At 39.9% G+C, this 144,179-nt stretch overlaps 2 protein-coding genes and 1 long non-coding RNA gene across 11 annotated transcripts in view; 1 reads left to right on the forward strand and 2 right to left on the reverse strand.

The window, feature by feature from the left end:
* Positions 1-35,286: 35,286 nt before the first annotated feature.
* On the reverse strand, positions 35,287-99,784 carry LOC110197077 (uncharacterized). Its single transcript, XR_002321402.2, has 4 exons — positions 99,707-99,784; positions 98,648-99,025; positions 38,326-38,412; positions 35,287-37,096 (listed from the first exon to the last, which is right to left on the reverse strand). It is a non-coding gene; the product is annotated as an uncharacterized LOC110197077 (long non-coding RNA).
* A 244-nt stretch (positions 99,785-100,028) lies between these two features.
* Positions 100,029-107,889, forward strand: TGIF1 (TGFB induced factor homeobox 1). The gene is made up of 3 exons (XM_020970677.2): positions 100,029-100,117; positions 106,068-106,294; positions 107,023-107,889. The coding sequence occupies exons 1-3, from the start codon at positions 100,102-100,104 to the stop codon at positions 107,596-107,598; spliced, it is 819 nt and encodes a 272-aa protein (XP_020826336.1). The 5' UTR covers positions 100,029-100,101; the 3' UTR covers positions 107,599-107,889.
* A 34,066-nt stretch (positions 107,890-141,955) lies between these two features.
* DLGAP1 (DLG associated protein 1) overlaps positions 141,956-144,179 on the reverse strand; it is a 1,123,488-nt gene continuing 1,121,264 nt past the window's right edge. For all 9 annotated transcript variants that reach the window (XM_078153489.1, XM_078153491.1, XM_078153488.1 and 6 more), the window contains one exon: positions 141,956-144,179. This exon is cut by the window's right edge and continues 1,537 nt beyond it. The gene's annotated coding sequence lies outside the window, so the exon portion shown is untranslated.

The raw sequence follows: 144,179 nt of genomic DNA on the forward strand, positions 1-144,179 counted from the left end.
CACAAGCCATACAAAACATGTGTCACACTGGACTTGGCCCTTTAGCTATAGTTCACTGACCCCTGATCTAAGCTAACCACTTCATCCTCAAATGATCTGAACTGAGTTTCAAAGGGGTCGAATGGCTATGTCCATACCCCTTACACCCACATGAAATCAAAGTCTAAGGCTTAATCCATGAAACCTGACCAAGTTGATCAGGGAACTCCCCAGGTCAACCCCCTATACCAACAAAGGATTTGCCAAAGTCTCTCGGTGCTATTTTTGTGAAAAAATTGAAGAGATGTGATCTAGGTAATACTAGGACCATAGGAGCATAGAGTTAGAGTGGAAAGGGACCTTAGCAGCCATTGAGTTCAACTCTCTCATTTTACAGATGGGGAAACTGAGGCCCTGGGATGCTAAGTAATTCGCCTGAAGGTCACACAGGTGATACTAGAGAAAAGATTCGAACCTATTTTTACCATATCACTCTGTATTGATTAAACGATGAGACCCCAAAAATAGAACACTTATGATTCAATGTCTGTTTAGAAGGATGTCTCTAGTGGAGAGTCCCAGGAATCTATGCTCAGTTCTGTGCTATTAATTTTTTTTTTTAAATCAATGATTTGGATAAAGACATAGCTGACATTCCTATTCAATGGCAGATGACACAAGGCTATGAGGAATAGCTAACATATTGGGTAGCGGGATCCAAAAAAGACACTGATACATCAGAAAGTTGAGTCAAAACTAATGAGACAAAATTTAATAAGGATAAATGTAAAATCTTACACTTAGGTTCAAAAAATCAACTTTACCAGTACCAGATGGGGGGATGTGGTTTAGATGGTAGTTCATCTGAGAAAGATCTGGGGATCTGAGGGAACTGCAAATTCAATATGAGTCAACAGTATGGGATGGTAGCCAAAACCAAAACCAAAACCCAAAAGCAATCTTAGGCTGCTTTAAAAAGCACAGTGTCCAGGTCTCGAGAGGTGACAGTCCTACTGTATTCTGCCCCGGAGTACTGTGTTCACCTCATGTTAAGAAGAGCCCTGATAAACTTTGTCATTGTTGTTGTTGTTCAGTCATTTTCAGTTATGTCTGACTCTTCATGACCCCATTTGTGGTTTTCTTGGCAAAGATACTGGAGTAATTTGCCATTTCCTTTTCCAGCTCATTTTACAGATGAGGAAACTGAGGCAAACAGGATTAAGTGACTTGCCCAGGGTCACACATCTAAGTAAGTGTCTGAGGCTGGATCTGAACCCAGGAAGATGAAACTTTCTGACTACAGGCCAAGCACTCTATCCAGTGTGCCACCTAGCTGCCCTCCTGATTAACCACAGAATATTAAAAAGGATGACAAAAATGTTGAAGTTCTATAGATCATGCCATATAAAAATAAATTTAAGGAATTAAGGATGTGTATTGACGTCGTCAGTAGGATTGGATCAGAAGGACCTCATGGTGGACCTCATAGCTGAAGTGGGGGAAGGTCAGTGCAGAGGATGGGGAACCCCAGGTGAGGGGATCTTCTGATAAAGGAAACTTGTACCCTGTAAACATCATTGCTTCTGGCCATATGTCATTATTCCTGTTAGTAGGACAGAGATCAGGTATCCACTAACCTCAGAGAGAGTTGAAAGAGAGAGGGGACATGCAACTACCAGAGACAGATATCCATAAGCTCTGAGTCTTTAAGAATCATGTCCTGAAGATGATAAATCTAAAACGCCATTAGCTAATTTGCATAACTTTATATTTCAAGGTGACAGCAATCTTTAGGCCCACCAACTATAGTAGGCCTAGGACCTCCCTGAAGACTCTTAATTTGAGAACTATCTAAGAATTGTGCAGAATAGATTGCTTGAGACTTTTTAATATCACATTTGGAAGACTATTAAGAACTATGCTAGACTTTATTGGGACTCTTCAATTCAAGGCACCAAAGAGCACTTAAAAGAACAATCCCTGAGCCAGAATTGGAAATTTCCAGAACTGGAAAGCTGGACAGTAGTCAATAGTCAATAAACACCTACTATGTGCTAGGCCCTGTGATAAGTGCTGGGGATACAAAAAAGAAAAAAGAGATAGTCCCTGCCCTCAAGCAGCTCAAAATCGAATGGGAGAAGACAACACCCAAAAGGAAGTTGGAAACCTGGGGGTGAAGGGGAGTCCTTGGCATGAGGGCATGGAGGAAAAGTCAACAGAGTCCAAAATAAGAGCAGTCAGTTGGCAAATGAAATGTCTGAGGAGACACTGTCAGCCTTGTTCCTCTCCTTACACGGAGAAGTTGATGGCTCCACCCTCCAATCCAAAGGGTAGCAGGTACTGATGAAATGTGAGTAACAAGGCTGATTGGATCTTGCAAGATGTTGACATTTCCCAATGATGAGCTTAACCAAAGGCATGGTAAGGAAGCCAAAGAGGTTTCCAAATGAGTGCCAAATGCAACTCAGTTGATTTACTGAGCTCAGCATGCATTCAAGTAAGCCACCATTGAGCTCTACAGGAACCTGGGCCTTGTGTGGGGCTCCGTGCTAACAGACAGCATTTGGGGATGTTACAGCAAACTCCGGATGGTTTCTCGATTCTTTCCCCCACTCCCACACCTCTTTGACCTCAGTGGGAGGACTATGTGTGATTATTTCTTCCATATGGAGGGGATTAGGGATGTGGCACCCCCACCATCTGGAAAATCCACGTAAAAATTTTTGGCCCTTCCTTCATACCAGATAAGAAGTTTCAATTTTTTCTTTCATGAGGTGTTCACAGTATCTTATTGTAAAATCTGGGTTAAGTATTTGGTCACAGCTCTGTGACGTCTGTTGGCCTTTGTGTATTGTCTGTGGCTTCCATAAAACTCCCCCAAAATTTCCATTTAATTTCTTATGCCAACTTGTAATATATCGCAACTGTGATAGGGAAAGTTGCGATGTAGAAGGAGAATTGTATATCTGTTTAAAAGAAGGGGAGTTTCCTCTCTCTCTCTCTCTCTCTCTAAAATATGTAGCATATAATTCTCCCCTCTTTCTATTTCTTTCTAGGCCTTCCAGCGAGGGATGGGTAAGGGCCCCTAGATGAATGCGTCCCAGCACAGGTTCCAGATACTCTCTCCTACAACATCAGAAATAGTGACGGCTCATACACAGCAGCTAGAGAACATGTACTGGTTTAGCTAAAAGTCTCTGGCTGCTTCTTCAATTTTGTCTCTTTGCCTGAGTATAGGTGAGCTAACAGCATTCCTGAAATAGATATTCCTAGCTATGATGGTACCCCAATATTTTCAAGAGGTTGGAAGTCCCAAGGTCCCTCAGTCATGAATGACCGGCAGCAAAAGGATTTTCTGCATTGGAGAGAATGACCACCAACAGAAAAAGGAGCCCAAGGCCTCACCTAAATGGTCAAATCATGCTTTGTAGCCACTCCTAACCTAACCAATATGGTAGACCAGACAAAGACAGTACAGTGGCCCTGGTCTTTGGGCTCTAGCAATGGGTAGTACAACATTCAGGCCCATCAGAAGAGGCAATATCGGTGACAATGGCAACATTCAGGCCTTGAAAGAGGAGGCAGAGGCTAGTGCTCAGCCCCAGAAAAATGGTCAGTATCAGGGCCTGGCAAAGGAAGCAGATTCAGCATCAGGGGCAGCTTGTGGGATCAGCAGAGAGGAGTGTGAACAGAGGGAGCAGCAGCAATGCTCGGGCCCCAGAAGAAGGGTAGCATTTACACTTGGACCCAACAGAGTGGGCAGCAGCAGTACTTAGGCTCAGGCAGGCCCATTGTAGCTCTTTCCTTACTGTAATCTGAAACTGCTAAGACTCTTCCACGTTGTTATTATATGAGATTGGCATGGTCGTTACTGAACTGAGTTCCCCTATATTGTATAGTCTGATTATCCTCATTAAATACTTCTTTCTCTAGAGCAAACCTATACAGTCATTTTGTGGATTTGGCTATGCTGGTTACTAGGACCAAAGCCAAAATATTCCAGGATTCCTGGTATCTTAATAGATATAGGGGTACAGAAAACTCAGCTCTTAGTAGAAATTGCAGGGTTGCAGCCACCCCTCCACCTCTCCTTACATACATACACCCCCCACTCCCATTACCACGGCACTATAAAAGGTTAAAAGGTTTGCCTAGGATCACACAAGTAGTGTCAGAGGCAAGACTGGAACTCAGCTCTTCCTGACTTCAGGACCAGCTCTCTATCCATTATGCAACACTGCCTCTACCTTCAATTTCTTCTTTAAAATGTTTGGTATAAGCCTATGTCAGATTGTGCGCCGTCTTGGGGAGGGTGGGGGGAGAAAAAGGGAGAAAAAATTTTCAACTCAAAAGCATATGGAAAAAATAAAAAATGTTTGGTATACTATTTATAGACATGGATTGTTCTCCTAGATAGCTAAAGCAGCAATAAAATAGGGAACGGATGTGTTTGGATTTCTCATTATGTTTTACTTTCTTCTTCTGTTCATATTATTTTATGTCTCCCCCCCCATTGTTTTAATGCAAAAATTCTGATTGGGTAAATCTATACTAACCATCTTTCCTAGATAAATTAGATCCTGCAGCCACCCAGACAGAAGCAGAGTTATTGGACAGAAGGTTGTTCACAGTCTGAGTACCACTGAGACCATGACACTTTCTCAAGACTTGGCTTGGTCTGGTGGATGGTATTCCCAGCTCCTAATCCTTCTTCTTGAATCGGTTCAGCTTAGTGGCTAGCAATGCCACCTGGTGGTTGAAGTTACCCACCTGATGTGTGGAATCTGGATTAGAACCCAGGTTTCATATTCCTAGCCTAGTACACATTCCATTATGCTAAACTTCCTCTCAAGCTCACCTACCCAAAGTACCCTGTATCCTTTGCCTACTCCTTTCCACAAAACCAACTTCTTTATGGTATTAAACAAAAATTCATCCTTTTCTTTTCTCTTTTAGCCCCTCTTCCTCACCAAAAAAAAAAAAATTCTATGCTTGTTTTTAGACAAACAAAGCTGGAAACCTGAAGCCCCAGAAAGTTTAACACTGGTTTACTTAAGGGATGCCAAAACTCCTTGAGCCCCCTGGCACTGGGTGGAGGGATTTCCTGCATGCTAAACACTAATGCAAGATGCATTAGCACATAGCTTTAGAAGTTCCAGAACTGCTGGCACCAAGGGGTTATGAATAATCCTTTCCACTCCTCTTGACTGTTGGAGACCTTTTTAAAATATTTCCTAACCTTCCCCACCCCCCACCCTTTGATCTATTCCTACAGAATGCCTTTAAAATATGCAGTTTGCACCTTGGCCAGATAGGGTAGCTGTTTGGAGAAGGTAAAAGAAATGGTGCATTTTTATATTCAACTTCAATTAAAAGACTGTATGAAAATCCAAGGGTATGATATCAGCATTGAATTATGAGTAACAAAGGCTGAGATAATGGCTCATCAGCTCATGCTCTTGGCTTAACAAGCTTTCTGTTCTGTTTATTAATAATTTGAGAATGAAATTTTAGAATTGTCCAGTTCTTTTTTGGTTCCTTGGGACAGCATCAGATATTAAAATTTCAATAAGACCTAATTAGGACACAATGAAGGATAATTTAAAATTTTGTATCAAAAGAGCATTAGCACTGAATAGTTTTAGCTCCAAGCCCTTGGCATTTGAGATGATTGATTGCTTTTCAGAGGGCAAACAAGGAAGAAAGCAGAAATGGGTTAATAAGTTATACAGATTTATTTCCATTTATAAGAATTCAGTTTCTTTAGAAAAGCTGGTAAGCAAAGCACATTATTAAGCTGGAGACAGCACAACTAGTCTTGCAGATGTAGTGGATTTTTTTCCCTGCCATCCCCTGCTTACTCAACACAACTCACATTCCCTCTTTTCCCGTACATGATTCCTCCTTGTCTTTCATTTAGCTTTATACTTTAACATTTACTAGCTATTTGTATACTTGTTTTATCTGCTTTACTGATTTTGTAAGCTCCTGGAAAGGCAGAGACATATTCTCTATTTCTTTGTACACCACATATCACCCAACAGACACTCAGTAAATGCATGTTGAATGACTGAGTGAATGAAGCTAATAGAGCAATCTATTAGATCGTCTTCACCAGATATACTTAAAAAGGTATAGAACTGATAAAGGCTCGTTGGACCAGATGCCTTTCCCTGGAGGGAGGAGGGGGAAATATATAGAAAGAAACAGCTGGAAAGGCTGATGAATCCATGAATACAGCCCTACACCAAAGGAATTCTACCAAGCCCTGTGTTTATCCTCATATGCTCTACTCATGATTGGCATATTCAGAGGTGCCTAGTGTCTGCTTACACTAGATTGGTGCATTTATAAAAGGCTAGAGCTCCCTTTGTCTACCTCAATATAAAATATTACTGACTTAAGCAGCCCCCCTTCCTCCCCACTACTTCACTATCACCCATCTCCTCATCTTAAGGCCATTCCAAATCAGTATATAGCCTGGATATAGGCAAGTGCCTGTGTTGTAGTTATATTGGGTTTTCATCCCCCGCACCCACAGCAAGACTTGGACAGGAAGGAAGGAAGGAAGGAAGGAAGGAAGGAAGGAAGGAAGGAAGGAAGGAAGGAAGGAAGGAAGGAAGGGAGGAAGAAAGAAGGAAAGAAAGAAGGGAGGAGGGAGGAAGGAAAAAGGAAGGATAAAAGGAAGGGAGGAAGAAAAGAAAGAAGGAAGGAAGAAAGGGAGGGAGAAAGGAAAGAAGGAAAGAAAGAAGGGAGGAGGGAGGAAGGAAAAAGGAAGGATAGAAGGAAGGGAGGAAGAAAGGAAAGAAGGAAGGAAGAGAAGGAGTGAAGAGGGAAGAGAGGGAGGGAGGGAGAAAGGAAGGAAGGTGGTGCAGTGCACAGAGCTCTGGGCCTGGAGTAAGGAAAACTCATCTTCCTGAATTCAAATCCAGCCTCAGATACCTGGGCAAATCATCTAACCCTGTTTGCATCAATTCCTCATCTGTAAAAAGAGCTGGAGAAGGAAATGGTGAACGACTCTAGTATCTTTGCCAAGAAAACCCCCAAATGCTTGACTAGTCAAACACAACTTCAGTGACTCAACAACAACAACGATGTGCCAGGCACAGTGCTAAGCTCTGGGGATACAAGTACAAACAAAAAGAAAGACGATCACTGCCCTCAAGGAGCTGATGTTCTAATGGTGGAAGACAACATACAAAAGAGAATGAAGGTGATGGGACATGGTTTCCAAGTCTAGAGAAAGTCAGAAACAGGGCCGGGAGGGGAATGATGGCAGGCTGACATGGGCCCCGTCATGAAATAGAGGCTCCAGGGGGAACTCACCAATGAGGGAAAGGGGCAGGCCTTGTGGAGGGATATTCCAGGGTAAGGAGGTCCCTGGTCCTAAGGGAAGTTCTGGGATGAGTTAGAAATAGTGGGGGATGGATTTGCAGTCCAGAAAAGTCAATTTAAAGTCAATACTGGAGGAGAGGTAGGAGCACGTCTCCTTACACTCTCTGTGACACTGGGTGTTTGCTCGCTATTAATAAACCCTAAAAGGAGGCAGCCATGATATAAACAAATAGAAAGCTGGACGTGGAGTAAGGCAGATGTGTGTCCAGGTCCCGCTTCTTTCATAATCACAACCTCTGTGGGTCATAGCTTTCATCTGTAAAATGATGTAGGGTGAGGCAGTGAACTGGGTGGTCTCTGAGACCCCTCTCAGCTCTAAATCTGTGATCCTATGATTTCATTTAACCTCTTGATGCCCCAGGCAACTCTCTAAGGCTCTAAGTTGCACAGAAGTTGCCAGTCTGCATTGGTAGAGAAGATTCCTTCCCAGGAGCTATATATCTTGCACATGATACCCTTATCAGAGATATTTCATACAAAGATTTTTTTTCTTTACAATTTCCCTTCTTATTCTAGTTGAGTTCATTTGTTCACGCAAATGTTTTTCAATTTCACGTAATCAAAATTCTCCATATTTTATCTTTTGTAATCTTATTTATTCCTTGTTTGGTTAAGAATTTACTGCTCAACTGTAGCTATGATGTGCTTCTGTTAAATTTATTTTATAGTATGATCTTTCATATTCAGGTCACATATCCTTCTGGAATCTACTACGGAATATACTATAAGGTGTTAATTTAAACCTAATTTCTGTCAGTCTGCTTTCCAGTTTTCCTAGCAATTCTTGTCAAATAGGGAGTTCTTTTCTGGGTAATTTATGCTTTCAGATTTGTCATATACCAGGTTATTGAGTTAAGTTATTTATGATTCTTCCTTGTCTAACCTGTTATGTAAAATCCATACCCTTCGGCCCAGAGTTTTCACTCTCTGGCACATACTCCAAGGAGGTCAATGAAAAAATAAAAGCTTTTTATATCCCAAAATATTTACAGCAGTACTTTTGTGTGTGTGTGTGTGTGGTAGCAGAGAATTAGAAACAAAGTAGATGCCATTCAGTTGGGGAATAACTAAAGAAATTGTGGTGCATGAATACTATTGTGCTATAAGAAATGATGACCTCAATGAATACAGAGAAGCATGGAAACATATATGAATTGATACAAAGTGAAGTAAGCAGAATCTAGAAAATGATACAAAGAATGATTACATGTAAATGGAAAGGATAAGGGGGAAAAAATGACACTAAATGCCAAGATATTTCCATGACCAAGCTTGGTCCCAAACGAGAGTTATGAGAAGGGTGGAATTAGAAGCAGTGGATGGAGTGGGAGGGAGACTTGGGCCCAGATATAGGGAAAAAGTGCCCAACACTTGGAGCTATCTAAAAAAGAATGCTGCTTTGGGAGGTAGTTGGCTCTCTCTCGTTAGAAGTTTCCATGTTGAAGTTGCGCTGCTTGTCAGGTACATTCTGGAGGAGATTCCTATGCAAGTATGTGTTGGGACAGGGACCTTTGAGGCCTCTGTCAACTCTGATGCTGGGAAGAGTAATGTTAGACATAGCAAACCTCAGTACAGTCTGAGACTAATAAAAAAAACTGTTGTTAGGGGCAGCTAGGTGGTGCAATGGATAGAGCTCCAGCCTTGGAGTTAGGAGGACCTGAGTTTAAATCTGGACTCTGATACTTACTAGCTGTGTGACCCTGGGCAACTCACTTAACCCAATTGCCTCAGCAAACTAAAAAAAATAAAGAAAAACTATTATTGTTTGTCCTTAATTTTTCTTTTCTTTTTAGGCAATTGGGGTTAAGTGACTTTCCCAGAGTCACACAGCTAGTAAATGTCAAGTGTTTGGTCTGAGGCCGGATTTGAACTCAAGGCTCTTGACTTCAGGGCCAATGCACTATCCACTGTACCACCTTGTTGCCCATTTGTCCTTAGCTTTTGACATCCCGGGCAAAGTCTTGACTTGCATGTGAATTGGATTTAAATGAGGTGGAGTTGGGCAATGTCACCAGCCTCACTTTCTCTTATGAGTCATCAAAGTTTGGTGACAAGACAAAAGTCAGGATGACTGGTGATGTCCCACAATGCAGCAGATGACCTTGGCGTCTTTGATGTCTGACCAAGCTCTAAGGACTCCACAGAGCCTGCTTTAGCTACCTTCATAGCTTTTGGAACAAATTGTTCTCATCTAACCATTCTGCCAGGTAAAGTCTGCACATGCTTGGGGTAGATATCTCCTGTCAGTTACCCTCAACCTGGTTTAGCTGTCTGCTGAGACCATTTTACCAGGGTATGGATGCTGCACAAGCTGCAGCTTCTTGGAGCCACAGGTGAGAGTTGGGGGAAGGTGGACGCCAAAAGCGAATAAGCAGCCCTTTACAGCGTTGGGGAAGGCCTCCAGAGGTGCTAGTCCTCCTTGAACAACCCATTTAAAAAAAAAGCTAAGTATATGACTAAAGGTTTTTGTTTTTTGTTAATTTTTAGCTATCTTGGGGAAAAGAGAACAATCCAAATGGGTCAAGATCTTTTCTTGAGGTGGATGGAATGATGACAATGGATGAGAGAAGAAAAATTAGAACATCTCAACTCTTTGCTTCTGCGGTTTTGTTTAGACTGCTCTTACAACCAGAAAGGATTAAATAAAAGTAGATGATTATGAATTGATATCCAAGATAATGAGTTCAAGTATCTATTTCTTTGTTTACTTAGTCTGTCTCCTCTTTTTGTGCTTCTCTCTCCCCATTCCATAAGAGTATGATTCAAAATCTCCCTGCACAGTTACCACCACAACCCTCTCTGCCACTCTCCAACCTTTTAACTTCAGTAATATTCATTTGTGGTACACTTTTCTTTTTTTCTTTATGTCTTATTGATGCTCTTTCTTTTTACATCAACATCACTTCCTGATGACTCCCCACCCCCAAACTCAACAGAACCTCCCCTTGTAACAAAGAATGTACACCTCATTTTCTACATTTTTCTCTCTGCTAAGTGGCAGAAGATCCATTTTATCATCAGATCAAATTATGCTCAGAGTTCTTGTCTTTCAGAGTTGTTTTCCTTCATATAATTGGGCTCTTCTTATAAATTGTTCTCCTGGTTCTGCTTATTTAGCTCTGTATCAAATCAGGTTTCTCTGAATTCTTTGTCATTTCTTCTGGCAATCTCCTTTTCCAAAGTTTCATTTACTTTGTCTCACTCCTTATTTCTAATACCATCTAGGATATTCCAAAACAATCTAGCTCCAAATTGACATATTGCACATGATCTTTCTTTCCATACCTTCCTTTCTTTTTAAAAATCAATTTATTATGAGCTTAACAATCACCAACATACAAACACTTCAAGATACAAAGAACGGGGAAGAGGACTTATTAAGAAACCATGAACTTCTATTATATGTGGTTGGTTTTTGTTTTTTAAGAAATGTAATGGGGTCTCTGGCCAATGAGCATATGAAACAATCCATGTGGAGTCTTGACAAGCCTGCTTGTAGAAATGGAAGGACTATTTCCCTTCCCAATGAGAGCAAGCAGAGGTATTTTCTGACTGTTTCCTGTCAGTTTACAGATGTTGAAAAAGCCTTTTAATTGACCACTGAGCCAGAACTGAGCATGCATACAAAAAATTCAAAGGAATGAACTGCCCTTCTTTCTTCCTTGACAGCTTTTGACAAGAAAGAACTACTGCAAGAGGCCATCACATGTCCATAAACAAATAGTGCCTCTGTTTTTTCTGTTTCTATTGTGACAATTTTTTCCGTTTCTATTGTGACAATTTTTTCCTAATCTTAGGTGAATAAATATTGGAGACAGAGCTTCAGAAGGTCACAAGAGCCATCAAAGGTCCCCTCTGCAACAGGAGCCAATAGTGGTTGTAGTAGAAGCATCTAGTGAGAAAACAGCTCTGAATAGCAACTTGCCTTATTCAGCCTAGGAGTAATTTGTCCCCACAGCTGAGACACTATGTCCTACAAGCAAGGGGGGTAACTTGTCCACTGATTATGCTACCCCTAAAAGCAAACCTAGTGGGGCTCTGCCAAGAGAGAAAAGGACCCTGCTGGCCAGGAAGTACCACACTTCCTTTGTACCCTTTTGGGATACAGGGCCAACAGTGCTTGGCATATAGTAGGAGCTTAACAAATACTTTTTGAGATATTTACTTCTTTCCTTGGTCATCTTTTTACCAGCTGTAGGCGAAAGTTGGAGGTGTGATAATGCTTTACAACAACCACTTTAAGAGTAAGTCCATTCTCCCCGAGGACTGAGGGGATGTGTAGAGTAGAGAGTGTGTCTTGGTTCAGGGGTAGATAATTTTATATTTCTGTCCTTAATATACTTTATCAGTAAATATCCCTTTGTAAAAAGATAATCAATATTAATTGGTTAATTTTTATTGAGGGAACACACCGAATGGGGGTTCATACGTGATTATAGAAATACCTCCATCCCCTTAGGGAAGCCCTACAGGCCTGAGTGGGTGAGCAATAGTGTTATTCTAGGGACTCAACCTGCTAATTTCAGTGATGATGAAGTCCACAGTCTATGTTACAGGAAAAATCTATTTATCTATCCACCCCCCACACACACATTTTAAATAAGGCAGTAATAAAATTGCTTCATTTACATTCCCTTTTCTACTTCTTTTTCTTCTGTCCATTTTCAAATGGTTTTTTGAAGCTCCTTTTCATGTCTACTCTCCCCACTTATCTCTCCACCCCAAGTAAAATCCCTCCCTTACAACAAACGTGAATAGTCAAGCAAAATGAATCAACCCACTGGCCATATCTGAGAATTCATGTCATATTCAGACCTTCTGTCCAACGGTTCTTAACTTTGTGTGTATATGTATGTCATGGATTCCTTCACAGTCTGGTGAAGCCTATAAACTCTTCTCAAAATAATGTTTTTAATACATAAAATAAAATACATAGAATTTCAAAGAAAACCAATTATATTAAAATATATTTATCAAAATATCAAAAACAACAAACTCACAGACTCCAGATGAAAACCTCACCGCTCTAGTCCATCACCCCTTATCTGCCATGAGTTAGGAGGCATGTTTAATAATCAGCTTTTTGAAGTCCTAGGCTTATAGATTCAGATCTGGAAAGGACCTCAGAAACTATTTGAGTCCAACTGTATCATTTTATTTATTAGGAAACTGAAGCATAGAGAAATTAAGTGATTTTCTCAAGGTCACACAGCTAGTAAATGTCTGAGATAGGATTAGAAACCAGATTTTCCTGACTCCAGGACCAGTGCCCTACTCATTACACCATACTCTTCTTGGTCAGTGCATTGGTCAGAGTTCTGAGGTTTTTCACAGTTGTTTCCTGAACATTATTACTGTGATCATTATATAGATCATTCTCCAATCTCTGCTCATTTCATTCTGTATCAATATACATGCCTTTCCATATTTCTCTGATTCAATCATATTCACTTTTCTAAAGGCGTAATGCAAGTCTATTATATTTACAAACCACGGTTTACTCATCCTTTGAAGAGTGTGGATTTTGTTGCCAGATTTTTGATACAACAAACAAGTGCTGCTTTATATAAGTATTCTTTTTCTCAAGTTGCTCACAGTCTAATGGGAGACACAACTTTGTATAAACAAAATACATACAGGATTAGCTGGAGATAATCCACAAAGGTAAATCACTAGCATTAAGAGGGACTGGGAAAGTCTTCCTGCACAAGGTGTGATTTCTGCTGAGACTTCAAGGAAGCCAGAGAAGCCAGGAGGCAGAGATGAGGAGGGAAAGAATTGCAGGACAGCTAGTGAAAAGGTACAGAGTAGAGAAATAAAGAATTGTGAAGAATAACCAAGAGACAAGTGTCACTGGATCACAAAGTATGTGAAGGGGAATACTGGAAAAGTAGGGAAAATCCAGGTTATGAAGGGCTTTAAAATCCAAAGAGAAGATTTTACATTCAATGCTGGAGGGAACTATTAGAGTTTATTGAATAGAAGAGGTGACGTATTCAGACCAGCACTTTAGAAAGCTTAATTTGAAAACTTAGTAGAAAATGGACTAGATTAGAGAGAGATTTGAGGCAGAGAGACTAACAGGAGAATCATGAGTGTGAGGTAATGAGGGTCTGCACGGGGTAATGGCAGTGTCATGGGAGGTAAGGGGGCATACATGAGAGAAGATGCTAAGTTTGAATCCACAGGATTTGACCACTCATTGGGTATGGGGTGGGGAGATGAGACTGAGATGCTGAGGATGACCTCTAAAGTATTAAGCCTAGGGGTCCAGGAGAATGGTGGTGCCCTCTGCAATAATAGAAAATTAAGAAGAGGGGAGGGTTTGGGCTGACAGAGAACGAATTACGTTCTGACATGTTGAGTTTAAGATGCCTAATGGGACAGCCAGTTTGAGATGTCCAATATGTAGTTGGACATGTGAGACTGAAGGTCAGGAGAGAAGTTAGTTTTAAAGCATGGCTGCCTAGACATAGTAGGCCCCCTGAGGTATCCACCAACCAGGACACTGGGGCCCTAGGTTGGGAATATCAGAGATGAAAACATTAAGTTCTCCAGGGCATGGTCTCTAATCATTGGCAAGGCAGCTGGTGAAATTCTTTTTAATTTTGACAAGGTTACTAGACCAGTCATTCAAGGGAAAGCTGTAAATATAACTTACCTAGATTTAACAAGGCATATGACAAAGACTCTTATGCTATTCTTTGGGAAAAGTTGAAGAGACAATTACATGGAATCATAACTGAGTGAATGGACAGTCATTAGTGATTCACTGTCAACTTGGAGGACAGTTTCTAGTAGAGGATATGTCCTTGCTCCTACTCATCTTAACATTTTTTATCAGTGAGTTGTATAGATAGCATGTTAATCAGATAATAGAGATGTCACAATGCTAGAAGGGATAGCTTAGTAGACAAAAACTTGACTGCCTAGAATATCAGGTCAAATATAATGAGATGAAATGAAGTAGAGATAAACGTGAAGTCTTATACTTGGATTAAAAAATCAGCATCATAAATAAAAGAGGGGGAAGGTTATCAGCAAATCAATAATCAATAAACATCACCCCACTCTGCATCTGCTGCTCTACTGGGTTTCAACTCTAGGAAGTAGGATGCCCCTATCAGGTTAAGCTCATCACCTCTAATCTCATCCCTCAGTGTCCTTTCTTCTCTTATTAGAAGGCTGGAGGGTAGAATACCAAACTCTTCCCAATGCCTTCCTTTATATAGGGCAGAAACTGGACTTTTTTACTCATTCTACTCTGTATCTGCTGCTTTGTCTGGTCCCAACTCCATGGAATAAGACACCTCCAAGCCAAGTACATCTTGGCTTCCCTTCACTCTTTCCTGGGACATCTGGAAGGCAGGCCCACTGCACAGTGGATAGAGTACAGGCAGGAGTCAGGTAGACCTGAGTTCAAATACAGCCTCAGAGACTGTGTGTGACCCTGGGCAAGTCACTTAATAGCTTCTTTATCTGTAAAATGAGTTGGAGAAGGAAAAGGCAAACCACTCTAGCATCTTTGCCAAGGAAACCCCATATGGGATCACAAAGGACAATAATAACAACAGTACCCTTTCCTACCTCCTTTGTGTCCTGTTTTCCCCATTATATTGTAAGTTCCTCAAGGGCAAGAGCTGTCTTTCTTTTTATTAATTGTATCCCCAGCACTTAGCATAGCACCTGGTAAATGGCAAATGCTTAATACATGTTCATTGGAGGAGAAGCTAGGTGGTACAGGAGATAAAGCTCCGGGCTGTGGAGTCAGGTGGACCTGAGTTCAAATCCAGCCTCAGACACTTGACACTTACTAGCTGTGTGACCCTGGGGCCTTAAGCTGTCACTTGACCCTGACTGCCTCACTGAACAACAACAAAAAAGAGTCCATTGGATTGGACTGGAAGTGCTTACATTCAGAGGAAGAAACTGAGGAAGGTGATCCAGAGATGATAAATCTATATACAAGGACTGGTGAAAGAATTAGGGATGTTTAGTAGGAAGAAGAGTTAGCAAGGGTATGATAATGATATAATAATACTCATAATGCATATCATAAGACCATAGACTAGAATGGACTTCAGAGGCAGACAGATATGAAGTACCTTGCCCAATGTCATACAAGTAGTAAGCATCAGAGGTGGAATTTGAATTCTCACCCCAGAGCCTGTGCTCAGATAAACCATAAGGGAAGGGTTAGACTTATTCTGAATGGCCCCAGAACTAGGAGCACTGCATGAAAGTGGGAAAGGCCCTATTAGGATTATTCACCACAACCACTTATTGCACATAGTAGGGTTAGTTGGACTTTCTAATGATGTTGTTGAAAGAAATGACTAGGTGACTCCATGGATAGACTGACTGCTGGACCTGGAGTCAGGAAGGCCTGAGTTCAAATATGGCCTCAGATACTTACTAGCTGTGTGACCCTGGGCAAGTCATTTAATTTGAATTCATATCTTCCTGACTCCAGATCCAGAACTTTATCAACTGTGCTACCTAGAACTAATGACTTTTTCACTGTTCATACCATATCTCGACATAGAGCAATTAATTATGCATACAAGGAGGATTCTGGGAAGACAGTGGAATAAGGCAGGAAATTACCTGACTCTCTCAAATTCTCCCACAAATAATTTAAAATAATGCCTCACAGTGAACTTTGAGTAACAGAAATAATTAAAAGTCAGGGTAAAGCAGTTGTTTGCCTAAGGCAACTTGGGAGGACATTAAGAAAGACCTGACCTCCCAGGATGGTGGTCTTAGCCTGGCTGAAGTGCAGATACCTCTGGGCAGATACCCACCAAATCAATAAACAACAAACCCTGGGAACAGCTGTATCCCAGAAGCCTCAGCTTCAGGAATTTTTGCCCCACAGATAGTGTGGGGGTCAGACAGCTGACCAGGAGAAGACTGTAGGGCCCTATACTGGCTGGTGCTGGATAAGCGACCCTGGTTAGCTGACCAGACATGGTCCAGGGCTGTGGCTATGGGCGAGGAGGAGTGAGCACACCTCAATTAATGTGGTCACAGAGGGTTGGGGGACCCTGCTGGCTGTGGTCACTCACAGGAGAGTGGGGTCCCTGGCTTTGGTTATAGTGCAGAGAGGTAAGCTGAAGCTTGCAGCCACTGAATCAACCTCAGGGAGTAAGCATTTGCAGTGACAGTGTTGCTGGGGACCCTATTCTCAGCTCAGGGGTGGAGAGTAGTACCTGAGGTTAGGCCCCCAGATGGAGCTCAGAAACAACAGCATGAAAAACCTGAAGCCTGAGATATCCCCCAGACCTCTGGACTGGAGCTTGACTCTCACATAAAGTTAACAGCCAAGAAATAAACTTCTTAAAAAATGAGTAAGCAAAAGAGAAAGAACCTGACCACAGATAGCTACTATGATGACAGAGATCAGGGTTCAAACACAAAACAAAGTGAAATCAAAACAGCTACTTCTAAAGCTTCAAAGAAAAATGTAAAATGGTCACCAGCTCAAAAAGAGTTCTTGGAAGAGCTTAAAAATCAAATAAGAGAGGTTGAGGAAAAAATAGAAAAAAAATGCAAAAAAAAATCAAGAAGATTATGAAAAGAAAGCCAACCAATTGGAAAAAGAGATCCAAAAACTTATAGAAGAAAATAACTCCTTAAAAATTAGAATTGGGCAAGGGGAAGCTAATGACTTTACAGGACACCAAGAAATAATAAAGACAACAATCAAAAGAATGAAAAATAGAAGAGAATATGAAATATCTCATTATAAAAACAACTGACCTGGAAAACAGATCAAAGATAGACAATATAAGAATTGTTGGACTACCTGAAAGTCAGGATTTTTAAAAAAAGAGTCTAGACACTATACTTCAAGAAATTATTAAGGAAAATTGCTCTGAAGTTTGAAAATGAGAAGGCAAAATAGAAATTGGAAAAATCCACCTATCACCACCTGAAAGAGATCCCAAGATGAAAACTCATAAGAATATTGTAGCTAAATTTCAAAGCTCCCAGGTTAAGGAGAAAATACTACAAGCAACTAGAAAGAAACAATTTAAATACTGAGGAGTTACAGTCAGGATAACACAAGATTTGGCAAATTCTATGTTAAAAGACCAAAGGGCTTTGGAACATGATATTCTGAAGAGCAAAGGAGCTGGGTTTGCAACCAAGAATAACTTACCCAGCAAAGCTGAGTGTAATCCTGCAAGGGGGAAAAAAAAGGATATTTAATAAATTAAGGATTTTCAGATATTCTTGAGGAAAAAGATCAGAGCTGAACAGAAAATTTGATCTACAGGAATCAGGAGAAACATAAGAACGTAAATATGAAAGACCAATTATAAGGGATTTAATATGTTCAAACTATTTACTTCTTATATGGGAAAGCATTATCTGTAACTCTTAAGAATATTATCATTACTGGAAAATGCTATCCACATCCAGAGAAAGAACTTAGGAGTCTGAATGCAGATAACAGCATACTATTTGCTCTCCTTTTCTTTTGTTGTTTTGTTTTGTTTCTTCTTTCTCATGGTTCCTCCTATTAGTTCTAATTCTTCTTTTCATCATGACTAATGTGAAAATATGTTTAATATGAATGAATAAGTAGAGCCTATATCAGATTACATGCCACCTTGGGGAAAAGGAAGGAGACAGAGGGGGAGAAAATTTAAAATTCAAAATGTCATGGAAGTGAATGTTGAAAACTAAAAATATAAATTATGAAAAAAAGAATATTGTCTTTACTAGGGTAGCTTGAAAGAGCATACATAGATAGAAGACTTGGAGTTGAGTTGAGTATAATGGGTTGATGCTAAAAAATAAAATTGGGTAGGGAGAGGTAAAATGGAGCAATTGTCTCGTAAAAACAAGGCATGAATGGAAGAACTATTATAGTGGAGAGCAGGATGGGGTGGAGGGCTGGTAGTGCTAGAACCTTATTGTCATCAAAACTAGGTTAAAGAAGGAATAATAGACAGACAGAGCTATCTAGATATATCTAGAAGGGTATAAGCATCTTCTAAATTTACAGAGAAAAAGGAAGGTAAGGAGATAGGATAAGGGAGAGACTCTTAGAAAGGCATACAGATTAAGAAATGAGAGAGCAAGGGAATAAGATAAGGGAGGAACTTTTAGAATGGGTACATATTAGGGAGGTACCGCTCAGAAGTAAATTAGATGGTTAAAGAGGGCTAGATAAAAAAGAGAGGGAGAGAAGGATAAACAGTGAGGAAAAATAGGATGGAGGGAAATACACAGTAGTTATAACTCTGAGTATAAATGGGATGAATTCACCCATAAAATGGAAACAGAAGAATAAAAACCAGAATCAGACAATATGTTGTTTACAAGAAGATGCTATACACATCCAGAGAAAGAACTGATAAATAAAAGTATGCATAATATGGGGTGTGTGTGTGTGTGTGTGTGTGTGTGTGTGTGTGTGTGTGTGTGTGTCTAGTGTGAAGTGGGGAGGGAAGAAGGGTGCAGTTTGGAACTTAAAATGTAGCAAAAAAATTAATTTTTAAAATTATGTATACAACAGCATTCTTACTCCTAAGAGACATAGCAATAAATTTAGCAATCTCATAATAATATTTTCATGCTAATATCATGTAGGAATGAAGCCAAGCTGGTTTTTAGGGGGAAGATTCCAGTTTCAACTCATTCAAGGCCAGCAAAAACACAAACAAACCTAAAACAATGGACATCTTAGAACTGAAGCCTAAGGCTTCGGGGCACTCTCTACTGATATACTGCCTAGCCATGGGCTAATGAGGTTGACAATGATATTTCAGTAGCTGACAAGTACAGACCAAAATGATCACTCTATTGTCTCAACTACCACTAGGAAGTATGGGTTTACAGGAGGACTTGTTCTCCCTAGGCAAGGGTTGTATCCATTAAATTCTTAAAGGAACTCTTAAGTCCATAAAGCTGGAATCCATAATACCTGGAGGTTGGGAAGTTTAATTTTGATAGTTAGAAAAAGGTTAGCCATGGAAAGGACTATAAGAATTAGTTGAACTGAAGTCAGCACATTAATCATGATTTCTTATCCAGCTTGATTCTAGAAATCAGAGCATTGGCCATTTTATCTCAGAGTAGGATAGTTCAAAGAAATCTCTTTGCATTCCCTAAGGACCCTGCAGTGTTAGTCAAGAGGAGAGTAGTTCCTATGACAGTGGGGATAGTTCAGCTGGCAGCCCCTCTGCAAGATGATATATGGCAGGGGCCTTCCTAGCCTGAGTCAGAAGTCCATGAACAAACTATACTGGGTCAGAGACCCTCCAAAGTTTCTCCGTAAACCCAGGGAAAAAATCTCCAGGGTTCTGCCCTGGGAGGCAGAAAGCTGATTCTACCTGATTCTAGAACAGTGGTTTTAAACCCATTTTGTGATATAGACCCCTCTGATAGTCTGGTGAAGCCTAGAAGGTGAACCCTTCAAAAATAACTTTTTAAACACAAAATAAAATACTGAGGATTACCAAGGAAATAAATTATTCTGAAATATAGTTATTAAAATGTGTACATATGTACATATACATATATTATGTATTACACATACAAACACAAATCCATGGTCTTAAGTTAAGAACCTCTGTTTTGGAGCCAATCTTTTGCTTTCTACAAAGCCTTGAGCATGCCTAGAGCTGCCTCAGGCCTACTTCAGTGCCAAGGGCTGGCCCCTCAGCTTCAGGAGCCCTACATACAGCATGAGGGTGGGGGTGGGGTGGAGTGGGGCCAGTCTAGCAGCTCTGCAATAGTCTGTATTGCAGGTTCAGGAGGGTCTTGAATTCATGAGCTAGGACTCTTTATTGCTGCTTCATATTTCATAGACAAGGATCCTGGGAGAAGTGCATTGTACCAGAGAAGTTACATTTGCTAACCAATTTGGAATTCACAAGGGGGTGGCAAACTCTAAGGGCTGGCTGGGCAGAGTTATTAAATGGTCCACAGCAGTGGAGCAGAGTAGAAGGTTGGGAATGGGAGAACATGAACAGGTGAGAGAAACCACAGACCCTCATCGCCTGGAGCCCTCTTGTTGGTGTCCCCAACTCCAATCCATCCTGTACTTATTGGCCAAAGAGATCTTCCTAAAGAAGACCATGACCTGACCATGCAAAGCTTCTACTCAATAAATCCCAGTGGCTCCCTATTAATTCCAGTAGCATATTTTTTTAAGTCCCTTTGGTATTTAAAGCCCTTCATAATCTGGACCCTTCCTACCTTTCCAGTCTTCTTGCATTTTACTTCCCTCCATATTTTCAATGATCCAGCTGTTGTCTTCCCCATTAGATTGTCAGCTTCTTGACAGCATTGACTTATTTTTTGTCTTTTTTTGTATTGCCAGCCCTTGGCACAGTGCCTGGTTCTTAGTAATGCTTAATAAAAGTTTATTAACTAACAACGAGTAGACAAAATGACATTTTGTTTTACCTGAGGCAGCATCCATTCTGGCAGTGAAGTGCCAGCCACAGCCCCTCCTGGGCCAGCTGCATTGGTACTACTGTGAGTCCAGAACAGATAAGACCTGTCAGCTTGCACTGCCCTGGCACAGCATTTGAAGAAGCAAGGTGAGGATGTCCTAATGGTAGGACTTCAGTGGAGAATCGGGGGAAATATTAAACTTGAATTTCAAAAGAGAAGACACTGCCCCAGGTGTTTCATGGTGTCAATCATGGGGGAAAAGGGAGAAGACAATCCTACTATCTAGGTAACAGTTAAGTTTTATTATCACTTTTATACCATTTCAAAGGAGTTCTTCCCATTTTCCTAAAGAGAAAAATCTGGAGAGGTTTTTAGGCTACACAAATATCAAAGAACAAATTATAGAAATAATAATTTCATTAAAGATAATGAAAATAATAAGACATCATACCAGAATTTCTGAGGTGTAATCAGTCCTGAGGGGAAGAGGCCCTATTAGGAATTATTCAACCACTTATTGCACATAGTAGGGTTAGTTGGACTTTCTAATGAGGTTGTTGAAAGAAATGACTAGGTGGCTCAATGGATAGAATGACTACTGGGCCTGGAGTCAGGAAGACCTGAGTTCAAATGTGACCTCAGATACTTACTAGCTGTGTGACCCTAGGCAAGTCATTTAATTTGAATTCATGTCTTCCTGTTTGTTTACTGACTGACTGTATGCAAATTAGACAGGTTAGAGGCACACAGGTTCACCTCAATTCAGTTTGGCAGAGGTTATAGAAAGACTGGAATTTCTCCGTGGTTTCCAGTTCCTGCTTTACCCTCAGGTTAGAGTTGTTGTTTTTTTTTTTTCTTAAGGACCATACCTTAAACCCAAATCACTCTGGCTGTCATTGATTGGCCAACAATAGGTCACAGGCCAAGCCCTACTTGGTCCTTGTTTGGGCCCTGATTGGCTCAGAGTGAATATAAATAGTAATTGTTTCTATTTTGGCCAGAAACCCTGGGGGGGAAGAGGGGTTCTTTCTGTCCCAGATTGGTTTTTGTTTGTTTGTTTGTTTTTGACTAGATAATAGAGGCCATTCTCTGCCTCATTTCTTAGTAAGTCTTAATCACTGAAGGGGCATTGCGCCAGTCAAACTGAGACCAGCTAAAGATTTTAGCTTAAAAAGGCCAAGGTCTCCCACTGCATCCTGGGCCATCTCCAGTTATCCTGATCTATATGCTGTCACAGGCCCCAGATGGCCTTCAGAGGAGAAAGTGAGGCTGGTGACTTTGCACAGCCCTCCCTCACTTAAATCCAGTTCACTTTCATATCATGGTATCACCTCCCTGAAGAAAGACGGACAAACAACAACAATAACAACAATCCTACCCTAACAGACCTCCCTTTTTCTTCACTTTTCTGGTCATTAGCTAAGTAAGGCCCCTTGCGTCTGGGCCCTCATCTCCCATACCATTCCAAGTTCAAAGTGCTAGCCTCAAAAACTGCCAGGACTTCAACACAGATCCCATTCACAGCTTCCTGAACTAAATGCCCCCCTTTTCTGGGCATGTGGCCCTTGGCCAGTCCTCTGAGCTCCTGATCTAAGGTCTCCTTATGTTATCTAAACCTATAGTTTCCCAAAAATCCAAAGAATTTTCATAATTGCATCCCTCGCTATAGAATCATATGCTCATCTAGATGGCTTGGAAGCCAAATGTACTTTTTTCAAGTGTCACCAACTTCTTAAAAGGTAGCACAAGCATTGGTGTATGGTAAGACTAGTTACATTTTAATTACTTCTGCCCTAGTTAGACTGGTTACTCTCAAATGGCATTTGATTTGGAGTGAAAGGATTGTTGCACAAATATTCCTAGGAAGAAGAATATGCGGAGTAATTTATCAAGTCCCTAATACTTTAGCATGAATAAGTGAATCAGGTCCTGTACCTCCCTGACAGCACTGACAGGCAGTAGAACACTCCATCCATGGAACAGATAGGTGGTGAAAACACAGAAGTAGCATTCCGAAATGGGAGGTAGATCTGATTGAAGATAAATTTTACCATCTTCACAATTTTGCCTAGGGCTGTCCCTGAATATATATTTATATGGAAAATGCTAATTACCATCCTCTCTCTGTGCCTGGAAAACCTTTATTCATTCACTAAACTGTGTATCATCCCTCTCAAGCTAAAATCCTGTACTTAGAGTTTTTAAAACAAGTTATTTCTTGTAGACAGGAAACAGAGTAATGATTGTAGAGTGTAATAACCCCCTCTCTTCACCACGACACAAACCAGAATAGTCATTTTCTAATACCACCTGGAACACATTCACCAATCAACATAGATTCCAGAGAAAAACTACAGTTTCGTTGTACATGGAGAGATTCTGAACCTCAGAACAAATATGACTGGGATATAAATTAATAGTGCCTTGGATCTATATAATGCTTTCCATTTGGGGGAGTCCTAAGCATTTCCTAAGTATGTATCACCCACGTCCTCTTGAGAACAGAGCTTGCCAATTAATGTGTGCTGAGCCTAAACTGGGGCCCCTCTGTCACAGATGCCATCAATTAAAGCCAGGGGTGGATAAGATAAACTCTTACCCCATGACAAGCCCTAAATATAAAATCTGTGCTACAGAGAAAGAAGACACATTACATACAAGGGAACTTTCAGCCTGGCAGAAATCTCAAGTAAAGGCAAAGTTTTTTTTCAAAGATCTGAAAACTTTTTACTTGAAAATATGGTCTATGCTATACACAATTGTTACGTAGGTTACTGAAAGTGAAGCCTTCTTTCAAGAATAACATTTTCCGAAACTTTTCCAAGAATCAGGAAAACTGTTTTTAAAGTGAAGGAAGAGGCAAGAAAATGGTAATGGCAATGCCTATGAAAAAATGTGGATAAAGAACCCACCTTGGAATTAGAAAGCCCTTCGTTCAAGTCTCACCTTTAACACATACTGGCTTTCTCACCTGGATAAGTCGCCCCAGGTAAGGCTGTAGAACAGTTGCTGATCTGCAATGGCACAGAGTTCTCCAACAGGAGCGCACTATACTGTGAAATCCCAAGTCCTCCCCCCCCAAAAAAATAGAGTAGTTTTGAGTATAATGCTAGAAGATCTCAAAGGTCCCTTCCAACTCTAAATCTTATAATAGTAATAGTCAATAGATTTAATTTCATGAGGATTTAAATAAACTCATAATAAAGTATTTTATTAAAAAGAAAAAGCTCCCCCACTAAAGACTTTGCATTGAGATAGATTCTATGCTTCTTAAAGGTCATGGCAGAGGAGTGTAAGCCCTAGTAGAGCTTCCTAAACTAGAAACGTCTTTGAAGATGTGCCCAATGACAGCTGATTGCTCAAGAACCAGATTAGCTAAATTCAGAGAGACTTGTCACAGGAAAGCTGTTCATGATGGAGGCTGGAGCAGGCCATGGGATTATAGAATCCTAGGTGTAGAGCTGGAGGGCAGAGGTTCTTTAGTTCAGTCCCTTTAGTTTACAGAGCATGTGAGAAACTGAAGGAGATGGGGGTAAAGTGACTTGCCCAAAGGGCCTGCCAGAAGTATGGCTTTGAACAAAAGCTATCTGACTCCAAATCCAGCACACTCTCACTCACTCACTCACTCTCTCACTCTCACTCTCACTCTCACTCTCACACTCTCTCTCTCTCTCTCTCTCTCTCTCTCTCTCTCTCTCTCTCTCTCTCTCTCTCTCTCTCTCTCTCTCTCTCTCTCCCCCTCTCCACTGTACTGCTCCCTCCCTAAAGTCCCTTCCAGCTAGCAATCCCATGGTCCTTTGATCTTATGACCCGGTGATTAAATTTTTGGTCATAGTGAATATCTATTAAGATGTAGAGGGGCTGCCATCTTCATTGGTGGGAGGAGTAGCTACAATGATGAAATCACAGGTCTTTCAAAGCACTGAAGTAAGTTTTTTCAAAAGTACCGGTAAATTTTAGTATATCTCTAGGCCTTGTAAATATTCTCTCATTATTATTCCCCTAGGTAGCAGAATAGATAGTGATGGCCTGGAGATAGGTCAGGAAGACCTGAGTTCAAACCCAGCCTTAGCCACTTCTTAGCTGTGTGACAGCCCCCGCAAGTCACTTAATCTTTGTCTGCCTCAGTTTTTCCATTTGTAAAATGGAGTCATCTAGCACCTATCACCCAGGGTTGTTGTGAGGATCAAATTGGATACTATTTGTAAAGTGCTTTGCAAACTTTAAAAAACTGTATCAATGCTAGCTGATGATGATTATGATAGCGTCAATAATGTGTCTGTTAATTGTTTCTCATGGAATCATATTGTCCTGGACAGCACTGCCATATAACAGACATTATTGGTCTGTGAGCCATATTCAAAGCATCATCCTTTTATTATTGTTTTTAATATGAGATGGATATGTTATACACCCAATTCCAGTAAAGTGTCATAAATTATAATTCATTTTTAAGGTCCTCCCTCTTCCCCTTAAATACTCTGTTTTAGACTGATGAACCCATATTTTACAAAAATTATACTGGCTATAGTAAAGAAAGCCAATAGATGGTGTTGAAATATTTTACAGGGGCAGCTAGGTGGCACAGTGGATAGAGCACTGGCCCTGGATTTAGGAGGACCTGAGTTCAAATATGGCCTCAGAGACATAACACTTACTAGCTGTGTGACCCTGGGCAAGTCACTTAACCCCACTGCCTAGCCAAAAAACAAAACCAAAAAAAAGAAATATTTTAAAAGGTAATTATCAGGAATGATTTCTAGTTAACAACTCCCAAAGCATAGTTGAAACCGAAATGAATTCTCAGAGTTCTTTTAGTTCTCCTTTTCAAAAACACTGTTTTACATGTTAATAATATTGTTGTTGTTCAGTCGTTTCAGTAGTGTTTGATTCTTCATGACCCCATTTTTGGGTTTTCTTGGCAAAGATACTGGAGTGGTTTGTCATTTCCTTCTCCAGCTCATTTTACAGATGAGGAAACTGAGGCAAATAGCAAGTGACTTGCCCAGGGTTACACAGCTAATAAGCATCTGAAGCAGGATTTGAACTTGGAAGATGAGTCTTCCTGACTCCGGACCAAGTACTCCATCTACTATGCCACACAGCCACCCACATGTTAATAGTACCATATGTCAAAATAACATGAACAATATACCAGTTTCATATCATGTTTATTCACTTAATTTTGTTTCTGACATTTTCTATGTGCAAAATTCCAGCCTGACATGTCGGCTAGCACTTTTATTTAGAAATTCTTAGTAGAATTTGCTATAGAATTTCTAATAAAGCCTTCTCATACCTTCAAGCAGATAAAATTCTGCCCCCCTAAAGGTGAAATGACTATTGCTGAATAAAATGAATCTATCACACATCAACCCAGGCTTCAACTGCTAAAACATTTTTTGTAATCTTGACACCATTTTTCTCTGTCCCTTTCCTATTATTTAAATTTAAAGAAAAGAAACTCAATTCAATTCAATAAGCATTTATTAAACACCTAATGTGCGTAAGTCAGCAGGGTAGAAGCTAGAGTTATAAAGACAAAAATGAACAAATCTGTGTCCTCAAACAGTTTTCAGTCTCCTGGGGAGAGGAGAATAAAACCATTACACACAGATTAATACAAGGTAATTTGGTAAAGAGAGAGAACACTAATAACTGGTGGGAGGGTGGGGAGTGTTTGAATTTGTCAAGATTCCCCATAAGAGAAAGCACCCAAGCTGATCCTTGAATCTAAGCATAGGAGATGAGGGGTGGAATGCATTTCAGACATAGCTGCAGCCCAAGGGAAGACATAGAATGCATGTTTGAACATAGCACCATTCAAGAGGCTGAGTGAGGCAGCTTATGCACACTTGTCCCTTTCTTCTAGGGCAATTATTCTTAACCTTTTTGGAATTTTAACATCTTATTGTTGACATATTCCATGACCTTCCCACCTCAATTCTTAATTTTTTCGGGGGGGGGGAGGCAGGTAGAACATTTGTAAAAAATTAATTTTGTTTTGAAAATTTTATGATACTCCTTGAAATAAATGCAGACCTCCCAGGGTATTACAAGACAGTGAGAAATACACCTTTGGAAATGTTTTATTTAAAATACAGAAGAATTATTCCATCAGCACCCTCTTATGTATACTGGTTTATGGTCACATAATATTGAGGATATCAAGTTGGATGACTTCTATAAAAATAGTTGTTTGTTTTATTCACAGAATCAAAAGAGAACTCAGAAGTCAGTTACTCCAAACTTTGCTCCAAACATGGACCTTTCACAATGCCCTCAACAAATGTGACTTCCAGGGATAAGGAATTTCCTGAGGTAATCCCATTGCATATTTAGATAACTTTTATTGCCAATAAATATTTCCTTGTATCAAGCCAAAATCTGTCTCACCTAGTAAAATCTACCCACTGCTCCTAGCTCTGCCTTCCAGTATGAGATTAAACCCTCTCCTATGATAATTATCATGTCTTTTTCCCCAAGACTTTCCTCTAAGCAAAATATCTACAGATCCTTCTCCTGATGGCATGGTTTTATGCACTCCTCAATATCCTGGCAGCATAGATAGCATGGTGGATAGTGAAGTGGACCTAGGGTCAAGAAAACCTGAGTTCAAATCTTGTACCTAGCACTCACTAGCTGTGTAACCCTGGTCTAGGTATGTCACTTCTCAGTTTCCTCATCTCTAAAATGAGAAGGTGGGACTCAATGTCCTCTACGGTCCCTTTCAGATCTAAATCTATGATTCGGTTAATTCCCAATGGCTTAGAAATGTCCCTTCTCGTAGTTTTCCATGCTGATACAGTCCTCTGGATGGGATATAACCTGTGGACACTAGCTTTTACCTCCTCCATGGAAGTTCTACTGTGATGCCCCACTGTGGCTCTGGACTCTAGAAAGCTGTGCCAGTACAAACTCCTGTAGGTCCTACAAAACTTGAAAGGCTGCAGGTATTGGCTCAACAATGGACTATATGTCTTTTGTCTCAGGACCAGAATAACTCTCAAAGACCACTTACTAAGTCATGGAAGTGTTGAAGGGTGCACATCTCTTGAAGTGTTTAATTCATCGTACCAATTATTGTTAACTGAACATAGTTTAATACATCCTCAAGTTCAATAATATAATACAACCTCAAGGCCTCTTTGACATGAATGGCATTCTAGCCACAATCTTCTGAGCATCTACCTCACTTCCATACTCAATTCCATATTCAAGTAGTTTGCTTTTTGAACCTAACTGCAAAATTTTACATTTTTTTCCCTATTAAATTTTTGGCATAATGGATAGAGTGCCAGCTTCAAAGTCAGAAACAACTGGGTTCAAGTCCAACTTCTGACACCTAAAGTCTGTGTGATTCCCCTGCAAGTCAACTTACCCCTCAATGCCTCAGGTAACTCTCTAAGACTATGAATTTACAGAGCAGCTACTAGCCTACTTTGAAAGTAGAGGTGGTTTCTTCAATCTTTGTTTCCTATTCCATTTTCATCTTATTAAAGATTCATTCATTAACCATGTAGTCAAAGTTCTTTTGATTGACCACTACAAGGTTCTAGTAGAACTATATTGTTTCTTTATTTGTAACTCTTTGTGTTGATCAATATATTTGTATAGCTTTCATGATAATCACAGTGTCCTCAACAGTCGTCATAGGCAGAGATTTTCACGTGTTCTTGTATTACCTTTTCTTGAGAAGTGTTCAGGCCAATCTCTTGGTAGTTTAGATTTGATACTGGAACAAAACACTTGTAAATCATTCAACAGTTAACAAAAAATAGATATACTTAGCCACAGCAAGAGAAGAATATTCAGCAATAGGCAATGAAGATACCTAGAGTTGATTCAGTTAAGTGAAGCTTCCTTACCTGTGTTATTCATTGTGGTGCACCAGCCAAACATCACAGCACCTGGAGCTCCTTATGGCTATTTTGTACTCAGATGACCAGGAAATTATGTTATCAGAGCCTGTAGTTTACTGAGTCACCCAAGTCTTAGCACCTTTTAAAGAAAAACTAGTCTAACTTGCATAGGTGGAGAGGTTAGGATATTGATCCTACCACAAATAGGATGTTGATCCTATTCACAAGCTGTAGTGTGGTTTTATTGCTTATTAGCATTTGTAATTATCATATGTTAAGCATTTTATTCATTATCTTCTATTTGTATAGGACTATACATGGCACACTGAGAGATACCCAAAAAAGTACCACAAGGTTTTTGCCTTCAATGAACTTGCAATCAGATTTTTTAAGTCTTCTGGATTTGTATTCCAACAACATATGCTTTTATTTTCTGTTATGTGGATATCTGTGTAATAAGATCATAGGACTTAGAGGTAGACGGGGCTCTAAACATCACCTAATTCAACATCCTGACTTTATCAATGAGGAAAAAGAGGTACAGAGAGGTTAAGCAAGTAAGATGACAAAAGTAGAAAGTTGTGGATTGAGGATTCAGATCTGGGTCACCAAATATAAAAGTTGGAGGGTACCCCAGAAGTCATCTATTCTAGTCCATACAAGACTAAAAAATCTCCTCTACAATAAACCTGATAAGTGGTCATACAATCTTTGTTTAAAGACCTCCAGTAAAGGGGGAACCCACTATCTACTAAGACAGTGTACTATACACTTAGAAAATTCATAGTAAATAATTCTTTATATCAAGCCTAAATCTGCTCTTTTGGGATGTCAACTCATTTCTCCAAGTCCTGTCTTCTAGGACCAAACATAATCTTTCTTCTATGTGATGGTTCTTCCTTCAAATATTTGAAGATAGCTACCATGTGTTCTTCCTCTCTCTAAGCATTCTCATTCCAAGCTTAACATCCCTGGTTTCTTCAACCCCTCTTCATAAGACATGGTCTAGGGCTACTTTATTGCCTTGGTTGCCCTCTTATTATCACTCTGAAGCTCATCAATGTCCTTCCTAAAATGTAGCACCAGGAATAGCCTGGTATAGACATGTGTAGTCTGAGTAAAGTAGGGTGATTACCTCCCTAGTCCTGGATAGCTTCTCCTAGGACAACCTAAGATCACAATAGCTTTTTTGACTGTCACAATTGTCTCGTATTGAGCTTGCAATTCAAAAAAAGCTCTAGATCTTTTATAGGCTATTCATTGTCTAGCCATGCCTTGTCACAACTTATATTTGTGGAGTTGATTTTTAAACCCAAGTATAAGACTTTACATTTCTCCCTCTTATATTTCATCTCATTCATTTTGACCCAGCATTCTGTTTTGGATTTTGAATCTGCCATCTAATATGTTGACTATTCATCCCCATTTTTGTGCTCTATTTCTCCAAATCCATTGTGCTTTCTCTTGGACCATTCTGGCATACCCATCAGATGTTTGGGCCTGCCACAAGCAAGAATAATTGTGAAATTTATTGCTTTTGTATTCTTTCATCACCCAGGCTAGAAATTCCAGAGTTACTTTTTATTCTTCTTTCTCCTTCAGCCCCACAATCAACCAATTGCCAAATCTCTCTGATTCCATCTCTACAATGTCTGTAACACTAGTAGCCTCCTGTCCATTAACATTGACACCAGCCTGGTCAAGGACCTTATCACCATAGTCCTTTTGATCTTATTTTCATAACATCTCTCATAACCAACAACTCCTCTCAACTCATACTGTCACAATCCAGACTTAGAACCGTAAGCCCTTTCGCCTAGATGACTGTCAAAGCTTATTAACTGGTTGTCCTGCCTTCAGTCTCCTCTCTAATCCATCTTCCACACAGCTGCCGAAGTAATCTTCCTCTTGCATGGGTCTCAGCATGTCACTTCCATGCTTTAAACTTTTCCAGGATCCTTATTGCCTACAATTACTTACCCTGGCATTTAAGATCCTCTTTAATCTGGTTCCACTGGACCTAGCACAATAATTCCTGCCATATATTCTTATTCAAGCCAAACTAGATTACCCTACTAGCTGTTTTTCAATTTCCTCCTGATTTTCCTACCTCCTTGCACTTGCACAGACAGTAGAGGCTTCCATGCCTGAACCACCCAGCACGTCTTCTTTGTTTTCATCAAATAAATGAGATATCTAGGTGGCACAGTGGATACAGCACTACACTTGGAATCTGGAAGGCCTGAATTCAAATCTGGCCTCAGATACTATGTGACACTGGGCAAGTCACCTCGCTGCCTGCCTCAGTTTTCTCAACTATAAAATGAGAATATTAATGACACCTACCTCATAGAGCATGTAGTGGGTACTACATGAATACTAGCTTTTATTATTGTTGTGAAATGAAATATTTTTTGTCCTTCAAGTGCCAGCTCAGGTGCTATCTCCTGCATGGAGCTTCTTTCTCCTTAGATAGCTAAAATAGCTATCTTTCCCATCACTTTCTGAGAGTATTTTGTCTTTTTTAAAAAATGCTCTTAATTTTATTTATTAATTCAATGAATTTATTTTTTAATTTTGTTCATCTTTCTTCTGATTTTTCAGGATTTCTATTTTGTTGTTTATTTGGGTTTTTTAAATTTGTTGGTTTTCAGACCAGAGCTCAACAAAAAATTTGATCTTCAAGTACAAGATTCAAGAGAGACATATAAAGGTAAATGGGACAGAAAGATACAATATGTTGTTAATAAGGGCAAACTGTTTACATCCCTACAAGGGAAGATAACACTTGCAACTCTTGAGAGCTGTATTGTTATTACACCATGTTGAAGGAATATACATAAAGGGGGTAGATATAAGTTGACTTTGATGTAATGATAAAAAAAAAATCAAATGGGTTAAATGGATCCAAGTAAGTGGATTAGTCTGATCTAAGAAAATGTACCAAGAAAGGAGGAGGTAGACAAGGGTAAATTACATTACAGGAAAAGACACAAAAACCTATTACAGCAGAGGAAAAGAAGGGGGGGGGTGAGCATTGTTTGAACCTTACTCTCATCAGATTTGGCTCAAGAAGGGAATAACATAATCAGTTAGGCAGAGAAATCTAACTTGCCATATAGGCAGTAGGAGGAAAAAAGAGAAAGAAAAGGGAGGGAAGAAGCAGTAAGAGTAAAGGGGAAGAAAAGGGAAAGGGCTAATAGAAGGGAGGCGGTGGTCAAAAGCAAAACACTAGTGGGGGGGAAGGGAAAGGAGAAATAAAAGCATAAATGGGAAAAAAGTATGGAGAAAAAGACACAGATAGTAATCATAACTGTGAATGTGAATGGGATGAACTCTCCCATAAAATGGAATCAGATTGCAGAATGGATTAAAAACCATAATCCTACAATATGTTGTTTACAGGAAACACATTTGAAAAAGAGTGACACATACAGGGTAAAGGTAAAAGGCTGGAGCAGAATATATTATGCTTCAGCTGAAGTAAAAAAAACAGGGTAGCAATCCTGATCTCAGACAAAGCAAAAGCAAAAATAGATCTTATCAAAAGAGATAAGGAAGGAAACTACATCCTGCTAAAAGGCACCATAGACAATGAAGTAATATCATTACTAAACATATATGCACCAAATGGTATAGCATCCAAATTCTTAGAGGAGAAGTTCAGGGAGTTACAGGAAGAAATAGACAGCAAAACTATACTAGTGGGGGACCTCAACCTCCCTCTCTGAACTAGATAAATCTAACACAAAATAAACAAGAAAGAAGTTAAGGAGGTGAATAGAACATTAGAAAAGTTAGGTATGATAGACCTCTGGAGAAAACTGAATGGGGATAGAAAGGAATATACTTTTTTCTCGGCAGTACATGGCACATACACAAAAATTGACCATGTACTAGGGCATAAAAACCTCACAATCCAGTGCAGAAAGGTGGAAATATTAAATACATCCTTTTCAGATCATGATGCAATAAAAATTATATGTAATAAAGGGCCATGGAAAGATAGACTAAAAAATAATTGGTAACTAAAAATCTAATCCTAAAAAATGATTGGGTCTTTTGACCCAATCAATAATTTCATTCAAGAGAATGACAATAATGAGACAACATACTAAAAGTTATGGGATGCGCAAAAGCAGTTCTTAGGGGAAGTTTTATATCTCTAAATGCTTACATAAATAAAATAGAAAAAGAGGAGATCAATGAATTGGGCACAACTAAAAAAACTAGAAAAAGAACAAATTAAAAATCCTCAATTAAACACCAAATTAGAAATATTGAAAACCAAAGGAAAAATTAATAAAATTGAAATTAAGAAAACTATTGAACTAATAAATAAAACTAAGAGCTGGTTTTATGAAAAAACCAATAAAATAGATAAACCTTTGGTTAATTTAATTTAAAAAAAGAAGAAAACCAAATTACTATTATCAAAAATAAAGCTACCACCAAGGAAGAGGAAATTAAAATAATAATTAGGAATTATTTTGCCCAACTATATGCCAACAAATTTGAATATCTTAGTGAAATGGATACATATTTACAAAAATATAAATTGCCCAGATTAACAGAAGAGGAAGTAAAATACCTAAATAACTCCATCTCAGAAAAAGAAATTGCACAAGTGATTGATGAGCTCCCTAGGAAAAAAACTCCAGAGCCAGATGGATTTACATGTGAATTCTATCAATCATTTAAAGAACAATTAATTCCAATACTATACAGACTATTTGGGAAAATAGGTGAAGAAGGAGTCTTACCAAATTCTTTTTATGATACAAATATGGTGCTGATACCTAAACCAGAAGAGTCAAAACAGAGAAAGAAAATTATAGACCAATTTTCCTAATGAATATAGATGCAAAATTTTAAAAAAATGTTAGCAAAGAGATTATAAGCAACTTACCAAGAATAATACACTCTGACCAGGTAGGATTTATACCAGGAATGCAGGGCTAGTTCAATATTAGGAAAACTATCAGCATAATTGAGCATATCAACACCAAAACCAACAGAAACCACATGATCATCTCAACAGATGCAGAAAAAGCTTTTGACAAAATACAACACCCATTCCTATTAAAAACACTAGAAAGCATAGGTATAAATGGAATCTTCCTTAAAATAATAAATAGAATCTATCTAAAACCTTCAGCAAGCATAATATGTAATGGGGACAAGCTAAAAGCATTTCCAATAAGATAGTGGGTGAAACAAGGATGTCCATTATCACCACTGTTATTCAATATTGTACTGGATAACGTTAGCTTTAGCATTAAGAGAAGAAAAAGAAATTGAAGGTATTAGAATAGGCAAAGAAGAAACGAAGCTATCACTCTGCAGATGACATACTTAGATGATGATGTACTTAGAGAATATGGAAAATGCTATCCAAATCCAAAGAAAGAACTATGGAAGTTGAATTGCTATTTTTTTTTCTCTTCTGTTGAGTTTTGTTTCCTCTTTCTGATGGTTCCTCCTATTGGTTTTAATTTTTACTTACAATATCACTAATGTGAAAATATATTTAATAAGAATGTAAATGTATAGCCTATATCAGATTGTGTGCCATCTTGGGCAGGGTGGTGGGAAGGAAGGGGGAGAAAAATTTTAAACTCAAAAGCATATGGAAGTGATTATTGATAAATCAAAATAATTAATAAAATTTTAAAAAAATAAATTTGTTGGTTTTCTAGTATTTTAGTTGCATTCCCAACTCATTTCTCTATTCATCCTCCCTCCCTCTCTCTCTCTCTCTCTCTCTCTCTCTCTCTCTCTCTCTCCCCCCCCCCATTCATTAGTAAAACTGTTCTGAGATGTAAGTTTTCCCCTCAGGATTGCTTTGACTGCACCTCAAAAATTCTGCTATGTTGTCTTATTATTGTCATTATACTTAATGAAATTATTTATTATTTCTATAATTTGTTCTTTGATATTTCTCTAGCCTAAAAGCCTTTCCAGACTTTTCTCTGTAGGAAAATGGGAAGAATTCCTTTGAAATGGAGTAAAAGTGATAATAAAACTTAACTCTTATCTAGATGGTATGATTGTCTTCTCCCATTCCCCCCATGATTCACACCATGAACCACCTGAGGCAGTGTCTTCTCTTTTGAAATTTAAGTTTAATATACTGATCACCGGAAGAAACACTTATTGGGAAGTAGTACCAGAAGGAATTCGGTAGTGATACTCTGGACTGTTAACCCCAAATTGTACTTTAACATATGATGATCTTTTTCTCGTCCAAGTTTATTATAAATATTACCTGAAATCTTCTTGGGGGCAGAGAGTCTTGTTGGAAGGCACAGGGGACTGTGCTATTTTTGAACATCTTTCCAAGCTAGAAATGACTTGGAGATAAGTTAATATTAAATTCAATAAAATTGTTTCTTATGGACTTGAGCCTAAAACACAGTGTATGTACATTATTGATATTTTTTCTTTGACACCTCTTTGTATATCCAGGATCTATTATAGTGCCTTCCATGCAGTAGACATTTAATACCCCATTTCCTGTATTTCTTATTTCCCAGTAGCATGTGAAAACATTTTTTAAACATGTTTTTAAAACTTTTCTCCTGCTTTTCTGAAGTCAGACACTCCTTCCACTGCTCTAGTTATGTTCTTTCTCCTTCTCTATTTAAGCCTTCTCTGTTTCATGTAAGTCAAATGCTTCTTCCTTTATGAAGTTCTCTCTAATTCCTCCATTTAAGGACGAACTTTCCTCCTCTGAACCCTCTTAGCACTTAAATTATACCTCTTATCACATCTTATAGCACTTATCACATGCTACCTTTCACCTAGTTATTTGTGTGTTTATTTTATTCACCTTCCAGTTGTAAGCTCCCTGAATTCAAAAACTGTTCTTCCTTCATCTTTTCATCCTTGAAATTTATCATGTAGAAGCTCGGTAAAATGTCTTCTGAATGTTTGTTTTTGTTAAATATTCAAATTTATCACCACAACATATCCTTGTTTCATTTCCACATATTCCCCATTTATACATTTTTTCCATTGATAGAATTTGTATGGAGATGGATTCCAAATGAATTCTATCATGTTCTGCATTGGTTGACTATTTCTTGGAAGTTTTCCTGGGAATCTCATACTGGCTAAGGAATAGAGTGGTAGATCAGTGGAACAGATTAGGTATACAATATGAGTAGTAGTAAAACACCGTAATAATCTAGTGTTTTGTAAACCCAAAGATCCAAGTTTAGGGGGCAAGAATTTACTATTTGACAAAAATTTTCAGGGAAAAACAGTCTGGCAATAACTAGGACAGGGGTGGGGAACCTGCAGCCTCAAGGCCACACATGGCAGGTCCCTGCGTGTGGCCTTTTGACTGAGTCCAAGTTTTACAGAACAAATCCCTCCTATGTATAACAAATCACATTTGTTCTGTTTCCCACCCCTGAGAGAGACCAACATCACACACCATATACCAAGATAAGGGCAAAATAGGTAGATGATTTAGACATAAAGGATAATAAGCATAAGCAAATTACAGGAGAATGGAAAATTTTGCCTGTCAGATCTATGGATATAGGAAGAATTTATGACCAAACAAGAGGCAGAGAGGATCATCTAGTGATTAGAGAAATGTAAATGAAAATAACGCTGAAGTACCACCTCATACCTATCAGGTAATATGATTGGAAAGGAAGATAATAAATACTAGAGGGGATGTGGAAAAATTGTGATACTAATACACTGTTGGTGGAGTTGTAAAGTAGCCCAACCATTCTGGAGAACAATTTGGAACTATGCCCAAAGGGCTATAAAACCATGCATTCCCATTGGCCTAGCAATACTACTTTTAGGTCTGTATCCCAAAGAGATCAAAGAAAAACGAGGACTTATATGTACAAAAATATTTGTAGCAGTTCTTTTTGTTCAGTAGCAGTTCAATTTGCAAATTGAGGGGATGCCCATCAACTGGGGAATGACTAAACAATTTGTGGCATGTTATTGTGATAGAACACTATTATGCTATACGAAATGACAAGCAGGGTAGCCAACTGACAAGTCATTTTCAGAAGCAATAGTAAAATTGATTCGATTACTCCTCCCAGAGCAAGAAGTGGGAGGGATTTTGAGGAGAGGTCTTGTACAGTAGTAGTAGTAGTAGTAGTAGTAGTAGTAGTAGTAGTAGTAGTAGTAGTAGTAGTAGCAGCAGTTGTTCATCCTTCACTTTCAAAGAGGACCAATGACATCACGATGTTGGGGTAAAATAGTGGATGATGGGTGATGTCTTGACTTGTGCACGAATTGGATTTAAGAGAGGCAGAGTTGTGCAAAGTCATCAGCCTCACTCTCTGGATCAGAGCCATTGAAGTCCAGTGGCTGGACAAAAGTCCTGGGATGCAGTGGATGACCTTAGCGTCTTGTGCAGGATGTGTGGGACAGTAGGTAGATGACAAAATGGCCGTGATGGAAGGCTGGATGGGATACAAAGCATGATTGATCTGAGGTGAGTTAGGTGTAATAGCCTACCATCACCGACCCTGGTTCAAATTCCAGCTCTACTACTCTGTTTATGGTCTGAAATCACTTCATCTCACTGGGCCTCAGTTTTGCCTCTCTATAAAATAAAGATACCAGACCAAATGTTCTCTAAATTCCCTTCTGGTTTTATACTATAATGTATTATCTGCAATGTCCTCTGTGGTAGGCATGTCCCCACTGCAAATTAACAAACTAATATTCTGATTTACCAATTAGTCTTATTAGTTTGAAGAACGTAGGAAAGTTATAAAATCATAGGACCATAGATTTAGAACTGGAAGTGACCTTAGAGGCAATCTAGTTTAATACCTTCATTTTACTGTTAAGGAAACTGAGGCCCATAGAGGTTAAGTGACTTACCCATAGTCACACAAGTAGTAAGCAACAGATGTAGGCTTGGAAACATGTCCTATGATTCCCTATCTTTTTCTCAGAGCTTAATAAACACAGAGTAAACTCATAATTTAGGTTTTTAAGCTGCAAAGTGAAGAGACCCTGATGTCCCCACCAAATGGAAGCCTCCTTCCTTATTTTTTAATTTTTTTTTTTTTGGCTTTTAGGCAATTGGGGTTAAGTGACTTGCCCAGGGTCACACAGCTAGTAAGTGTCAAGTGTTTGGTCTGAGGCCAGATTTGAACTCAGGTCCTCCTGACTTCAGGGCCGGTGCTCTATCCACTGTGCCACCTAGCTGCCCCCAAGCCTCCTTCCTTATTAAAGGCACTTCTGAGATGGTTCAGCTGGGGTCAGTGCACAGTATCTGTGTCTGACACTTTGGCTGCTTAGCCAGTCTGGCGCACAAGTAACAGAGACCCAGTTGAATACTCCTCTCTGGGGATTATATGGAGCTATCACCATCTCAGCTGGGTTAGACCTGCAGCACAATGCATTCTCCTGTCTGCAGCCATGCTGAGTCCAGTGTCATCCCCACATCACCTTTGAGGATATGGAGTTGGGATGTTTGTGGGTAAGGAAGTTATAAATTCCATAAACAGAAAGTGGAAAAGCATCGGTTGGGTAGTAACACAGAAGACAGAAATCAAAGAAAGAAAACAGGCCACAAGCTGGATACGAGTCAACAATGCAACGCAACTGCAAAAACACACAAGCTGCAATTCTGATTGCTCAATGGGAACATTGTTGGGGAGACAATCCTACCTCTCACCTTGTCTCCAGAGAGACTACAGCTAGAGCTCTGTGTTTGCAAACACCACACTCGCAGGAAAGAGTCACAAGAATGTGAAAGGGAAATCTGGAAGACATAAACGACAGTGAAAATTCAAGAGTCTGGATATAGAAAGGGGTTGTAGCAATCTGTAAATATAGGTCAAGTTGGATTTTTAGAAGATGGTGAAATCGAAGGAAAGTGAAAGGTCTCTGTCCCTGGTTCACTACGGATGCTAGGAGGGAGGCTAAGGAGCAATGCATTCAAATTCGAGCAAAGTTTTAAGGCTGAACAAATCTTGTTGATAAAGGTCAGGCACTACACTTTAATAAGTGCTTCATAGGCCTCTTTTATAATCACCAGAATAAACTATCTCTTTTTTTTCTTCCCAGTGTTCTATTTGTTGCCTGTAGACCGGCCAACATTAGCCCCTTGAGGGTTTAGATTCATTTTGGGGGAGAATGGGAGAATTTTCTGGTAAGTAAACAACAAGTGACTCAAGTCTGCTTCTATGTGAAACTGGGAACTTCTAAAGTGAGTTTGTATCTAAATAATTAGTCATTACCGTGTTTAAAAAAAAAAGGTAGGCAAACAACATATAATCAGCAAAAGCATTTAATTGGAACCGGAAAAAATTAGAAAAAAATCTAAAGATTTTCAACTAGTCCTCCAAATAAGTGAATTCCTGCCCTTTCCCAGCATCATCCAGAGAGAAAATTTTTCACCTCAATCCAGCAAAATGGGGAAAACAAGGCAAAGTTTTGGGTATCTGCCATTAATACCTCTGGGTCATCATTCCATCTTCTACCTGTAGATCTCCTTAGCCTTTACATAACACTGGCAGATTTTGATAATTTCCTTGGCTCTAATGACCTACTTTTATTGTAGTTCAGCTCTGCTGGCAGTCAGATCATCAGTCGAGCCCAGCGGTCTCCAAACCTTTTTTTTCAATCACATGCCCCTATCAGTAAAATATTTTTGAGCAAACACTATAAATACATGTCTACTTATTTATGAATTTATACACATGTGCTATTGTACTCATAGGAGTTGGCTAGTGCCCCAGTTCCATTTAATGACTCAATGTCAATTAGCTTTTAGAAGTAAGTAGAAGTACATAAAGTAAGCTCTTATTACCAAGCTTCCTTACAGAGCTCAGAAACTGGGAAGCCCAGTTTTGCAGTAGAATATGTAGAATCCCAAGTAAAAGGGAAAGTCAAATAATTTATTTTATAAAATTATTTCTAATCACAAATCTTACCCAGCAATCCCCCAAACACACATCCACAGCTCACTTTCATGGCTCAGCTTCATCTTGTGGCAGAACTGCTGTAAGCCCAAGAATAGGAGGGTGTCTTCAGCTCACTACCATGTTTCCATTGAGCAAGTATGTTACAGGCAACGTCATCCGAAAGACTCTCCAAAGTAATTTACTGGATTAGGCTTAGAAGGAGAGGTGGCCAGAGGAATCATTGCTTGGTAGAAGACTTGGCCTATTTGCCAGAATAGCTAAACTAAGTTAGGGAATTCTGACATGCTTTTTTCTGGTTTGTTGATGGCATGGGCATTTGGAATGGTCTCCTATAGCCCAAATGAGTTCAAGATAGCCAGATAGGGTTCCTCAGCTCTTCTGACTGATCAGACAGGAAGAGAAGAGTAGGTGGGGCCTACTCTTGAGTAGGGTGAATGGTCTACTGGATACACAAGTGTGGGGAAACTGATATACTTTGATAGTACTGTCATTACTAGCACTCAGTAATAGCTCCTGATTCCGAAGGCTGAAGGCCACAGAATTGACCACATCCTTATGCTAGAACTTGGCCAGGTAGATATTGTGTTAATCCTCGCTAAAGCCATATTAGTCTCCTGCATGACTGCCAACAAAATCCTTGCTGACAGTGAAGAAAATGAAGAAGCATTCATCACTGGAGGTGTAGAAATGATGGGACAATAGGAGCTTTCCTTCAATCCACCGTTTCTTTGCAGGAATCTTTTTAAGCCGCTTGTCCACTCTATAAGGGGTAATTTAGTTAAAACAAGATAATAAAATATACAAATCTATTTTACCAGAAACATGTAAACTATAATATGTTGAAATACGCTGAAAGCAAATGAAGAAGTCGAGATACCACTGTCAACCCTTCCATGTTATGGAATCACCACTTCACACATCATACATGACATGTCACCACCTACTATATAGACCAAGTGGGAGTAACAGTGTCAACTAGGATATTAAATATTAGCAAAGCTTCATTTATTTAGATCAAAAAAATTATAATATTGTCTTCCCACCTAGGTGGCTAGGTGGCTCAGTGGACCCAGAGCATCAGGCCTGGAATCAAGAAGTCTTGAATTCAAATCTTGCCTCAGACACTTAGCTGTGTGACCCTGGGCAAGTCACATAACATCTGTTTGCTTTAGTTTTCTCCTATGTAAAATAGGGACACTAACAGCTTGTACCTCTCAGAATTGCTGTGAGGATCAAATGACATAATAATTGTAATGTACTTAGCATAGTGCCTGGCACATAGTAAATGCTATCTAAATATTATTATTAGTAGTACCATCCCAGAGTGCAATGGACTGTCTTTCATTGGTTTAGTCCCTCCAAAGCTCTATTCCTGGTCAGCTCCATGGCTTGGGAATTCTCTCCATATTTACTACATGGAATAGCTTCTCTTTGCCACCTCATCAATGAAAGCACATCCCCTAATCACCAGCAAGCACACTATCCCAAAAGAATTTGAAGTTTCATGACATCAGGGTAAAACATCAGGAACCTGGAGATTCAAGAAAAATGTGCCTCCTAATGGGTTAGGTGTGTGTTTATTGAACAACACAGTAGTGTTACACAGCACACTTGCCCACATCTGACCCTTGTTACATTTAAAAAATCTGTTAACTAGAAGTTCTGTGCTTTGTTACTACAATGAAAATGGATGTTGCAGGACCAGGTCCTAAGGTCATTCCTTGGTCCTTGTAATACTGGGTCACCTGCAAAATCTGGCATGGACTTTGCTCCCAAGCTCCTTGGACTCTGGACCCTGGGACAATGTTCTTTCCTGATCTTTCAAAACTCACATAAGCCTTAGAAGGAGAAGGCCCTTACAGCATTGCCTCTCAGCCACTGTCAGTGAAGGAGTCAAATCAAGAGCAGAGATTCATCAAGAAGGAACCGCCAAAGGGAATGGCTAAGGCCCTGGTAAGTAAGCGATTCTTGAAGGCATTCTCAGTTCTGGCTATGCAGATAATAGAAAAAGCTTTTCCTAACCATATGGTTAGCTGACCAGAACCAGTCATAGAGTGTCTACATAAGCTCCCAGGTCTCTCCAAGGCACTTCCAAAATGATCAAATTGATTCTTTTTTTTAAAAAAAAATTTATCCTATTTACAATTAATTGATTTTGTCCTGTAACAACAACTTTCTGACTCCAGGCCAAGCACTCTATTCACTAAACTACCTAGCTGCCCATATAATGTGTATGGTGCATCATATATATAGTATATTATATAGCATATATGGCATACTATATTATTATATTAGTACTAGCTATTATTTTTATTGTTGTTGTTGTTACAGTTTCCTCCATTGTAAAATGAGGAGGCTGGCCTCAATGACCTCTAAAATCCCACCCTTCTACTGTAAATCCATGATCTTATGAGTTTCATAACATCCCCTTTGAGGTAGTAGGCGATTTACAGATAGGCTAACTGAAATTCTAAGAGATTAGGAGAGTAACCTGCCTAGAGATTCATAACTAAGTGTAGCCCTAGCCAGGACTAGAACCCAGGGCTTTTAACATGTAATCCTGTGGTCTTCTGACTATATCCTCTTTCTTCTAGAAACAAAGTGCCCTACTGTATTCATCTTTAAGTCTCCCATAGTACCCAAAACGGTCCCTTGTATATAATAGCTGCTCAAAAATATTTGATAAGGGAATGCAATCCAAATTCCCTGGATCATGGATGCTAAATCTAGATAAGGAGCATATTGATAATGTTGCCTCACCTTCAGTGTGGGGAGTGAAAATTAGTCACTGAGTGGGACAGCAACAGTGAGTAGTTAATGGAAAAAGAAAATGAAAACAAGAGTCTCGAGAGAAAGAAATGATATATGTAAACCCCATGCAAATTTTATGCCATTATGCAAATACACCTGTGGCCCTCCTGATGATTCCAGACACCTGAATAGGGCCCTCTGCAATTTCCTGGTGAGGGACATTGCTTTAGCCATTGGCAATTAAAATCCCTTCTGACGTTAATTTTTAAAGAGTACAGCAGGTATCTCAATAACCAAAATGCTCTCTGATGCAACATTTAATTATTCGCATTTATAAAACCTTCCAATTTATTTCCATCTAACATCCTTTAAAATAAATCAAACATCAGGGCCCAGCAGGTGCATCCAGCCATAATGGGTAACTGGATGCTTCTGGCAGTGAGGCAGTGATGAAACACTAACAAGGACAATGTTAGCATTTAAATGATAATAATTAGGCTTGGTTAACAGGTCACTGAGACAGAGTTCACCCTTCTCCTAGAGCCATTGTTTTGCCTTTGATGCACCACAAAAAAAAAAAAAAAGGACAATCACCTGGAGGTTATCTTCCAGTCCCAAAATGACTATTTAATATTCGAGTTAAACATACTGAAGGCACATTGGCACAATTTTAAAGAGTTTGATTTTTCCTACCAACTTCAGCACTCCATCATAAGAAATATTACTGTCATGGTTAACATTTGCTCCTACCATTAATAATAATAGCAACAACTACTGTATATAGAAGGGAGCCTGATGAGTTTTTAAGGGGGTCTCTTGGAGGAGAGCCTTGGCTTGAAACTTTGATAGCGTCTCCCTGTGGAGGCTGTGGACAGGGCTACAATGTTAAGATCTATTTCAATCATTATTATAATAACAAATCTCATGAGTGCTTTGATATTACAGATGGGACTTACATACATTGTCCCACTTTATCATGTTAAGGAGTCCCCTGAACTTGTCATTTTGAGTTGCCATTATTTTCTAGAAACACTGGATCCACCATATGCAGGAAGCCCTGAATATGTCAAGGATGAAGCACCCCAGTTGACATAATTTGTTGTTTGCATCCCAAACTGGACTCCCTGTATGTCCTTGGGAGTCAAGACAGGCACCAATCAGTCTGCTAGGCTAAGAAAGTGCCTGTGCAGCTGGGACCCATGTAGACAATAAGACCATCCTGTCTTCATAGTCTAGCAGTTCCCACGATAAAAACATGTGGCTTTTGCTGTTGCCTTGCTCCTACCCTTCAGGAGGGGTTTTGTCCTTTCCTACCTTGACTGCACTTTTCCCTCTCCCACGCCATGCATCCGTAGATGGAGATTTCTGGTATCTCCTCCTTTGTCCTGCTGTTATAAAAATGCAAATTTATGTATGGATTGTGAACTCTTTGGGTTCCACGTGCATGTTCATTTCTCTTATAATAAATCTAGTTTTCGCGTAAGTTTCACGAAATTGTGATTGCCTGCTGATAATCATCACAAGGACTCTAGTTCAGCCCTGTATCACTTCCCAATTGGATTACTGCAGTAGGCTTCTAACTGGTCTCATAGACATGTCTCTCCCCACTTCAGTCCATTCTCCACACGGCTACTAAAGAGACTTTCTTAAAGCATAGATATGACCTTATTACCCCACTCCCTACTCAGAAATCTCCAGTGCCTCCCCACTCTGGGATCAAGCATAAACTTCTTTGGCAAGTAATGTTCTTTACCAACATTCCCTCCTACCTCTCCAGTCTTCTTACACATTATCCAAGGTACACTGGTTCAGTTGTGGTCACCTCCTTGCTGTACTCCCATAGAACCTTCCATTTCCTGGGTCTGTGCCTTTGCTCTTGTCTGAAATGTTCTCTCTCCTTACCTCCACTTGCTAGAATCCATCCCTGGCTTCCTTCAAAACTCAGCTCAGATACAACCTTCTGCAGGACATCTTTCCCGGTCCTCCCAGCTGCTGGCATATTCCCTTCTGTTAGCTGCCCTAGACTCTGCATGTATCTCGTATGTGTTGATTTATAGATACACATTTTCCCCATTTAAATGTGCTTTTTGAGGACAAGAATGGTTTTTGCTTTTCTTTTGTATCTCTATAACTTAGTAAGGATTTAATTAATGCTTGCTGATTGATTAGAAGGTGAGCTCCTTGAGGTCAGTAACTGGTTTTACCTTTCTTTGTATCCCTAGAACTTAGCCCAGTGCCATGCACACAGTAAACACTAAATCCTTATTGATATGATTTGCCTTTATGATTGAGCCTCAGTTTCCCCAAATGAAGGAAAGGAACTTGATGGTCTATAAGATCCTTACTAGTTCTCTATGATCCTTCTATGATCCCACGATTTTCCAATTCTTTATCTATGATCCCATGATCTTCCAATTCTCTATGATCCTTCTATGATCTCATGATCTTCCTATTCTCTATCTATGATTCCTCTATGATCCCATGATCTTCCAATTCTCTGTCTAGCATCATTCTCCATGGACTAGGCATCTGAAAACCTAGGCTTAAGTCTCTGATCTGCTAGGACCACTTAGGTAAGTCATTTAGCCTCTCTGAGTTTTCATTATCTCTCTTCTAAAACATGGATATTTTACCTAATGACTTCACAGAGTTATCATTGAGAAAAATGGCAAGATATGGCAATTGAGTGGATAGAAAAAGAGAGTGAAAGAAGGATGACATGAAGATTGTGGGCCTGGATGACTGGGAGGAGAGAGCTGTCCTCGATAGTAATAGTCAGAAGAGGGGGAGGTTTGTGGGAAAAGATAATGAGTTCTGCTTTAGACAAACTCTGCTGAGTTTGAAGTGCTTATAGGGAATTAAGTTCTAAATGTCCAGTAGGCAATTGGTGACATGGGACCAGAGCTCAGGGGAAAAGCTAGGGCAGGTCTGGAAATCATCATCAAAGACATAATAATTGATGAAACCCATGGGAGCTTATGAGGTCACCAAGTGAGAAAGTTTAGAGATAGGTAGAAAGAAAAGGGAAGGATTAGGACAGAGCTCTGGGGGTGGAACCCACAGTTAATGGGTATAATATGATTGAAGAGCCAGCAAAAAGAGACTGAGAATGATTAGTAAGACATGAAGAAGTAGGCCTAAGAGAAAATGATTCCAGAAAATTGGAGAGAGGAAAGAGTATCTGGGAGGAGAAAGTAATCATGTAAATGTCATGTTACAGAGAGGTCAAGAAGGAAGACTGATACATGTCTTGTCTAAGGTCACATGGGTAGTAAGGGTTTCAGGGCCATCTCCGGTCATCCTGATCTGTATTTGCCACTGGACCCATACGGCTGTGGAGGAAAGAGTGAGGCTGGTGACCTTGCACAGCCCTGCCTTACTTATATCCAATTCACTTGCAAGACACGAGCATCATCTTCCTGATGTCTTGGCACTCTTTGAGAATGGAAGGACAAACTGCCAAGGTCAGAGGCAGGATTTGGAAACAGGCCCTCTAACTCCAGAACCCATGCTCCAAACAACCAGGATTCCATGCCAGTGGGCCCAAGAATGGAGACTGTGGCATAACTACAAAAAGACCATGATGTGACCCCCTAAGGGCATGTGACCAAACAAGAAGGTGGGAAAGGTAATGAGGGTGCATCCCACCTTACCCAAAATAGCGAATGGCTATTGTTGTTGGAGACAGTTGAACTATTTCCAATAAGACCACATCTACCTTTTACTCAATTTGTTGTTCTTCAGTTGTTTCAGGCATGTCCAACTCTCCATGACCCCATTTGAGGTTTTCTTGGCAAAGATACTGGAGTGGTTTGCCATTTCCTTCTCCAGCTCATTTTACAGATGAGGAAACTGAGGCAAATAAGGGTGAGTGACTAGCCCAAGGCCACACAGCTAGTAAGTGTCTAAGGCCAGATTTGAACTCAGGAAGAAAAGTCTTCCTGAGTCCAGGCCCTGTGCTCTATCCACTGCAGTTGCCTTTTACTCATCATGGTCTAACATTTCTCCACTTCTCCCAAGCACCTCCATTCCCCAATTCCTTCCTTCCATATTACTAATCAGCCATTCAGGGAAGTTCTAACTTAATGCTACCCAGGCAAGCAGCTGCAGAAGTATCTGTGGCAATCCACCCCACCACACACACCTTCAATACACCCACTCCTGCACTCCCAGATTGCCTCAAGCTATGGAAGACACCATTTAGAAGGCTGGCTCTGTGACAGAGGACAATGACGGATGAGTAAGAGTTCTGCCCCACCCAATTCATGTTTTGGGTGGGGCAGAATGAGTCACAGTACAACTGTACCAGTTCCGGGACCTATTTAGCACCCTCATGGTTTTCACTCTCCCCACCTGCTCTCACTGGCTGGAGGGATCCCAGAGGAGCAGCTGACTTCTCTCTCCACCTCCTTCTTTCTGGCCCCTCCCCCACCAGGGGGGACCCTGGGGTTGAAGATTCTAGTACTATTATTCATGGGCCCTCATCTAGTATCCTCATTATCAATTAACAAGTTAAAATCAATTAGCTTTTACAAAAGGGTATTTACTAAAAAGTTACAGCAATATAGAAGTACAAAAACACCCCCACCCCACCCCAAAACGAGGCACCACCCTCTCTCCTCTGCACTTATTTGGATCCTGAGAAGCAGGAGTTCAAACTTAAAGTGGTTGGTATAAAACATGCTCCCCAAACTTGGGTGTGTATGTTGATTGCCTAGCCCTGGGAGTCTTTTTTTGTTTTTTTCTGGCATAGCTAATGGACAAAGCATTCTCTTGCTCAGCTGCCCTAGCTCCTTCTAGACTGATGGTGTGGTCCTCTGCTGAACTGGGCCAAGCTGTTCACATCATGATTGTGCCAGCTTATCAAAGGACTCACTGATGCCACTGACCCTGGAATTCTAGTTGTCAGTGAGACTTTGGATGGCTAGGATGGATCTACTAGTCTCACCAGCCACCAGGGCACTCCCACCTCAGGATACTCATTCACCTATGAATAGGAAATAATAAACAGAAAAGAAATGAAAGAAAGGTATCATGAATTCATGAATGTATGGTGGTACAGAGGAGGCGACCTGGGAATTTGGGGAAACATCTCCCCAAAAAAAGTAAGCTTAGACGTAAAAGAAACTGAGCTAACAATTTCTACTCTGAAAGAAGCCTCCACTATCTTAGAGATTTCCGTTCCTTCTGGATATTCTGATAACACTAACCTCAAAGAAATGCATTTCCCACTAGAACAAACCTGATCTTTGGCAACTCCAGAGACCTCAAGGTTAATGCATTCTCTTCCAAATCACCTGATATCCTGTCCTTATTATTCAACCTTCCAAAAAACAGAAAGTGGCTAAGCAGCCTCATCTGCTAGGCTCCTTGCACACATGTGTGCGTGCATACATGCATGTGTGAGTGTGTCTTTGCTATCCACCTGACAACTGCCCATCAGCTGATGCGAATTAACCTTTTTATCTTTTAGCCTTGCCTTCTGATTTACTGATCTCCTGTCCAAAGGTGAGAGGAGTTAGTCTCTGGGAGGATCTCAGGACCTCTGGGTTGAGGAATCCCCCAACTGCAGCCAGATGGGAGCTACATCTCACTGCCCCTTCCCCCACTTAGAGGATCACAGCAGTTCTTCCTCACTCAAAATCCATCATGGAAAAGAGCAAGATGTTCACTCAAACCTTTTGCGTGTGCTTTCAGTTCCAGTTCAGCAGCCAATTAAAAGACTTTCCATCTCCACACACTCTCTTATGGCCAGTTAGTCACTCATGGTCAGAAAATGGCTCCCCAAAATCCCATGTGTTAGATTGGCAGCAGGCAGAGAATACGGCACATACTCCGTTTAATCAACCAGGAAAAGCAAATGTGTGCGTGCTCTAAGGACTGGGCTCTCACTAGCCAGTCCTCCATTACATACTATTCACAAATAAGTAAATAAACATATACTGAATGGAATGCATTCTCCAATCTTTTTTTCCTGATACGGGCTCTAACAAAACAGTTTAGAGAACACCGCCCTACACTGTGAATCTGACAGTAGAATGTCTGCAAAGATTCCACACAAAACAAGAGTCAGCTTATCTCGCTATATTGCCTGTCTGGGCCTCGTCTTTTTCATCTGTAAAATGAGAAGGCTGCTCTAAATAATTTTGAAGGTGTCTTACAGTTCTGGAATTATCTATTGAAGTATTTTAATGGTGTAATCCCATTATAAATTCAATGATGTTTTAAATGAGGTTTACCTTATTTTTTAAAAAATTGGGCATTAAGAATGAAAAATGGGCTTATACATTACAGGAAGAGAATGGAGTATAATTTTCTTGTTTAGAAAGTCCTGTGAACCCTTTCAGGCCCTGCTTTTTCTGCTCTAAAAAGATTGTGAGGCAAGTTAAGAAGCCACAATTCTATTCAACTTCATTCTGATAACCTGCAGAGCACTGCAGTTATGAAAAGTTCTTTCAGTCTTAATGCTCCTGCTTTGGCAACCTAAGTTATGCAGAGCTCCTTGGGAAATAACTAGGAATTTGGAGGAACATAGTAAAGAAACCCACCAGGGGAATTAAAACCCTTTACTTCCTATACTTGGGGTATTGTGAAGATGTGTTTACATAAGAGTATTTGGAGATTTTAGCTGACTATGAATTTATTCTGCAATGACTATTTGAAACAGACCCCATTTCATGAAGGACGCCAGTAAAATTGAGTTATTTCATACATATGCACCCCTCTGCTAAGTTATTACCTAAATGTGAAGTAGTTCATTTAATTCTATCTACTTTAAAATTAGATTTTTTTTCCACATTGCTCTTGTTAATTCACTTTTCTCTAATTTAAAGGTCTTTTCTCCTTGTTTTTATTTTACCTTTTCATGGAGATTAAATGAATTGTAGAAAGAAAGCTAGATTGGTCGATAGAGGACCCAGGTTCAAAGCTTGTCTCTGCTACCCGCAAAACCTTGGGCAAATTGCTTAATCTCTGTGGTCCTCAATTTTATCACTGGTAAAATAAAGGGATGGATCTAGATGACCTTAGAGATCTCTTCCAGTTTTAAATCTATGATCCTATGACCTTTTTTTCATAGCATTTTTTAAACTGTTATTTTGACATCTGAGGTCTAGTCATCAAACTCTCCAGTAGCAAATACTTTCAAAAATCTCTGATCACATAGATGCAGGGGCTCCCTGAATCAATGCAGGTAGCAAGGCATTCATGCCTTTTCAACATGTGGGACTACTGTTCGCATCCTCCCACAAAACCTCTAGGGTAGGTGGGGTCTGCTAACATGGTAGGGGGGGTTTATATCACTTCTGCATAATTCTTCATTAGTAGTAGGCTACAACCTATTCAGGCCTACCATGTACTTCTCTACTTGCTCTTTTGATGACCTCCCCCTTGCCCCAACTCTAATTCTTGAGAAAATTCATAAGGTATCGCATGATGTGCAGCCATCTGCCCTCAAATGAAGAATACTGACTTTAAAAAAGATGAGCCTTTTTATTTTTTTAGGAAGAAGCCCGGTGTAATTAAAACACACTACAATTTCCCAAAGGCAATGCAGCAAGCTTTCCTCCCCTTGCTCAATTCCGCGTCCAGTTCTTGCATCCCAGTCTATCTACAGGGTCTCTCCATTGATGAACCAACTCTGGGAGTTAGTCCAGCTGCAGATCACAATCTGGACAATAGGCATTCCTTATCTACTTGGTTTCTCCTGTGTAGAGAGTTTGGCTAAAGCCTTTTGAGTGACTCAGAAGTTCATTTAGGAGGCTCTGGGGTTTTCTGAGGCTTGATGGAATCAGAACAGTTTTGTTAGAAAAGAGGAGCACTTCAAGGCCCTCACCAGTCCTAGGGAACACTTTTCAATCTGGACTTGGAACTGAATATCCTCTCTGAGAGTGGCAAACACCTGTGGTAAGGACAAACTGGAATTGGAGGACACAATTCAGCCAGAAGTGTAGTGATAATTATTTAACAACTGGCTCACCAAAGAGCAAAAATACACACATGACATACTTTTAAGTTTAAACTGCATTATTAGCACTTTCTTAAGTCTAGACAATCCACACACCAATAAAGTAAGTCCTGACTTGTAGTGTTTGCCAGTTTCTGAGGTGTAAATGTTCATAATGAAAATTTAACAATCAGTTTTCAAGAGCTGTTACAAACTGGTTCCAGCATACCACTGAACACCGTTCAACTCTCCCCACAACTACTCCAGCAAGATTTAAGACCTCCAGAATGAGTAGTAATTAGGAAATCTAATAACAAACCACAATGGGTTATTCTTCCATCCCAAGATCACAGAGGCAAGTAAACAGGGCAGGAATTAGGGAACAGAGGTCAAGATCACAAACTTAGCCCTGATCCCAGGAGGGCATCTCCCAGACAGTCCAGGATTTGAAATTAGCCCCTGAGACTCTTGGAAAAGAGGTACATCAGTAGCCCAAGTAGCTGAGATCACAGGCAAAGAATAAAGCTAGGATAGTAGCGTAGGTGGACCAGAGCCTTACGCAGAGAACAGAATTAGGTCAGCAGCAGAGAGCTCCCGGAGAAGGATTAAAAACATCCTTCAGTGCTCTGAGCAGCACTGGTCCAGCATTTTAACACAGAGTAGCTTACAACCAGTCAACACCTAAGCCCAAGCGTAGGCCAGCAGCATGGATCAAGGACTCAGCCCTCAGGGCTATCAATCAGGCTGGCCCAGCAACCCAAGACCCCCAGAACTGATCGGGGACTCAGTCCCAGGTATAAAACTGATTAGACCAGTAGCATCTCTAGAGCACACTAGGGACTTGGCTCTGGCCTAGAGGGCAGCAGAAGAATCCCTCTCTGAAGTCACTGAGCCTTTCAGCTAATTGGCAAGGACTAGGGCCAACGACTGTCTACTGGAGTACCACCCAGGGACAAATTTATAGCTGTGTAACCTGGACAGAAACAGGGTCAGGAGCATGGGAAGCCCCTTTGATTTTACCACAGAGGACTCCACGAAATACCGCAGCATCCTGGCTCAAGCTGCCACTGTGAGCCTCGGAAGAACATAGCACTCAATACCTAGAGAACATAGTGGGAGGTTTCCAGATAAGACAGGGTCATATAAGACTACGACAATTCCTGCCAGAATTGTGCAAACTGATCCTAACACCGAGACCTAATTAAGGCTGGAAAAAATGAGTAAACAAAGAAAAATATGATAAAGAACTACTGTGATGTCAGTGATGCCCAAGATACAAACCCAGAATGACAGAATAACTCTTAAACACCTACAAACAAAGCTTCAAAAAAAAAAAAGTTAAGAAGACCTGCTTTAGGTCATAGTTTGCCCTACTGAATCAAATGGTTTTTTTTAATCATCAACAAATAAACACAGCGAGATTTTATATTCTTTAGAGCTTCCAGTCTTTTACTATGTATTCTTTTAGCTTTCAGTATGACTATGAAGATACTGTCTGCTGTACAATAATATTTGTGAAACCTTATGTGTTTCAATCTCAAACTTTCATCAAGGATACCCTCAATGCATGTGTAGATCGTCCTCATAAAGATTCAGTACAGATGGGAAAGCAGGAACATGGGTCAGTAGGGACTGATATTTTCTTGGTTGCTGTTTTTAGTTGTAATAAAGCCTATGATCCCCCCCCCCCAGGTGATTGTATATCATTTCCCGTACGGACTCTTTTGTCTAGCCTCGTGGCTCTATCTTCATTTTCTTTGGTGCCATTTTTACTTGCTTATGTAATATAATAGGCATTGTGATTTTCATTGAAGGAAAAAAGAGTTCGGTATGGAAATCTTCACAGATCTTTTACATTTTTCCATGTTTGTCATCTTCTTTCAGGTTTCATCCTTAAATGACTTGGGATAATTTGATTTAGTTGAATCTCTCTCCAAGCTTTCTATAAACTTGACTGCTTTATGAGGTAACATTGCCCATAATCTTCTACCAAATTCCTCCTCAATTTATGAACCAGCTACTAAACCAGTATTACCCTGAAGTATCTCATCTTTAAACTTGTCATGGAGATCAAGTATCTATTGGCTAAGACTGTCTCCAGGGAGCTCTTGGCTATCTCATTGTGGTCATTGGTTTACAACCATTAAACTTATTTAGGAAATTACTGAGTCCATACCAAGTCTGTTCTTTTATCCCTTTCCCAGTTTTCTACTTCATCTACTCGCTTTAATATGTCAACATGAAGTTGTCTCAGTTGTTGCCATATCCTCTCACTTTTTCTTTCTTCTAAGTAGCTATTGATATTTGCTCTAACAAATTGCTGATCTGTCTTTACACAAATAGATGATTAAAAAATGACTCCCATATCATTTACTATCAAAATAAAATCGATTTTATTTTTTTGTGAAGCTATTTAGTAGTCACCATGTCCAACCCTTCATTTTATTTTTGGAAACGGGAGTGGTATTAAGAGTAACAAGGTGGGGACCTAGAGAGGTGGCAAAAGGGAAGGGAAGACAGAGAGACCCCCACCACCAGCAGTTCCCATAGGAAGCTGTGCTATGGGTCTCTCATTCCCAGTTATAAGGTGATTCCATCTATACCCTTCACTGAGCGGTGGCTGGTGTTGTCAGTAACCAGGATCTCATGATGGGTGGCAGCTTTGGTGGCTTCCAACTTAAGGTACTTGTCAAGGTAAAGTACCATATTTATTGCATTATCTATCATCTATCTTCTGATGCAGTAGAAGCTATAGATGGAGGAGGGCTGATCCAAACCCCCCCCCCCACTCCTATACCTACTCAGGTAGCAGGAACACACCAAGTAGCACCTTGAGGCCAAGGATGCCACCACTATATTGTGATATTTATGTATTTCTTAACCATTTAACATGTATAAAACTGGGCTACCTTTTTTTCATTAGGTTCCTATCTTTTTAAAAATTTGTCCCTGACCAAGTTTTTGAGTGATGTGTCCCTAACCCCATTTCCCTCATAAGCCCTGTCATTTTTATTGTGCAATTTTGCATAGCTCAGCGACTTTTAGGAAGACACACATCAAGTTATAGCAGAATTGACTGTATTTAATTCCTACTCACAAAGAAATAGGACACCAAGGAACCACCACATACATTAACAGGGCTCAAGTTATCAGTAACTTATAACCACTATTACACTTGCTTGAGAGACTGTCACAAACATTACATTAAGAAGCAGTTTGCAGGACTGCCAAATACGCCTGGCCACCTTTTACCTTGTTTCTGCTCTGTCGGAACAACTCCCAGGCATTCTCTCACCTGTGGTCATTTTTTTTTTAATGAAGAAACTTCCCTTGCTGCCAATCAACTCAATACTATGACCTAGAGTCTCTCAAATTCATAAGACCATGTACTAGATTGGACACATCCATCTTGGAAATAATGTCCAGTCACCTACTCAGGAAAGGAAATACAAGATAGAAAAGGCAGCCAGAGGCCCAACTGCAAGTTTACCTGGTTGAGTGGCCTCAAGGTAGCGGGGAAGTGAACCATTTATGCCACCCACCCCCATCAATGGTAGTCTTGTGACAGAGACTGGCCACATGAAAAAGCTGATGGAAGACAGAGGACCGAAAGCTATGTTTCCTTGTTAATTGATGCAGCATCCCACCCCCCTCACATTGTGGGTGAGGAGACAGGGAGGAGGGGGCAAGGACCACACAGCTACTCAGGGTATGCTGAATTATACTTTCAGTGCTGAGTCACACATGGGCTAAAGCTGCTCATCCTTCCCAAAGCACCCACTGGCTAAGTCCACATGTGGCTGGCCAGGAGGAGGAAGATCAGCTTTGCACATACCCAGTTCGCTCAAAATCATGTTTCTTGTTGCCACTGGGAGCACAATAAAACCAGCTCTACTGTCTTCGATTAGCCTCCCTAAGGAGAACCCAGGAGCCGTGTTTTTATTTAACTACAATTTCCTTTCATGTCCACTTGTTAGTTGCTGGACAAGGATGTCACATTTTGAGTCTCAACAGCTAAGTTAATGTTGTCACCAAGCAGTAACCTACTGGTGATAAGCCTCTCCCAGGTTATCTGGATTGCTCCTTAGAAATCAGCCTGAGGTGAAAAGAAATGAAGTCATGCCCAACAAACCATACTGGGCTCTCATAGCTTGGTGTCTTTGCACAAGCTCTTCTCTAGACTCAAAATGTCTTCTCCTCCCTAGCTGAATTCCTACCCATCCTTTGAAGCCTAACTCTGAACACCACCTTCTCTGGGAAGCCTTCCCTGACTCTCCCACCTGGTACCACCCTTCCTTCTCAGACCTTTCCTAGTTCTTTCCTGTGCCATTTATAATATAATGTATAATTGTTGTCTGTGTTTGTGTCACAGCCCCCCTAGTAGTACGCTATCAGCTGCTTGAGGGTAAGGACTGTGTCTTGTCTAAATTTTGCACCTCTCCAGTCCCTGGCACCTTACTCCTTCTGCACACAATAGGTGCTTGGTGATTGTTAGACTGTTCTGCCTTATATTTCATCTCACAGTGACTTGCTGCAGGTCACTCAGCTACTTAGTGGGGGAGTAGGATAGAATTAGGGCTTATTTTAAAAAACAGAAATAAATCATTTTTAAAAGCAAAGATTCCTATAGTGTAAATTAGCATACCTAATACAGATGAGTGTGTGTGTATGTTTCATTCTTTTGAAAGCCACACTCAGGAATTCCATCCTGAGAGTCTTTTTCTTTACTATCAGTCACTAAGGCCTTGTTTTTACTACTATACCTGAGAATGAAGCAGGCCATTTTAGGGCACCATTTTTAGAGTACTTAGAGTGATAATTTTTTTTTTATTCCGAACAAAACAAACACACACACAAAAAATGCAAAACACAGTGACTACTTAAAATGTGGGGGGAGCTAGGTGGTGCAGTGGATAGAGGGCAGGGCCTGGAGTTAGTAAGACTTATCTTCTTGAGTTCAAATCTGGCCTCAGTCACTTACTATTTGTGTGACCCTGAGCAAGTCACTTAACCCTGTTTCCTCAGTTTCCTCATCTGTAAAATGATCTGGAGAAGGACATGGCAAACCATTCCAGTATCTTTGCTAAGAAAAACCCACAAAGGGTCACAGAGTTGGACATGTCTGAAAATTGACATAACAACACTTAAAATATGACTGGCATGTTTCCTCTTAAAATTATGGCACCTCCATTAGTGCCTTTGATTCCAAAATTATTTGCTCCACAAAGAGTGAAGACAGGCTTTCCATCTGCTTTATTTTTTTTCTGTCTTTGACATTAATTATTTTAAATCCAATTTTATTTCATCTTTAATTCCAAATTCTCTTCCTCTCACCTTTCCCTCACCTCCCTATTGAGAAGGCAATGAAAAAAAGACCATTAGAAACATATATGGCCAAGCAAAATAAATTCCTGTATTAGCCACACCAAAAAAACAAAAGGAAAGAAAGTAAAAAGATAAGAAAATATGCTTCAATTTGCACTCTAAGTCCATCAGATCTCTATTTAGAATTAGATAGCTTGTTTCATTATGAATCCTTTGGAATTGTGGTTAATCATTGTGTAGATCAGAGTTCTTAGTCTTTCAAAGTTGTTTCCCTTTACAATACTGTTGTTGTTGTATAAATTATTTTTCTGATTCTGCTCATTTAAGTCTGCATCAGTTCATAAAAATCTTCCCAGTTTTTTTCTGAAACCATCCCTTTCATCATTTCTTATACCACAATAGTATTGCATCATATTCATATATCATTATCCTACTGATGGGCATCCCCTCATTTTCCAATTCTTTGCTACACCAAAAAGGGCTACAATAAATATTTTTGTGCATATGAGTCCTTTTCCTCTTTCTTTGATCTTTTTGGAGTATAGCCCTACTAGCTTTCTGTTTGCTTTAAACAACAAGTCACTGATTATTAGAGATTGGAGAAAGTTCATCTGATGTTCAATAAGTAAGAAGAACAGAATTGTCAATGTAGCTTGGAGGAACAGCAGAAAACACTGGGGTCATGATTAAATACATAAGCTATCATAAGATCAAATGCTAGTTTTGGACTAGATGGTCTAAAGCACTTGCTAGCTCTGAAATTCTGTGATTATCTATTGTCCAAAAAAGATATGGTCCAGAGTTACTACTGCAGAGCCTTCCCCGACTCCCATCCCAGTAGCTCTGGTTCTTTTAAGAAGTAGCACTGGCTAACTTTTCATTATCAGTATCTTATGAGTTTGTTTTCCCAATCTATTTATAGGTCCATTCCCACCTCAGATTCACAGAACCCAGAGAAAGAATCATTTGTCCAGTTACTGAAATTCTTCATCGTGTGATTTTGATTTTTTTTTGTTTGAATGTTTATAATTCATTACGATAAATCTTTAATAATTTCAAGGGATAAGAAGGATTGGCCTTGGATAATGATAGAATATGGGAGAAAATCCTAAATAAAGCTCAAACCTACTATCTCTGATTTTCTCTTCTCTTTCTCCCAGGTCAGGGAGTAGTTATATTATAAAACATTTTTGCACTATCTACTTAATCTCTTCCCCTTTATTATCTACTTAACCCCTTTCCCCTTGCCACTAGCAAGACTAAGGTTGGAATCCCAACTTCAGGTGAGGAAAAAGTGGTAAATAATCACCCAGAGATTATCCAGATTAACCCAACCTAAATCATGAATCCTATCTAAAAAAAATCCTCAAACAAGTAGATATCCATTCTCTGCTTGTAGACATCCATTGATAGAGAGCTCACTACTTATGATTAAAACTAGAGGAGAAAGTGAACACTTTCCAACTTGATACATTCTAATTTATTCCCTAAATAGCATTCTGATATTAATTCAATGTCCCAAGAAGGTGCCCTTACTTGGAAGAAAATGTGCTGACAATTCCACATGAATATCATGGTTGACTTGGTAGTTATGGAACAATGAAACAAAGGCTGGATACAGGGTCAGAGGACCTGGGTTCAAATCCTGGTTATGTCACTTACATGACCTTCTCTTGATCACTTACCTTCACAGGTTCTTGGCTAAAACATCCTTAAAATGAAGGTGCTACACTAAGTAATATCGAAGTTCCTTCCAACTCTAAATCCACATATAATAACATTTTACATCATGAATTAACAAACTGGCGCTCTGGTTTACAAATCAGTATCTTATGAGTTTGTTTCACTATTCTTTTTAAAATTGAAGGTTTGATGTGGGCTTGGTGCTGTCCTGGGTATTATAAGCAACAGAAAATAAATCTAAACATGGCCTCTGTCCTCAGGAAATTTACCATCTTCTTAGCACAAATAAGTTCATCAGGATCTGATCAGAGTTGAATAAAATAATAATATGAAGTTTATGAACCTACAAAACTGAAGACTAGAGAGTGGACAATGGAAAGGCTCAGCAACTCGTGGGATCTACAAATCAGCTGGTGTCTTCCTCTCTTCCCAAGCACCCAAGCAGCAGGGTATTAGCCAGCAGAGCAGTGGCAGTGGACACAGCGGTGGTGGCAAATTAGCCAAGAAGGAAAGAGGCATCTTGGCTTTGATAGGGCTGTCCTCAGTGGAGGTGAAATGTAAAATAGCTAAGAGCAGCCCTGCTGCAAATGTCTCACTGAGGCTCAACTACTAGTCTCTCAGCTCATGAGAGGGATTCTGGGATTCTCTATTGCTTATCATTCCCTTCCTGTAGGTGAACAAGACTGCCTATTCTATATCTGCTTTGTGTTTGTACTCTGGGCACCATTTTTACTTCTGCTCACCTGCTGGAGAGGACCCCTGAGCAGACTAGAGCCAAATTGACAATGCTCCTCAGGAATCCAAGATGGGGATCGAGTTAAATCAGTGGGAGACTCGTTCTCCTTTTGAGGTGAGAGGCAACCCCAGAGCAAGGAACTGGGGACAATCTTTAAAGGCAGGTGAACGACAGAGACTACCCCTTGTGGCCTCAGCCTAAAGGATCCCAGGGAGCTGAGGAGCCAGATACACAAAATGAATATAAGGTCATTTTGGGAGGAAAGATAGTGACAGTTCCGTACAGAGGAATCAGGAAACACTACATGTAGAAAATGGTGCTGAGGCTAAAAGTACTGCTCATAGCACATCCAAGAAGAAAATCGTTCTGTAGCCATTGCTGGAAGATCTACCTTGAAAGAAAACCCACCCCACTGGAGGTAGCCCATCCCACTTGGATAGTTCTAATTGTTAGGAAATGTTTTTCCAAACATCAGCCTAAATTTGCTTCTTTGTAGCTTCTACCTACTGTGCCTGATTCTTCCTCCACAGTCAGGGAGAACAAGTCTAAATTCCCCTCCCACCTCATATCTTCCAAGTGCTTGAGCGACCATCTTGGCCCTCTCACTGCCACCCTTTTCTCAGCTGGAGGGTATGTATCCTTAGTTCCTTCAACCTATCTTCATATGCCATGGATTCAAGGCCCTTCACTATTCTGATTGCCCTCCTTTTGACCTTCTTATTTATCACTGTCTTTTCCATAATGTGCTACCCACAATGAAACACAATATTCCATATGTGGCTTGACGAGGATATGACCACACAAAGACCCCATAATATAACATACCCAGAAGGTTATTATCTCAACATGAAGCCTCATCCAATCCTCCTTAATTCTAGTGCCTTTCCTCTGTTGATTATTTCCACTGTATCCTGTATATAGCCTGTTTGTACAAAGTTGTTTGCCAGTTGTCTTCTCCACTAGACTGTGAGCTCCATTCACCTTTCTTTGTACCTTTAGAGCTTAGTACAGTGCCTGGCACTTACTAGAAGCTTAATAAATGTTTACCGACTGACTCTCCAAGAGGTGAAGCCTGCTACCTCTCGAGACAAGCTATTTCACTTTTAGATGACTCTAGTTATTAAGACGTTTTTACTGATGTCCAGTCTAAAGGTGCCTCTTTGCTATTTTCACCCACTGATCTGCCCTCTAGTGTTAAACAGAACAGATCTTAAATCTCCTCCATTCAGCAGCCCTTCAAATCCTTGAAGAGAGCTGTCCTATTTCCCATTGAGTCTGTTAGTTACTTCTGTTTCATCAGTTCCAGAAAGTGGTCAGCACTGTGCAACTTGGCTAGGATCACACAGCCAGTTTGGGTCAGGGGTGGGACTTGAACCCAGGTCTTCCTGGCTTCGATGTCAGCTCTCCATCACATTGGTAGGCAGAGTTTCCTCACCTAGGAATTCCCTATACCAATGCAGTCAAGAAAATGGAATGAAAACATTGAAGGAATTGAGCAACTGCGCCTTTTTTCTTGTCAGTTTTCTTAACCCCATTCACCAAGTTAAAAGTTCTAAGCCTTCTTTGATCCTCCTTTTTCTCTCAATGTAGCTAAACAAACAAAAAATCTTTTTGTAGTACTTTGTTTCTCTCACCAAGTTCAGCTTATTCTGAGCTTTAGGACTCTGTTAGGACTAATTTTAAAAGACCATGCAACCCTCTTATATTCATTCTCTATTACCAAGCCTTGCTTTCATTTTATGGACATTTCTTTTTAAATTCCAAATTGGTTGGTAAGTTCCCTGTACAACCAGCCACATAGGTCTTTTCAGACAAATCCCATTTTTCTTCTTCATTGGAATTGTTTCCCTCTGTGTCTACAGAATTTCATTGCTGAACATCTTCATTCAATTTGTGGCATTGTAGCCCATGGGATCCTACCTATCTTTCATCTGAACCCTCCAAAATCTGCTTTCCCAAAATCTAGGGTACAGTCATAAGCTGAATGCCCACAGCTCCTCTCTTTTTCTATCATAAACTCTGGGAAGGAGTGATCTCTCTTCCCCAAGGTTCCACATAATTTCCAACCCAGCAACCAGTAAGATTCAGGGTAGGATTTCCCCCTGAAAATTCCTCTACCTTTGAAGAATGAAATTATCATTAAGGCAAGCAGTTCTTAGCTGGTCTGCTTTTGGCAGAGAGAGCATTCCAGCAGATGTCTGGATAATTGAAGTCTCTCATTAGTCCTATATCATGCCTCTGGGCCAGGCCTTGTCATTTATTTCCCAAACTTCTTGCCTATCTTCTTTCTGTCCAGATGGTCTGTAGTATACTTCCATGACAAAGTCACTTCTATTTCTCTCTCCATTGACCTATCCATCATGCTTTTCCCTTTTGGTTCCTGGGTTTCCTCATATAAGTATACCACCTTAATATGCAACAGCCTAAGTTTGTTTGATTTTTTTTAGCATTAATATCACACTGTTTATTCATATTGAGCTCACACTTCATTAAAGCCCTTATATGTTTTGTTGTTTTTATTCACATGACTATTGGCCAGCCATGCCTCCCAAATCTTATATCTGTGAAGCTGATTTCTTGAATCCAAGTGCACAACTTGGCATCTACATTTGTCACTATATTCAGCCCAGTGTTCTAGTCTGTCCAGTTCCTGTTGGATCCTGATATTGTAATTCAGTATGTCAGCTATCCCTCCTAGCTTTGTGCCATCTGCAAATTTGATAAGGATGTCCTCTACTCCTTTACCCAAATCAAAAATAATAATGCCAAACAGCACAGACCCAAGCACAGATCCCTGGGGTACCCCACTGGGGCTGAAGTGGAACCATTAATGACTATTCTGTAAGTTCAGCCATTCAACCAGTTCAAATTTCATCTAATTGTAAGATCAGTGACCACTTCTATCCATCTTTTCTATAATAATAACACGAGATACTTTTCCAGATGTTTTGCTATCTATAGTATTCTTCTCATTTATCAGTTTAATGATCTTGTCCAAAAAAAGGTTCCATGGTGGTTATTACCCTACAAAAAACTTCTGCTGGTCAGTGGAAATGGAAAAGACAATGATTCCTGGCTTCCTTTTTTGGGATATACAAGTCATGACTCTAAAGAGTCTTATTCCACAAACCAAATAGAAAAAAAAGTTTCATTACTTTTTAATCACAAATCATAACCAATGACTTACAGGCCATCATTTAAAACATAATTTAGACCATTTCTCCCTAAGTGAAAGCTCTTCCCAAAATGTCATGGTCTGGAGCTATCGGAGACCATAGGAGACCAAGCAGTGTGGAAACTTCTTCTGCCCATGCTGATCAGCCGACTGATCTCTAATTTGCACTCTGAGAGAGTTGGCTGGGACAATGAAAAGTTAAGTGACTTTGCTTGTGATTTTTACTGCCAGTATGTGTCAGCTTTATGGCTTGGACCCAGGCTTTTCTGATAACAAGGCCAGCCCTTTATCCATTATGTCATGCTATTTTGTGGGCTCTTGGGTCCAATCCACCAAGTCATATATTTGGGGGATAGACATCATAACAGCTAACACTATTTTCTTCCCACAGTCAAGAATACCAGACTGGGCCTTTTAGGCAAAAAAGGCAACAAATGAGGTAAGCTAACATTTAAATAACACTTTAAGGTTTGCCAAAGTGCTTTTAAAGGAGGCAGCTAGATACTTCAATAGATAAAGCACTGGACCTGGAGTTAAGAAGACCTGAGTTCAAATCTGGTCTCAGACACTCACTAGCTGTGTGATTCTGGGCAAGTTATTTAGCCTTTGTTTGCCTTACTCCACTAGAGAAGGAAATGGCAAACCATTCCAGTATTTTGCCAAGAAAAACTCATACAGGGTCATGAAAAATCAGATATAACTGAACAACAATAAACTTTTACACATATTACCTTACCTGGTCCTCACAACGACTCTGTGAGGTAGGTGCTATTAATATTCCCATTTTCCAGATGAGGAAACACAGACTAAAAGAGATTAAGATGTGTGGATATACATATTTATATGAGTGTGTGTATGTGTGCACCGGAAAGATATACGTGACCTGGAGAGTGGGAGAAGGTAAGAAAGAATGGGAAGAGGCCAAATGATAGATTTAGCTAAGTGTAGGTGCTGGGGTAAAGCAAGAGATAAAGGCAGTTAGAGCTGCAGATAGGAGAACTGAAAGGAAGAGGTACATGTGGGAAATACAATGTAGGAGATTATTTCTGAACACAATCCTCACCGATTCTCACAGACAAGGATTTAGCAGCCCTAGTTTTATCAAACAGGATTTATTGATCCTATGCTTTAAGAGAAACTTTCCCATTCTTACATAGCACAATAGCTTCCCTTTTCCACTCTAGAACCTATGTGAAATGCACATACAAATTTCACACTTTGAATACTTTCAGGAGTACTTCCCTTTTTTTGCTTTGCTTTCAATACCCTGAAATGTCAAGCCCTTAGAAGTGAGAAACACAGCCTTTTTGTAGAACCATAACGTACTAGCTCAGGGGGTAGTCTAAATCACTACAGTAATTAGCTAACAGCCTGCTCTGCTGAGTAACACTTCCCCAAGGATTCATGGTGACACTAGAAATTCAAGCCTTTTATATGTTCTGCCTCTTTCCACCTCCGATGTCTGCAACATGAACAGGAAAAATAAAGCACAGCAGAGCACATCAGTAATGTGGAAGCAGGTGGTCTGAACTTGCCTCGATGTAAATAAAACCTATGGCCTCAAATGATTCTACTTAAATGCACAAAGCATAAGTTATAAACATGGGGAATTGGGAAGCTAATGCAAGGAGATAAACTTAACCTCATAGATATCACTGAGCCTTTATGCGCTGAGACCCATGGCTCTGGAAGTATATACAAATCAAAAGGAAGAAAATAAATAAAAAGTGTAAGATGGGGAGTGGGGAAGAGAGTGGACTAGCATTGCACTGTTAAAAATATATATTCACTTACATTATTGAATCCAGGCACCAAAAGGAAAACATAGTAGAAAATATTTGAATGAGGATCAACAGAGATGGAAACAGAACTCATGTTGTGGGGGTATACTACAAATCAACTAGAGAGAAGACGGAATCATTCGAGAAGTCAAAGACGGTGGATGATATTGTAGTGATGCAGCATTTCAATCATCTAATCATTGGCTGTCACTCTTTCTATGCAAAGTAAGTAAACAGAAATAAAAACAAATAAAATAATAAAAATAAATTTTAAAAAAACAGAAAAAAATAAAACACAAAAACTGATACATATATGACTTGCCTTAATCAGGATTTCATCTTTCAAAAAGTAGAAGAAACAACAAAGGGACTGTGATTTTCCACCTGATTAAGATCAATGAGGAACCTTTTGAAGTACAAATTACAGGATCTTTGGAACAAGTGAGCACTCCTACATAGAGGTCATGATGGAGAGCGAAAGGAAAGCCAAGAACAGGTTGATAGGCACCCAAAGTTTGGGGAGTGTAAATGACTTCCAGGGTAATGAAAGACATAATAGTTATGACTGTTGAGTCACCATTGGTGGTCTTGAAAAAGCATGAACATCAGGAAAAGACAGGAAGATAGCAAATGCTCTGTCCCTGTTTAAAAGAAGAAAGTGGACAGAGACTGAAAACAACAGAATTATGAGTGTGATACTCTAATTTGACAAAATTACATAATGTATTTTTAAAGGGATGGTGTGTTAGCACTTAGAAAGGGAAGTACAATAGCGATTTCTAAAAGCTTTTATCAAAAAACAGGTCACATCCAACTAACTTCATCTTCTTTTTTGAACAAGGTAACAGTACCTGGAATTCAGGGAATGTTATAGGCATAGAAATATATAGATTTCAATAAAATTTCTTATACAATGTTTACAGATCAAATGGAGAGATATGGACTATATAACTATGGAGTAAAGTGGCTATGAAACTAGTTTAATGATTAGACCCAAAGAGTAGACATTAATGATTTGATATTAGCTTGGAAGATGGTCTTTAATAGAGAGAGAGTCCCAAGCATTGACCTGGGCCCTCACCATTCAACATAGGGTCATGGTATCATAATATTGCAGGCTCATAGACCTAGAAAAGTAAAGAACATTAAAGACAGATCACCTAGTCCAACCTAACTGTTTTGTTGATGAGGAAACTAAGGCCCAGAAAGCATGGTCCCCCAGCTAGTAAAGGTCTGAGACAAGATTTAAACCCAGTTTTTCTTGATTCAAAGTCCAGCACTCTGTGATACCACAAAAGGTATAGTAATATTTTTTATCAATAACTTGGACAAAGGCATGCATACTAGAGTTGCAGACGACTAGAAGCTAATATGTGGGATAATATAACCTAAATTCAAAAAGATGTCTACAGGTCAGAATAGTATGTCAAAATGAAAAAAAAAATAGATGATAGTATAACTATAAGTTCTATACTTTGATTAAAATAATCAACTTCACAAATATCACTAAATCACTACAGTAATTAGCTAATAGCCTTCTCTGCTGAGCAACATTTCCCCAAGGATTCATAGTGACACTAGAAAATCAAATTCCTATCAAGTTGCTATCATAAATACAGGAAAGGGGAGGTACGGTTGGACAATAGTTCTTGGGGCTACAACAGCATAAATGGGAAAAAACCAATAAAATAAAACTGAATATTATCTAATTATCCTAACTATGTTTGATCCAAGAGAAGATGTGAGAATATGTACTCCTCTTTTCTTGGAAAGGTGGGGAACTACGAGTTTTGGAGTATCGAATATATTGGCATACTTGGTTGATGTGTTGTTTTTGCTGAACTTTAAAAAAATCTTCATTACAGAAGAATACTTGCTGAATAGGGAAGTGACATTTGTGGAAGTCAATTAATCAATATGTATTATAAAGTAGGGCAGTGGACAGAGTGCTGGGCCTGAAGTCAGGAAGATAAGTCTCCCTGAGTTCAAACCTGGCCTCAGATACCTACCAGCTGTGTGTCCCTGGACAATTCACTTAACCGTTTGCCTCTGTTTCTTCATCTGTAAAATGGCAAGGAAGGAAATGGCAAACCACTCTAGTATCTTTGTTGAGCAAACCCCAAATGGGGTCACAAAGAGTGGGACACGACTGAAACAACTGAGCAACAATAAAACACAATTTATTAAGTAAATGGATTTGACGAAAAACAAAAGGCATCAGAAAGCCTTTTATTTATTTATTTTTGTTTGGGTGAGGCAATCAAGGTTAAGTGACTTGCCCAGGGTCATACAGCTAGGAACTGTCAAATGTGTGAGACTGGATTTGAACTCAGGTTCTCCTGACTCCAGGGCCAGTGCTCTATCCACTGTGCCACTGAGCTGCCCCTAGAAAGCCTTTTAAAAGAACAACCTTTTGAACAACGTTAGTACGATGAATACATATATACATACACACACACACACACACACACACACACACAAGATTTGTATTTACCACCTCCGGTCTGTTAATAACTAGATGCAACCAAGGAGTCATCATTAATGGTTTGAAGTTATCTTGGATGATGTTTGCCAGTAGGGGGTTCCCAGGCACGTCTTGCAGCATCATTGATCTAGAGCTTAAAGGAACCTTAGAAGTAGGCCATTGAGTCCAACCTTCCTCATTCTATAGATGAGGAAACTGAGGCCCAGAGTCATATTTATTAGCCTATTCATTAAAGTAGGCCTAGAAGAATCTCTGCCAGGAAACTAAAGAGGCTGAAGCCAGGGAGGTAATAACAAGGAAGCAGGTGTGGTAATTCTGGAAGGCCTAGACTTTTTAAAGAAAGAATTGATAAGATTTGGTGACACTAGCTATGAGGGAAGAATCGAAGATAATGGAGAACTCAAGTCTGGGTAACTGGGGAAATGATCATACTCTCAGCAGGGAAGATGGTAGGTAGATTACCAGTTTGACCCTAGGTGTTTAGAGTTTTAGAATCTAGAAATCACCTAAAAATATAGGACTACAGTGTAGGAACTGGGGAAAGAACTCGAGATATATAGATCTGGGAGTCATTAGCACTGAAGTGATAGCCATAACCATGAGAACTGATAAGCTCATCCAGGGAGACAATGAAGTGAAATAAGTAAAGGACCCCAAACCAAGTCTTAGAGAACATCCTAAAGTCAGAGGGCAGGAGGAAACCAAGGATCCAGAGAAGAGGCTAAAGAGAGAGTAAGAAATAATCCAGGAATGCCTAGGGAGATAAGCCAAAGGAAGAGACTGTTTCAAAGTTAGGCCACATCCAGGATGTTTGGCCCACTACAAATTCTTGCTCGCCATCTTCAACTAAGGTCCTTGGTCTTCCTCTTGATCTTTTCTAATTCTCTCTCATTGATTCCCTAGAACAATGTTCACAGCAACCGTTCCAATTTTTCTTCACTTTCCTGAGGTCCCAATCCTCTTCCATTTGGCCCCTTTTTGTTTAGAGGACGTCACCTTCTACTTTGCTGAAATCAATATCATCCGACATGAATGCTCCCTCATCCATCACAGCAACATGGATAACCAGAAATACCCATGATATAGGGGAAATAGCACTGGGCTACGAGTCAGTAAGCCCTTTGGGGGGTGGTCTAGCTGCATAACCTTAGAAAAGTCCTTAAGTCTCTTGGCATCTCAGTTTCTTCATCTAAAATAAGGGGATTAAACTATCTGATTTCTATTAGTCTAATAGGAGTTAATGAAATTTTACTATATTACTGCCTTAGATAAGGAGTGGAGGGAAGGAGGGAAAGAGAGAGGGACAGAGGGAGAGAGACGCGTGCGTGTGTGTGTGTGTGTGTGTGTGTGTGTGTGTGTGTTGTGTGTGTGTGTGAGAGAGAGAGAGAGAGAGAGAGAGAGAGATGACTGCCTTTATAGAGTTATAACTGTTCAGGCTTAGGGGACTGAAACAAGAGAAATAATAGATTACCAGCTGGTTTATATGTTCAAGTCTAAACAAAAAGTGTCAACAAGAACAAATTTGCAAGAGTGGATGATAAATAAGCTAGTCTATTATTCATAGTTCAGCAGTGTTTTTGTACATAATGTCCTTTGAAGCCTATTTAGGTCAGGGTTTCACTTGCCTAAAAGGTTCCATTTTCAAATAATTTGAACAATAAACTGGTAATAATCAAAACCACCTTTCTTTGGTACATTAGTATGGGAGACAGAGGGGTGGGACCTGGGTTTTCTTAAGTTAGTTTTGAGAGGCAGTAAGACATGGTGGAAACTTGGAATCACGGCAGCTAGATGGCGAAGTGGATAGAGTACCGGCCCTGGAGTCAGGAGAACCTGAGTTCAAATCTAGCCTCAGACACTTGACAATTACTGGCTGTGTGACCCTGGGCAAGTCACTTAATCCTGATTGCCTCAACAACAAAAAAAAAAAAGAAGAAGAAGAAGAAGAAGAAAGAAGAAACTTGGAATCAGGAGAGAACTAGGTTTGATTCCTACCTTCAGGGCTTATCAGCTGGGTGATCATGGGAAAATCACTCAACTTCTCTGTGCCTTAATTTCTTCATTTGTAAAATGAGGATAGTAATAACGTTTGTAGTATCTACCTTGTGGGATTGTGGGGAGGATGGAAGGAGGAGATGTCAAAGGCTTTGTGTAAACTTTAAAACTTAGTAAACCTGCTGTTTCTAGAAATGGAATATCAGAGTTAAAAGGTTCCTCGTAGGTCAAGTCATGAAGCATTCCAGTCACTGCACTCTGCACCAAAGATTCAGAGAAAGGTAAAAATAGTCTCTCTCTGCTCTCAAAAAGTTCACGGTCTAATGAGGGAGACAACAATGCAAACAGCCATGTACAAACAAGATATACACAGGACAAATTGGAAATAATTAGATTCCCCCCCTTCCCCGGGGATCAGGGAGGTCACTAGCACTGAGCGGGATCAAGAAATGCTTCCTGTAGAAGATGGGATTTTAGCTGAAACTTGAAAGACGCCAGGGAGGCCCGGATGAAGATGGAGAACACTCCAAGCATTTTGTGGCAGACAAGGTAAATGCCTAGTCAGGAGATGGAATATCTTGTTCAAGGAACAGCAAGGAAGCCGGTGTCACTAGATTGTAGACAATGTGGGAATGGAGTAAGGGGTCATAAGTGTGCAAAAGTAGGTGGGGGCCCAAGTTACAAAAGTTCTAGTTCAACAGCTGCTTACTTCAATGTGCCCCCCCCACACCCCCAACACACATACACACCATCCCTGACAAGTGATAATTCACCTCCTGCTTGAATGCTTCCAGTAACTTTGAGCTCACTGCCTCTAAGACAGTCCATTCTATTCTCAGTTAGCTCTAATCATTGGTGAGTTTTTTCCTTTTTTTTCCCCTTATTTTGGTGATGCCATTGGGGTTAAGTGACTTGCCCAGGGTCACACAGCTAATAAATGTCAAGTGTCTGTGGTCACATTTGAACCCAGGCCCTCCTGACTCCTAGTCTGGAGCTCTATCAATTGCACCTGGCTGCCCCAATTTTTTCTTATATTCAATCTAAATCTCCCTTCCTGTAACTTTGATATCTTAATTGAAGGGGGGGGGTTCTGCCCCCCTACCCCAATCAGATCTTTCCTATCATGTAGTCATTATCACCCCACCCAAAACAAAATGTTCATTGGGAGCTATGAAGTTAGTCTAATAATAAATTAGTCTTTGGGTCTGTAGGCCAGTTACTTGTTTTCATAAGTCATTAGTGAGTCATTTTGCCAATGCTATCTGAAGAGTCACTAGCAAGAATGAAATCCTCCATGAGTTATACATCTATGATGCCAATAGATAGCACTAACTTTTGAGAAAAAATCTTGATGAATGCTACAAAAGTGTGTTTTTTTTAACTAATCAGATTATTGAGGTAACAAATTAATTAATTTTAAAAATTATTTGAATTCATGCCAGAGTTAATTTCTAGGCACAGACTTAGGAATAATGGTGAATGTAAAAAAAAATCCAACTCATCTGCTATTTAAAATCCCTTTTAACAACACAGCATGAACTATTTGAATTTTTTAAAAACTCTCTTCAACAAAGCTCCTGCTAGGATATTTTCTGCTGATTTTGACTGCAACAATGGGAATGCAGTTCTGTTGGAAAATAGGCTTAGGGCAATGATGGCAGAGGGTAGGAGGAATTCTGGGTAAGGAATCCACAAGTCCCTTGCAAAATTCACTTTATAATTGGACAAATACAGGGCAGGTAAGTAAAAGTCTGAAAATACCACTTCTGTGGTTTAAGCATTTTTACTTTTATCCATTTTCCATGGAGAACTCTAAAATAATAACTTAGCTAATAGGGTAAGGATAATCTCTGCTGCCTTAAGCCAAGGTTACCTCAAAAAACCTAGGACCCATTTCTCAAATATTTAACAGATATACCACCAACAACTAAAAAATATACCACTTAATATAAAATATTTATGTAACAAATCTCTAACTAATATTATATGACTCCCAATTGAGTACATAGGAGTATAAAGAAATAGAATATCAGCTTCTACAATCAGAAAACCAGAAATGTTAAGTTGGCCTGGCCCAAGTTCTCACAGCTTACATAAAATTCACCAGTATGTATATTCAAATCTTCTGGACAAGACCTAAACCCTATCTTCTCCTACACAACTCAAAGCAAATTTAAAGCCTCTTATATTCAATAAGAGGAAATAGTGAATGGAATAGTGAATATAGAGCTGTTATCAAAACCTGGAAGACCTAGGTTCAAATCCTGCCTCTGCCTCATACTGGCTGTAAGACTGAGCAAATTACTTAACTTCTCAGTGCTTCTAGACTAGTGGCATCAAACTCAAATAGAAATCAGGGCCACTAAACCATATGGGGCCACCATAAGGATCCCTATGGACTGCATATTAGCTTAGTTTTATAATGTAATATGATCTATGGTTTACTGTATATTTATTTTGTTTTATTTATTGTGTCAATTTATTTTGTTAAATATTTCCAAACTACCTTTTAATCTGGTTTGGGCCTTACTTGGGAGTGTGGTGGGATGCATGCTGTGGGAGAGAGGAGGAAGCTGTCTTTGACACCTCTACTATAGATAACTGCAATACTAGAAGTTGCAGGGAAGGTGTCATCTTGCATTGGTAGAAGGAGCTCTATTCTATGGGAGTTCCACGTACCAATGAAATTAAAGATATCTATCTCAATGTTTATTTATGATTTTTAAAAATCAGGTTGGCTCTTTAGACAAGGATAACAAACAAGTGAATTCAGGGACCCAAATGTGTAGTACTCACCCAGAACAGCCTACAGTAATGTAGTCCCTGCCTGGGAAAGTTTCAAAATGGTCAGATAATGCAGAATTGACCTCTCAAATAAAAATGGAAGTGTGAAGTCTGTTTAACCAGAGGGAGGGAAAAATACAATGGGCTGTGACTTTGGGACCTACCAGCTCCCAAAGTAAATAAACCATTAAAATGTGTACAAGTGATTTAATTGTTGGCCCAAGAATAGTTAGGGACGTAATACTAAGAGATATCCAAGCACCCGTGGAGAGAATGAAAAGCTATCAGTTAGTCCACTCTTTTAAAGGACTATGGATAGAGTCCTGGAATTGTCCAACATTTTAACCTTACATACAAGAAATGGACAAAGTATCCTCATTGTACAAATTACTATGAAAATTAATTTTAAAAAATCCATGCCTGCATCTTCTACATCCTTCAAATGAAGATCATAGGATTATAAATTTAGAGTTGGAAGGGAACATAGCGAAGAGATTCTTAACTTTTTTTGTGTAATGGGCCCTTCTGACAGTGCCGCTAAGCCCATGGCAGTTAGGTGGTCCGGCAGACAGAGGGTTAGACTTGGGAGTCAGAAAGATTGGAGTTCAAATCTGGTCTAACTTAACTAGCTGTGTGACTCTGGGTAAGTCACTTCATCTCTGTCTGCCTCAGTCTCCTCATCTGGAAAATGGGGACTATAACAGCACCTATCTGTCAGGGTTGTTGTGAAGATCAAATGAATTAATATTTGTAAAGTGCTTTGCAAACCTTAAAGAGCTATATATGTGCTAGTTACAATTATTAAATGCATGAAATAACACATACAGAACCACAAAGAAAATCTATTTTATTGAAATAGAAAAACAAATTCACAGAACCCAGCTTGAGAACCCTGACCCTACAGACTATTTAGTCCAGCCAATTCATTTTGCATATGAAGAAACCGAGGCCCACAGAGATGAAGTGATTTGCCCAAGGTCAAGAGGTAGTATAGGACAGAGGCAAAATTTGAATCCAGGTCCTCTACTCAAAAATCACCTCTAAGGAGACGAGGGCCTAGCCAGACACCATGCCTAGCATCTCTCTCATTGTAAGCATTTGATTTGCATTAATTTATTTCATTTTTGAAATGGAGGCTTTTTTGAAAAGCTGTCTTGTCCTATTTTTGGCTGTTCCCTGTAGTGTTGTGCTTTGGGTGGGAATCATGAAAAACTCAATTGGTTCAACCACAAGCAGCTTCCTTTGCAATCTTGAAAAGTTCCCCAATGATATAAGTGGTTGAATATTCTTTGGTGTTATTTCTAGAAAAATGCTAATGAAGAGTGTCTACCTTAGTGTTCCTGGAAAGCCCGATCCTTGCTAACAAGAAGCTCTAGCGTAGCAGAAAGAACACTAGATTTGGAGTACAAGGACCTGGATTTGCATCCCAGCTGTTCTTCTTGCTACTTGCATGTAACCTCCTCGTGAGAGACTTCCACATCACATGAAGGGCCTGGGCACACTACAGGGAATCTAGTTTTTCTGGTCCATTGCCCCCACTCAGAAAGTATGAGAACTTTATGATCTGGCACCATCCAGTTCATATTGTCATCAATTCCCCTTGTGAGCACATAGTTCACAAAACTCAGAGAATGAAAATGAGCATAGGCCCCAGAAGAGTTCATGGCAAACAAAATCTATCAACAACTTGTTCACAGGGGTCTGTACAGCTTCCAACATCTACCATCATGCCAGGAGGGTAAGACCCCCAATAGGTGTTGTGCCTCCTCCACCTCTTGCTACAGTTCTCCAAAGCTCCAGCAGATGGCACCTGTGAGTGCTTCCCATCACAATTCTCTGCGATCTAATTGGTTCTCCCTCTGACTGAAGGTATTCACAATTGCCACCCAGCATCCTCACCTGAGCTTTTCAGATGATGGTGTCCCAGAAGTGAAGCACTTCAGATGCAGTTTCCCCTCAGGAGCCTATAACATAGTTGTGGAAGAGAGGTGGAGGAAATACTCCAGAGATCCTCAGCTTTGACCAGAGACACTTCTTTGTATCTAGCTCTAGCATATGACCGAATATGAGAACCCACTCATTTCTTCCTTGTACTTCAGTTCCTATTGACTTTGGCCTTACAAAAACATACCAATGATCAGGAATAGCCCAATCTTCTAATCTTCCAAACAAATCTGTTCCCCAAAACAGAATTAGGTTAGGGTGACTTTCACAGTCTAATGCCTTTCCCTCCCATATCCCTAACAAAGTACTATGTCTCCCACTTGTGTCAGCACCTATCCTGGGTCTAGAACAGGGGTGCTCATCCTGGGGTCTGAGAACTTAATTTTTTTTAATAACTGAATTTCAATATAATTGGTTTCCTTTGTAATCCTTCATATTTTATTTTATGCTTTTAAAAACATTCTGAGAAAGGGTTCCATAGGCTTTGCCAGACTGGCAAAGGAATTCATGACACAAAAAGCTTGAGAACCCTTGGCCTAAAGACTTGGCAGAAACCCCAAATCCCTCCCCTCTATCCATGGCCTAATTCTCCTTTAGCCCCACGCATCCTTCTAATGCCAACTGGGTGACATTTTTCAAATTACCTCAGACTATTTCCTTGACATCAAGCTAGGAATGGGACTGCTTGGTGGGCAAGGGAGGGGGGCCAAATATATAATCAGCCTTCTAGCATCACTCTACAACAGATAGATGAAACATTTTATTTTTCTTATTAATGTATGATGGTAGCCAAATCACTCTCTTTAGACCTTTAGAACAAGATATTTGGACTACCATGATCTCTAAGGTCACTTGCAGCTCTAAATTCTATGATTCTCTGAACCATTTTTAGCTCTATATACAGCAAAGCCAAAGAAATAATAATAATAATAGATAGCATTTATACAGCACTCTCAGATTTGCAAAGTGCTTTACTTCACTTATCTTATTTGATTGAATAAATGCCTTCAGGGGCCCAAAAGCCAATGACTGGCCTGTGACAGATACAGCCTAACATGGTTAGACTCTCAAAGTATATGATTTCTATCAAAGATGTTAACTATAATGTATGAACTTCTAGGAATCTGGACATAAAAATATAAGATAAAGTTTATTAGGTTCTAATAAAAATCCTTTTTTTTAAAAAAAAAGCAAAGAATAGGGGTTTTGAAACTTAATCCACTTTAAAATAGACAATGTACCTGAATAAACATAAATTTTATAGTTTGGTTTACAGTTATTTTTCAAAATAATTTCAGAAAGCTGACAGCTTTCTTCCTCCCATAGGGGAATTTGCTTTTGAGCTTATGGGCATTGATTGGTGCTGGCTCTCCCACCAGGATGATTGTTAGCGGAGATTTCTACAGCACTTCAGGTCTATAGGGCACCTTACACACAGAACCTCATCTGGCCCATACTACAACCCTGAAATGGGTGCCATAATATGAAGGTAAGTATGCCTCATAAAGTTAGTCTCTCTAAATTCTATAAGACTTGAGAAACTTCTGACCTAAACCAAATTTGTACATTCTTTGAATATTGGATTTATAATACCTTTTAAAAGAAATTATTTTAGGTATCAACAGCAGTTCTTTTGCATTATATCTAAAAATGCTTATGTACAGCTAGATCTCCAGGCAGATTTGTGTGGGACTTCATTAGACTAATGGATCTTCTCAATGAAGGTGCTCCTGGTGATTCTGTATATCACTGCCTTTCCATCCTGTGTAACTCTTTTCCACGTCTATAAACCCTTCACAGGAGGTGGAGCAAACATGCTGGGGGACTTCCCCTGGATCTCTTCACATTATGTGGTACCAATATAGCACATGTGCTGTCCATCTGTTTATCTCTAGCTCTTCCTACACTACCAACCCACCTCCTTTTCTGGCCATACATCTCTTTGATGATGTCTCTTACACTGCTTTTTGCGTGCAACTCGTCATTGTTAATATGCTACAGTTTATTTACACCCACTATGTGTGTCTTCTTTGCCCATGCAACCTGTAATCTTGATTCTTCAGAAATTGTGGTATTCCATGACTTACAACTATAGAGTATCGCCAAAGATGGATTTGGGTTTCAGGGAGAAGCCTGGAATATTGAAAGCCCTGCTCAATTTCCCAAATGCAATCCAATGCACTCATTTCCTCTTTTTTAATTCCAGGCCCTGATTATTATCCATCTTTAGTATCTGTTCAATATATATGTGATGATGGACCAGCTCAATGGGTTGTCTATCCAACAGCACATGATAATCTGGACCCTACTTAATCTTTATACACTTGTTTTGCCTTTGTGTGTTGGTAGGCCAAACTCCTTCGGGCAGCTGGGATTCCTGTTTAAGAGGTTCTGTGGTTTTCTTGGACTTGATACAATTAACAAAATGATGTTCATCAAAAGGAACATCTGGAGCCTCTCACAATCTAAGGGGAATTACTCTTATATTTGGATTCTGTGCTGGACATGTTCTATGACAGTTGGCAAACAACTTCGGTAAATATATGTCTTCCTGTTTCATGCCTCATTAAACAATAGTCAGAGGATAGTCAACTAAAGCTATCTCTGTTGCCCCTAGTCAGATATGATCTTACTGTATGCATGAAAGACACCTTTTTGAAGGAAAGCCTTTAAGAAGGCATTTTGTTCAACCAAATCAAATGCTTTTCATGTAGTCAACAAATATTAAGCACAGTGGAATCATGTATTTTCTGTACCCTTCAGGCAGTTGTATGACTGTTATAAGATATTGTTTCCAAAGCCTTCTCATATTTTCTTCAAGGATGTTCTTGATAAGTCAAATCAACAAATATTTATTAAGCACCTTCTATGTGCCAGGTACTGTGCTAAGTACTGGGAATATAAAGAAAGGCAAAAATAATTCCTATTGTCCCTTGCTTACAATCTGATGAGGGAAACAACACACAACTATGTACAAAAAAAGATGTATGGGATAAATTGGAGATCATCTACGAGGGAAGGCAGTAGCATTAAAGGGGATTAGAAAAGGCCTCTTTCCGAAAGTAGAATTTTAGCTGGGACTTAACAGAAGCCAGGGAGGCCAGGAGGTAGAAACGAGGATGGTGCAAATTCCAGACATGGGAATAACCAATGCAGAGAGTCTAGAGATAGAGGGTCTTGTGTGAGGAACAATAAGGAGACAAGTGTCACTCAATTGTAGAGCACATAGAGGAGAGCAGGATGTAAGAAGACTAGAAAGGTAGGAGGGGAGACAACTTATGAAGGGCTTTAAAAGCCAAACAACCTGGTTGTGCTGGTGAATGCCTGTAATCACTATTACTGGGAGAGTCTGTGGCTAATGGATCGCTTTAGCCCAGGAGCACTGAGCTGAGACAGGGCCAAGCCAATCAGGAGTCTGCACTAAGTGGCTAATGGATCGCTTTAGCCCAGGAGCACTGAGCTGAGACAGGGCCAAGCCAATCAGGAGTCTGCACTAAGTGGCTAATGGATCGCTTTAGCCCAGGAGCACTGAGCTGAGACAGGGCCAAGCCAATCAGGAGTCTGCACTAAGTGGGGCAACAATATGATGAGCCCCCGAGAGGGTCAGCCAACAAGCCTTCTAAAGGAGACAAACAGGCCCATGGCTGGAAACGGAAGTTGTTCAAAGCTTCTGCGCTAATCAACACTAGCAGCAGCCTGCTAAACTGGCTGTTGCACTTCCAGCACATGTGAGATGGGAACCCTAAGTCTCAAAAAATATAAAAAAATTAAAAAAGAGGATTTAATATTTGATCCTAGAACTAACAAGAAGTTTACTGAATATGTGTGTGGATCATTTTCACACAGATTTTTAAAAGGTGAGAAAATAGGCTTATGGGTTAGTTTTTACTGATGTCCTCTTGACTACCTTTGTCCACGATTTTTCAATCATTTGATAGCTTCCTTTCTTTCATATATCTTATGAATTGATCCCTAAACATATTTCTTCTCTCTTCTGAGCTCCAATCCCACATCTTCAACTTTCTAGTGGACATTTTGAACTGGATGTCCTTCAGTAATCTCATATCAATACGTCTAAAACAGAATTCATTATCTTTTCCTCAAAACCTTTCCTTCTTCCTAACTTTCCTATACTGCTAAGGACACCACCAACCTTCCTGTCTCCCAAATTCACAGCCTTGGCATCATCCTCAGCTCCTCACTCTCACTTACCTCATATAGTCAATCAACTGCCAAATCTCATCACTTCTATATTCACAATATCCCTCTTACCCTTCTCTTCAGTGACATAGCCACCTCCCTAGATCAGGCCCTCATCACCTCCAATTTGGACTATTGCAATGGCTTTCTAATGTCTTTCTGCTTCTGGTCTTCTCCCACTGCAATGCAACCGGCACTCAGTTGCCAAGATGATTTTTCCAAAGCAAAGGTCCGATCACATCACTGCCCTGCTCAACATAAACTCCAGTTGCCTCGTTATCTCCAGGATCAAATATAAAGTCCACTCTTTGGCACCTGTCTCTTCGGAACCCGGCCCCTTCCGACCTTTCCAGTCTTCTCTCCCTGTACTCTCCTCCACACACTGGCCAGTCCAGTGAGCTCAGTCTGTTTGCTGTTCCTTGTGCAGGGCACTTGATCTTTGTGCTGGTGGCTTCCCATGATTGGAGTGATCTCCTTCCTCATCACCACTTCTTGACATTCCTGACCTCTTTCAGAATTCATTTCAAACCCCTATTTACAAAAATACTTATGGTGTTTATTTTCACTGTATAAAAGAGCCAAAAACTAAAGAAAAGGCTAAATAAAATTATGGTATATGAATGTAATAAGATACGGCTGCTCCATAATAAATGATGACAGCAAAAGTTTCAGAAAAACCTGAGAACTGTATAAACTGATGCATAGTGAAGTGAACATAACAAGGAAAACAATTTATACAATAACAATACTGCAAAGACATACAAATTGGAAAGGCTTAGGAAAAATTATTAATGCTGTGACTAACCATTATTCCAAAGGATAAATGATGAAACATGCTACCCACCTCCTCAAAGAAAGTTGGGTAATGGACTCAAGATGCAGAATAAGAAATATATTTCCCCCCCCCACCCCCAGCCAGTGTGGAAATCTGTCTCAACTGTCTTCATGACACCATTTTTGTAAATGCTTATCCTAAACCCTGCAAGACAAAAGGATGAAGGGTTCCATGAAACCTTTTTTGTTGCCATATGATGAAGCCAAGTCTCCCAAATCTTTTATTTACCTCTTCAAGGAGAACCTGTGAGTTATCCTTCCATCCAGCTGCAACTTCTTGCATCTTCTGGTTTTACTTATTTACACTGAGAATGTCAAGATGGAAGGGGGGTCACTTCCTCCAGGAGTATGTAAACTGCTCGTCCAGAGGATAAAGACAACTCATTTAAAGTACCAACCGTTAAATCTGTGATATAGGCAGTCTAAAAACTTTGTGATTCTTAACACCTTCTATCCTCATAGCCACCACTCTGCCACTGTCACTACAGGAGCAAAAGGGGAACATCTGAGGGTCAATATGTATCTTTGTTTCATGGGTTGCCATGGACAAATAATGGCCAGCTTACTGGTGGTGAGTCTCTCCATGCTTATCTAGAAAACAGACACAGTCTGATTGCTGGGACCATGAAGCTTAACTTGCACTTCACTCACATAGTGTTTGAGAACAACTCTACACAATGATGAGGCAATAGATTTGTACAGAAAAAATAAAAGAAAATAAAAATAAGATCATTGACAAAAATATCGATAAAAGTTCTTTTGTTTGTTATATTTTTGTTACATGAGAGACAGCATGGAATAACAAATACAGAGTCTGCCTTGGAGACAGAAAGAGCTTGGTTCAGATTCTTCCTCTGACAATATAAAGGCTACATGACTCTGGGAGAGTCACTTAACCTCTCAGTGCCCCAAGCAAATCTGAGATTATAAATTGTAGAGCAAGTACTGATCAGCATTGGAAGGGAGTAAGTACATTTAAAAATTTTGATTGTGACAGGGACACAATACCTGGTACTGTTCCCAAAATACTAGATTCATCTATCTACCTGGGTGTCCACAGCACCTCAAACTTCACATCTCAAACAGAATTATGGAACAGTGGAAAGAGTACTGACTTTAGAATTAGATGACCAAATCCTGCCTCTGCCATTTACCATTTGTTTGACCTTGGGCAAGTAACTTAACCTGTTTCTTCATCTGCAAAATAGATGACAGGGGAAGGGAAATTAAAGGCCATCTAAGTCTAATCTATGATCCTATAATTCTGTGATCTAGAAACAGCCAGGTGGTATAATTAATAGAAAACTGAAAGTTACGAAGACCAGAGTTTGAATCCTGCTGCAGATACATACTAGCTGTGTGACCCTGAAATCAAAGAACCTTTCTCATCCTCAGTTTCCTCATCTGCACAACAGGGATGGTAATAGCACCTATCCCACAGGGTTGTTGTGAAAATTGAATGAGACAAGGCTTTGCAAACTTTAATATCTTATATAAATGTTAATATCATTAATATTCTATGAAAAATTAGTTTCTCAACTAATTTAACCAAATTCAGCCTTTTTTTTATTATTATGTCTGTGCAGATGGCTATACTAGTGCTTGGTTAGATCACTGGATGACGTTGAGTAACACAATCAGACTCTGGCAAAAAGAAAATTAATCTGGCAATAGAGTACAGGATGAATTAGAGCTGAGGAAAGTATGGAGGCAGGGAGACCTACTACACAATGCTACTGTAGCAGTCCAGAAGGATGTGTAATAGAGTGATGGCAGTTGGAATATAGAGAAGTGGATGGACAGGAAGATGGCATCACTAATTGAATGGATGTGCGAGGTAAGCTTACATTTGAATGGGTGAATAGTAGTACTATTAACATGAAGAGAAAGAGTAAGTGGGAGATTGGTGTTACCACTAGGAAAAACAGACTACTCAAGAGGAAGAGTATATTTAGAGGAGCAATAAGAACTTCAGTTCTGAACACAGTAAGTCAGAAGTGCCCATGGGATACTGAGATGGAGACAGACAGAAGGACTTCCAGGCTCAGTAGGACATGTCGTTGTGGAATCATTTCAGTCATGTCCAACTCTTCATGACCCCATTTGGGGTTTTCTTGGCAAAGATACTGAAGTGGTTTTACAGTTGAGGAACTGAGACAAACAGGGTTAAGTGACTTTTCCAGGGTCACACAGCTATTAAGTGTGTGAGGCCATATTTGCATTCACCTAGATGAATCTTCCGGGTTCCAGGCCTGGCACTCCATTCACTGCACCACCTAGCTACTTATCAGGGCATATGCCTCCTAATTAATTTCTGTCTCTACTAATGGGACAAGAATTAGAATCACACCATCTCAGAATTTCTGTGTTGGAAGGAACCTCAGTGGCACTACATTCCAATTCATATTTGAAAACAAATCCCTCCAGTGCACTTGATAAATCCATTCTTGGCTTTAAGTCCTCCAATGAAAGAGAATCTGAGGCATCCCAGCTCACTTTTAGGTGATCCTCATTGCTGGGAAATGTTTCTTTATGTCAAATCTTAATTTGCCTCTTTGCAATTCCCATTCCTCATTCCCAGTTCTTCCATAAAACAGAAAGCAGAACAACTCAAATCCCTCCTTCAGAAATTTCCCAAGTTATTCTTTCCTTTCGGAGGCCCAGCACGTTCATTCAGACACCAAATACTATCAGTTCTTCCTTTTCAAGTTATCTCTTGGATTTGTCCCTTCTTTTTCATTTGTATTATCACTATTTTAGGGCAGCTCTTTCCCCATATCTCTTTATATCTAGGAAATTCTTATAGCCTACCAGAAGTGGGGAATCTGTAGCCTCAAGTCCACATGTGGCCCTCTAGGTCCTCAAGTATGGACCTTTGACGAATCCAAACTTCACTGTCAGCTGTACTTGAGGACCTAGAGGGCCACATGTGGACTCGAGGCTACAGGTTCCCCACCCCTTATGGAGAGGAGAGGCTTCTTTGATTTATGTAGAGACAGAACTCAAAATTGGGTTCCTGCCATGTGTTGCTATTGTAGTGAAGTGGTCAGACCCAAGACACCATCTGAGATTGTTAATCTCAGAGGAAGTATAGCATATCCCATGACAGTCTCCAAAAGTATAAGCTGAAATGGTCCAGAAGGTGTTTTGGATATGCATTTCTTTTTTTTTTTTAATTAAAATTTTTTTGGTTACATTTTAAATTCTAAACTGTCTCCCTGTCTCCCTTCCCACCCCACATTAGAGAAGGTCACCATTTAATACAAATTTTCCTAAAACCATACTATACCATACCATACTTCTATTTATCAGTTCTTTCTCTGGAGGTGGACAGTATCTTCCTTCACAGGAATTTGAATATTTATAATACTCAGAATAATTTAGTAATTCACAGTTGTTCTTTGAACAATATTTTTTAGGGTATATTTTCATTTATTTTTGTTACCTTTTAAGTTCCAAACTATCTTGCTCCCTCCATTCCTATCTACCCTATGTGAAAGAAGGCCACCAATTGGACACAGATTATAAATATACGTAAAACCATACTATACATACTTCTATTTATCAGTTCTTTCTCCAGAGGTGGATAGCATCTTCCTTCAAAGGTCTTTTATACTTAAAGTATTTCTAGTACTCTGAATAACTTGGTTGTTTATAATTATTCTTCAAACAATATTGCTGTTACGGTTTACAACATTCTCTTGGTTCTACTCACTTCACTTTTCATTATTTCATTCAATTCTTTCCATGTTTTTCTAAAATCAACCAGCTCATCATTTCTTACAGTAGAACAGTATTCCATCACAAACACATCCCACAGCTTGTTCGGCTATTCCCCAATTGATTGGCATCCCTTTGATTTCTAGTTCTTTGCCACCACAAAGAGAGCTGCTATATTTCCCTGATCAGACCTAATAGTGGTACTACTGGGTCAAAGGGCATACACAGTTTTATAACTCTTTTGGACATAATTCCAGATTGCTCTTCTAAATGTTTGGATACCAACTGTGTATTAGTATATCAATTTTTGACATCTCCTCTAACATTTGTCATTTTCCCTTTCTATGATTTTAGCCAACCTGATAGGTGAGAGATGATATCATAAAGTTGTTTTAATGCGCATTTCTCTCGTCAGTAATGAGTTGGAGCATTTTTTCACATGACCACATATAGTTTTGATTTCTTCATTGAAAGATTGCCTGTTCATATCTTTTGACCAGTTATCAAGAGGGGAATGACTTCCACTAAATTTTACAAAGTTCTCTATTTGAGATATGAGACCTTTATCTGACAAACTGTCTATAAAAAATTTCCCCCAATTTTCTGCTTTCCTCCTAATCTTGGCTATGTTGGCTTTATTTGTATAAAAATTTTTTTTAACTTAAATGTAATCAAAATTATCCACTTTACATCTTGCAATTCTCTCTTGTTTATTCATAAATTCTTCTCCTATCTATAAATCTGATAGGTAATGTGATCCATGTTCTTCTAATTTTCTTATGATATCTCTCTTTATATTTAGGTCATGTATCCATTTTGACCTTATCTTGGTAAGTGGTATAAGATACTGATCTATACCCAATTTCTGCCAGACTGCTTTCCAGTTTTCCCAACAATTTTTTTTTACCAAATAGTGTATTCTTATCCCAAAAGCTTAAATCTTTACATTTGTCAAACCCAAGGTTACTATAATCTTTTACTGCTGTGTACTATATGTCTACTCTGTTCTACTGATCCACCTTTATATTTCTTAGCCAGTACCAGATCATTTTGATAATTCTGCCTTATAACATAGTTTAAGATCTGGTACTGTCAAACCTCCCTCCTTCAGAGAGCCATTTCTGTCAAGTAGAGTGCATCTGGATGACTTAGTCCTGTTTTTGTGCATCCTTTGACCAGTCTATTTTTTGATACTCTGGCTGGTTCTCTCAACTTTGCCACTGTTCTATGGGTGGTATGATATATGTAACCTTTGAGGGACATATAGAGCACCACAAACTTTTTAGAATATTTAACCCACAAAATGAGACCCCATTCACTATTTCTTTCACCAGATTCAAAGCATGGAATGATCCTATGGAGCACACCAAAGTAACATCTATTTTCTGGCAAGAGAAAATTTCTAGCCACCAACTAAAGAGGAAGGCCATAACTAGTACTTATTTGTATCCTTGATCCAGGAAGCAATCAATAAAATCTGTTTGGAGGTGGGGAAAGGGCCAAGAACCCTTGTGTACAAAACATGATTCCATGGAAACAGATTTCCCAGGGTTGGCTACTGACAGCTATGGAAAGCAGAGCAAATTTTTGCTGTGAGGGTAGAGAAACCTTAGGCAAACCAAGAGTTTTAATGTCACAGATCATTCCTCATCTGGTGGCATGTACAACATAGTGATTAGCAACTGCCAAAGTGGGAAGGGCTGGATGATAAGCTAATTGGCAACCATTAGGGGATTTTCAGAAGGAATCTGATTAAAAGGCAGCACTCAACTTGGGCCAAAGTTCCTTCCTGGTCTCAGGCATCATCCTGCAGTAAGGTTAGAGAAGCAAGGGAAAGGGTAAGCAAAGAGGACAATGGGGACCACAAAGTCATAGCAGCTTTTGCCACAGCATCAGCATTCTCCGTAGTGACACTGTCAATGCCAGTGGAATGGACTTGGCACCAAGTAACTGAAATCACAGGAGGCAAGAGAGGAACAGAAAGTTGTTCATTTAAAAGAAGACCATGGAAGAGAGAAGTGCCTCCAGCTGTATGAACCCTCATGGCTTCCAGATTGGCAGACACCAAAGGCATAATGGCTATCAGTACAAATTACAAACAGTTAACCAGAGGCCCCTCAGGGTACAAGTATAGGGTAATGCAAAAATTTCTGTGGCTTGGGCACTGGCAATAGGAATGCAGTAGGACTTGGAAACAGTGTGAGGGGAGAAAACAGTATAAGCACCAATCAGGGCCCAGACAGATCAAATTTGTAAGACCCCTAAAAAAAAAAAGAGGAATTAGCAAGGTGAAAATCAGTGAGGTCAAGGTGACTGGAGGAGGCACACAATGAGATTCCCCAATCTTGGAAGTAAGAAGTAATGAACTATTTCAATATTAGGGTGTACAAGAAGGCAGTTCGTATCCCTAGATAGCCATGAGGTAAAAAAAAAAGTGCTGAATCCTATGATGGTTTGAGAAAGTATGGACGGCATGAGGAGCTCCCATGTACAAAGGGTATCTAAGACTAGACATCTACAGTTTTGTCCACAAGCAAAGTTATAACTGCAGCTTCTAGAAGACATAGAGATCCAGCAGCACTGGATCCAGGAATGGGCTAAAATAAGCAATCAGTCAGGGGGAGCCCCTACAAGGTCTGGGTTCCTCTGAGGCATGGACCAGGTGTTTATGACTAAAAGAAAATTTAAGAGGTTTAAATCACACATGGACAAAACAAACACAGAGGAGATATGAGTCATAAGGGTGACAAAGGACTCCTTGTGACTATCAAGCAACCATATAGGGTCAAAGAAGTCATTCCTGATCACATCTTTGAATGGTCTAGTGGGAACTCACTGCCTAAAGTAGTTCATAGTTCCTAGGAACATGAGTAACTGGTTTTTGTTTCGAAGCCTGGGCATATATGCAATCTATGGCCAGGTTCTTAAGACCTTCTGACATAACACTGAACAGTGTACACAACCTGAATTTGGCAGAACTGAGGTTTGGATGTGGAGGCCTCATGTCCCAAACGAACAAGGTGGTCCATTAGAGAATCCCTAGCACAACCTTCTAATGAGAAGTAACAATAAGTCCCAATTATCTCTTCATACTGCACAATGACAGATTATCCTACAGCAACACAAAGTTTTGCTCAGGACCTGATTATATAACAAAGGATTTCAATATAACTCCTAGGGAAGTCAAGTGCAAGTTAGCAAAAAGGAACCAAACTGAATGGCAAAGAGATACCACAAGTCCCAATGAACAGGCACAGGAAAAAAAAAAGATATTAGACAGGTCCTGGTAAATGAAAAACTTTGTAGTTGGAGGTAGAGAAGGGAGTATTATGGCTGGCTCCAAACTGTTAGGTAGTTGTAAATAACAAAATTAGTAATAGCACAGAAATCTTGGACAAATCTATCAACAAAACTCTCTGAATGACTTAATCATTCTAACTACAGATAGAATAGAAGTATTACACAGTGACAGTACAAAGACATTTTGGACCCTAAGGTCATTAATGATAATCCCAGTATCATCTAGAGACTGTCAGGAAGGCAAATACTGGGCAACGGATGTAGGGGATATTCCAAGTTTGGAAGAAACAGGGTTCGAAGTTTTTGAAAGGCCTGAACCCACAGGTGCTTTTAACCAAAATGACTCTAGGACCTGGCTCAGCTAAGCCTGTTGCAACAAAGAAGGGCTATAGTACACGTATACTGAGAGTAAGGTGGCCATAAAGGTAAATCAAGGAAGACCCTTTAAGAATTACACATTACCATAGCATTCAATTTGCATAAAAGGTCCCCTCCCAATAAATTTGGGACAGCGTGATAGAGAAAAGAAATTACAAGGAGACATACTTGTACTGAGACAGGACAAGAGAAAGGACAGGGGAAAAATCTTCCTTTCATCATCCACAGCCCACATCTTGTCTGCTGTGATGGGGACCCAGGAATGGAAAAAAGAGCCACCCCAATCTCTCTCAGGAAATTTCCATGTATCCCAGATATAATAACAGGCATGTAGGACCAAGAAAGGGTGCCAAAAAAAAAAAAAAGAAAGCCAAAAGATCAAGTGGGTCCCAGATTCCAAAATAAATGTGCACTGGGTCATGGTAGGCAGGAAAGGAACTCAATTTTCCAGTGGCCAGGGTTTTTTCAGTGGTTACATACATCACATTTATGATGATGGTGGGCTTTTAGAATTATGACTGGGTTGGGGAAGATTTCCTCGTACAAGGCTTCTCAGTTTGAACTGGCAGAGCCAACTGTGCCCTGTCCTGTGTTGAACTTGCTCCTTGTTTGTTGTAAAAGTACACTGTTGCCACCACGACCTTGGCAGTGCATTTTGCTTCCCACCATGTAAGAGCATTCTGAATAGCCTGGGAAACAGTCTTTTGGAGACCAGCGACAAAGCTTTGTAACAGATTTGGTTCTGATGAATTCTCTGGGTCTAGACCATTGACATGTGATGTTCTTGCTGCTGTTGTTTTTGAACGGCAAGCATTCTACTGCAGTAAGTGATGGATGCTTTTGCTTACAGCCTGCTATCTGTTCCCCATCAACTGGGAAGAGGAGACTAGATACAATAGGACTGGATCAAGGAGAGGTTGGCATGTATCTTGGAGACCCTAATCAGGGTCGGAGTGTAGTACTTGGCCAATATGCAGTCATGCTGAGGTCTACAAGTTGTTCTCTGGGCAGCAATCCTGACAGCAATTGTTTTACATCTTCCAAGGTGGGTTGGTATACTGCAAAAATTTGTTCTAGCCTATTTCTAAATGCACCTGTCTTTCCAGATCACTGGAAGAAATTGGAACAGGAGAAGATATCTGAAAGTGCCCAGGATACATGGACTAAACCAATCCCCTCCCCATCTTCAACCGTCATTGAGGGTTTGGACAATACCAGAGAAGTACTTGGATTGGCTAGGTTGATCCTTGTCAACATAGTCATCTGGAGCACTGAATGACCTTGGCTACCTGTCAGGTAGCTTGTTTTCTTATTGTTAATTTCAATGGAGTGCCCTAGGAATTATTTGATTACCTCCAAGTTTTTTGCTCCTCTGCAGTCAGGGTCATATCAATTGGTTTCTTTAGATTACAAATTGTAATGAAAAAGGCAGATTCCAGCTTGGCCTGGCCTAGTTCTGCAATGTATAGACACTGGACCTACAAAGAACAGGCAGAGCAGCTGGGGTCCTGATCCAGGTTCTCATTAGGTATAACAGAGGCTACTGGGGGAGGTTTCAGGGAGTTATGGATATATGAGGCTCTGATGAGGTAGACTGAGAACTGGCAACTTTTAGATCTCTGTTCTTAATTTTTCTTCATTATCTTGAAAGCTAACAATAATGCTTTGCTGCTTTCATTTGTCTGATTCAGCCGCCCACAAAACCCACATCTTCATCTGTCCAGAGTGATGTATTTGCAAATATTTATGGAGGTGTTCAAAAATTTCAGGATTTCAAGGGGGAAACTGTACTGGGGATATATTAAATATAAAAATTCTATTTCATTAAAAATCTAGAGGATTGGGGCCCATAATGATTATACAATCAATTTTGGGGATCCCTTTTGGGAATCCAGACCCAGTCACCTGGAAAAGCTTCTTCTTATACCTAACAGGGATCCTAAAAGGGGAGGCTATTACATTGTTCTTGACAAATTTAACAGGTAAGAGGTTTCCACAGGACTGGAAGAATCAATTGGAATTACAGTACAAAAGCATGCTCACCACTGTTCTACCTCCTTGGGTCCTGTCATTAGTCTCACTTCTGATAACTAGATGATAAGGAAATAGAACTTGATCTAATACCAGGAACCATTCAGAAATCATAAGGAATTGTGTCAGGAACAAGCTTTACTACCTACACAGAGAGAACCAGCATGAGTCTTTCTTTGATTAAGGGAGTACAGACTTTTTAAATAGAAAAGGTTAGACATATGTAATAGAAAACTACTGATTAAAAAAGGACGCATGTTAGCAAATTTCTAGCTAGATAACAGTTTGTTGACTGAGCAGCTCTTCTTCAGCTACAGAAGCCTCCTGAAATTTTTAATGGTTTTCTCTGGGTATCCTGATTAGTTTTATCTGTGTAGACAAGAATAGAGCTCTTTTTTTTTCCCCAAAAAAAACATTTTTGGGCAGAGCCAAGATGACAGAGTAAAAGCAGTGACTAGCTTAAGCTCTCCCCCAAACCCCTCCAAATACTTGTGAAAAATGGCTCTAAAAATTCTAGAGCAGCAAAACCCACAAAAAGACAGAATAAAACAAATTTCCAGCTCAAGATAACCTGTATGGTTGATTGGGAAGGTCTGTTGCACCAGGTTGGGAGAGTTCAGCGTGGACAGAGCAAACAAAGACCAGACCTCAACAAACATAGAGCAGGCCTCAGGGGACTGAATCAAGGGGGCTGTGGCGGTTTCCAGACTTCTCAACTCACACACACCAAAGACAACTTAGAAGGTCAGTAGGAAAGGTCTGTCAGACAGTGGTGAGAGAACAGCTTGACCTCAGCCCCAGTCCCAGTGCAGCTCCGGGGCCACAGTTACTTCTGGAGCTCTGGACCCACAGACAGAGGTGAGATCTAGCAGCTGATCAAAGGGGGATTGCAGGGATCTCTTTGCTGGTACTGAGGCAGGATTCTCTTACTTTGCTTATGCTTAGATCTGGATCGAAGTCCAGGATGGTGGTCCTGGGGCAAGAAGGAACACTGGCAAGGGAGAGCTTTTGATGGTGGTGGAGAGAGAATCTGCCTCACAGTGCCAAGGCAGAAAACAGTGCTTGTGGTCACTCATAGACCAGAGCACAGTCCAGGAAACAAGTAAACACCTCACTTTTGATCATACCACCTCGAAAGAACTGAAAATTTACAGCTGCACAAAACCCCTGAAGCTTGGGACAGTACACCCTCTACACTGGAAGCAGAGCCCTACCTTAACAAAGAGTTTAAAAGTCAAGTAATTGGCTGAGAATGTGAGCAAACAGTGCGGGGGGGGGGAAACCTCAGACTACAGAATCTTATTTTGGTGACAAAGAAGGTCAAAACATACAACCAGAAGACAACAAAGTCAAAGCTCCTACATCCAAAGCCTCCCCAAAAAAATATGAATTGGTCTCAGGTGATGGAAGAGCTCAAAAAAGATTTTGAGAAGCAAGTTAAGAGAAGTAGAAGAAAAACTGGGAAGAGAAATGATGCAAGAAAATCATGAAAAACAAGTCAACAGCTTGCTAAAGGAGACCCAAAAAAATACTGAAGAGAATAACACCTTAAAAAATAGACTAACCCAAATGGCAAAAGAGGTCCAAAAAGCCAAATGAGGAGAAGAATGCCTTAAAAAGAAGAACTGGCCAAATGGAAAAGGAGGTCCAAAAGGTCACTGAAGAAAATAAGTTCTTAAAAATTAGAATGGAGCAAACTGAAGCTAATGACTTTATGAAAAATCGAGACATTATAAAACAAAACCAAAAGAATGAAAAAAATAGAAGACAATGTAAAATATCTCGTTGGAAAAACAACTGACCTGGAAAATAGATCCAGGAGAGAGAACTTAAAAATTATTGGCCTACCTGAAAGCCATGATCAAAAAAAGAGCCTAGACGTCATATTTTTCAAGAAATTATCAAGGAAAACTGCCCTGATATTCTAGAACCAGAGGGTAAAATAGAAATTGAAAGAATCCACTGATCAGGGCAGCTAGATGGCGCAGTGGATAGGGCACCGGCCTTGGATTCAGGAGGACCTGAGTTCAAATCCGATCTCAGATACACAACACATACTAGCTGTGTGACCCTGGGCATGTCACTTAACCCCATTGCCTAGCCAAAAAAAAGAAAAAAAAAGAATCCACTGATCACCTCCTGAACGAGATCCCCAAAGGAAAACTCCTAGGAATATTGTAGCCAAATTCCAGAGTTCACAGGTCAAGGAGAAAATATTGCAAGCAGCCAGAAAGAAACAATTCAAGTATGGTGGAAACACAATCAGGATAACACAACATTTAGCAGCTTCTACATTAAGGAACCAGAGGGCTTAGAATATAATATTCTGGAGGTCAAAGGAACTAGAATTACAACCAAGCATCACTTAACCAGCAAAACTGAGTATAATCCTTCAGGGGGAAAAATGGCTATTCAGTGAAATAGAGGACTTTCAAGCATTCTTGATGAAAAGACCAGAGCTGAATACAAAATTTGACTTTCAAATACAAGACTCAAGAGAAACATAAAAAGGTAAACAGGAAACAGAAATCATAAGGGACTCAATAAAGTTGAACTGTTTACTTTACTACATGGAAAGATGATATTTGTAACTCATGAGACCTTTCTCAGTATTAGGTTAGTAGGAGGGAATATATATAGACAGAGGGCACAGGGTGAGTTGAATATGAAGGGATGATATCTAAAAAATAAAATTAAGGGGTGAGAGAGGATTATACTGGGAGAAGGAGAAAGGGAGAGGTAGAATGGGGTAAATTATTTCACATAAAATAAACAAGAAGAGGCTTTTACAATGGAGGGGAAGAGGGGGGGAGGTAAGAGGGAATGAATGAATCTTACTCTCATCGAATTTGGCTTAAGGAGTGAATATATACTCAATTGGGTATGGAAATATATCTTACCCTACAGGAAAATAGGAGGGAAGTAGATGGGGGGGGGGTGATGACAGAAGGGAGGGCAAACTGGGGGAGGGGGTAATCAGAAGCAAACACTAGAGGAGGGACAGGGTCAAAGGAGAGAAGAGAATAAATGGGGTTGGGATGGGATGAAAAGAAATAGTTTTTCACAACATGGCTATTATGGAAGTGTTTTGCATGACTACACATATATAACTTATATCAAGTTGCTTGCCTTCTCAGTGAGTGTGGGTAGGGAGGGAGGAAGGGAGAAACTTTGGAATCCAACATTTTAAAACCAAATGTTAAAAACTGTTTGTACATGTAACTGGGAAATAAGATATACAGGCAATGGGGTGTAGAAATCTATCCTGCTCTACTGGAAAATAGAAGGCGGAGGGGATAAGAGAAGGGGGGGAAAGATAGAAGAGAGGGCAAATCAGGGGAAGTGGTTATTCACAATGCATGCCATCTTAGGGGGGAGGGAAGAGGTGGGGAGAAAATTTGGAACTCAAGATCTTGTGGAACTGAATATTGAAAACTATAAATAAATTAATTTAAATATATATATATATAGATATATATTATTTTGAACTTAACACCCAAAAGGCACACACAAGGGATTCTATATGAAATCATGTATCTCCATGTCATACCACTCACTTTAAAAAACTATCATTCTATATTATAATTTATGAAACTTAAGGTGCAAAGAAGATAGAGATAAAAACAATGTGATAGACTCTCTTTGTAAGCACCTTACTTTTTTTTGATATGCCAACAAAATCCTTTTATTTAGCATCTTACATTCTAAAAGGGTTAAAGATACATACACAAATAACTATGATTCAAGGAACAGTGAGATAAGTGTAAAGGAGAGGGCTAGGCAAAGGGCTTTGAGATAGGGAAGATAACATTTTATGGAAATGGGAGTAGGGGTTTGGGGAGGGATGACAGAGAACGCTTCAAGGAAGAGGTGACACTTGAAAATGGGCTCTGAAGAAAAGGAAGGACTTTATTGATGAAGCTGGATTAGGAAGAAGGGATCATTCTAGGCACCAGTGATGGTATGAGCAAAGGCAGAGAGACAGAAGACAGCCTAGGGACAGTAAACAGAATATAAGTCCAGTTTGGCTTGAACACATCATACAGGAAGGGAAGTCATATGAGATAAAACTGGAAATAAAGGTTGAAGTTGGATGGTGGATTGCCTTGATTGTCAGGATCAGAAGTTTCCACTTTGTTTTGCAGGCTATGGGGAAAGCAGGATTTTTAATAAAGGAGTGAGGCGATCAGTTTGGTGCGTTATTAGGTTACTTATCAAAGGACAGATTTAGAGAGGGAGGAAAATAAAGACAGACATACTAATTAGGCAACTTTTCCCAGTACTTTAAGGGGAAAAAAAGAGATCAGGACCTGAAGAGTAAGTGATGAAAATTGAGGCTGGGTGAGAGATAGAGAGGTAGAATTCACAGGACTTAGCAATTGGCTAGAAGTAGGGAAAGAGGGAAGGAGGAGAGTTCAGGATGACCCCAAACTATTAGCCTGGATAACTAGAAAGCTGGAATGGAGAAGTTAAGAAGAGGTTAGATAGGTTTTAGGTAGAAGACAAATTCAGTTTGAGGAATGTTGAGTTTCAGCAGGGAATTATCTAGCAGACAGAGATATGAATGGAACTGGAGCTCTGGGGAGAGCTTGGAGTAGAGAGACCTGGTAGTAGTCTTTATGTTAATAAATAGAATTTTTGGGGGACTGGATTTTGACATCATCCTTGTAGGGAGGTTTTGGTGAAGAAATTTCTTCCACTCATCTTAATCAGTGCTTGCTCTATAACTTCTAGTTATATCAAGTTGCCTGGGGACACTAAAAGGGTAAGTGACTAGCTGCAAAGTCACACAGCCAGTATGTATCACACACAGACAGTGAATCTAGGTCATTCTGACTTCAAGGCAAGCACTCTATTCACTTGTGCTATGCCTTCCTCTCAATAAGTAGAAATTGATATAGTATAAATTGAATATAAAAATGTGACTTTAATACTTCAAAATTTCTGTGATTTTATCCAAAATATACAAAATATAACTCCTCTGGCCTTAATGGTTTTCATGAGTTGCCACAGCCCCAAAACAATTATCACCAGTATCTGCCCAGTGTAGTATACTCCACAGGAAGAGAGTTTCAAAAATGTGGTAGTGGGCAACACAGTGGAATGTTTCAAAGAAATAAAGGAGAACAAGGACCAAGAAAGAGTCATTGAACTCTGCAACTAGGAAGTCACTAGTGACCTTCCAGAGTACAGTATTAGCAGAGCAATGGGGGTGGAAGCCAAATTGCTAAAGGTTAAGCAGTAAGTGATGTTGAATTAGATTTAAAGTTAGGATATGACTTTAAATCTCCACTCAGCTATTCACTGTCTATATTACCTTGGGTGAATCATTTCATCTCCATGGGCTTCATCCTTCTCATCTGTAAATTGATGAGATTGCTTTAAACAATTTCTAAGGTCTCTCATGATTAAAATTTTAGGATGTATGATATGGCCATACAATTCAAGAGAGATCAGGTCTTCTTCTCTACCTCCTTTGAGTTCCAGCTAAAATCCTACCTTCTTAAAGAAGCCTTTCCTGATCCTGATTTCTGCTAGTGACATCCTCTGTTGATTGTCTCCAGCTTATCTCATATAGATCTTATTTTTACACAGTTGTTTGCATGTTGCCTCCTCCTTATTTTAGTTTTGGTTGACTTTCTTTGTATCCCCAGTACTTAGCACTGTGCCTGGCACAGAGAAGGTGCTTAATAAGTATTTATTGACTTGACACTGTACTTTCCCCCATACCTAATAGTCTCTGTAATAATTATTAAAATAGCTAGTATTTCAGGCCTGTAAATTGTTTTTATAAGTTGTTATCTCATTTGATTCTCATAACAACCACGACAGGTAGGTATTATTACATCTGCCAGCTGAGGCCAATGAGACTGAGAGATTAAATGACTTGCTCAGGGTGGAGCAGCTAGTGTCTAAGGCAGGATTCAAATTCAGGTCTTCCTGGCTCCAAGCCCAACATTCTATCCACTGTGTGGTGACCTACCTGTAAAAATCAGAAAATTAGCCTAGATGAGGGATTTTTAACCATGTCATAGTGAAACCAGAACATAAATGAATAAAATAAAATTTGTATGACTACAAATGAAACCAATTATGTTGAAAGTTAGCAAAATATTTTAAAAGATAAATTCACCTTGGAACCCATAACCTAAATAATCCCTAAAATCCCTTTCAATTTTAACACCTTGGCAAAAAATTTTTTGAAGAGGAGAAGGCTTTAAAGTCCTCTTTCAGCCCCCTTTCTTAAAATATGTTTAAAGCATTATAGTCTGATAGGATAGATGCTTTTAAGGGCAAAGACTGTTTCCTTTCTTTCTTTGTTTTCTTTTTTTTCTTTTAAATCCCTGGTGTCTAGCACACAGCAGGCTTAACGAAAACTCGTGGATTGATTGTGTTACTATTCCGTTCCTGCCTCATAATAACCAATATTGTTGTTATAGTACAAATTCTTCACCTGGTTATGCTTATTTCATTCTACATTAGTGCCTTCAAGTCTTCCTAGGTTTCTCTGAAATCTTATCGTCTCCTACAGAATAATAGTGTTCTATTACATTCATACGTGAATTACATTCACAATAATTTGTTCAGCTTTTTCCTAACAGATGGGCATCCCTTTAATTACCAGTTCTTTGCCACTACAAAAGGAACTACAATAAATATTTTTGCATGTATAAGATTTTTTCATCTTTCTTTCACCTCTTTGGATTACAGGCCTAATATCAGTCTTGAGGAGTCTAAGGGTATGCACAAGTTAGTAACTTTTGGGGCATAGTTCCAAATCGCTTTCTAGAATGGCTGTACCAATCAATTCACAGCTCTACCACCAGTGCAATAATGTGCCTTTTTTCTCACAGCCTCTCCAACAAGTCATTTTCCATTTTTTGTCACCTTTTCTAATCTGATAGGTATGCAGTACAAACTTCAGAGTTGCTTTAATGTGTGACTAATTTGGAGCATTCTTTCATATGACTATAGATAACCTGGATTTCCTTTGGGAAGATTTTTTAAAAGAGCTAAAAGGATGGGGCAGATATCAGTGATCAAATGTTCAGAGAACAAGTGCGATTTTTCTGGTAGCCAGAAGCATTAAGGACAATTGCCCTTCAATACTATTTACAACTTCACAGGAGTAAATTATGCTTAAATTTATAGACTTTTAGAGTTACAGAAATCCTTATTCCTTAGACATCATCTGGTGCAACCCTCTCATTTCATAAATATTGTTTGGATGAAGAAGCCAATTCCCCAAAAAACACTCAAATTAGTTCTCTTTCGAGGGAAAGAAGTCAGTCTTCCAACTCTGAAGGACTTATGATGAAAAATGCTCTCTGTCCCCAGAGAAAGAATTGATGGTGTCTGAATACTGATTGAAGCATACCTTTTCTTTAACTTGCTTTATTTTCCTTGAGTTTTTTTCTCATCTATGTTTTCTTTCACAACATGACTATTATGGATATGTTTTGCATAACTACACATGTATAACCTATATTGAATTGCTTGTCTTCTCAACAGGGGTGGAATACGGAGGGAGCAGGGGAGAAAATTTGGAACTCAAATTTTTGTAAAAGGATTTCTGTAACTCTAAAAGTCTATAAATTTAAGCATAATTTACTCCTGTGAAGTTGTAAATAGTATTGAAGGGCAATTGTCCTTAATGCTTCTGGCTACCAGAAAAATTGTACTTGTTCTCTGAACATTTGATCACTGATATCTGCCCCATCCTTTTAGCTCTTTTGTAAGTTTTGTAAACAAATGTTAAAAATTGTTTTTACATGTAACTGGGGGAGAATACATTAATTTAAAAAACTAAAAAAACTAAAAGAAGTCAGTCCTCAGAAGATGCAGTCCCTGAAAGAGTTAAGTTTATCAACTGTTAACAGAAAGTAAGGATGTATCCTTTGACAGTATGATACTACCAATGACTGTTGTATTCGACTAGTGTTGTTGCCTGTCCATGATGACTGTATGTATTTGTGTATATTGCTCTCTTAGTTATTTCATATATTACTTTCTTTGGTTTTTTTCACTGCTTCATTTCATTAAGGTTCCCATACTTCATATTTGTCATTGCTCAATACTGCAGTGATATTCCATCACACTCACACACAATCATGTGTTCAGTCATTCCTCAATCACTGGGCACATGCTTTGAGGTTTTTTTAATCACAAATGATGCTATGAGTATTTTTGCAATTATGAGTCTTGAGACTGATAAGCTTATAAACAAACAGAATCTAACACAGGTCACTAGGTGGCGCAGTGAATAGTCAGGAAGACCTGAGTTTGAATTCTACCTCAGATACTTATTAGTTTTGTGACCCTGGGCTAATTTCCCTGTCTCTAAAATAAGGATAATAATAGCATCTACCTCACAAAATTGTTTTAAGTTTCAAATAAGATAACATATGTAATGCACTTTAAAAGCCTTAGTTTATATGCTAGCTATTATTATAATCTCTGGGTCAAGGGGTCTGAACAATTTAGCCACACTTACATCATTCCAATTTGCTCTCCCAAAAGCCAATTCCATAACATTGGATGTGAGGAAACTGAAGCTGAGTGATTTGCCTAAGCCTACACAGCCATTCGAAGTAAATCTGACTCAAACCCAACTCTTGATTTCAACCCAGCCCACTGGTCCAAATATCACTGTATCCCTTTTCCATTAATTAGGGCCCTCAGATTCAAATTAGGCCTCTGGGTTATCAAATGTTATTACAAGTGGACACTGCAACCTTGCCCAGTTCAGTCTTACTCTATTCCTAACACCCACATTTCACTTTCAGCTCCCTTTATGCAGAACGGCTATCAGAACAACAACTTTGATCTCAATTTAATTCAATTCAACTCAACAAGCAGTCTCACATGAGACTAAACTAAAGGCAGGCAGGCCGGAACAGAACTATTGAAAGACTGTGAGAAGGGGTGACTCTAATTTCAAAGAACTGAGGAGGCAGTGGTTTCAATTATTCTGCATCTCTTCTGAGGGAATAAATATGCTGTATCTCTCCATGTTCCACATATCCTCTCAGCAGCTCTCATCTGTCTTCTCTCCACTCTCAGAAAAAGCTGGAAAGGACTTATAAGCAGTTGAGAGGTAATAACATTACTCAATACGTTATCATATTCTAAATATGTCTCTAGGTCCCAAGGTAAAGAGATGATGTGATCACTGGAGGAGAGAAGATTTAAAAAGATCTGCTAATAGAGGGAGGTACAGATAAGGGATCCAGGTTTTTTAAAAAGTAATGGTGATGAGGGGAAAAGTGCCATTTAGTACAAGAGGTAGAAAGACAATTCTAATGGTGCTGAGGAAAAGTTTTGCTAAGTAAATTCATCTCCATTCTCTTTTACCCACCCCGTGCCTCCTGGTCCTCACCATCCTAAACAGCCCTAACAATGTATGGATTTCCTAGAGTGCTTTTGATCCACTCCCCTCAGAGAGATTTTGTAGGAATTTCCTTGGATGCTGGGCTTCATTCCAGGTCACAGAATCACAGAAGGGGACTTGCAATTCCAAAAAAGAAAACTATTTTAATAATGTATCAGTAAGTGTTTTTCTAGGTCTTTCACCCTCTTACACAGAAACTCCCATAGTGGCCTATCTATACCTATTTCTACTTATCTGCCTTTACAAATTTACCTCTGTGAGTTTTCAGTTATTAAAGACTGCACAGAAAGCACTGCAGTAACTCAGCTTTAAACAACTGTTTCTTTTCTTGGCCTTCAGGCAGCATCAGTAGATAAGTAGAAATATATGTGCCTGGGGGAAAAGAAATAATGCTAAGAAAACAGAATTAAGCATTTATCAACCACTTCCTCCAACACTCTACATCAGTCTTAATTTTTAAATAACATCTCTAAAACTACTTACTAGGAAAAGTGGAATTGTTTGGTGGTCATTAAGAAGCCAGACGATATTCAGAAGTAACCTCCCATGAGGTAAATTACTAGGCGTTTCTACACATTTACTCGTTCCTCCCCCAGCATCCCTCAAAGTTACCCAATAAATTTTTAAATTCCAGCTATTAGGTGCCTCCCCTGACTGGGCTTTAAGTTTTCTTTCCCAAGGGTCTAGTTTCATTTGCCCTAGGCAGCTCCTAAAAGTGCACTAACAAATCATTTCTGTCCCAGGGCTAGGCTCCCATATTTTGGGCACAAACCTTTTTAGGCTGTAGGATTTGGAGCAGGGGACAGACATAGATTGGCTTGGCAAGGGCAGCAAGGCCTACCAGATTTATAAGCTTTTCTCCTCCCCAGCATTTCGCCTGATCTAATTATCAACTAGACTTGATTACCTAGAGAAAAGGTGTGTGTGTTAGCAGGCTCACCGCAGTACAATGGTTAAGAGTGGGTTGAAAACCGCCCCCCTCCCCCAGCAAAGGTTAAGTACTAAAGCCTGACTTTTTTTTTTCCATCTTAGTTTGGTGGAGTTTCTGTGCCCCCTCCCTCTGCACGCCCTGTGTATGTATGGCCTTTCAGTTTTTGTCTGCTTTCAAGCTTGGGCAGATCTAGAAACTCAGTTCTACTTTCCCAGCAGCTACTGGAGAACCAGAGATTAAAAAATCTGAAAGAATATGAAAAAAGATAGTTGGGTGAAAATAATGAGAACCACCCCGTGGCTAGGCACTAAAGCAATGTTTGTTGGGTTCTTTTTTGTCGCAGGCAAGGAGGGTCTGGAGAGGGTTAAAGCAGCCCGAAGTGCTATTTTGTCTGGTAACTTCGAAAGCTGCCCAGGGCAGCCGAAGCAGCTTTCGAAGTTACAAAACAAAACATCTCCTCAGTAACAACTGTACAAGCCAAGGCCTCCCTGCCATTCAGACTGTTGAGTCAGTATGTCTGGCTGGGCCGGGCCTCACGTCACTGCTCACTGCCTGCCTCCTCCTCCTTTCTCTTTCTTTCCTCCACCCCTCCTCCTCAACCCTTCCCCATGCGCTTAGCACTCCTAGCCGGATATGAGCCACCAATCCCAGCAACAAACAACCCTTTAAATTAAATAAAAAAGAAAACCACTAACTGAGGAAAGCAGAATGCGCCAACGACTGGTTAACTTGCATTATTCTACAGTCTTCCCCCACCCCCACCTTCCCGTCTCACATCTGTCCCTCATTCAAGATACAACAGCTGTTTTATCTCTAGCCAGGGCAATGGAAGGAACTCTACTACATAAAGAGTTACAATGTAGTTTCCACCTTGTGTGTTGGGTTTTTTTTTTGAAGACCATGTTGTTTTTCCCTTGTGCTGCTTTGGTTGTGAGTGTTCCCTTATGTGCTCAGCAGCCTGGAGCCCACAGGAAAGAGGAGGGGAAAAAGGTTCCTGACTTCTTAAGAGTGAAGCTTTGCTTGTTCATTTAAAGTCCTGTAATTGAAAAGCCGCCCTTGATTTTTAAACTCTGTCCTTAACGCATCCTCGTGGTCTTTCCCTTTGCCCAAGGGTGGGTACTGTCTTTAATTTATACACCAAATCTAAAACAGAGGTCTTAAGTCTTTTTTTTTTTGCTTGCATGAGACCTCCACGGACTTAACCTTATTTCCACGGAGCGTGTGCAGCCAGCATCCTAGCGGGCCTAACCCCAAACAAAAACACCCCAGTGCTTTTAAACCGGAGGCGGATCTGGACAGCTTACGTCTCTACTGGGCGATTTATTTGCGTGTTTGTTTAAGCAATGGGGAAAGCATTACTATGACATGTGACAGGTTTGCTTCAGAAAAAAAAGCGGAACATATGCATATAATATATTAGGGAAAACCAAATCCCGAGGAAGTGGGGGAGGGGAGAATAGAGTGGGTGGGCATGCATTTCTTGAAATCAGCAAAAACAGCATCTGGTATTTAAAAGGGTAATCTCATCAAGGACCTCCTGTTGGAGTCCTCATAACTCTCAACCAAAATAAACTCGCAGGAACATGTGTTTACTTAATGGCTAGTTTCTGTTTGAAATACCGGGAGAGAAGGAGGGGGTACCCAAGCAGGGTTGTAAGTCCTAAAAGTAGGAACTGTTTACCGAACCAGATGAGCAGCCACGATGTTTTCGCCCGTTTCCCATAAAGGCAGCAGCTGCCTCAAGGGGGGGGGCCGCTGGCGAAGGTTGGTGGGGGAGAGGAAGAGTCAGCGCCTCTGCTGCTGCGGCAGCTACTGCGGCCGAGTTGAATCAGGACATGCAAAGCGCGCGCGCGCACAAACATACACACGCAGAGACGTTTAAAGAGCATGTGGGCATGACAGAGTGTCTGTCTCCAGCGTGCTCGGGATTTCGAAACTGCCTTGCAATCCTTGTCCAGGGCTAGCAACCGCGGAGGACGGACGGGAGGCGATCGCCGTTTGGTGTGTGGGTCTCCTCTTATCTACTTCCCCAAAGTAGTGTAGTTTTGTTGGAAGAACACTGATGGAGAAAAAAAGGAGAAGCGGCGAGAGCCCAAGACGGGGGTAAAGGGTAGAAGCTGATTCAGTAAGCAAGCAGTGCGTCCTCACCCTGCAGCATACTTTCCCTTCTCTCCTCCCACCCCCACCCCATTCAGTCAGCCTCGCGTAGAACTCAGTCCGCTGCCACTGGGAGAGCTAAGTTAAAGGTAGCTGTCAAAAAAAAAGTATTTTCCTTCTAGGGGAGGGAAGAGGAAAGAGGAGGGGGCACCCTTAAAAAAAAACACCCTCTTCCAGTTTAATGATCAAACGGGAGTCTGGCAAAGGAAGAAAGGCCAAAAAAAAGTGGGGGAGGGCTTCTCTCCTGACTGGCTGCTTGGTCACCATCGCCACGCTGCCAGTGATGCGGGTCCCTGGGACTGAACAAGCGGGGAAGGGTTTGGTTTCTTTTCTTTCCTCCCCTCCCCTTTTACTCCTTTGCCCTCCCCCCTTCCCCTCCTCCTCTTTTCTCTTGTATCTATCTGTCAGAGTGACAGCAGCTAGGGAGGAGGGAAGAGGCAGCGGAGTGCTGGGGCGGTCGGGGCTGCTGCTCTCTCTTACTCTCACTCATTGCTGGAAGGTGCGGGTGGGGGGGTGGAGAATAAAGGGGGGGTGTGAGCTATTGAGGGGGAGAAGTTGTGGGTGGAGGAAGGACCTCCTGTACCTTCTCCCCTTTCCTTTCTCATTCTGACAGGCTGGGGCTTAAGGCGCTGTGGAGCACCGAAGCAGGAGGGAAAGAACAAAGGACGAAAGTGGGGAGGGGAGGCCGGATTGGGAAGGGGACGAGCCCCCGACCCCGACTTCCAGGGAGCAGGGAAGCTCAAAGTGTCAGTTGAATCCCCTCCAACTCTGAGGCGCCTGGGATTGTAGCGCCTTGTGTAGTCCTAACGGCCGGAGCAATTCCCCCCCCCCACCGTCTGCAAGTTACGGGGGAGACAGTTCTGAAGGAGGCAGGAGGAAAAAAAGGAAAAAAGAAAGAAAGAAATCCCCACCCCTGGCTCTCCTCCCCGGGCATTCAGAAAGAGAATTATTTCCGCCTGGTGGAAGTAGAAATCAAGAATGAAAACTAAGAAAGGTAAGTGTAGCGTGCTTTCGTCTCCCCGTGTGCTTGTGTATGTGTGATTGTGTGGATGTTTGTCCGTATCCCCATCCAACTGTGTGTGGCTCACTTTTTTTGGGGGGGTGGGGGGGAAGTGCTTGGGCAGTTAGGGCTGTGTGGACTAGTAATAAGCTGCCTGATTTTGGGTTACTTTATTTTTCCCCCCCAAAAGTGTCCCCACCACCACCACCACTCCTACCCCATCCCAGGAGTCCTGGGTTCTTTTTCTTCTTCTTTGTTGAGGTCCGGTCTACAATGGCAGTTGGTTGATGTTTCACTTCTAGACACAACATGAGGGGCTGTTGTTTAGAGACTCGTTTCTCCATGCTGCTGGCACGTTGTCAAGAAGCACGCTCAACTGCCTTGTTTGTGCTCCTCAAAGTTTCATTGTCTGCCCCGCCACCCCCATGCTTTTTCGAAAACGCGAGCCCGAGCTTTCCTTCCCCCCTCCACTCGCGACCCCTTCCCTCTGCCTTTCCGGGGCAAACTTCACCCCGTTTCTTAACCCCTGATGAGACTTTTATTTCCTAACTTTCAAAACGAGAGGCTCCAGCCAAACAAAGTCGTCTCTGTTTGGAGTGGGAGCACCCTGGATGGCAAGATCCACTGAGTCTTTGTTTGAAACTTAGGCTTGAAGGGCTCTCACTCAGAGCTTGGGTTGGGACTATTCTGCCCCCACCCCCCTCTCTGAAATGTGATATTTCTTTTTTGTAATTATACTAACTTATGTATACCATGCACTATATACTGTATACTAACTCCCCCCATTGAAATGTAATATTTCTTTTTGTCATTAAACTAACTTCGGTATATTATATACTTCCTCCCCTCATTGAAATGTGATATTTCTTCTTTGTAATTATACTTTGTATACTATGTATGTAACTTCCCCCCCCAAAAAAGAAAAAAAAACCTATTCTTGGCATGAAAGGTTGGATTTTTAAAAAGCTTCCCAATTTGGGGAAGGGCGAATTTTTAAAAGGGTTAAATTGGAGAAAGGAAGAATTTAAAATGTCAAGAAAACTGCTCCCCTCCCCCTTTTTTAAGAATGTTTTAGACTGCTCTTTCATTTTGACAGGCAGGTCTACTTGTAAGTGCCCCAGTTAGGGTCTCTGATTGTTTCTATAAAAGCGCCCTGGAAGTTTTTAAAAACTGAAACTTGGCATCAACCTGTCTTTAGAAAACACCCAACTTTAAAATTCGTGGGGGGGGTAGTTAGTGGTTCCCCCTTAAGTCCTGGAGGAACGCAAAAAAGCTTGGCTCTCGGCTTGCTGAAGCTGGAGTTGAATTTTCCGTTGTGATTTATGTGAGGGGTTCAAAACATAAGTTAATCGGGTCCTGAAGCAAATGTTCCAAAGCGAGGTGGGAAGCCTCCTACTGCGCATGCTCACCAACTTCCTCGAGGGATGGCTTTTTTTTTTTTTGAACTCCACATTCTTTCAGACTGGTAATGCCCGGAGAGGGTTTGGGGCAGCCTCCCCCCCGGGGGAGGGGGGTGCGCGTAGTGTACGTTATGAGATAGAATGTTGTTGGAATGGAACGCCACGAGGCGTTGGGTTCTTCCTCCCGAACCCCATGCCCGAGGGTTCTGTTAGTGTGATTCAGAGACTTTGAAACCTTTGATGAAGGTCGCCCCTACTCCCCCCGCTCCCCCCCAACTTTATCCTGGAAGCCTGGAGGGCGTGTAAAGTCCACGAGCAGGTTAAAAGCGGCTTGGGTCTCCTCACCCCTCTCCCCGCCCCAGGTTACAGCATTCATAAGGTGGTTCATTGAATTCATTGATTGGTGATAACGCGGCAGTTTCGCGACGCGCGCTCTGGGAATGGCGTCCGAGACGCCCCTGAAGTGAAAGGAGGTCTTCCCCTCGGTTGAGCTCGTCGGTGCTGGGCAGTTAGTGCATTTCGGCGGAACTGACTACAGTTAGGCGTTGTTGCCCCCCCCCCTTTTTTTGTATGTTCCTTTAAAAGACCCATTCGTGTTCCCTTCCTCTCAATGAGTAGATTTCCGCCTTCTGCCCGTCCCATTGTTCGGGCTGTGCCTCGGGGTAGGGACTGTCGAAATACCCAACTTCGTTGGAAACTTCTAACTCCCTCCCAGCGTCTTCCCCTTGCCCCCGCATTCTTCCCCCCGGTTCCCGCATTCTTCCTGGTCCCTCCCCCTTCCCCCTCTCCACTTATAATAAAGAATCGAGTGTGTGAAAATGCTGATATGATTAGTGTGAGTGTTTGGTAATCAGTCTTGTGAGCTGAAGTTCTGGTTATTCAGCACTGAAATAATGCAAACAATGAAAGGTGACATGTTGGAGGGGGAAACTTTGAGATTATAGGAAGAAGGTCACTGGTTTAGAGTTTGTGTGGGGCAGATGAGACTATTGATGGTTGATGTTAGGACAAAGGTTTTTTTCTTTTTCCTTTTTTTTTTTTGGTTAAGGTTTGGTTGGCAGATTGCGTTTGAGGGACACTTCACCGTTTCAGTTCTACATATCTTTTCTGGTTTCTTGTAATCTGAAATTCTTTTGAATTCTCTTTGAGTTGTGGTAAATTTTACTGCTTTGGGGGATGATTAAAGTTCAGGCTGTGGAACCCAGGAACAAAAGCTAGATTGCTTGCTTCCCTCCTTCTCTCCTGCCCCTCCCTTCTCTTCCTCCTCTTCTCTCCTCCCTCCTGCCTCTTTCCCTTTGTAAAAACTACCTTTGAGGGATGAAACGGTTTTCATTTTGTGTGTTACAGGAAGATTTAAGGATCTCTCGGCCAACTGTTGCCCATGACATGGTCTGTGGGATGGGTTTGTGGTCGTTTTAATATAAAAGTTATCTGTCAAATATTTTTAAAGCTCACTTTAATAAAAGTAACTTGGATGAAATCACAGAGAAGTGGAGTATTATACATTGATTTGCAAATTAGGGGATTGTACTTCTGAAAAATTGCACACTGTTACAAAAGAATCCTTTTTAAAATGATTAAAGCAAACAGGTAGATGGTCGGATCAGAAAAATTCCAGTAGTTCTTTTAATCCTTACCTTTTGACAGTGTTACGTTCTTGCTTGAGAAATTATGTTGCTTGGGCCAGCCAAGCCCAGTTCAGTTTGGATGACTCAAGTGTTAAGATTCCCATTGTAGCTCCAGGGAGACCATCTTAACAGGAAACTTTTCCTATCCAAACTTTTGCTTAATTAAATTAATGGTTAACCTTTTTTCCATTTGGGTTTATCACTATCGTATCTAGATCCTTTGCCTTCGACTCCTTTAGTTTTGGTTCAACTGACAAATCTCTTTTTCTTTTTCTTTTTTTTTTTTCATTCGTTGTCATCCTGCTGATCTTGAGAGTCTAAGTATTCTAAGAGCTAATCTTGCCTCTTGTCAAATACTAAGTAACAAGTCCTTCTGACCCTTTGAGAATAAGGAAGTAGATAGAGTAAAAGCAATCTGTTCCTTTGTACTAAGTATCATGACCTATGAATTCATATTTGGGAAACAAGTCTTCTCTGGGAAACTTTTCCAAATCTGTTACAAAAGGAAATGACTAACAAAGAAAAGTAAAATAGATCTGAGCCATAGTCAATAGACATGGTTTCATCGAAAACAGTTTTGACAGCAGCAAACGTGGTTATGTTGCTTTGCACATATCAGCTGGTGTAGTCAGGGAACTCCAGTCCCGACTTCCTGTTACTGAAGCTTTTGTGCACATATTGGAAATATTCGTTAAGTTCAGAGGCCTGTCATTCATTTATTTAAATGAACTCAGGATAGAGGAAAGTCTTTCAGGGCAGTTTGGTGTTGCTTAACAGAAACTTGCTTTTGTGTCAGTGTCACTAACCTATTGGTAAGGGATCAAGCTTCTTGTCAAACTGCGTAAGATCAAAGGGCGAGCTTTTTTCCCCTTGCCCTTTGTTATGACCAAGTTACAGTTAGGAACCAACTGCTCTAAAAGCAGATTTTCACACTTCATGGCTGGTTTCCTAGGAAAAAGGCAATAATAGTGGTAACCCCCAAAGACTGCCTTTTCAGATTTGTGAATATTTAAAGCAATTGCTTTATTCACATTTTTTAGTTGCTGACATGTCTTTCTCAAATTGACTTTGTGTAAAAAAAAATTACTAATTGCCAGGGTTGAACACCAAGTATAGTTTTCCTCATTAATATGAAATTTGTGTCTAGCCTGAACAAGGAGTTTGCTTTATTATTCTTACCCATTTTTTAAAATGGAAGTATACTTCCTAAAAGTTTCCATTCTTAGCTATTTAATAAAAGTCTATAACTGGGATTCATTTCTGAAAAACAACTTATTTAAATTATCTTAATAAGGCCACAAAAGGATATAACATAGTTATGGAGTTTATAACTTTTGGCTGAACTTTGAGTCTCTCCTCAAACGTATGTATTTGCATAATCACAGTTCTTTTTCTTTGTTAGAGCCTTCATTACTTTGACTGTCTCCTGAGGTCTCTGGCTCTTCCCTGGATACCATTTTTCCTTTTTCTTTTCTCAACACCTCCTGCCCCCTGCAGTCCAAATCTAAATATGTGTGTCAAAGTAAAGCAGTGGTCAATTAACTGAGAAAAGCATTAAGTGGAATCTCATAAACAAATCTTTTTAAAATAGTAGGTAGCTTTCTTGTTTTATTATGCTAAAATATTTAATTATATTCATCTGTTAGGGGGAAAAACAATTGACTAACTTTGAGAAGAACTATGCCCTTGTTATCGAATTGTAAAAGATTTTCATTAGGTCCTGTGTTTTTGAAAAGGGTAGTTTTCCTCTTTTAGACTGGGATAAAATTAACAACTGTAGTGATCAGGAGAAACATTCAAATTGTAGGCATGGAGTTGTTTAAAGAAAATGATTGTAGAGGGGGTAAAAAACTATGTTCCTAAATAGAAGTGCCACTTAATGAATTGTGTTAATTGAAGCCAGTCCTATCTGTGGTTTGGATTTTACAGTGGTGTGTGAATTCCTAAAATTGCTGTTGGGATTAAAGTATTTAAAACCAAAGTACATTTTTCTTTGGGAATTATATTGTTTAGTTTACATTGTCCTAGAACAACTTCTGACTGAACATGGTGGCCAAATTAAAATATTTTATGGTGTTCATTTAATGTATAGAATGTACTAGGTGCCAATTACCAGGGATCTGCTTTGCCAAATTAATTATGTGACTGCCAGAGGTGGAGTGGGGAGGAAGAAGTGATTTTTAAAATATTTTCAGAATATTGAATGTATCAATGTATATTGAAATCAGTTCTCCTAGCTAATCATATTTAGAAGACAATGATATTAATTTGGTATAGTGATTAACTTTATGTGAATATAGGCTAAGGGACAAATAAAATGTCTCTTAGAAAAAAATTGAAGTGCCATGCCTTCTCAGGGTATATAAAGCATTGCTAGTTCTTTTCTTCTTAACTCACAAGCACCAATAGAGTATTTAGAGATGACTCACTATCATTTAAAACTGATGCAATCAAAGGAAGGAGAGAGTAATGTGCTAGCATTTTAAAATGTATTTCAGAACACCTCTTAGATTTACACTCCACCCCCTCAACTTGCCTCACACACCTTCCTTATTTGTGTCCTTAAAAAAAAAAGTTGTTAGCCAAATACCGTTATAGTGTCCTTCCTGTGCAACATGTGGCATGATATTTACTTTAGATGCAATTTGTCTGGACTGCCACAGCAGATGAAAGGTTTTTCTGGGCACCAGTTAAAAGGAATGTGTTGAAGTAAAATCTTCATAGGAAGAAGGTCCTGGTATTAATGGCCTGTTAGTCAGTGGGAGAACTATCCTTAGTTCACTTGACTCACATAATTTTAGGCAGCACAGGCCTTCCGGTGGCTGAAGAAGAAGAAGAAAAAAAACCCTTGCTACAGTTGATCTTGTTGAACTGAGTTAAATTGGACTACTGACTTTGTGTTTTGTGTTTTCATAGGTATTGTTCCGGTATCAGGCAGTGAGACTGAGGATGATGACAACATGGATATTCCCCTGGACCTTTCCTCTTCAGCAGGCTCAGGCAAGAGGAGAAGACGGGGTAATCTACCCAAAGAATCTGTACAGATTCTCCGGGACTGGCTCTATGAACATCGATTTAATGCTTATCCTTCAGAGCAAGAAAAAGCTTTACTATCCCAGCAAACACACCTATCCACACTACAGGTAAAAAAAAAAACAAACAAAAACAAAACCTCAAAAAGAGTTAAGTTTATTGGAATAGTTTTTTTCCAAAGGCATTTTGAAGAGTTCCTACGTGATGATTTATTTATGTATAGTTCTTTTCTCTTTCCTGTCCCCTCTTCTTTAAAATTAGAGAAGAGTTATAGTGTTGAAAGGTAATCTGATTATTTAGACTTATCATCTTATCGGGTAACATTTCTTTAATGATATATTGTAAGAGAACACTACTTTATACAGCAAATATGAAAAGGAGGTTAGACCTTCCTCTATTGCCCAGGAAACTGGTTTGATATTTAAACAGGGACAGATTTCAGTGAGGTAATTCATGTTGTGTCTGTTGACATAGTCATTTGAACAGGGAAAAATCAGTAACTGTGGGAGGAGTGGCTCTTTTCATAGAGGAAAGACTTTCCTGTTGTTTATTAACCTAAATGCAGGAACAATAGGTAATAGGTTAATATACAGGAGAGTTAAAAGGTAAACTTCTTTCTATAAAAAAAAACATTTTCAGACACCCGGCAACTTTTGTTTTCTTCTTTTTGAAGAATGGTGAAAGTTTTGGCTTTTGTTGTTGTTGTTGTTTTTACTTTGGAAGAATCCCTCTTAGCTAGGATCTGCTCTCTTAAAACAGTTTTTAAATCTAAATGGACCATTTCATACCTTCCAGAAGAAAAGTAAAAAACATTAAAAGGGGTCGTTATATTTCCCAGGTCTGCAACTGGTTCATCAATGCACGCCGCAGGCTTCTCCCTGACATGCTGAGAAAAGATGGCAAGGATCCAAATCACTACACTATTTCCCGCCGAGGGGCCAAGATTTCTGAGGCTAACTCTGTGGAGTCTGCCATGGGCATCAAAAACTTCATTCCAGCTTTAGATGAGAGCTCATTTCATGCCTGTACAACTGGACCAAACCAGACCTTAGGAAGACCACTGTCTCCTAAGCCCCCATCCCCAGGATCGATATTGGCCCGGCCCTCGGTGATTTGCCATACCACGGTGACTGCATTGAAAGATGCCCCTTTCCATCTATGCCAGTCAGTCAGTGTCGGACAGAACACAGACATGCAGCAGATACCAGCCAACGGTTTCACAGACACCTCTCTCCTGTACTCAGAGGACACGGGTAAATCTGGACCAAGTGCAAATACCCAGAGTGGGCTTTTCAACACTCCCCCCCCAACCCCACCAGACCTCAACCAAGATTTTAGTGGATTTCAGCTCCTAGTGGATGTTGCCCTCAAAAGGGCAGCTGAGATGGAGCTTCAGGCAAAACTGATGGCCTAACCCTCTTTTCAAGCAGCAGAATTCTCAGAAAATGTTTGTTATGGTTGCCTGAGTGATGTCAAAAGACTAATGACTGCATTATTTTATATATGTTTTTTTATTAATATTTGCACAAAGGATTGCTGAAATGAAGCTTCCTGTTACTGAGATGTCTTCAATGGAATATAGTCATTCCAAGAACTGTAAACTTAAAAGCTACTGTAGAAACAAAGGGTTTTCTTTTTTTAAATGTTTCTTGGTAGATTATTCATAATGTGAGATGTTTCCCAAGATCATGTGATTTTTTTTTTATTCCCCTTCTCCCTTTATTTTTGTTATTTCTTTCAGACTGTGCAATACTTAGTAAAGCTATAGTCTTCTTCTCATTCCCATGTGGAACAGGATGCTGACATACTGTCAATTTTTTTAAGCAAGTATGAACTTAGTTGATTGGTGTTGCCTTTTTCATGATGTAATAAAATATTTTCTTTAAAAGTGATGCACTGCAGAGTATTTTATTGAGGAGGCACTTCCTAACAATAAGTAGGAACTTGGATATCATTGAAAGATAGAGTATCCCATGTGAACAGGAATAGAGAAATGTAGATATATTATTTTTCACTCTTTGAAGGACCTGGGACCACACCAGGGTACATAAACAGGATATATGATATTTAGTTATTGATAAGGTTGAGTCTTGCTTAAAACTTTTTCTGCTGAAAATTAATCATTTTGTTAACCTTTAGCATCCCAATTTCTCTAATGCTCTACCATTTGAATACTAGTCTAGTGCTCAGCCATGAACATTTTTAAACATTTCAAATTGTTCTGGGAACCATTTTTTAGAAAAAGAGCACCCTATATCACCTGGTTGTGACTTAGGCTTCAAGTTTGCAAGCTAACTTCTCCCACTGTCTTCTACCTGCTTCTTCTGATTTAAAATGTACTATACTTAATTGATTAGTGCATTTCAGTACAATGTTTGCAGATGGAACTCAGTACAAAACTAAACTGGTAGAAAGATGAACTAAAATACCTTAAAAGAGTCTCTTAAGGCAATAAAGAAACATTGAAGTTCTAGCTATCCTATAATCCTATCTTATCCATCTTCAAAGGTTAAAATTACCATACATTGTTACATTGCCATCAGCTTTGTGATGAAAAACTTAGGACAGCTAAAGGGAATCTCTAATGGCATTTTCACTTATATACTTCATCATCACCAAAAACTCATTCTTTTTTTTCTTTTTGGTGAGGCAATTGGGGTTAAGTGACTTGCCCTGGGTCACACAGCTAGTAAATGGCAAGTGTCTGAGGCTGGATTTGAATTCAGGTCTTCCTGACTCCAGGACTGGTGCTCTGTTCATTGCGCTACCAAGCTGCCCCCCAAAACCCACTCTTTATAGTCATAAATAACATGGGGCTGTGTGGTCATCAAAGTGCTTGACTACATCCCTCCCATCTCTAGCATAGTTTCTTAATCTAGGTAGGTGGATGGATTTCAGGAGGTCTGTAAACTTGCATGGGGTGGAGGGTGGGGGGGGGGGAGGAATTACATCTTTATTTTCACTAACCTCTAACTGAAATTTAGCATTTCCATCGATTAGGAATGTCAGCGACCAAAAATTCTGACAAAGGGATCTATGAATGACTGCCAAAGGGGATCATGATACAAAAAAGTTTTAAGAATCCCTGAGTTACAGCCTCCTCTGGGGCTCTTCTTGAGCTGTTAGATTCCAAGATGAACTTGACCAAAGAGAAGACAGCTGAGTCTGATAAAACTTCTTTCTTTTGATTAATGATTGTCATGTTGCAAAATAATGTGGATTCTTTTGAAAGATAAAAAAAGAACTTAGAATGTATAAGAACGTAGTCAACTCTCAGAATTATAATTTCTTGCTGGTCTAGCAAGTGTTTGAGGACATTATTTCATTTCATCCTCACAACAATCTCTGGGTTAGGCAGGGCAGGTATTTTCACCATTTTACAGATGAACAAACAAGCTTCAAGGAATGACTTGCCCAAGGTTCCCACTCTCGGCAAATGAGCTAGGACCAGACACTTGATTTTTTAGAATCCTAACCGAATGCTTGCTTTGTCCTATTACCTGCTTGTTGGATTCTCTTTGTTGCTATGCAGATTATCAAAAGTCCATTTTGCATTCCCAGGTTGATGCTCTCTCACAGGTAAGCTAATTTATATATTAACTTGAAGTAAAATGTGATTCCTTCACTAAAGGTCTACTCTCATCTTAGCTTGCCAAGTGACCTGGTGTTCTCCAAGCTTGTGCCAGTCCAGTAGGAGAGGTCAGGTCCTCCCAGTCTAGCCTTTAATCTGTACATTGAGATTTGCTGTTCAACAGAGGGCTGGCCACCAAGCAATGGCTCCTTGGGGTTATAACATTTCCTGAACAGTTTACAGTACAGTACAGATCTGTAGATGAAATGACAGATCCTTAAAATATTGAAATAGAAAATATAATTGGTAAGGTAAAAAAGAAAAAAATTATTGAAAGCTTGCTACAGTCTAAAAGAGCCCTAGATTTTTAAATTAGAAGACTTGGGTTTGAAACCTGCCTCTGTAACTTAATACCAGGGTGACCTTGGGCAAATCACTTCATCCTGTGAGCCTCAGTTTCTTCATCTGTAAAATGATGGGGTTGAATTCAGTGACCTCTAACATCCCTTTCAGCTCAAAGTTTATGTTCCTATGATATAGATAATACAAATAACTTAAAAGCTAAATTAATCCCTTTTTTCCAGACCCCAGATATTCCCATCCCCACCCCCTACTTTATTTACAAACGCTGTTGTGTTTAGGTATTAGGTAATTTTTAGTGTTATTGAAAAGGTAATTTAATTTGTCAATTTAAAGCAGTTTGCAATATCATCTAGGTAACTTGATTAGTGTTTGAAGTTTCTAGTCTAAAATCTTAAAAGTTTTTACTTAAAGTAACTTTGACTCAGGATCAGTTTGAAGCCAAGGTTCTAATGAGTAAGCCCTAAAGTATCTTAGGGAATTGGTAATTACTCATTTCTGTCAGAACAAAGTGAAGTTTACCTCTGGAAACTAGCCAGGGAGTAAAAAACAATGTTCAGAAACTGGAGTTTGAGGAACAGTGAGGACATTTTTGATGGTGGGTAACTGGTTGTTAAGCCAATTAACAAGAGGATGTGGCAAGCTTTGACCTCAAGTGAACTAAAATTGAAATACCTAATAGATTGCCTTTTGGGCTAAACTTAAGATGCCAGGTCTAAAGGCTAAAGATGTAACAAATGCTATGTGGCTGAAGGGGAAACGATGATTTGTGATAGGTGTAATGGGGCCCATGAGGGAAATTTAGAATAGATGAGTATAAAATACATAAACATTGGTTTGAGCAAATTTCAATGAAATGGCAACTTTAAAACTTTATTATTTATTTTTAGCATTCTTTTTAAATTTTGAGTAAGAAATTCTATTCCTTCCCCTCCCTTCCCCACCCACTAAGAAGGCAAGCAATATATCAGTTATACATGTGAAATCATGCAAAACATTTCCACATTAGCTATTATTTCCCCTCAAAAGCTAGAAAAATAAAGTGAGAAAATTATGCTTCAATTTGTACTCAAGTTCATTAGTTCTATGGAGGTAGATAGCATTTTTTCATCACTAGTACTTTGGAACTGTCTTGGATCACTGTATTGATCACAGTAGCCAAGTCTTTCATAGTTGATTATTTTTACAACATTGCTGTTAATGTGTGCAATGATCTCCCGGTTCTTCTCACTTCTCACTTCACTTTGCATCTGTTCATATAAAGTTTTACCATATTTTTCTAAAATCATTTCCCTTGTCATTTCCAACAGCACAATAGTACCCCATCACACTCATATGCCACAACTTACTTGTTCAGCCATTCAGAGCATTTAGAAACGACACTTCTGAATGAATGGCTGCTTCAATGTTTATCGACGCCAAGTAGAAGGCACAGACTAAAAAGGTATTTGGATGGCCTCCAAGTTGGGTGAAGCTTGCTCAGATCTAATAAGAAGCCTAAGGAAGATTTTAACAACAGCATCAAAGTGAGGCTGAAAGTAACCTTTGCCCTTACCTTAATAAAGGTCTCCAGAAGACAAATTGGAATTCTCCAAGCAGGTCAAGATCGTTTTCATGTTTTCCTTTCTTAAAAAGCTTGCTTTTCCAGATCAGAAGGATCCAAGTCTTTGAAACTGATAACATTCATATTTTGGCACTCTTTCTGATATTTTAAAAATTTCTTAGCAGTTAAATAAATACCAGTGTATCACCTTTATATTTTGTCATTCAGTTGCCAAGCAGAAACAGTTCATACACATTTTAAGAGATAGTTTTAGGTATTTTAGTATCTTTTAGTTCTCTTGTTAGTTTGATCCATTACTTAAGCAGGATTGAAACAAAATTGTAGAATTTGTTGCCCGTTTCAAATATTGCTCTTGAAAATGGATTTAAGTGAGTGTGCAAAACTGACACATTATTACATTAGTCACCTTTTCTCCCCCCAGATGGTAATAAATCTGCACCATCTGGAATAGCACTTTAAAAAATTCTCTGTTCAACATTCTCAGTTTTATGTCATGATCCGGTTTCACTTGTTTCAGTTGAGCTCTTCTTGTAAACCTGGTATTTAAATGAACATGATGAGAACTTACATTGCTGCGTTTTCACAGCTACAATAATAGTAGGACAGAACATTAGCGCTAGAAAGGGCCTCATAAGACTCATACAGCTCCCTTGCCCAAGAAATACAGTGCCCAATGCCACACAGATACTAAGAGGGGACAGACCCAGGCCTAGAAAGCAACTCCTCTAAATCCAGTATCCCTAGACCACCTTGCCCCAACGGCTTTCCTTTCCTAAGTACTAGGATTACTTCCAGGCCACAAAACCCTCATCTCCACACTCCATTTCAGTTTGGCAAGGGCTGTTTCTATAGGAGGCTTTCAGGATCTGATACATAGTATGCTAGTTTCCTAAATTTTGTGTAACTGAAATAATGTTGGAATCAACCAATACCAAGAAATCAGGAAGTAAGCATTCACCTAATACTTACCCTGCTTTCAATGCGTTTCATTTCCCTTTCTAACTGCTAATATTCTGACCTGGGACCTTGTGTTTTTGGTTAGGTCTTACTCCTTTACATCTTGAAACCAGGCTATTTCTAGAATATTATTGTCCCTCAAGCTAAGAGTTTTTCTAGTGTTTTAACCCTTTCCTTCCCCTGCCCCTATCAACTGAGTTAATTTACTTACCTATTAACTAGTTCCCAGAGGTTATTTCAACCAGGCTGATGGGAATCAAGAATGGAATTAACCAAACAGAATAGAAAAGTTAGTAATATTACCCTGGCTTTGGTATCTGTATTGGTTTTCTGACTGATATGTAACTCCATTAAAAAAAAGTTGAAAGCATTCTAACGCTCTTCTTCCTCAATCCTTTCTGTCCTTAAACCTGCTTTATCCTAAAAAAGTCATTATCATCTGTCAGGAACAAACATAATTAATTGTTTGGGTCACAGTTTTTTGCTTCACCAGTTAATGACTGCTGCCCAAGAATCAGTCCAAACGAAGGAAGCCAGCATTTTCCCTTGCTGATGAGCAGCAGGGCCAGAACAGCTAGCTAGTTTTAGTTTCATAAAAGGGTTGCTACCTTCAAATTTAACTAAAAGGTTCACCTTATCAGGTGAAATGTATTGCTATTAGCAGGCAGGTGCTGCTCTGTTTTTCACAGTCTCTCTGTTAATTTGAAGTCTGTTGAGGTACCTTTGATCAGAGTTCCTCAGCCTTCTCTAAGGCCTTGCCTGTGTCCATAGAGGTTGGCTCAGGGAAACATCGAAAGAACTGTAAGCCAGACTCTAATCTCGGTTTCTTCCTGTTTCTCTGTCTGCTGCACTAGGTTCACAGAACTGCCTTTTCCCTTGAAGGCCTGTCCACACTCTCCTCAAGGCCGTAAGCCTTAAGTATAATTGGTTATACTGGGAGTGTCAAAATATCCACACTTTTTGGGGGATTACTTTCTTTTGTAACTCAAAGTCCTTGCAAAATGGGGATCATTACTGACAAAGGAGTTAGAAAGATATGAAAATTCATACCTAAAGGCCTGTCCTAGAAGTAACTGTAGAGCAAACCAATTGCTTTTTGAAAGTCCATTAAAACGTTTAAGCTCTTAAGGGATCTTTTAATGATGCATATAATTTGACATTCCTATAAAGCCACACAGATTCTCATTTGACCCTGTGAGAACTAGGTTGCAGGAGTAACCTACAAGTAAGTATATTATATGGGGCAGCTGGGTGGTACAGTGGATAATGCTCTGGCCTTGGAGTCAGGAGGATCTGAGTTCAAATCCTGCCTCAGACACTTGACTTACTAGCTGTGTGACCCTGGGCAAGTCACTTAATACCCATTGCCTCACCAAAAAAAACAAAGTAAGCATACTGTATTGTAGATACAGGTCATACTGTTATGAGTGATTTCCATTTTACAGATAAGGAAATGAGGTTTAGAGTGACCTGCCCAAGGTGAAATATAGCAAATATGTATAATACACGGAATTTGAACTTAGGTCTCCTTAATCCAAAGTGACAGCATTCCATGAACAGTACTGGAATCTAGCTGTCAGGCATCTAGGTGGTGAAGTGTGGACAGAGCACTGGGCCTGTTATCAGGAGGCCCTGAGTTCAAATCTAGCCTGATTGGACAAGTCACTTAAATCTGTTTGCCTCCATTTTCTTAATTGTAAAATCAGAATACTAGTAGCAACTACCTCCCAGAGCTATTGTGAGGATAAAATGAAATATTTGTAAACTGCTTAGCACATGGTAGGAGCTATATAAATTCTAGTTATTATCACTGCTATTACCTCAGAACTGCTTCCCCTATTCTGCTCATGGATGTTGTACCTGAGAATGTCCATCTAGAGCAGTACATAACAAGCATTGATTAAGCACCTACTGCTTGTAAGACACCATGCTAGGGGCTGGAAGTAGGAAGATAAAGAGGATAACAATTCTGCCCTCCAGAACTTTAAACTCTGGTATGGCAGTAAGACCACATAAATAACTATTATGTAAGTTAAAACATGGTAAGAGCCAAACAGAATGGCATGAGGAAGGAAGATCACTTTGAAAAGGCACATGGGGGGAGGGGAGGTTGTAGCCAGGTGAGGTCACTGGAGCTGGGCTTTTCAAGGAAGGGAAGGATTTGAATAGGTGAAGATTTGGAGGAAATACATTCTGGGCATGGTAGATGGGTTACATAGAGAAAGGATTGCCCGAGACGAGACTGGGGAACTGTGAACAATCCAGCTTGCCAGGAACATAGAGTGTCCAAACAGTAGAATGAAATAAGGCAGGAGAAGTCAGTTGGAAGCATATTGGAGAGGGCCTTCAATTTCAGTCTGTAATATTTATATTTTATTCAGTTTGGAATAGCCATGGAAGGTTTTTGAATAGAGATATGACATGAATAAATTTGCATTAGGAAGATTACTCTGGGTAAGAAGGATGGGATGGAGAAGGTAGAGGCAAGGAAACTAGCTATGGACATCCAACCAGTATTCACCACCGAAGGGAGACGGTTGCCCAAATGCGTGTCCAGAGAGGCCAGATACCATGGGAATCGGTGCAGAACAAGTGCAGAACAACAGTAAGTAACCTGCTCAACTGGTTAAAAGGTAGTCACGTCTAATAGTTAGCTCAAGATGTTTTATCTGATAGATTCCAAGTCCCAGTTCAAAAGAAACTGAAAAAAGTAACTGCGGCTTTTTAATTTTACAAGAATTTTGGCTGGAGTAGAAACTGAAATTAGGATGATGTAGACATGCTGTATCAGTCAAAGTCTGTATGTATTTGAAGGATAGTTCTCCTACTCACCAATTTTCTCCTGCTGAGCCTCACCCTTAACTCTTCCCCCTGCCTCTCACAGGGCTGGGTTTATGGCCTAGTTTTCTTCCCTTGGCTTATTTCATAGCCATGAAGGGACCAGTACTGCTGTTTCCCAAATCATCTACTGCTTTTGGGAGGTGAGTGAGAAGTCCTCTTTAGTTACCATTTTGCTATCACTGTCATTTTCCTGGTCTTTGTTGCTCAGATGGGGCCCCTAATCTTGAAAGTTTAGTTAGAATTGTAGAATCGTGGCTTTTTAGAGCTGAAAGGGATCTTAAAGATCAGCTAAGGCAATCAGCTTATTTTACAGATGAGGAAACTGATTTCAGAGCCTGTGTCTTATTTTCCTCCCCTCCCCAATTCCATGGTTAGTTAGTGGCCCCACTGGTAAGGACGCTCACAATCCTTAGTGCTGTGTAATTAGATTAAAATGTAATTTGGAAACATTTAACAAAATTGATAAAAATGCAATAAAACACAGATAATTAATATGTGGTTTCCTAAGTCCATATATGGCTGGAAGGGAAACTTAACGTACAATTTAGTGGCCCCATTTCAATTTGAGTTTGACATCACTATCATTCTACATCGTATTTGTCTCTAACAATTCACCTGGGTTCAATGAGGTCATCTTTGACAGGTGGAGCAGGCCTGAAACAGTCAAGTGGTGAGTTAGGGGGAAGTAGGCAGTGATAAGCATCTAAAAAAAGTCCTTAGTTCAGGGGATCTTAACCGGGGGGTCCATGAACTTTTAAAAATATATATTATTTGGTTATTGTATTTCGCATCTCCTTTGTAATCCTGTGTATTGTATTTTATACATTCAAAAACATTATTCAGACAAATCTATAGGCTTCACCAAATGAAAGAGTTCCTTGACACCACAAAAGTTAAGAACCCTTGCCTTAGTTGATTATATTCTAACCATGCCTCAAAGGGAAGCAGAATATTAATCTCTAGCCTCTTCTCTCCCCTCGGTTGTCCAAGGGAGGCTTTATTTCCTGCCAGGAGGAGAAGCAGGAGGTCAGAGCCAGAAGATTGGCCACTCTGTCCTCCTTAGAGAGAGAGGGCAAGGTGTGGAACTAGAATTATATCTATCTGCTCCATTAAATATTGTTAGTCTAGGGGTTGTGGTTTTCAGGTTCAAGTTAACTTCTGATCCCTGGTTTGTTTTTTGTTTGTTTGTTTTGTTTTAATTAGGAGAAGCAGAACCCTAAAGTTTATATATAAAGCTTGACTCCTTTGCCACCAAATACCAGGTCCACAATGATCACTTTTAGGAAGTAGTAAAGAAGCCCATTTATCCAAGTCAATAGCAAAACAGAAATCGGAGAAGGTATACATAGGAGAATATATACCAGACAATAAACAGTGAAGGAGCTCCAAGGGGAGTGGGGTAACAGTTCAACCAAGAGAGAGTCCCAGATCTCACCGAAAGGGAAACTCTTGAAAGTCTCCAGAGTAAACTGGGTATAGGGACATGATGGAGACTACCAGCCTCTCTCACATCAGCTTCTTCCCAGTTTTTTTTTCCTTCAACAGCCTGAAATGGGCTTAGTGTCTTTCTTCTATGATCTCTCCTGAAGCTGAAAGCCAGCAGAAACTGAAGAGACTGAAGCTCTTGACTACCCTGTTCCTCATACACTGATCTTCACCAGGGAGAGTCCCCAACCAATGAACTTGGGGAGATATAGACACACACACACACACACAGATGTGTATATATTTGTATACACACATACACATCTACATCCATATACGTAGGTATATGTGTGTTTTCTATATTATATACATGCATCTATCAACATATAACCATTTGTGTATATGCATGAGTATACAGGTTTGTTTATATGTATATGTGCTTATAATGGAACAATAATAGCAACAATAATAATAGCTGATGTACTTTTATATAGCATTTTAAGTTTTTGAAGCTTGTTTGTATGCCTTATGTCTTTTGGTCATTTGATCAATAATAATAACTATCACTTAAATAGGCTTTGCTCTCTACAAAGCACTTTACCTATAATGCTTTATTTGATCCTCTCAACAACCTTGTAAAGTAAATAATGCAAATATTATTCTGTGTTTCACAGGTGAGAGGTTAAGTGACTTCTTCAAGGAAATTGCAGAGCCAGGACTCCAGTTCAAGTCTCCTGACTCTAAGTCCAGAGCAGAGAAGAAAAAGCATCAAACTCTAGGAAATGGGAAGCTTGAGTCTAGAACAAACTCTGCCTCTAATTTGCTAAGTAATCCAGGACAAATTCCTGAACCTTTCTAGGTTGTAGTATCTTTATCTGTAAAATAAGGAATCTAGATGTATATTTGGGTAGGTTCCAACAATATATGACCATGATATACTAAGGCCTTCAGAAATACACCAAAGGATGATATTGCATTTATTATAAATATTATCATGTTTATTATAAAATGATTTACCTTTTTTTTTCTTTTTAAGGAAGTCAAAATGACACTTAAGGAAATAAAGATAGGAAGAGGAACTAAACCAGACTAAATTCATAGGGAAGAAATCTGTGCTGGAGGTGAATTTTGAAAGCATAGAGAGACTGATTTGCAAGAGCTTCACCATCTAAAAAGGGCAAGAGTTTGAAGATTGGGGGGAAAATTGTAGATGTATTAACAAAAAAAGAGGTCATTGTCCTCCCTCCCAAACTCTCTTATATTTAACTTCTTTGTGTTGACTACTTTATGCCTATTAAAATTATATTTATACCTATTGCTGCTCTTATTATATCCCCTAACAGAATATAAGTTGTTCCTTGTGAGTAGAGTTTCATTTTTTGTCTTGTATGTTCTCAGTGCCTAGCATAGCACCTGGAACACAGTAGGCCCTGTTGCATATTGATTGATTGATTGAATTGCTGACTCAAAAACCAACTTGCACATTACTGTAAAAATAATTTTTATTGTTTAAAAAAATAGGTGTTATTAATGCTTTTGTTTTATATCAGCTTTAGATACAACCTTTTTTTTTAACACCAACATTCTTTGGATTATGCCACACAGCCATGAGTCATGGAACACCATAATCTCCAATGAATCAAAATTACAGGTGTCTCAAAGGGCATTGGAGAGACATTGTAGATGCAGAATGGCATATTACCAATGACTTGTGCAGAAGAAGTAGTATAAAAGATATTATCTGAAAAGTGTATGACCTAAAAAGAAGGTGGGCTGGTCATATAGCAGGTATCCAGGGTGTGACAGAGAAGCTCCTAAGACTCATCAAATATGATGATGACTATCCATTTCCAGGAGCAGATGATACAGAGTAGAAAATTTTAGAAGCACAGGTGGTGTTTTCATCACCACCTGCGGTAAAGAGCTTGTTAGGAAGATGGTATCTACATTCAGGATTTGGATTTGTGAGCCACAGTTTGAGATATGGGAATGTTGGCCTCATGGCCAGGGATAGACATATTGATATAGTGCCTGAAACATAGTGGTTACTTGATAAATATTTGTTAATTGATTGGTAGGGCTGTTTTTACCTGAAGCTTTGTAAATCTAATTAAAGAGCTTTGAGGAGCCTAGCATAAAACTGCCTACATATATCCACTAACATGGAAACCATAGTAAGAAGAAAAATAGCATTAAAGATGCCTCCAACTTCAAAGGAGTGTTATACTTAGGTTCAGAAAATTCAACTTCACAAGTGAGGGAGGTGTGCTTAGATAGATTTGGGCGTTTTAGTGACCATCAAGCTGAATATGAGTCAACAGTTTGGCGTGACAGTCAAAAAAGCTAATATGAGGTCTACTCTCCCAGACCAGGTTCGTGATAGTCCCACTGTATTTTGCCCTTGTCTGTTCTACATATCACCTTCAGGAAAGATTTTGACAAACTGGAATGGACTCTAGGCAAACGGGACTGTGAAAGGTCTTGAGACTGTCATACAAAAACAGTGGAAGGATCCAGAGGAGGTTAGCTTAGGGAAAAAAAAGCACTTAGCCGGGACAGGATAGGCATTGCCAAGTATTTGAAGGGTTGTCATGCAGAAGGATTAGAGTTGTTCTTGGCTCTGTAAGACTCAGGAGCGATGGGTGGGAGTTACAAAGGTGCCAATTTAGACATGATGTCAAGGAAACCTTCCTAACAATTAGAGCTGTCCAAAAGTAGAATGAGCCATCTCTGAAGTAATGGGTTCCCCATTCAAGGCAAGGCTAGATGTCCACTGGTCAGGCATGTCATCGAGTGTGCTCTTTTGCAGGTTTGGGTTGAACTCAATGCCTCAGGAGTCCTCTCTGATTCTGAGATTCTGTGATTCTGTGGCCCAGAGGAAGGCCTCTAACACACGAGATTCAGTATTGAGAACTTACAGGAGAATACGGACAAGAAGTGAACAGGATGAGAAGATGCAGACGGGGGACAATCTGTACTGTTGGAGGGAGTACCTGTATCTGGGAGATCATACTGCCATAGAATTACTGAAGTATGTGTATGCATCCTAAGATAGTTGTGAGGATCGAATGAGATAATATTTGCAAGGCCCTTTATGAAGCACTAGACACACACACACAAATGCTGGCTGCTATTACCTTTTTTTTTTTTTGTAAAAATGTAGAGGCTAAATTGAATGAAAGCCACTGAGAAAGCTGGAATGAAAGTATCCTTCAAGTTTTTAACTGCTTTTCTTTCCCTGAAGGCAAATTGAACAGAGCGTATACACCTTCTTATACATTGGAGGCTCACAGGAATCTGAGTGGGACACAAAAACCTATCCTCTGCTGGTATCAGCAGGCATGACTGGTGCTAACAGCTACATTTGTTCAGTCGTTTTTCTTTGTGACCCCATTTGGGATTTTCTTGGCAGAGATCCTGGAGTGGTTTGCCGTTTCCTTCTCTAGCTCCTTTTACAGATGAGGAAAGGGAGGCAAATGGGGTGAAGTGACTTGCCCAGGGTCGCACAGCTAGGAAGTGTTTGAGGCCATTGAACTCAGTCTTTCTGACTCCAGGCAAGCGCTCTATCTACTGGGTCACCTGGAAAGTAGTATTTTCTACACATTGAAACCTGATGTTTAGGGACATGAAGATAGTGGCCCACTTGGTCTGAATGATGATTCTTTGAGTTCTAAAATTCTAAGGTTATATTTTCACTTTGTCCTTTCTTTTCTGGGGAAATAAATTCTCCATAAGAATAAAAAAGTATATTTCATCTTACTCCAAAGGCAAGTGAGAGAAGAAAAAAAGCTTTTCTGTGTCCTTTTTTAAGTTTGCTAGAGAAAACTTTTATTGTTAAAAAGCATTTTAACGAGAAATAAAGAATTCAAGGAACATGACAAGAGGAACAATTCACAATAGAATAACTGAAGGTGAGTTTTAAAAAATCACTTTTCAAGAGAGAATCATTTCTCTCTGTCTCTCTCTGTCTCTCTCTGTCTCTGTCTCTCTCTTTCAATCAGGGTTAAGTGACTTCCCCAGGGTCAGCTAGTACGTCTGAAGTAGATTTGAATTCAAAACCAGTTAACTCTATCCACTGTGCCACCTGGCTGCCCCATCATTTCTCTTAAGGCTGGTCATAATTTAATGAACACAGCCTTGAGTTTGACATTCTGGTAGATATAAGTGGTAAACATAGACCAGGGTACATAGGGATTTCTTTTTTTTTTTTCTGGTTTTAGTCCTTTCAAACAGTGGCTTGGATTTTTCAAGAGGTGAGGAAGGCATAAATGCCATAAATGCAAAGTGACTATGGGTTAGATGACCAGAAAATCGCTGCAGGCTCTCCTGTTGTGGGGTCTGACATTGGGCTACAGCTAGTAGAAAGACTTTTTTTTCAACGAAAATCATCCAGCTAATAGACTTCCTCTGTAACAGGGAAAGGTGCCAGTACATTTCTCAACTTTCAGATTTCTAGACTATCTCAACTCTTTACTTGTATTCCAAGTGACAGTAGTATTTTAGTTTCATACTGGGAATTTGCAGTACCATGGAATGAGAATACTCCATAGGTTTGTGTTTAAACAAAAAGATTTTTTAAATTGTCCCTTCCTCTGGACTACAAGGGGAGGCAATGATGCAGATTCCAGCATGAGTCAAGTCCTATTAGTAACAACAAGGTACAAATTCAGACCCATGTTTTGGATGTGACCACTGTGAGAATTTTCTTTGTTTAAATATGCGTACTTTAGCTTGTTTTCTTTCTTCTTTTTTTGTTCAATGAAAAATTAAATTAAAATTTTAAAAAATGACTTCACCCATTTCTGAGTTTCTGTCTTTGTTTTAGCCCGTTACTGCATGTGGCTGGGCACTGAAACAACTCCTGCTCTACCTTTTATTACTCATCAGACATTCCACAGTATTTATTGACTGAGGGTTAAGGATGTACTCTAGACCAATGGGAGTATGATTTCAGGATTAGACATAGCTTTTACCCTCAGTGAATTATTAGGTCATGGGGGAGAACAGGAAATATCGCATGATATCAACAGAAATAGAGTTCTCTGTTATCCGTTTGGATGCTCAACTAATCTCATTCCGTATGATGCCCTTCCTGGATGAATCCCAGGGCAGCTTCCTTGTCACTGGATAAAAAGCACTGGACCCGGAGTCAGGAAGATCTGAGTTCAAATCTAGCCTCAGACACTTACTGGCTGTGTGACCCTGGGCAAATCACCTAACCTGTGTTTACCTCTGTCTCCTCATCTGTAAATTGGGGGTAATAATAGCACCTACTTCATAGGATTATTGTGAGGATCAAATGAGATAATACTTGTAATGTGCTTAGCACAATGCCTGGCATGTAGCAGGTGCAATATAAATGATCATTCTCTTTGATTCCCCAATCAGAAAGACCAAGAATGTGAATTGAGGGGTGAACTACACTTTAGGTAGCCTGGCTTACTTTGCTAGGGGATAGGTCTTCTGTGGATTACCCCTTTTTACCTTTATTTGTTGATTTGGTTTTCTCCTCTGAAGAAAATCTATGTGTGTTAATTCCCTCCTTCAGTGTGGTAATTCCTTCCCCCACCTCAAGAATGAAGGAATACAAAAAAGCATTATTAACCACCTCTTGTATGCCTGGCACTGTGCTCAATACTGGGGGATACAAAGAAAGGTAAAAGACAGGAGTTCACCTTCCAATGGAGAGACAATAGGCAAATGGCAAAGAACAAATAAGATATGTACAGGATAAATGAAGATAATCAACAGAGGGAAAATGCTAGCATTAAGGGAGATCTGGAAAGGCTTCTAGTAGAAGGTGGGATTTTATCTGGGACTTGAAGAGAGCCAGGGGAACCAGGAGGCAGAGGAGGAGGGAGAGAATTCCAGGCATAGGGGACAGACAATGAAAATGTAGAATCAAGAGACAGTATCTCCTTCAGGGAAGATCAAGAAGGTCAGTGTCAGTGGAAGGGGGTGGGGTGGAAAATAAGGTGGAAAAAAACTGGAAAAAGTTGGGGAGCATTTTATATTTGATTCTAGAGGTGACGGGAAACCACTGGAGTTTATTTAAAAAGGTGGTTACATAATCAGATATGCATTTTAGGAAGATTATTTGGACAACCAAGTGGACGCTAGATTATAGTGGGGAGAGACAAAGCTGGGAGACCAACCAGTAGGTTATTGCATCAGTCCAGGAATGAGGTGATATGGATCTGGACCAGACTAGTAGCAGAGTCACTGGAGAGAAGAGGGCTAGGAGATATTAAGGAAATAGAAATAACAGAACTTGATAACTGATTGGATCTTGGAGATGAGAGCATGGGATCCATGCTAACATCTAGGTTTTAACCTGGGTAACTAAGAAGATGGTGGCATCCTCCTCAGTAAGAGGGAAATTAGGAAGAGGGGAGGGTTTTGAGGGAAAGTTAATGAGTTCTGTTTTGGACATGTTGACTTTAAGATGTCTGTGAGTCATCCTGTTCAAGATGGCCAACAGGCAAATTGGAGGTGCAAGCCTGGAGGTCAGGAATAAAAAAAAATTAAATATTAAAGCTGAATAGATAGATTTGAGAATTGTCAAATTAAGGGCATATGAGATGATATTTGAATATATTGGAACTTATGAGATCACTGAATGAAATAGTATAGAGGAAGAAGAGAAGAGAGCCTAGGACAAAGGCCTGCCCTGGAGGACTTTACATTCTAACTAATCCTACTAAGTTCTGTCTCTTGGAGGAAGGAGATATGGATTTGTGTTGTGCTCTCCTAATCTAGGATCCAAAAGCGAGTCCTTGAATAGATCAGAAGAAGCCCATAAACTGCTTGACCTTCCTTCTTACCTATTCCTCTCAGCAGGGAGCAATCCTCAGAGTTAATAATAATGGCTCACATTTATGTAACAGCTAACATTTGCAGAACACCTTATAAACATTACCTTATTTGATCCTCACCACAACCCAGACAGGTAGGGAGGTATTATCATTCCTTTTTTTACAGATGAGGAAACTGAGGCTCACAGAGTTTAAGGGACTTGCCCAGGGTCACACAGCTAGTTGAACCCTAGCTCTTCTGAATACAATTCCAGTGCTCTTTCCATTACGGCTTTCATCCTTCATGCTTTACTTAGTCAGAGAGCATTTATTAAGTACCTACTGTGTGCTATGTACTGTGCTAAGCTCTGAGGATACAAAGGCAAGAGCCAGTAGTAAAGGCTACACCTCTTGAGGCTTTAATAATTCTCTGCATCCTTGGAGCTGGTGTTTTTCATTATCCTGTTTCCCCTATGCTGTCCCAGTTTCTTTCCTTTCCTCCATCTAATACTGGGCTTCCCAGGGGTTCGGCACTGCCAAGGTCTCCCTTACCTCTGTCCCAGCTGTCTGCCCTAACAGCTCTCAGCAGACCTTGCTCAGCTGGGACTTGGCTGCCCTCTGCTGGTGTCTGCCAAGTTAACCCTTCACCTCTGATGCCCTTCAGCCAGACTTTGGCATGCCCAGAGGTGACTGAGTCAGCCTGGTGTTAGCAAAGACCCTGGCACCTTCCTCTGGTAGAATCTACCTACAGCTGCTAGGACCTGAGAAGATACTCGTTGAGCTACAGTTAATAAGACATTAATTTTGTTGAATATATAGAAATTAATTTTTTTAATTTGTAGAACATTTGTAGGATTACAGATTTGGAACTGGAAGGAAATTTAGAGATTATCTAATCTGCGACCATCATTTTACAGATGAGGAAACTGAAGTTTAAAGATGTCAAGTGACTTATCTAAAATCACCCTGATTGTGTGCATCAGTCAGGATTTGAACCTGTGTCCCATGACTCTTTCCACTCCACCAAGCTGATTATTCAGACATTTCCCCCAACATTATAATTTTGTTGTTTTATATATAGAGATACTGTCACATGCCAAATTTATCTCTCTAGTAAACCAATATAAATTATTCACATCTTGAACTGAAATTCTGCAAATATTTACCAAAAGCCTGCTATGCTCCAGGCACTTGCTTCCTTCTGGGAATACAAAGGCAAAAAGGAAAAAAAAAAAGCATTGTTCCTGGCCTCAAGGAGTTTACAGTCTGATAGGAGGGATTAGACACATACATAAGCATGACACAAGATAAGGTATGATAAAAGGGCAAATGAAAGATACATCCAAACAGTCATAGGAAATTTGAGAAGGATCATTTTCAACAAGAGGAATAGGTGAAGGTTTTATATAAGAGATGAATTGGGCCTTCCAGAAAGAATGGCAATCAGAAAAAAAAAAAGAAATGTGTCCTAGAGAATGATGTGCACACATACAAGGTGAAGGGAAAAAGTGTGTGGATTAGAGATTGGAGAATGGCTGAATTGTAGATTATATGCTGGGGAGTCCTCTGAAATAAGATTAGGAAAGCAGTTTGAGGCCAATTTGAAGAGAATTCTACATGCCAGCCTTAGGGATTTGAATTTTATCTCTGAGGGAGAGGCAAGAAGCTGCATGTACCAGGGCAACTCAAACCACCAGCACTGCATTGCTCACCATCTCCTATCAGACCCTGATGGAGACAGTACAGAACGCTCATCCTAACGATACTGGGAATGGCAATGCTTCCAGCCTAATGTTTACAAGCCTTATCCTTGTGCAGATATGGCCTGGCAGCTGCTTCTGAAGGTGCCATAGCCACAGCTACTGAAGACCCAGAAAACAAAGTTCTTTTCACTAAGGTCTTTGTCAAAATGGTTCAAAGTCAGAGACTGATAAAGAGTTTCTTGGTGAAATGACACTGAAGAAGAGGTGCTAACATCTGTTTTACTACTTTTATTAATGTATTCAGATCAAATTCCAGTGTAGAGACCAAGGGTGACATTCCAAACTCTTCAGTTGAGCTAGAAATCTGTTATCCTGTTGTTTGGGACCTCAATGTCTTTTTGTAATACAAATGTTTTCATTGATATTTGTTATCATAAGAGCCCAGATTCTGAGCTTGAAGGAATCTTTGAAGTTATCTACTCTCAACTCACCACGATAGTAATAACATCTGCTCCTCCACTTACTAGCTATGTGACCTCGGGCAAGTCATTAACTTAGAATCATTACACTTAAAATTGGAAAGGACTTTGGAAGTCATATAGTTCAACCCCCTCATTTTTGTAGATTTGGAAATTGAGACTGAGTGGTTAGGTGATTTGTCCAAGATCACATATGTTATAAATTCCAGAGCTGAGATTTGAATTCAAGTCCTTGAAATCGGCTGCTTTTTTTTTTCAACAGAACATGTCTTCTCATCTGTAATATGTGACCTCACAGGGTTATTTCAAGTATTAACCAATTTGGCAAGCACTTAAGTTGGACATTGGAGATATAAAATTAAATTAGTCCATCTCAATGGGAGAGACAATATGTACAGATACTAGATTATATGAAATAAATAAATACACGTTTTGAGATAGGAGAGACAGAGCAGGGAGTGGCAGGGATCAAAACAGACATCTCGTAGGAGGAAGAATCTGAGCTACAATCTGAAGGGAAGTAGGGATTGTAACAGGCAAGGGTCAGAGAGGAGTGCATCCCAGGCATGAAGGAAAGGTGAAGAACTGCATGAAGGCCGGTTTCGCAGGAGCCATTTGGTGTATGCAGGGAAATAAAGCATAGTGAGTCTGAAAAGGCAGATTGGAGCCAGCTTCTAAAGGCCTTTACACACCAAATTTAAAAGCCTATATTTGACCTTAGAGGTAGTAGGGAGACCCCAGAGTCTACTGAGTACATGGTCAGACCTGTCTTTAAGGGATATGACTTTGGCAGCTAGATGGAAGATGAATTGGAGAGGGGAGAGACAGCAGGTAGGGAGACCCATGATGATGCTATTGCAATAATCCGGGTGGGAGGTAGTGGAGCCCTGACCTTGTGAGTAGTGGTGGAGGATGGTGGTGGGGCTGGACGGATACAGGAGATCTAATAGACACTAAACTGACTAGATGTCAGCTGATTGGATGTCCAGGGTGGGACAGACAGTAAAAATGCCCCGAAACATTATGTGCCTGTAAGCTATTATTTCTATTAAAATTACAGTATTGCAACCTGAGTGAACTTATGTGATTGTATGGCCTGAGCCACTAACCCTTAAGCTAAATCAAAAGATATGCATTAGATAAACATTCAACAATGCTTGTTTTGGGCAACTGTTTGAAGTGATTTCTTGTAGCTATTTAGAAAAGCTGGCTTATATTGGGCAATTATTAATGTACCAAAGAACTATAGCTATTCAAATAGAAGAATAGATGCAAATTATTTCCTACAGAGAAGTATGCTATATGTAATATATATTATAGATCTAAGTCTGAGCTTCCTTCCTTGCTGACAAGTTCTGAGTCATTCTATACCAGGGGTGGGGAACCTGCAGCCTCGAGGTCGCATGTGGCCTTCTAGGTCCCTGGGTGCGGCTTTTTGACTGAGTCCAAATTTAAAGTCCATCTTTTTATTAAGAGGATTTGTTCTGTGAAGTTTGGATTCAGTCCAAAGACCACACTTGAGGACCCAGAGGGCCACGTGTGGCCTCAAGGCTGCAGGTTCCCCACCCCTGCAAAACTCTAAGCTTACAGAAAGCCTTTTCGTTACAAGGGGAACAAGAGACTTGTCCCCTGGCTGTCAGTGGCTGCTCACGACAGCTGGGGCTAAATCTGGCATACCCACTTCCTGTCTTATGTAAATGCACCTGGGATCTATAAATGCCATCAGAGATATGTTCGATTAGCTAGAGTGTCCTCCAGACAGGTCAACCAGGCAGTGCTTTAGGGACTGAAGGGATCAACTCTTTCCCATCTGACTGTTCAACAGCCCTTGTTTGCATTAACCCTGAAACATAAAGAGTTAGACAGAAATGTCTAAGAGCCAAAGCTTGCCAGTAGCACAGTATAAGATCAAAGTGCAGCCTTTCCTGAGCAGGGGCTAAAACATTAACCAGACCTTGGGAAACGTCTGTAGTTGCCTGCCTGCTTACTCAAGTCTATGGGAGTGCTTTTCCAAACACAGAACCAAGAGAGGGCTCTGTGTGTGTGTGTGTGTGTGTGTGTGTGTGTGTGTGTGTGTGTGTGTGAGAGAGAGAGAGAGAGAGAGAGAGAAAGACAGACAGACAGACAGACAGACACAGACAGACAGAGAGGAGAGAGCCAGTTCAAAAGTGTTTGCAAAAATGCATTTGAATTTGTCTTCCTGCCCCTCTGAGAGCTGCCTGGAGATATATATATATACATATATATATAGATAGATAGATAGATAGATAGATAGATAGATAGATAGATAGATAGATATATCTATATAGATATATATAGGTCAGCCTCCAAAAAATGCGCTTTCACACTGTCCTTGGAAAACAAAGACTCTGGCTCAGAGATCAATCCTTATTGAAAATTAGATACACAGGTATAGCTTAGGCAGAGTCCATTGCAGAAAACAATTTCTTATTTGTCAGGAATCTCCCTGGTTAAAACAAAACAAAGCCCTAAACAAAGGGGGAGGGGGGCACATTGTTCACTTCCTCATGGAAAAGTCACATTCCAAAGGATGTCTGACTTAGCAAAGATTATTTCACTTAATAAGGATATTTGAATCAATACCAAAATGGGGGTGGGGTAAGGAGTTTTCCTTATTTTTAAAACTTGAATTATAAAGGATTCCTTCTGGTAAACACTAGTCTTTCCCTCCCCGCCCAACCCCCAGCCAGTCTGAATATGCAGGTAATACTCAACAGACTATCAAAAGAGCAGGATTTTTTATCTAAAATTGGTCTTTGAAGCATGGACTTCTTTCTTTCTGTGTTTGTATTAGCATGTAGCCTGGCGCCTGAACCTAGAAAGTAGGTGCTTAATAATTGCTTGTCCAGTAGACCAGATTCAAAATTTTGTGGAGGAAGGTGAATCCAGTAGGAAGTCACCAATCTGAATCCAGCTGATACAAACAAACCAGTTCATTCTTGACCGGTCACAAAGCCGTCCATTAATCAGTTGGTTAGTCAAGCCCCCTCTGGGATTTCTGAGCCGCAGTCAGATCCCACACTACTACTCATAGCAGAGAATGATGAGCCTTCAGTGTAGTTGCTTTTTGAGTTTAGGTGGGGCTTTCTTCAAATGGGGGCCCCACGCTGAATGCAGAGCGGCAGACCAAAGCCTACCTTTTAAAATACTAACTTGTATCCTGCAGTCCTGTCTGACCAAACAATCCTCTGCATGCTAGAGTTTTTCTTTTATTCCATTATGGATGGCTATGGCCAATTCAATCCATTGATGTGGCAAAAGAAAAAAAAAAGCTACAGCTTCAGCAGATAGGGGCCTCTTAGGCCTTTTTTTTTTTCTGAGGGTGTGGGTTATGTTTATACACGGATGCACAGAGAACCTTCATTGATGCATGAACCAATCCCTAGTTAGTTGCTCAGAAAGCCTGTCCTCCCACACCCTGGGGCTAAGCTTACTCCCTGGTTCAACTTTTGGAATCTTTGTTGTGGGAGTTACATAAAAGATGGGGCTAAAGCTGCCCCCAGGTTTGCTCAGGCCTGGGTTTGGTTTGTCTTTTTCAAGCATGAGAGTTGATTGGATGCTCTGGATTTTTTTTTTTTACAGCATGCCCTAAAAATGTATTTTCCAAAATGCTTTGTTTTCTGGAGCATAATGATAATAGATTGTTTGTGGTGGCACGTATCTACACATATAGTTACGCCTGGTTTCTATAGAAAGAGAAGAGGCTTAAAGAGAAACTATACACATACAAGGTTTCACGTTTCTAGGGATTGTTTCTTTCAGCTAGAAGTTTGGATAATTTAAATATATTGAATTTAAAGGGGTGAGAGGATTAGGAAATCAGGAGCATTTTCTTTTTTAAAAGTTAAGAAAAATTACAACTAAAGTCCTGCTTTGAGGCCTCATCATGGCATAGGAATCACCCTGGACTCCAGTGACTATGCCATCCGGATTGTGGCAGGTCCTGTCAAGTTAAGGAGGATTCAGTAGGGATATGGCCATGTCCCTGGGAGATACTCATTAGTGTGTGGTAATGAATAGTGCAGTAACCTTAAAATCAGACAGACTTAGGTTCAGATCCATACTCAGACACTAGCTGTATGACCCTGGCCAAGTCACCTAACTGCTTGGTGCCTTAGTTTCCTCATCTGTAAAATGAAAAGATTGGACGGAATGGCCTTTAAGGGCTCCTTCCCATTCTTAAATTTGGGTTTGTTGCTAGGTTGTTTCAGTCATGTCCAACAATTAGTGACCCCATTTGGAGTTTTCTTGGCAAAGATACTGGATTACTCTGCCATTTTCTTCTCCAGCTCATTTTATAGATGAGGAATTGAGGCAAACAAGGTTAAGTGACTTACCCAGGATCACACTGCTAATGTCAAAGGCTGGATCTGAACTCAGGAAGGTAAGCCTTCCTGACTCCAAGCCCACCATTCTATCCACCGCGCCACCTAGCTGCCTGAAGTCTAGGTTGGCTCTTAGCTAATGAATTCATCTGTCACAATTACACAAAGATTGTGATCCTTCCCTATAAGTGAAGGAAGAACCTTGGCTAATGAAATTGGTAACAAAAGCATCAAAGGAAAAGGAAAATATAACGTTATCAACAAACATTTATTAAGTACCTACTATGTGCCAGGTATTGTGCTAAGGGCTGGAGATACAAAGAAAGGCAAAAACATTTCTTGCCCAAAAGAGACACTGGGCATTTCAGCTTGTCCTTTCTTCTCTGTAGCACTACTAAAGGTATTCATGAACGTTACCTAGAAACATGTGGATCCCCAAATTCTAGAAGCCCACTTGTCAAATAAGCCAACTTTACCTTATTGATTATCTGGCTTTTGGAATGTTGCTATCAATCAATATTGATTCTTGTTAGTTATGTCTGATCTCACTTGGTGAGAGAGTTGGTTTGAAATAGGGCCAAAGAGAGAAGGAATCAAAGCCCAGAAATATCTATCCTCTTTACTGTCTTTGCCTTTGCAATATAAACTGGGGAGATATGGTTAAGCAATAGTCCAAGGATGGAGCAGCCTAGAAGATTCTGCCTAACTTTAGGTACCCTTAGTCCTGACCTTCAATGGAGACTTCTTCTCCACCTCAGACTAGCCTCCATGGAAGAGCCCTATGACTTGAATCATGTTGGATCCCATCCTAGTCATCCGGTTACTAATATGACATTCATAAATTATCCATAGATTTATCTTGCCAAAATTAGCTATGTCACCAAATACAATATATTACAATAAGTATCCATTAAGCACCTTCTACATGCCAGATGTTATGATAAGCACCAGTGATACAAATATGAAAAATGACAGGCCTTGCCCTCAAGGAGCTTACAATCTTATGTGGAAGATAATACTCAAAAGGAAGCTGAAATCAGGAGTAAAAAGCAGGGGGTATGATATTAGTGGAAGAGTAAACAATCGGTGCAGCTGGAGGTAAATGAAGAGTTGGCTGGGCTTCTGAGCCCTCTTTAAAGGAAGGCTTAGGGAGGAGTTTTTTGTTCCACCCTCCAGGCCCCCAATCTGAGGGCCAGAGGCAATTGAGGGTATGTAGTCTAAAGATAACAAATAGTACTTACAATCAAGATTGAGTGAATGCTGTGAGGGAGGAAAGGCAGGCTCAGAATAAAATGACTGAAAGTTTTTGGTGAAATTTTTTAAATGGGCAACATTGTCTGATTATGTAATCACAGAATCTCAGAGCTGGAAGCAATTTCAGAGACCTTCATCTAGTCCAGTCTAGTTCAACCACTACCTGAATAAGCCCTTGACAGCATCAGTTACAGGTAATCATTCAGCCTTTGCCTGAAAGCTTCCAATGATGGGAAACCTATTTACTCCCAAACACCCTGGGCTACCTTTAGATGACTCTAGCTATTGGGATGACTTTTCTGGCATCAAACATAAATCTGCCTCTCTGAAGTTTCCACCTATCACTCCTATCTCTGCCCTCTGAAGACAAGGAGAACAAGTCAAGAATCCCTCTTCCACATAACGATCCTTGAACATTTGAAGACCATTTTCCTGTCTCCATCACCCAAGCTTCTCCCTTCCAGGCCAGGCAACCTTAGTTCCTCCAAATGCTTATCCTATGGCATGGTCAAGTACAGATGGGTGTGGAAGAAAAAGAATCCATCAGCTGAGCCTAATTTGTGTTATATCAGAAATAGTTGTAGAGCATTTAACAATACTTGGTGGTGGGACACCAGCAGATTCCATCTAAAACACCAGCGTGGCCCAACAGGGCAATGTGTGGTTATGGTACTGTCTGTCTGTATTCGGGAGTGATTGGAAGCCTTTCCTTCTCTCTTCTTGTTCAGCCTTGGTCCTTTCTGTCTGTAATCAGTAGCTATTAAGAGGTAATATGTGAACGGAACTGCAGGGAGCTTCTCTTCCATTATCTGCAATAGAATCTTTAAAAAAAAAAAGGTAATGTTTTATTTACTAATAACTTCAGTTGATTTATCCCAGTTTCCAAGGCAGTTAGTCTATACAGGGGTGGGCAACCTGTGGCCTTAAGGCCACATGTGGCCCTCTAGGTCCTCAGGTGCAGCCCTTTGACTGAATCCAAACTTCATAGAACAAATCCCCTTAATAGATGCTGAATGAAGTGAGCAGAAGCAGGAGAACGTTGTACACAGCAACAGCCACATTGTGTGATGACAAACTTTGATAGACTTAGCTCTTCTCAGCAATGCAAGGATCTAAGACATCTCCAAAGGTCTCATGATGGAAAATGCTATCCACATCCAAAGAAAGAGCTATAGAGTTTGAATGCAGATTGAAGCATACTATTTGCTCTTTTTTTCCCCCTTCTGTTTTGTTTTGTTTCTTCTTTCTTGTGGTTCCTCCTACTGGTTCTAGTTCTTCTTTACAACAGGACTAATGTGAAAATATATTTAATAGGAATGTATATGTAGAGCCTAAATTAGATTGCATGCTGTCCTGGGAGGGAGGAAGAGAAAATTTAAAACTCAAAAGCTGATGTAAGTGAATGTTGAAAACTAAAAATAAATTAATAAAAGAAAAGAAACCAAATCCCTACAATAAAAGGATTTGTTCCGTAAAACTTGGACTCAGCCAAAAGGCTGCACCCAAGTACCTAGAAAGCCATATGTAGCCTCGAGGCTACAGGTTCACCACCGCTGGTCTATAACATTCCTTTACTAGCTCTATAATTAGAGGGTCTATTGAGGTCTCTTAGTAGCCAAGCCTAACTTTAAACATACGCTTACACCCATACCCTCCCCCTCCACACACATACACTTACACACACAAAACACAACAACCCACCTTCCTCTAATAAATAACCTAAGTTTTCCCTGTTGAATCTTTTAACTTATTTCTAACATCCTGTCCTTAATGGTAAAAGAAAATAGGGGGTCCTTGACCTCCCTACGACCTATCTCTTGGTGCTCAATAGTGAAGTCAAGGCTTTATGCATTAGCTAATGAATCTGGACTGTGGAACCTGTGCAAAAGAGCTCAAATCTCAGAATTTTTATTCCACAATCCCTTTTTAAAAATTTCCCCAGAATGTTTTAGGTAAGTGCTTTAGGCTATCTCCTTAACAATACTTTAAGCTTTTACTTATTCCACTTAGTCTAAAAAAGAAATCTCCTTTCCCCCATAACACCTCCCACTGTCTCATCTTCCAAATGAAGACCTACCACTTTTTCACTTTCTCAGAGGAATTTCATGCTGGAAATAGGATCAGTAAAAGGAACTCTGGTGCATCAGCTCAAGGATAGCCAAAAGGAGAAATAATTAGCCCCCCTCAAAAATTTCTCTTTGATTCCCTCAATGCTTATAATCCCCATTTGACTAACACTAAAGCAACAGCAGCAGCAGCTTTTCTGGAGAAGGGAGACTATGGGTGTGGAACATTGCGTATGCTGTCAAATTCAGTAGATGTGTTGGCTAGCTTTTTTTAATGCTTTATTTTTTCCTCTTTAGTCTTAATTGTGATAATTATGATGAGAGAGAGAGCATTTACATAGCACCTACTGTGTATCAGGCACTGCTTAGTACTTTACAAACATCTGTTTGTTATCTGTTACATATCTTAGGTGTTTACCTGGCCAGGATGGCTCTCAGAGAGCAGACAATCTAGCGTCAAGCCCATGGGCTTTTAAAAACTTGTGCCATTGGGATGAAAACTCTGGACAATTGGACCAAGCTAGACAAACAGACAAATTTGACAATAAATTGTTGCTCTCTGAGCATCAGCCTGGCCAGGTATGGAAAGGATCATCACCAGAAAGATGACACTTTTGGCCATGGGGACCCATGTAACAGATATTTTAGAAGGCTCTCAGTACTGTGTGGCTCCTTTCTACTTCCACGATGATGGTGCTGGAGAAGTAGAAAGGTGCCCAAAGGATGCTAAGAAACATAGTCATCAGATCATCTACAAACAATTTAGCTGTTGCCAGGTTGCACAGTGGATAGAGCCTGGAGTCAGGAAAATGCATCTTCCTAAGTTCAAATCAGACCTCAGACACTTACTAGCTGTGTGACCCTGGGCAAGTCACTTAACCCTTTTTGCCCCAGTTTCCTCATCTGTAAAATGAGCTGGAGAAGAAAATGGCAAACCACCCCAGTATCTTTGCCAAGAAAACCCCAAATGGTGCCACAAAGAGTCAGACACAACTAAAATGATTGAACAAAAAACTCTCAGTGCATCTTCTTTATTGGAGCAACTGAACTATATCCATACTGACTTTCTGGCTATCAATGACCCCAGAAAACCTAAAAGAGTAAAACTAAAAGATGACTCACAGTCTCTCCCCAGAGAAGCAAATAAAAGAGTTGGCCCAGTGGGCTTTATTATGTGGCCAAAGACAACTTGGTCATTTCGTCTTGCAATGCTCATGATGAGTGTCAACAAATAGAACCCAATGAGGAAATCACAACTTATGTACCAACATCTGTACAGAGTAACGGTTCATAACTTTTTTTGGTCATGAACCCCTTGGTCAGTCTGATGCAGCCTATAGACTCTTTCTCAGAATAATGTTTTTAAATTCATAAAATAAAATATGTAGGATTATAAGGAAACCAATTATGTTGAAATTTGATTATCAAAATATTAAAAAAAAACATTCACAAACCCTAGGCTAGAACCCTTGTAGAGGATAAAGAAATAGAGAATTTCTATAAAACTTGAAAAATCCTCTAATCTAAGTCAATTACATACATTAATACTCTGTGGGCATATGCATGCACAGCAAAAATTGCATCCAAAAATAATTGGTCAGGTCAAGAAATGGAAGAGGTTGAAGGACTATTGATGACTCAGAAGGTACACATGTATATATGATGAATATATTTTTCAACAGCAAGGACTATACATCTGGCACTTCCCACCTTCACCCTACCCCATAAAGGGAAATGACCCATTTTTGACTAAATAAACATTTCAGAAACTGATGACCCTGATTCTGGGCTATCAAATCATCACTCAATTAGAAGAAATATCAAAATCCATACCAAGTTATAAGAAAGGATAAAGATAAAAGAAGATACTATGGGCAATTATAGCTGCTCCAATCCAACCTATTAGGTAAAGGGACATGGAAAAATGAAGACATTGACTGTGACTATTACTGTTCCTAAGGTGAGTTTAAATTATGCTAAAACCAAGAGGCCAAAAAGCCCCAGAAATTAATTGAACTTTATAAATGCTTGATTTTCTTGCTAAACTGCAAGACACAGCAGCCAAAGTCAGTAATGATTTACTGTGGAAGCTCATTTGTAAAGCAGAAAATTATCTTAAAAGAATACCAAAAAATGGTACCTTAACAAAAAACAAAAAAGCAATTATGGGGGAAAGAATTTGTAGAGAGCTTTGTGAACTCCAATTAAACTGTACTTCCCCAGGGGAATAATAAATAAATAATAAAATAAACACTTAATTTTATTTTATTATGGAGCTAACTCCAGGAAATACATGGAATGTTAAATGGAATACATATATAAATAACATATTATATGAAATATAAAATATACAAAATGCACTTTACATATATGTAGAGAAAGAACATATATGAAAATGTTAATTAGAAGTGAAAAGGAATATATATCTCAGTGTTTTTACAGTCATTTCTTTTCATGAGCAGCAATCATGGAATTGACACATGTTTATTCTGCTACCTTAGCATATGATGTACACAGAAGTTCATGGTAATAGCACTTTAAAAAGATGAAACTGAGAACAACGACTGGACTTGAGCACATAAGAAGAGATATTGACTAGAGGTAACACAAAATTTAGAGCTCTCGGATATATTTTCAAGATATCTCAAAGAGGGAAGGATTCTAAAAGAATGAAAAGGATCATTGATAGGGTAGTTTTAGCAAAGAAGGGAAGGAAAGGGAAAGGAAGAGAAGGGAAAGGAAAAGAAGAGAAGGGAAGGGGGAAAGGAGAGAGAGAGAAGGGAAGAAGAGCAAAGGAGAGTGGAGAGGAAAGGAGAAAAGAAGAGAAGAGACCCAGAAAAAGTTTATGTATCTACTTTCTCATTCATAAAAAATCTTTATGGAAATAGTCTATGCATGCTTTGAGGGCACCCTTAATGAAATGGTGAGAAGGAAATAGATATTCACAAATGTTTTATTCAAGGCAGACCACATGTTCATAGTCACATAATTGACTGAAAGGCACAAAGAATTTAAGAACCTTTGTGTTTATTTTTCCTTGATTTTTTAAAATTCTAATTTAGTAGAATGCAAGTCAGCAATAAAGGTTTTCTTCAAATGAGGTTTCTCCCATACATATGTTTAAGTCTTAACAAGATTTTATGAAACAACTGCAAAAAAATTCAATCATTCTATGAATATCTTTATTAAGCAAGCAAGCAATGCAGAAGACAGGGAGGCATGTGTTCCCCTGAAGATTTTATCAGTGTCCAGCACAAAGTCCAACTAGAAAAGGAATTCCTTATAGACATAAGGTTCTCCAAAAACTCCTTTCCTCGTACGTCATTTTGTTCACTTAAGTGAGTCCCAGAACCCTCAGAAGCTTCCCCTATGAGTTCTGTAGTCATTTGGATGATATTAGCCTTACAAAACCAATTGTGTAGAAAATACTTATTATACGTAAGAGAAGTATATCAGACTGGATTATATTTGGGAAATTCAGTACTGCTTTCTATGATCCCTAGCTACTCTGACGCAAAGGCCTACCCTTTTTTTTTTTAAATATTGATACACATAGTCCACATTCTCTCACAAGAATTAAAATTACAGATGACCAAGAAGTGAATGGAAAGACAATGGAAAGAATGGAAGTAAAAAAAATGACTAAAAAACCAGGTAAATAAAAAGCCATGGATGACTAGTGGATAGATGGAAGTTATAGCATATTGCCAGCAGATATGTGCATATGAAATATAGCATAAAAGAAAACATGATAGACGTTTTGGCTAGGAAAGTATGGTGGTGCATCATAAAGCGATGATAACCCCTAGTACTAAGCCATTTACCCCCAAATGTTAAGAGAAGCTGTGTGGTAGATGGAAAAAGGACTTGGAGTCCAAGTGGATTTGGTTCCCAGATCGGCTACTGATTACCCCTGTGATCCTGAGCAAGTTGGTGCACTTGTCTGGGCCTCAGACAGGCCCTACCCCCTCTAAGAGGGTTGGATTAATCATTTCCGGGGTTTCTAACTGTTCCAAATCCTATGATCCCCGAAAAAGAACCAGAGGCATTAGATGGCTCCTCCATGGAGTATTTAAAGAAAGACGCAGATGGGAATCACACAGGATGAGAAGGCATAGATGGATTATGAGTGATCTGCACTGTCCAGAGGGAGTATGCACACTGAAGAATCAAAGTAATGTGGAAATAGGCCCTTTCTGCTTCCTTCTGTTTTGTCTAAAAATATTCCTCAGCTAGAAAATCAGTGCACTAATCCCTCCTGCATTGACTGTCACTGTGCAAATCACTAAAGTGGCCTCGTTGACACAAAATGTCACTTAAAAAGATTTTCCCTCTCTTTTCTCACACTTAGCAACACTGGTGTGAATCTATATCTGATTATAAGAAAAAAGGTCAGCCTAAGGAGCTCCTATTCTAGGACAAAGGTCTGGATTCTCTGTTTTCCTTATAGTTTTTCTGTGCTCATAAACCTAGTTTTGGGGCAGTGGATAGAGCGCTGAGCCTGAAATCAGGAAGACTCAGCTTTCCAAGTACAAATCCTGCCTCAGACATTTACTAGCTGTGTGACCCTGGGCAAGTCACTTAACCCTGTTTGCCTCAGTTTCCTCACCTGTAAAATGAACTAGAGAAGGAAATGGCAAACCACTCCAGGATCTTTGCCAAGAAAACCCCAAATGGGGTCATGAAGAGTTTGACACCACTGAGCAATAACAAACCTAGTTTTAGATAAGCCCATCCTGGGGGTGGGGTGGAGTGGAGTGGAGAGAAGGAGGCTGTGCTCTATCACCTGGAGAAAAGAAGGAAGCATCTTTTGCTGGAAAAACAGAAAACGAGATTCTAATCTGTACTTGTCATTCCTATAATTTTTCTGAAGATATGTGTTTGTGGGCCAGTAGTAAGAGCTAGAGGAGGGCAGTCACCAGAAAGTACTAGGACTTGCCTTTTTCTTTGTTTCAGGGCAGATAATAGGAGGGAATCATAAAGAAGTTTAAGGTGTGACAGTGAATTCTACTAGGAAGTGTGCTGAGAGGTAGGCGGTGGGGAGGTGGGAAGGGCTTTAAATGTGGGCAATTTGAGTGTTTGCCAAAGAAGTTGATCCAGCCTTGGTTAACACCTGAAGTCAAGCAGTCTTTTGAACAAAATATAGTAGACACACATTTAGAACTCAAAGGAACCTTAAAATTCATCTAGTCCAACCCCACTATTTTACAGATGAGGCTACTGAGTTCTAGAAATATTAATTAAGTGACTTGCCTAAGGTCATAAAGTGTCCAAGTCTGTAATCTTTCCAGTTTACATAATCTAAGAACAAACCTGTACAGAACAGTGGGATGTATCGTATTGCTTGCCTCTGCCTGCACCAAACGGAGATGGGATGGAATTTAAAAGAAAGAAACACTCTAGTGAGACAGTCAACTTTTACATACATGGCGGGACTTTGAATCCCATCTTTCTGGGCACATCTTGTGTCAAGAAAGATCTGCTTCATGATCATCCTGATTTCCACACGGATCCAAATCTAGCATTCAGTTCTGGGATCCGCCAGTTTGTTTAGATAACTGCAATGAAATATAAGCATGAATTTGTGCATTGCGGGGAGCCCAGAAGGGCCTCCCTCCTACTGGCTGCATGAATAGGGAGGTGCATTCATTGAAGTAATTTGATCTTCCCCATCTCATCAGCTGTTCTGTCATTTGATCATTTTTGGGGGCGGGGGGGGCCTAGGCAATGGGGTTAAGTGACTTGCCCAAGTTCACACAGCTAGTAAGTGTGTCTGAGGCCGGATTTGAACTCAGTTCTTTCTGACTCCATGGCCAGAGCTGTATCCACTGTGCCACCTAGCTGTCCCTGATCATTCTTCTTTTGAAGCATTTCAAAAGTGCATTGTGTTATGTTGGCTGAGCCATCAGGGTCACATATATAAAGGGGAGGAACACTGCTTTTCCTCTGACACTTTCCATTTTTGGACCAGGGTGTGCATTTATAGTATACAGTATCTAAGAAGTACCAAGTGTGCTTGTTTATGGTCGGAGGTCCTTGGATTTTCAGATTTTTGTTCAGTTGTTTTTAATCGTGTCCAGCTCTTCATGACCCCATTTGGGGTTTTCTTGGCAAAGATACTAGAGTGGTTTGCCATTTCCTTCTCTAGCTCATTTTATAGGTGAAGAAACAGAGGCAAAGAGGGTTAAGTGACTTGTCCAGGGTTTCATTATAAGTGTCTGAAGCCAGATTTGAACTGAGGAAGATGAATCTTCCTGAATCCAGGCCTGGCACTCTATCTACTGCGACACCTAGCTAACCTTTTTCAGATTTAGGGCATGTATAAGTCTAATTTGACTTCCGTTATTAAGAAACAATAATTTCTAATGTCTCTCTTTTTCTTCATCTTATTTAAAGTATGTTACATCAGTGTGACTCTTGATAAAATCAGGGATGGGATAAGGGCAGATATTTAACTATAACTTTCAACTATTTCATAGAATCTGAGTTGCAAGAGACGCCAGAGGCAACCCAGTTCACCCTGACTGAGAATACCCTCACCTTTTGGGGGCAGCATGGTATGGGGGAAAGCAGGCTGAACTTGGATTTCAGGTCTAGGATCTGCTGCTTCCTTCTTCACCTCACCTCTGTGGGCTTTACCTTCCTCATCTGTAAAATGACAGGGGCTGGACTAGATAATCTGTGATCCCTTCCAGGGTCAGAGCTGTGATTTCACAATCCTGCGATGGTAGTGATTGACAATGATAGAGGTAATATCTAAGAACCAGAAGGCTGACTTCTAGCCTCAGCTTTAAATAATAATTAATATTTATGACCTTGCAAACATTATCTCATTTGATTCTCACAACAACCTTGGGGAGTAGATGATACCCATTTTACAATTCAGGAAACCAAAGTTGACAAATGTTAAGTGACTTGTCCAGGAATACAGCCACTAAGTCTGTCTAAGGCAAGATTTGAATTTAGGTCTTCCTGCTTCTAGGTCTAGTGCTCTATCCACTCTGCTACCTAGCTTTTTTTTTTTTCTTTTCTTTTTTTGTTGCCTTTTTTTTTTGATGAGACAATCGGGGTTAAGTGACTTGCCCAGGGTCACACAACTAGTAAGTTTCATGTCTGAGGCCACATTTGAACTCAGATCCTCCTGACTCCAAGGCTGGAGTTCCATCCACTGTGCCAGCTAGCTGCCCCTACATAGGTTTTTCACTGACAAGTTTTGTGACCCTGGGCAAATTACTTAACCTCTCTGACTTGCTTCTTGACCACTTGAACTCAGTTTCTTTATCTGCAAAATGAGTGGGTTGGACCAGATGGCCTCTGAGATCCTTCTGGTTCTAACTCCAGGACCCTTTGTTGTAGTTGTCTAGTCCATTAGTGGTGTCAGACTCTTCATGACCCTATTTGGGGTTTGCTTGGCAAAGATACTGGAGCGGTTTGCATTTCCTTCTCCAACTCATTTTACAGACAAGGAAACTGAGGCAAACAGGGTGAAGTGACTTGCCCAGGGTCACACAGCTAGTAAGTATCTGACACTGGATTTGAACTCAGAAAGATGAGTCTCCCTGACTCCAGCCCCTATACCCTTTAACAATAGTTATTGTTATTGCTGAGTTGTTTTCATTTGTGTCCAACTCTTCATAACCTCATTTGGGGGTTTTCTTGGCAAAGATACTGGAATGGTTTGCCATTTCTTCTCCAGCAGATTAAGACAAACAGAGGTTAAGTGATTACCCATGGTCACACAAATAGTAAGTGTCTGAAGTCAGATTTAAACTCAGGTCTTCCTGACTCTAAGCCTAGTGCTCTATCCACTGAACCACCTTGCTGCCTCCTTGACTAAGATCATACAGGTAGCAAATAATAGAGCTGGAATTCAAACTCAGGTCTTCTGACCCTAAATCCAGCAACGATGCAATTCCCTTTAAAACCTGAATGTCTTTTACGCATCAGGCATTCATCCATCCATTCATCCATTCATTCATTCATTCATCCATTCATTCATTTTTGCCTAGCATTCAAGGAACACATGTCTTTGATGATGTCATAGAAACAAAGGTAGCTATCTAAATAAAGGTGGCTATCTGAAGCTACTTCAGAGTATAAAACTTTTATGAAATATATCTGAATTTCACTGTAATGCTTGTTCTTGGGTTCCGTGGCATAAAATGCTTCATGGACTCCCTTACTGAAAGGTGTTTGGGGGGCATTTTTAAACTAATCTTCCCAGATGAAATTCAAGACAGACCTTCCTTATATTCAGCACTGCTCAACAATGAGTAGTTATAGCAAGATTACAATGCAGAGGAGTAGGAAGTTGCCTCATTTCTTAATTACTTAATAGTTGCTCCAAAGGGTACAAGAATGTCTACTCCGGATGGACTGTCAATCTCAAATGAAAACCCACAGACCTTACAAGCAGTGCATTAATTATTTTATTAATTTGTTCTTTTTTACATTATGGGAAACATTCATCTATTTACAATTGTTTTCTGTCCACACACAAACTAGGTAAATAATCCTATGAAAATCCAATTCATAAAGCCATAAAAATGCTCCCCACCCCTCCATCTAAAGGCTTTCAAATTTTAATTTTTTTTCCCAAACCAAAATAATTTTTTAAATCACATTTGGGAATTCAGGTATGCCAGTGATTTACATTCCAGTTATGTAAAATATGCATCTAGACATGTCTTAAAAAAGAAATGATAAATTCACAAGGATAAGGTTTAAATTAAATTGATAATGCACAGCAAAACATTAAGGGAACATCTATAAATAATGGAAATATATTACAAATAAATTAGTTCTATTTTCCTCTTCAAATATTAAAAATCTGTAATCCATTTCATCAGCTTTCTTTACAAAAAGATTGTGTGAATTTATGGAAACATCCGCAAAAATATAATAAATACTTAATTTATTTAAATAACTTTTGATGTAGGAGCAAAAACTTTCTTTTAAATTCCCCCCCCCTGAAAATGCAAACAACTTTTGTACCAAAGTTAAACAAAATAAGTAATTTTTCCGGGTACACATATTGGCCAGGATGAACTGAAAAATAACATTACATTACTACAAATCACATCAAAAAGAACAATGGAACATATATCCTATGCTTATGGTAGTCACCTGAAGGTGTCAAGTGGTTAACAAGCAACATTCTGAGGGGCCACAGTTGTCCTTCTATATTTCTTTTGCTAAATTGTTTATACTGTTCAAAACATGTTAATCAATGAGACAAAGATCACAATGCCCTGTCCACATGGGAACAAATAGGCATTCAGCTAAAAGATTTAAAATACATACCAAAAATATCCTATGAATATACAAATACCATATTTCATTATAGATAAGATTAATCAACTTTCCCACTTCTCAACATCCTGGACTATCAGTCTCTGAAGAAAAGACTGGAAACCGGTGTCGAACCAGCTTCTCAATCTACTCCTTTAAGTCCAAAACTTAAGACTACCTTAGATCCACTTAACATCAGCTGTGAGCATGGAACTTGGAGATGCTCCATCCATCTTGGCACAGATGAGTTCCAAAGAACCTCCAATTGGAATGTGACCATAAATGATCAGAGGTGGCAGTTGGCACTCTTAAGATGGAAACTTTGCATGAGCTTTCATTGCTGCTGAACGTTAAATAAAAAAGCGTGTTCTCTTAAAAACGAGCAAATCCAGTGCTGTATTCAAATGCCTGAAACACCGACCCTCTGGATGCTCTCAATGCATGAAGCTCTCTGGGGGTCAAATTGGATTTCTGCTCACTGTAGTTAAAAATTTTTTGTTTTGTCTTGTTTTTAATGACAAGTTAGTAGCCCTTATCTTGTAAAACCACAGCAGTAAACATTTGTGCCCTGTGTTTTGTTTTCCCCCAAAATAAACATAGTTCAGATATCAATGGCTCTGTGAGAGGTAGCAAATTCTCTAGCGGTTTGAGAACGAGTCAATGAAAATATTTGTTGTCAAGATCCATTATCTCTCTTAATTTCACAAATAAAATTAAATTAGCACCTGGCTATAGTAAGCTATTGATAGAGAATTAAAAGAAAAAACCTGCCTCTCTGGTATGATGAGCATCTTAATAGATGCTTTAGAATGACTTTTGTTTTGCAGTGGTAATTACAAATGCTTGAGCCTGTGAGCTGATAGAAAATGCCAAGGATCCATTAGGGTTGCCATAATCTGAATGTTTATGCTGCTAAAAGAATAAGGGCATTTTGAGCCAAGTCCAGCTAGATGCAAAGTGCCTGCTGTCCATCATGCCAGCAGATGGGAATCAGTGTTCTATGTCAACAGACTATATTTCTTTTCAACATTTAAGAATCACAACTTTTTGTTCCCCCTCCTTTTGGATTCTAAACCTTGTGGGTCATATTTCCCACCTCACCACCTGGAAACTTGTCTATTCATGACTTCAAACAAACAATGAAACAACTATTTGTAATGATGCAGCCTTGTCTGTCTTGGAGTGGAAACAGTATTTTATCAGCGTACAACCACTAGGTCAAAATCCTGATGTTTGAAATCATGGGATAGACTGTATTTGCTAGGAAGAAACTCAAAGAGAGAGTAAGACCTCTGAAATGTGAACTACTGGGGGCAAAGCAGTCTGAACTGTAGCATACAACTA

This window comes from Phascolarctos cinereus, unplaced genomic scaffold (genome assembly GCF_003287225.1).
Source record: "Phascolarctos cinereus isolate Bilbo 61053 unplaced genomic scaffold, phaCin_HiC Scaffold_4;HRSCAF=312, whole genome shotgun sequence".
In the NCBI taxonomy this organism is placed as follows: domain Eukaryota; kingdom Metazoa; phylum Chordata; class Mammalia; order Diprotodontia; family Phascolarctidae; genus Phascolarctos; species Phascolarctos cinereus.

Coding starts and splice junctions, on each gene's coding strand:
- TGIF1 (XM_020970677.2), top strand. Junction 106,295..107,022: donor CACACCTATCCACACTACAG/GTAAAAAAAAAA, acceptor TATATTTCCCAG/GTCTGCAACTGGTTCATCAA.